Below are 144,179 nucleotides of genomic sequence, written 5' to 3'. Positions count from 1 at the left end.
AAACAGAACATTTATCGGAGTTTAGCTGAAGACCATGATCATCATCTGATCACCTCTTTACACTCTGCAAGTCATTGTTGATTTTACATGCAGATTCAGCAGACTCAGGATCCGGAAATACAACACCTGTGAATCATCAGCATATGAACTTAGAGAGCAATATAGCAACTGATCCTTCAAATCTGCGGTGTATAACAAGCTAAGTAGAAGTGGGCATTCGTGGAGAGGAAAATCGGGATACCAATATTACAGGAGAAAAGTAATTAAGCAATTTTATATATCACAGTAGAGTTACCAAGTGCATATGAGGGTAACTTAAGTTTATTAGTGCTTTTCCCTCTTTTTTTGTCGTTTCTACCTCTAAGGTGAAGTTTGATTAACATTTATTCCCCTGCACGCTCGGTCTTGATTTCTAATATGTGTCTCGTTATTAAGTTATTTTTAGTTTCGTTATTGGCGAGATTATGCTGCATTGTATATTAAAAAAAGACAGTATTTTTAGTGTTATTTCTCTGCTATTAGCAATTTTGTATTCAAGTTGTGTTCTATTTGTTTGATAATAATCTTAATAAAATAATGGATTAACCTTCTAAAAGTGAATAAAATGTTTTACCTATCGACAATATGTGTAGTGGGTGCTTTATCAAGTTAACCCTTTCCTGCCCATAGGCTCCATATGGATTCAGTTTTCTTTCTGATTTTCTAGAGCCAACATCTGAAATCTTACAGATTTTAAAACTCTGGGGACGGGTAAATTTGATGTTTGGGTGGGAAAATGATTTTTTTCATGTTGGCAGACCTGTAAATTCTCAAAAGAAATAGTTTTGTTCAGCTGAACTCACAGCTACTACATCAACTGCTGAATTCATCATTTTCAGAGGTAAGTTAGTGTTATTTACTATTTGTTATGGAAACTGGGAAAAATTATAATGATGTTGCCTAGGTTTTCACAAATGTATTTACTTACATAAAATTAAGATAAGTGGTATAATCTATTGTAAAACAAACCAAAGTATAATTGAATCCGTATGGGATTCTATAGGCATGACAAGTTCATTGTTTTATGGTAGTGAAGTTCTTCCTATGCCTATAAGTGCCATATGGATTCAGTTATTTTGTTCAAACGTCATGGTTTCCTGCTGTACCTGTAGGTGCCATATGGATTCAATTTGATTTAGACCAGTAAATAGTGCATTTTAATCTGTGTATAGTCTATTGCCCACCATAAATGGGAGGGAGGCAATAAAAATATTTTATTACAAATTTCAAAATACTTCCTTTTATTTATTTATAAATATGCTAAGATTGCCTTTTTGTATAAAAGCCATTTTTGTGATATACATCTGTATTCTTCTTCATAGCCTATTTTTTTTATGAACGTTATAGTAAACTAATTTATTTCCAGATGGATGATCGTGACGACGGTGTTATACAAGAGTGGCTACTTTTGCCAAGTAGTGATATATCGGAAAGAAGAGGAGCTTGGAAATGAAGAGAATGAAGAAGACCTCGTATTTGATATAATTTTCAATCGGGGCTTAGAAGAGCAGCTAGAGCTGATGGAATAAATTTGGAAGAGGTATCTGAGTGAAGTTTTTTAATAGCTTAGTTACGTTCCATAAATTAAACGCTGTATTTTTTTATTTCGTAAAAGATGGAGTAGTTATTCAAATTAATATAGCCTAGAATAAATTTTAACAAAATATATTTTTTTTTTATTTGGGAAAATAATTTAATAATGCATGGGTTCCCTACTTTGAACCTGTTTTTTTGTTTCTAACTAAAAAACTTTACATAACTTACTTTTAATTTATTTTGCAATTCGGGTTGCAGTGTCTGAGGGTGATAATGAATTTGGGAGACGTTGAAGAACAGGAAGCCGAAGACATCCAATCTGCATCTGAGATTGTGACTGCTTTACCAGAAGAAGAGGACGTGAGTATGGCAGATCCAGACTATATGCGTCCAGGACCTTCTACAGGTAGGCCTATACATAGAAGAGGGAGGGGAAGACGACAAGAAAATGCCCCCAGAGTAAGACGTGCTGTACAAAGGGATAGATCCCCAGTATCCATTTGGAATAAGGAAAAGTTCATCTCTCCTAATGTTCAGTGGGAAGGTACTATTCCTAACCCCCCCACAGAAGCAGCTTCAAAAAACCCCATTAGATTTCTTCTCAATGTTTATTAATGAAGAAATAATTCATCTAATAACAGAGCAAACAAATTCTTTATGCTCAGCAGAAGGAAAGGACTTGAGTGTTACAAATATTTGAAATACAACAAATACATTGGCATATTGTTGCACAGTGGAGTAGTCAATGTTCCCCAATATCGTATGTATTGGGCAGCGGAGACTCGCTACCCAGCAATTGCTGAAGTTTTGCCTAGGAACAGGTTTGATGATATATTAAATCATTTTTCATCTTGTTGATAATACCACACGAATTCCTGGAGACAGCCTTTTCAAAGTTCGCCCTTTGATAAATACTATTGCTGAGGCTTGCAGAACGATTCCACCAGAACAGAATCAATCCATCGATGAGCACATGATACCATTCAAAGGGACTTCACACATGAAGCAATATGTGAAGAAAAAGCCCAAAAAATGGGGCTACAAAGTATTTATGAGATGCGGAGCATCAGGTTTGATGCACGATTTCTCAATATACATTGGGAGTGAAAAGACTTGTGGTGACTACGGTCTCGGGTTCAGCGGTGACATTGTAGTTGAACTTTGCTTGGATTTGCCAAATGATAAGGGCTTTAAAATTTTTACAGATAACTGGTTCACCTCAATAAAGTTATTCAATTACTTAAAGGAGAAGGGGGTATGGGGTACCGGAGTAGTTCGTCCAGATCGAACCAATCATTGCCCACTGTTGGAAGAGAAAGATCTAAAACGGCTCGGAAGGGGGTCACATGACAGTGCTGTGGATACAAAAAGCAGTCTTTTGGCAGTTAGGTGGTATGATAACAAAAACCAATCACTATGCTCACTGCTATTGACAACATTGAACCCATAGAAACATGTAGGAGATGGTCAAAAAAAAAGATCGCCAGCAGGTAGATGTTCCCCGACCAGCAATCCTACAATGAGTCAATGGGAGGGGTTGACTTGTTTGGGATGTTGATTTCACTGTATCGAATTGATATAAGGAGCAAACGTGGATATATGCGAATAGTTCACTGGTGTTTTAATGTTTCAGTTGTAAATGGGTGGCTTTTGTACCGGCGCTTTTTGAAGCAAACTGGGCAAGAATGTAAATACACGCTTGTACAATTTCAGTTGTATGTCGCAAGAGCTCTGTGCTCTAAAGGAGTCATAACGGAGAAAAAAGGACCTGGAAGACCTCGGACTGATACTCCTCCAATTACTCCTAAAAGAGGACCGAAGAGGAACGTAGCACATTGGCCAACGCCTGTTGGGAATAAGTTGCGTTGCGCACATTGCAACAAAGGACAAAGTAGGATTAGGTGTCAAAAGTGTGCAGTCCACCTGTGTTTGACCAATGTAAGCAACTGTTTTTACAGTTTTCATAACTGTGACTAGTGTGTATATTGCAAATCTGTAATAATTTTGACTAGTATTTTAATAATACATTGTTCATGAAAAATACAAAATGTTATTGTTATTATTCTCCTATGTATCTACCCAGTTTTGTTGTTGTTGTAAATTAGTGCCATATGGCACCTATGGGCAAATAATAGTGTAGTGACAAAGTAATTGATATTGGATACTTGTGTTCCTATAGAATCCATATGGACACAGTTTCCTAAATGTTTAAATTGTAATGGATTTTCAAAATAATTAATATGAAAAGTGTTTTTTCAAAGTATAAATAAAAGCATTTTTACAGAAAATAATTTTTTTTTTCTTACTTTTTCATAATTTGGGCATGAAAGGGTTAATTGATTGTGTTAGAATGACATTCTGATATTGTGTTGATATGGAATTTTTACATTCCTTTTCTTTGTGCTACAAATGTAGTGGTCATTGTTCTGTAGCTGAGGATACAGCTGGGTTTTTATCGTTTTGGATGGGTTTAATATGGTGAGTATCTAACAATATAGTGATCAGCCTTTTAAAATTTATATTTTACTGATTGTTACTATCTTGAGGGATGTTTTTTGTTCTTTACCATCAGTGCAGGGGCAGCACTCAAGCCTGCACTGATGGCCGGAGACATTACTGTTAGTCCGTTAACTACTAGGCCTGATGCCTTTTAAAAGATTACGGCTAAAACCAAGTTTTCCCAAAATTTAATTGTTATCTGATATTGATTTTAACGACATATTTAAGCATTTTCCTTTGCGAAAAAACAAAACACGACAAATACTGTGAAGAGGCTATAACAAACAATTACAAAAAAACTTTTCAATACTAAAGATGGGAAGTAGTGTACTAATACTTTCTCAATCTGTAACTTTTGCTTAATAAGAGATATAAAATATAATGGGTACAGTATAATAAGCGGCCACCAACATAGTTGGATGATGATTATCAATTTTAAATTTCGATACTATCGAATATGACATTTGAACTATAGATATTCATAATTAATCATTGCCAGCTTTCTTTATTTAGACTAGTGACGTCATTACCAGTTGTTGCTAGTGGCGTCATTACCAGCTGTTGTTATTTCGTTTATGTAGAAGGCTAGTGACGACACGAACAATGGATGAATATGTAAATATTGGCTCAAACAGACTTTAGGCCTATATAAAGTTTAGTTATTTTATGTAATCTGAAATAAATACATTTCTTTTACATATAAAAGTACAGCTTCTCTATATTACAATTTTTAAAGCCCAAAAAGTAATTCAGCTCGACATCATCGTTCAAAACTTATTCTAAGTAAAAACGTATATTTAAATAAGTTAAAAATAAAAATCATGCATTTCATTACCGACTAATGGAGGCAAGAACAGTGACATACATGTCTTCTTTGTTTCACAAGCAATCACGTTTATCCTTGAATATACTTAAGGTAAGTAAATGTTAAAATTAAACTAATTATACATTTTAATTTAATTTGTAAATCTTATAAATATTTATACATTAATTTCTACGATTGAAAACTAGTCAAACAATATTGTTCTTTGACATATCCATTACATAGGCGTAATTTGGTCCAACATTTTGCTTCCAGTCCTTTGGATGGTTATGAATATCTGTGATTCCATATCATTTGATAATCATCATCTCATTGTGTTGGTAGCCGCTTATTATACTGCTGCCAATATATTATTTATTTTTAATTTATAGGTAGCCAACTTATTATTTACTTTCAACATATGCTTGAAAGTCGTAAAGAAAGGTATAGGCTAGCAATATATAAGACCTAGCACTTTGAGAGTTAAATTTCTAATATTTCATGCTAATTATGTGCAAAAATTAACATGTGGTTTGTAAGCATCTAAATCTCATTGAAGGCTAGTAATTGAAGTACATATGTTGTAGGAACAGTAAACAACAGGCCTACCCTATTGAAAACACATAACCTCATTTAAGACAAAACAATGAAATGTATTATTAAACTGATACTTACTCATCAGGTTCAAATTCATCATCGGCCATTTTTCAAGAACAACAATAAAAGGTAGCCAAATATTTAGAAGTTAATGGTAAATCCACGCTAAACACGTGAACCAGAAGTTTCTACCCTCTTTTCACACAAACAGAGCGACAATTGCTCAGAAGTAGTGATGGGGTAATCGACTAGTCGACTAGTTGTTTATTCGACTAGTGCCTAAAGTAGTCGACTAGTCGGTTGATTTGACTAGTCGTTGTAAAGTAATTCATCGACTAGTAGTACGGTGATTTTGGATGTATAATGCAAAGTTACTTTAATCTGTTTAATACAAACTACAAAAGCGACTATTACATTTAGTTGGTAGACGACTAGTCGTTTATTTATTCAAAATATCAAACTAGTAACTTGATTATTTGTTAATACTATTTTAATTTACTTATCACAACCGTCATAGCAGATCATAATTTACCTCACTGCTTGCTATGTTAACCGACTAGTTTTATGTTTCTTTAACAAGTAATATATTTTTCAATATATTATACAGTTAATAATATGTTGTTATAGAGTAACTTAGGTAACAAATAAAACGAGACTAGTTTAATCAAAATGCCAGGGAACGTGTATTTAATGTAATGTAAGTTAATTTTACAAAATTACTTTGAAATTAGAAAAAATTACAGTGTATTTCTTTTATCTAAAAATTACCCACTTTGGCTATTCTCTAGTTTTTAATTACATTTTACTTCATATTTGTGTGTAAAAACAATATGTTATTAACATGTTTTGGGACAAGTCTGCTTCTTCTGTCATTTGTGACTTGCCCAGCAATAGAAAAAAGTCTCTCAGAAGGAACAGAAGTTGCTGGCAAACATAAGTATTTTTTTTGTAAATAATACATTTCTGGAATTACATATTTGTATTTTTCACAAAAAAGGAGAGGGCTTTTTGATCTCTCAGCTAAAGGTAGTTCCAAATAGTGCCGAACTATAAGAGCACTGCTTGCTACAACTGAAGATGTAGAAGACATTTTCTTTTCTGTTTTAGGTGTAACGTTTTCCACAATATCAGCACTGTCATGAGAACTCTCACCACATAACACTGTAGGGTGCCTACTCTTAAGGTGTAACATCATGTTACTTGTATTGTTAACACACTTAAGAATTTTTTTACGTAATCCACAAACAACACAGTCCTTGTCTTTTCTCTCAAAATAGTTCCAAACTATTGATCTCTTCGGAGGCATTTTACTAATTTAAACTACAAACAATACAATAACACAATCCCTACCTATTCTAAACGTATACAATGTGTAACAAAAACGTAGGTAATTCCTTACACAAATAATTCATATAATGTCAGTACTCCACACACAAAAAACTCCAATAGCTAGTGATAGCGTACCGAACCGACTAGTCAACTACTGAAGATTGGCTGTTTTGTTTTATTCGCGACAGCAGAGTTCTTAGAAAATATTTCATGTCAAGACACGAAAAACTAGTCGACTAGTCGTTACGACTAGTCTAGTCGATGTTTAAAAGTAGTCGACTAGTCACTAGTCGGTTGTAAAAAGTAGTCGATAGTCCCATCACTACTCAGAAGAATAAGAATGTACTTGTACCTCTGTTCCACAATTCAAGTTCCTACGTTTCAAATGACTGTGGTAGGAAGAGGAATTGGGAAATGCAATTATTGGTGTTGTAGATAGAGAAAAGGAGGGATGTAAATACTTTTTTCTATTCATGGCCCTATACTTTCTGTATCTGTTATACAGAAATAATGTTATATTTATTATTTCCGGTTTACGTGTTTTAAGGCCAGCATTTTTCATGTAATTAACAATACATACACGAAAATTAATAATAATATTAAAAACTGATTCATTAACTTGTACATAAACTATTAATTACTATCCAGAATTTCATATTATATAACACAAAATAAAAGTTTTTCTCATTGTTTTAAGGGCAGTCCGACCTCCATAAGAACATAATGTTAACTTGGGAACCTATATATCTCTGTAATGGTTATAGATAGAGTCCTGATTTTTATTTTACTTATTAAATAGCTTATAATCTAGGTCTTATCATGAGGTTTTTAAATTTGAAAAAAAAAATTAAAAAGTTATAATTTTTTTATAATTTATTGTTTTTTAACTAACTTTTTTTATAAGTAAAAATGTTTACTGTGCCTCATTGACAAGAGATATTTATAAATTCCCATGAGGGGAACTAGGCAATAGTAAGTAGAATACTGTATAAAAATTTGACTGGGGTAGGCCTAGTAGTTTTTGAGTTATAGGGCCCCAAAGTTAAAAAATAACAAGTTTCGGCAAATCAAGAAAAAAAGCAAGAAGGTAGCATATTTTGGACTCATACCTTGGTTTAATGATGGCCTGCACTGTAGGAAGGGTTTGTCTGGATCCTCTGCTTCTTGATACAGATCCTCCAGCTTCCTTTTGGCTAAAGTCCTTGATTGCCTGATTTTTTTTTTCAATGTCGGTAGCCGCTTTATCTGCTTTGCGAATCCGCTGGGTGTCGAGACGTTTTAAAGCTACCGCATATTCAGTCCTGGTTCTAGCCCAATGTGCTCTAAAACTTTCACTTTGGAGCTGTACCCATCATTGAATGATAGGACTGCCTCATAGACACCTAGCCTAAGAGCACCTAGTGTAACAAAGGTGCGTTTAGGGAGCCGAGCCCAAATGACATTATTCATAGACTCATTAGGATTTTGAGATTTTTCCTTTGAGACATTTTCTGAGTAGTTCTAGGCTGCACAAAGATTTAAAAATAGGTTTGATTGCTTTCATTAGAACAGGTGAGAGGTGAAAATGCTGGCTGTGGTCATATTTAGTTTTTTCTTTGGCGGCTTTGTTATACTTACACCATGTGTCTTCGGTGTCTGGGCATAAAATATGTAAAGGCGTATCGTTAGTAGACTGAACATGACAGTACAACGCCCAAACTGCTCGCCTCATGGCTTCCACGCTGTGTGTAATTCCTACGGATGGCTAGTCCATAGTATATTTGGATTTGTTGGATCGCCTTCCCTGTTAGCCTACCTTTCCCAGAAAGAGATTTTCCGTCAGAAAGCTTCAAGCCTTTATTTTTTCATGATAAAGTCCCTTATTCTTGTCCCCATCCTCTTCTGGACGTGTCCCTACACATTCCAACTTCTGAATGGACACATCTGGGCCATATGGTGCTTCTGCCACAACTGCTGCATAGCCATTGGAGTCACCATCTCCAAGGTACTCCACATAGCGAACACCGTATTTAGTCTCGGATCTTTTGAACATTGCAGTCGCACCTTCAGCTTCCATACCTCCACTGCTACCTACATAATTTGCCTTGCATATTTCTAAGTGTTTGGTTGCTTGTTCTCTGAGGGCAGTTACAGTATTTTGACATTGAATAAATATCTATTACTTTACCCGTATCTGCTGAAAGTAATTGTGACAACGCCATTTAGCGAGGTGTGGCCTCGCTTTTGCCAGCTTCCGTCAACCGCAAACACATAAGTCATTAGAATTTCCATTTTCAATTAACTGCTTCTGTCACTGCTCTCTTCATAGAGTTTTCACACACACTTTCTACATGGCTGGACAAAAAACTGTTCATGTTGATTGAACTTGCTGGGCGAGCGGGTAAATTCATCATGCCGCAAAGAGTTTGGGCAGCAGTATAGCCCTTTCCCTATTACACGCAAGCCGTATACTAACCTTAGGTTCAAGTCATAGTAGCATTGTGAACTTTTGCTTGGTGCCTCAATAGGCCTAGGCCTAATATCTGTTGCTTTGGGACAGTTGTCAAAAGCTTTTGTCATGCCACAGCTACAGGAGACGGAAATTTGTACTGCGAGCCCTGCTAATGGTTTTCGACTAAAATGATAGGTTGCCATGACAAACCCTACACACTGCAACATCTTTCAAAACTGATTCTAGCTGTACAATGTTTACTATGTCATACTGTAAGGTATCAGTTGAATTATCATAGCAGGCTAGGTTAGGGCTCAATTTCTCATTGGATGTGGAAACAACTTTGGGTGTTCTAGGCCTATCCTCTTCATTACCTGAAGTTACTACTGTTTTCTTGCTACGAACAACAGTCTTCTTCTTGTAACATAGTTTCTTAGTTCCTACTCTCTTCTTATTACCCATTTTTAATCTACATTCAATTACAATAAACTCCTTTACAAATAAAAACAACAGGGAAACTTGCAAATCACAAAACACAGTATTTCAAAACTTCACAATAACCTCCAACATAAAATAAATAACAACAGATGACATCTGTCATATTGCTGACAGTGTGTGATATCAGCTAAAACCAGACTAAAAGCAAAACAGTACCAACATAACAAAACCAATTAATATCTATTTTATAGATTGTTGTTTACTATAAGGAGTGGTGCTCAACGCCAAACAACAGTTTGCAAGCCTTTATATATATATATTTTTTATATAAGGTTAATATTATAGTAATAAGGTATATTATATACCATTTTAAAGAGAAAATTCTAAAGAATATTAATAAATAAAAAACCAAAATTCCCCAAAAAAAATTTTTTTTTCATGTCAGACTGCCCTTAAAGAAGAGGATTCTGTTAGACAAACAAATGGAAATGAACGAACGTAATTTAAGATTACCGAAGCTGACATAATACAAGTACAAAACTTTGTTGTTATAAATAGCAAATATAACTGTTAAATCAGTGTGTCCCTGTAGTTAGGCATTGGGTTTAATGACTTACCATGCCAATTTCAAAACTTATTGTTTAATGAATTGTATTATAGATAATATTTAGATATGTGTTTTTCAGTAGAAACTTCTTTTTCTTTGTTTTTAGTACTTTTAATATGGGAAGAACGATTGTTAAAATGTTATTGATTTTATCTTATTCCAACGGACATTTCCAATTTTACATAATAGCATACTTACATAGTTGGCTTAAGTTATTTCAATAAACGTTCTTTTTTAAATCGATAAATCTTGCATGCAAGATATTTAACACTAATACTAATAGCACAACAAAATTACTGTACCATGCCATAGTACAACTAATGATTCAACAGAAATGTGGGATAACCGTAGTAGACATGAATATAAGCATAAGATAATTAGCAATCAAATAGATGCAGTAACAGAGCAACAATATGTTAAAATAAAAATAGAATAACAAGCGGTATAACCAACGAATTATAATAATGGAACGCGCTCTGGGCCGGAGAAACTGAGCCGAAATCCTGGGCTGCGTTCCGAGCCTGCAGGCGCTGGAAATGGGCAAGAACTAACTCCGTCCATATGGCAGGCATTATAGTAATGATCTTACATCATTTTAAAACGCCTTCTAGACTTAATACAATTGTTAAATACTAAAATTTATTTATTATTACAAATGTTAGTAGCTGCTTTTTACCGTGGATTTTTATTTTTAGTTAAAAAAAACTGATTTTTGTACAATATCAAAATAACTGAGATTTTGACTTTTATTTTTCTTTCAAAGTCGGAAACAAAGATTACAGGCATTAAAATATTTCCCAGGTGAAAAAAACAACTTTTTATTGACAGTATTTTATTTCAAATTAAACTACATAAAATTTACAAGCATGACATACTTAATCTATGTGTTAGAAAATAAAATTATTTTGACCAATTTTTGCCTTATTTCTAAGTTGGATTTTTTTATAATGTCAAAAGTTTTCTGTTTTTTCGATGTAACGAGATATTATTTAAAAAAATAGTTTAGTCCCAGTTTTAATTAAAAATAACTCGTGGCTTCCAGTAAATTCGTCAATTTAGAAGTGGTCGCATTTGTTTGAGATAACTAGAGCAAATAACAATATTTTACAATTTTCAATGCCGTACATCATCACTTGATCTACTTAATTTACCCTTAGATTTAAAATCAATAAACAGTTAATGTGTTCTAAGATCAGCATCATTGGCATGGAGTACAGAACTCGGTGAGTTCTTGCCCACTTTAAGCGCCTGCAAATCCATGGATACACCAGTAACGCACAGCTGTGTGCGACCGGAAAACACAACATGTGGCTTATGGGCAGTGCGCGTTCCAGTAGTATAGTTCGTTGGGTATAACAGAGTAACACTGATAAAATCTAAAGAGAATAACAAACAATGTAACAGAGTAACAATATGAAAAACTAAGAGAATAAAAATCAATAGTGGGTGACAACAATGCATCAATCACACGTACATGTAAGCACTTCACAAGTAGCAACAATAAGAAGCAGACAACTATAAATAAGAAAGGCAAAAATGACAAGACAATAATATTAATACTAAATAAGGGACAATTTAGACAAAGAAATATCCTCTGAAAGGAAAATGGCACAAAAAAGCAATTGTGTGGCACTCAAAAGGCACCACTGCAGATACTGAATGACTACACCGGAATTGTGTGGGCTTCTAAAGGCGCTACCCAAGCATCAAATCTAACCAATGACAATCAAACCGCCACCACGACATCGAACTGTTCATGAAAATGCTAAAGATGTATCACCTTCCGTCTGAACGAGCCCATATTATCTCTGAAGTAGTCCTTACTCGCAGATATGCCATTTCCCATTCTCTGGAGGCGTGCCATTTGCTGCATGCTGCATAATTCGGTGATGCTGCCTGGCAAAAATTTCAGTGGAGCGAGTAGAGGAGGGAGTTTTGGAGTTAATCAAGCGGAGTAAGTCAGGACACTCTACTACAATCTTTACAACCTTGTGAAGGAAGACAAGGTCAGTAGCAAATCCTCGTTTTTCGAGGGATTGCAGACCCAGCTCCCGAGATAGGTCATCAACTGACACTTAATGTTAAAGAGAACCAATACTGACGCCCACCATACGAACAAAGCAACGTTGAATTAATTCAATTTCCTCACAAAGATATCTCTGATGTGGGCTCCAGAGTGAAGAGCCATATTCAATGATCTGACGGACCAAAGCACAATATAAAATCTTCATTACATCAATGTTTCCAAAATGTTTAATGTTTCAAAGAATGAAACCAAGCGTTCTGTTCGCTCTCCTACAAATGCTCTGAATGTGTAAATTAGGATTCAAAGATGGTGACATGTAAGATGTAAGGTCTCTCACTTCAGACACTCTGATGAACATCTCTCTAATAAGACTATATTTGAAGATTATTGATGATTGGATACGATGAAAAGTAATAGCTTGACACTTATTAGCATTGAATTTCATTTTGATTTTTAAGCACCAGGTGTACAAATTATAAATACAACTTTGAAGTCCCAGACAATCACTTTCATTGGAAATAATAGAGAACACGTTTACATCATCCGCAAAATTACAGGGTCATGATTGCCATCAGCACCAGGGAGATTAGTTATGAAAAGAGAGAATATATTAGGTCAAAGGAGTGAGCCTTGAGGAAATCCAGATAACGAGATGAATTCTGATGAAATTGATGAGGTAAATCTGACTGATGAGCGTCGGTTTGACAGGCAACTAGTGAGCCATCTTATTCATGTGTTTTCAAATCCCTGTAAAATAATTTTCAGGGTCCACTGAATCGAACACCTTTGAGAAGTCTAAAAAGACAGCATCTAACTGTTGATTTGAGACAAAGGCTTCTGGGATTTTGTTTGGAAAAACTATTAAGCCAGGACACGGTTGACCTGCCTGCTGTGAAGTCATTTAGCTGTGGGCATATCGAACCAGCCACCTTATGCCTGATCGAATCAAGAGGTCCTAAAAAAATGTTTGACAGAGTGGAAAGGATCAAAACTGGTCTATAGTTTAATGCCACATCGATAGGTCCTGATATATGAATTGCCACAACATAGGCTGACTTCAATACATCCGGAAAAATGCTAGAGGCAAGTGAGGCATTAATTTATCCGTTCCTCAATATCCTTTATATTAGAGATCCTTTGCTTACTTACACTACGTACATTATTTATTGACGGATATACAGTAATAGGGTTAAAACACACAACTTGTTTGTTTATTTTGTTTGTGTGTCTAATGACTAACCGTTAACATAAATTATGTTCAAGAAACAAAAAACAAACAGACTAATAGAGTTTAAGATTGAAAAAAACTTTTATGGTTCTACCATAGAGGAATTTGTAATACCTTGATGTTAGTGAAAATGGAATGGTGATGAGACAACTAAATACAAGCTATTAGTCACTCTGTGTCTAAATGTATTAAACCACATTTATATAATAGTTTTTACAGATAGCCACAAGGACCGAGTAAGTTTTGTTCTAAACCAATACCCGGAAATCTAACTTAAAAAAAAAACTGTGTACATCGAGACTTCGAAGAACTTTCTCGAAGCCGGCCTTTAGGCAAAAAAGAGAAACATCCAGTCCAGATGGCCGTCCATTTCAGACGTCACACTCACATCTAGATTCCAGGGATTCCACCTGCCCATGTGTGCATTGTGTATGTGTAGAAAGTTCTAGGTTCAAACTCAAACATACTCTGTAAACACAGTGACTTTAATTTTTTAAGTTTATAGATCAAAAACTGTTGTGTTACATTGTTTATTGCATAACAAGGTAAAGTTTCGTCTTCGGTTTGTTTACATAGTACTTCAAACACAAGGAATTTGTGCTACATTTGTGCTACAATAACATTGTGCTACATAAAGAACGTTATTCTTATACAGTTTACACGTCACTAATAAGACGGTGAATTAACTTTACTAATTCATTCGAGTTCTGGTTGCTGAAGTGCTTGCATAGTTCGATTATTATAGGTTAAACTTCTGCTCATACTTACCAGCCATACCAAGTTTTCCTACCAGTATTTACTAATACGTAACATAGTGAGTATTGGGTAATTGTAATAACACCCTGTACTAACCCTCCAACTTTTATTCTCACATATTATTCAAATACATTTCATACAAATTTTCAATAGTTCATAACGAAATCTGTGTTCAGGCTGGACCTGTCATGTCGACGGGTTCAGCCACCTGACGCTCAATTGAGCGACATGGAGACAAATCAGGCGATTGCATCCATAATAACCAGTGAACATAACTACACTTTACAAAATGACAATGAAAATAAAAGAAAATTTATAGAACTTGAAAAAGAAAACAATGACAACTCAAAAAACTTATGTTGATCACAACATGCAACAACACAAAAAACCACATATACAACGACTCTATAAACCTGAAAATACTGGACCCTTTGAGATTATTGTACAAGACAAGAAAAGAAAATAAAATGAATCCATTTTACCATTGGCAAAATACTAAAACAGCACTACACGGATATTGAACACATCTCACGTGCAGGTAAAAACTTATCCATTGTGTGTACTAACTTTTACGGCAGCAAATAACCTAGTTAACTCGCAACATCTATTAGAATATAATGTATTTGTACCCTCCATTAGAGTTCATACCATAGGTGTAGTGTACGCTGAACCGGAGGTAAAGTGAACAGGAAATAATGCAAGAGGCATCATCAAACTATCCCATCATACATGCTGAGAGGATCAAACGACGATGTAGTTAATGAACAACTCATTAACACTCATTTTATTAAATTACATTTGAATCTGAGAAACTTCCTAACCATGTACATTTGAATTTTGTTCGCATGAAGGTAGACCCTTACATGATTCGTGTGTAAAACAATGTTATAGATGTTTTGCATATGGACACGTGGCAAGTTCCCCTTGCAATAGAGATAGAATCTGTAGGGGACTGTGCAGGCCCTTTCCATACAGAGCCATGTCAAACACCTCGTAAATGTATACATTGCGGTGCACAACACAGCAGCAATTCTAAATTCTGCCCCGAATACGTACGACAAAAAATATAAAAGACAGATGGAGTATCATGAAGGAAAGCTATCACATTTCCTCACAATTTTTTCCCATCACCTACAAAAAAAACAGGTAAATATACAAAAAGTTTATCCTATACACAGTCCGCTCAATTGGACCTAGCTGATGATGAATCCTACCCATGCTTGCCATCCTCCAAAGCCTCTACTCCAAGTAGCCAGATAACTGTAAGAAACAAATACACACCTCTGTTGTCAATCAGAGAACCAAACACCTGCAACTACCAACCCCCTGCTAGAGAATTTAAGGTCAAATACACCTAACAGTATTAGGCCTAATAGGATTAATGTCATGCATATACGCCTAGATCTACGGTTGATAGATCAAAACAAACCTCACCAAGCCGGTTCAGTTAGACAGACTCAGCGCACAAGAAAGATCACATCTTTCATCACTCCTGAAAACAAAACTCGAGGAAATAAGAGGTAAGCTTAAATTCAAGCACAATATAACAAATCTTAAACAAGTTGATGAAATTATAGTAAGTTTTTATGAAACAGTGATTCAACTGTTCAAACAAAGACGTGCTCATTAACTAACAAAACCAAACCTTAACTTAGGAAACTCATCAAATAGTAAACAAACACTCGATTAAATCGCCAGATAAAAATGGCAGTAAGTAAACTTAAACTTAATACAATGGAACGCTAGATCTCTTAAGCCTAAATGGCCAGAGATAATGCAAATGTTTGCAAAAAAAAGAAATACACATTGGTTGTTATACAAGAGACCTGGTTACAAAAGGATGATATTCTATCCGATAATAATTACACAATATGCCATCTTGATAGATTGGATGGATATGGTGGCACTGCTTTTATTATTCACAATACAATCTCCTACAACATTCATTTTAGAACATAATGATAGCACAACCCAACTTCAGGCTATACAGGTGAATAATTACAATAGGCCTATTAATATTTATAATATATACTGTACTAATAAGAAGATAAACAATAATCTCTGGCACAATCAACTCTTCAGTAAGGACACAGGTTATACCTTGCTGTGTGGTGATTTTAATGCTCACCACCCATACTGGAATGCCACACAAGCAAACAACAGGGGATGTAGAATATTTAATGAATACAACCAATCTCAATTCATACTATTAAATAATAATAAAACACACCACTGTACCAACTATGTACCATCAGGCATCCACCATTGACCTCACCTTCGCCACTCCCAACTTTCATGCTTTGCTAGAAGAATGGGTGGTAAGTAATGATCCATTAGGGAGCAGCAACCATCTACCAATTTTTTATGAAATTTAATACTTGCCCTATTAGTTTATAACTATGACATTAATTCCATGTGTGTAAAACTAAGCAATAAAAGGAACTTCAAAAAGGCTGACTGGGCGCTATATACAGAAAACTGTAGAAAAACAGGTAAACGAACTACCAGCTATACCACTAGATGTACAATGGGATGAAATACTCAATATCATAGAGTTAGCAGCTGACAAAGCAATACCAAGGTATAATATATCCAACAGAGCAGGTTTTACACCAAAAAAAAAATGGTGGAATGAGGAATGCTCTCAAGCTGTTGCCCTTAGACGGTTAGCTTTTAAAAAAGTTTAAAAATAACATGACAGCAGTTAATTATCAATATTATCAAACCACACAATTGAAAGCCAGGGAAATTATCAGGAAAGCCAAAAAGGAAGGATGGGAAAAAATTGTGTCAGGAAATAAGTAGTAAAAATAATTCCTCATTTGCTTGGAAAATAGTTTAAAAGACTAAAATCTTATACAAACGTAAGTACACCATCCATATTAGCAGACCAAAACTTATGTGAAAAATTTATGTGTCACATAGTCCCAGATCATGTACCAATGGAACATGAAGTAAAGAGGTTGCTCTAGCAATAATTACTCTTCCGAAAAAACTCTGAAAAAATAGAAAATAGTTTTAGTATTAAGGAATTGAATGTAGCAATAGAATCTAAAAGGAAAGATACTGCACCAGGTGTGGACGAAATATCCTACAGTATGTTACGCCACCTACCAAATAATGCACGACTATACTTACTGACAATATTCAACAATATTTGGAATGGAATCACTGATCTACCAAGTAAGTGGAAACAATTTAAAAATTATAGCACTTCTCAAAAAAGATAAAGACAAACAATTGGAAACTTCATATAGGCCTATAGCATTAATACCATGTGTTTTAAAAACTGCTCAATACTATGATTAAAAATAGATTGGAATGGTACATTGAAAAGTCAAACATCTTACCTAGTACTCAATATGGGTTCAGAAAAAATAAATAGGATGCAATGATTACTAACTTGATAAATTTTGTAGCAGATATTCAAACTTCACTAACCTTCAATGAAACAACTATTGCAACCTCACTAGACTTATCCAATGCATATGATACAAGTTTTTATACCAGAGTTGATAAACAAGTTGAAGTACTACAACATTCCATCAAAGTTTGTGACCTTATATTAACTCATGGCTCATAAACAGACAAATGACTCTCATTAGTCATAAGTTTATCATAACCAGGTATACTAATAGAGGATTGCCCCAAGGCAGTGTGCTCAGTCCTTTATTGTTTGCACTATATATTGCGCACATAAATGTTCATATACCAAACACCTTGTAAAATCACTTCAATTTGCAGATGATATAATGATTTATTCATCTGGAAAAACTTGTAGAAACAGTACGATCAAATGTTCAAAACGCACTAAGCAGAATCCAAAGGAACTCAACCAACTTCACTTGGAGTTTAAACGCTACTAAAAGCAAGGTAATAATATTCTCACGCAAGCAAAACACTAACGTCGAAAGACAGTTAATAATTAATGACCAAGTGATTCCTACTGTAAATTGCCATTAAGCTCTTGGGTATACTTATAGATAATAAGTTAAACTTTAAGAATCACATCAACAATACTTCCTTAAAATGCCAGAAAGATATAGGAATTATAAAATCCATTTGTATGTGGTTCAAAGGGCGCAACACCAGAGTTTGCAGTGAATATTTATAAAAGTTTGATAAGAAGTAAGTTAGAGACTATGGATCATTTTTGTTTGGGTCATGTCTGTAACAAAGAATTGAAGAAACTAGATGCCAATACAAAAACAAGCTTTAAGTAATATCATTAGGGGCATTTAAGACCACTCCAATCATTGCTCTACAAACTGAAAGCTAACATACTACCATTAAATATCAGAAGATCAATACTTACAGATAAGTTAGTTTATAAAATATTATCAGAAACAATGTCATCCTGCATACAGAAAGTCTCATGTTTCTCAACATGCTAACTGAATGTAGACCATATTGGAGAAGGAAGACTAAACCATTGTATTTACACTCCCTTACAAAATCAATTCTTTTGACCCAAACTTATCACTTAAAGAAAGCTGTAAAACCTTCTGGGACTTTAAACAACCTATATTAACAATGGACAATGAAATAAAATTTGTCTTCACACTCGAAATATCCAAAAAAAGGTAAGCAACAACACTATTGTAAAACAACGTTTTCTCGAAGTAACCTCAGAGAAAATATACAAACAATCGCTAAAAATATATACAGATGGATCAAAAACCGAGAATGGTGCTGGTGCAGCGTTCTACATTCCAGAATTGGATATCAGATGTAAATTCTCCCTACAAGAAGGAATATCCAGCTACTCAGCTGAGCTTATAGCCATATTGCAAGCAACCTTCACACTCGCCACCATCAGACAAAAAGACATCATAATATTCTCCGATTCACAAGCAGCCATAACAGCACTGAGTAACGTATACAACTACTCCAAAGGGGAAGGTATTCCGGTGAGTATCATCCATAATGTAATAGGACAGTGGCAAGAACGTCACTTTTCACTGGGTTCCAGTACACGTAGGTATTTATCATAACGAATATATAGATAACCTAGCAAAACAAGCCATAGCAGACGGCACAAAATATTGTTCAATATTTACATCCCAACATCTGACTTCAAAGCCTATCAACAAAGGCAGTATGCAGTAGCATATAAGCAGGTATGCCAACGTACACCAAAAGCGGCATGGTACAAAGAAATAGAAAGTACGACAGGCCATAGCCCTTGGTTCATCATGACAAACTTCAAAAGGTGGGAGATAGTCAATGTAATTAGAATTGAGATTTGGACATGCTCGGGTCAATACAAAGTTGTTTGACATCAAACAATATTTCACACCACTTTGTTTAAGTTGTACCCTCGCTGAACGAGAATCCCTTGACCACGTTATTCTACGATGCCCAGCCTACGATTTTGCGAGAGACCTGTGCTTTAAGATATTAAATAATCTACTTAGATCACATAATATGAATTTGATTGATATATTAAAACTTCATAACATAGAAAATATACAAGGAACTCAACCAATTCTTAAAACAAATAAAAAAAACACATATAGCTTCAAAGACAGTACACCAACATATATGTCTTCCTGGATATAATGTCTCCCTGGAAAAATAAATATTCAATGAAAATCCATAGTAACACAAAATAACATATGTATGGCAGAAGTTTAACCCCCAGAGAACCACGAGGCGTCATGGGAATTCACCCGAGCCTGTTTAATTAAACGAAGAGAGAAAAAAAAAAAAAAAAAAAAAAGTTCTAGGTTACGTTTTTAGCTTGGATTTACCAGTATAAAAATTATTTACACGTTTTCGTTGTTATTTGCTATTCTTATAAATTAGATGACGATTAATTTGAATGTGATTGACTAAGTAGGTTTATCAATAGTGTACTGATTCTTCTAATTCTTTGTTTATATTATGTTTGAAATGAGGTTGTGTAATTTAAATTTGGATAATATTTACAGACATGCTTATTCTTTACTTTGGAACTAGTTTACCAAACCATCTGCATTCTTAGTTAACTATTCAAATGGATAATGGTTAATAAATGACTAGGACAGCAATGCCTAGATAATAACCCATATTAGCCCAGATCTTAAAGTGAGAAGCAACACTGGGACTAATCAACTTATCCCTGTGTCCATATGGGCATGTTAGGCTTTTATAGCTTAATTAAATAAAATTGAAGGAAGTTCTGATAATAAACCTCTTTAAGACAGAAAATATCTCTTGTATAGGGTTGCAAAGACTGTAGGCCTATTGATTTTCTTTTGAGTATCGTGGTAGGCTAGGCCCTTGTGTAGGGCAGTTGGCTTTTGGATAAGCGAGACATTCAGATTGTTGTTAGGTAAGTTTTTTTAGCTTCATGATCAAAATCCTGAATGATGAATGTAAGTCCCACCTCACATGATTTGTTGAGTTTTTAATGGAAAGTAACTAATGTTAACCCATTGGCCTTGTAACACAGAATGATTCTGTGACATCTAGTCTCGGCTCAAAAGCTTTATCACAGAACTGTTCCATGATAGTTACAGTGCCATCTGAATGCATTTTTAAATCTCATTTTTCATAAAAACGTTTTGAAATATTGATAAAATCAATGATAGGCTATAAGTGTGAAATGTATGTGGGAAAACATTGAAAGCTTTTAAAGTAAACATTATACCGGTTTATTACGTCAGTTTAGGTCCAACTTTTTATGTTGTAGTAATTTTAGTTTAGATTGTTCTTATATTGAATTTTGTAACTTGTGAAGATCAATATTACTACTTTATACAATCATGCTTTATATTGCAAGTAGCTGTTAGCTGCTGCTTCGCACACTGTTTTAAAAATTAAGTCTGTAGCCTACTTTGTCAAAGCACTTATGATGTAATATGACGGTCCCCTATGATATTTTTCGAACGTTAGTAAACATACAATCAGGTTCCTATAATTTCAGTGTTAATGGGTATATTATAGTTCAAAGTAGTAATGGGTTCATAGGTAACAAAATAATTTAAAAAAGGGTGTTTACAGGTTTTTGTAAAAAAGTAATTTAATGTATCCTTACTTTACTTAATTTCATTATTAAAAAGAGGGAACTTGAAATAATTGTACATGGAAATATGTTAAATTGCATGTAGCTTTCGATACCTCAATTCTCTTCCGATCCAGTTATGCCTAAATCATATTGATACGTTGACAGAGTTTATTATTATAATTTATAATGCAAGAGCATATTTGATCGACAGAAATAACTCAGTTACTGCTTCAGAAATGTTGACAGTCAAAAATTTGTTCTTTAAAAATAGTAGGCCTAGGCTTAATCATATTTAAGCAAAGATTATTTTATTTTGTTTTCTAAAGTTTACAGTACTATCTTTTTAGATGTATTTAAAGTAACTTTTGAAACAAATTGTGTTTACAGTTGGTAGAGATTATGTAATTATCGGTTGATTATATCAAAGAGTGTATTGATACAGTAACTTTTGTATGTATGTTTATATATAATTATTTAATAAACATTGAATCACAAAAAGTACTTGCTCCGCTGGGACTCGAACCCGGATCTCTCACTTGCCGGGTAAATGTGCTACCATTACACCACAGAGCCCTTATTTTTTACGATTTAATTATATTGTATTTGGCCGTTTCTTTCACATATGTGTTTAAATAACCAAACTAACATATGATTGGAAGACCAAATACCTTTCAAATGACTTTGATTTATTTTCATTAAATTTGTATAAGTGGCAATAGCCTAATTTAATTTTTTAATAAACATTGAATCACAAAAAGTACTTGCTCCGCCGGGACTCGAACCCGGATCTCTTACTTGCCGGGTGAATGTGCTACCATTACACTATATATATATCTCCATTTTTTCAAATCAACAAATCCATTTCCACAATAATTTTGTAGGTGTTCCCAAACCATATAGACTAATACACTTTATCTTTTTATTGGCAAGCCTGGTCACACATGTTGGTGTGCCAACAGCAGAGCCATGGGTACAGATAGATGCGTTGGTAGGCAATACGCCGCCCATTTTTCGCTATTTGGTCATGGCAGTTTGTTCAGTTGTACACATGTATCTCCGTTAATTTCAAAGATAAAAACAATGATTTTTCTACAATTTTATTGATTATTAAATGAGCTAAAAATATGTGTTAGATTGTAATATTGACCTCATTCAAATTGCAATCAATTGTTATCTATTGATCATCATTAGGCCAAACTAATTAATTAACCTAGAAGTCAATCAACTGAAAGTTCAATTACAATCTCCTTACACAGGAACAATCGAACAAGCAAATTTTGATGATCCATGCACTATGATCTGTTATAGAGAGTAAGGGTAATTATTAAATTTACTGCTATAAATTTGAAAATCGTAACTATGATTTTGTTTATTGCATTTATTTTCTGAACTATATAAGATTTAAGGAGTATATAATAATGGTGTACAACTTGGTTATCTTATATATATATATATATATATATATATATATATATATATATATATATATATAAGATAACCAAGTTGTACACCATTAAAAGTGGAACAACTAATTTCTCATCTAGAGCAATATAATGAAGAATGTAAAAGACATAATACTTTGACATCTAATGAACATTTCTTACTCACCTAAAACTAAATACCTTGTTGATTTATAATTTGTTGAAATGTATAATTTATATAAAAATTCAAATAATGTTTATTGCAATGAAATAAATATAACTATCACAATATAAAAAATGTCTGTTTTCGTATTTTACTTTAATAACATCATAAGGATAGATAAAAAGAAATTGTAAAAAAATATTTGTTGAAAAGTTATAGATCTACCATTCAGTGATGATTTAAAAGGCATAATCCTTTGACAATTTATGAAAACTTCTTACTCATCTGAGAATGGATTAATTGAAGTATAATTTTTAGAATGCAAAATTCCCAAAGTAATTCATTCAAAGATATATTTTGGTATAAAATGAATACTACAAATCAAAGTGAATAAAAATATGTGTTTCTATATTTCACTTTTATAATATAATAAGGATAAATAAAACAATGTATAAAAAGATATAGATCTACCATTCAGTGATGATTCAAAAGGCATAATCCTTTGACAATTTATGAAAACTTCTTACTCATCTGAGAATGGATTAATTGAAGTATAATTTTTAGAATGCAAAATTCGCAAAGTAATTCATTCAAAGATATATTTTGGTATAAAATGAATACTACAAATCAAAGTGAATAAAAATATGTGTTTCTATATTTCACTTTTATAATATAATAAGGATAAATAAAACAATGTATAAAAAGATATAGATCTACCATTCAGTGATGATTCAAAAGGCATAATCCTTTGACAACTTATGAAAACTTCTTACTCATCTGATAATGGATTAATTAAAGTTAATTTTTTACAATGCAAAATTCGCAAAGTAATTCATTCAAAGATATATTTTGGTATAAAATGAATACTACAAATCGAAGTGAATAAAAATATGTGATTCTATATTTCACTTTTATAATATAATAAGGATAAATAAAACAATGTATAAAAAGATATAGATCTACCATTCAGTGATGATTTAAAAGGCATAATCCTTTGACAATTTATGAAAACTTCTTACTCATCTGAGAATGGATTAATTGAAGTACAATTTTTACAATGCAAAATTCGCAAAGTAATTCATTCAATTGTATATTTTGGTATAAAATGAATACTACAAATAAAAGTGGATAAAAACTGTGTGCTTATATATTAGACTGTTAAAACGTAATATGGATAAGTAAACAAAACTTCTTTAAAACGTAATAGACCTACCATTCAGTGATGATTTAAAAGGCATAATCCTTTGACAATTTATGAAAACTTCTTACTCATCTGAGAATGGATTAATTGAAGTATAATTTTTAGAATGCAAAATTCCCAAAGTAATTCATTCAAAGATATATTTTGGTATAAAATGAATACTACAAATCAAAGTGAATAAAAATATGTGTTTCTATATTTCACTTTTATAATATAATAAGGATAAATAAAACAATGTATAAAAAGATATAGATCTACCATTCAGTGATGATTCAAAAGGCATAATCCTTTGACAATTTATGAAAACTTCTTACTCATCTGAGAATGGATTAATTGAAGTATAATTTTTAGAATGCAAAATTCGCAAAGTAATTCATTCAAAGATATATTTTGGTATAAAATGAATACTACAAATCAAAGTGAATAAAAATATGTGTTTCTATATTTCACTTTTATAATATAATAAGGATAAATAAAACAATGTATAAAAAGATATAGATCTACCATTCAGTGATGATTCAAAAGGCATAATCCTTTGACAATTTATGAAAACTTCTTACTCATCTGAGAATGGATTAATTGAAGTATAATTTTTAGAATGCAAAATTCCCAAAGTAATTCATTCAAAGATATATTTTGGTATAAAATGAATACTACAAATCAAAGTGAATAAAAATATGTGTTTCTATATTTCACTTTTATAATATAATAAGGATAAATAAAACAATGTATAAAAAGATATAGATCTACCATTCAGTGATGATTCAAAAGGCATAATCCTTTGACAATTTATGAAAACTTCTTACTCATCTGAGAATGGATTAATTAAAGTTAATTTTTTACAATGCAAAATTCGCAAAATAATTCATTCAATTGTATATTTTGGTATAAAATGAATACTAAAAATAAAAGTGGATAAAAACTGAGTGCTTATATATTAGACTGTTAAAACGTAATATGGATAAGTAAACAAAACTTCTTTAAAACGTAATAGACCTACCATTCAGTGATGATTTAAAAGGCATAATCCTTTGACAATTTATGAAAACTTCTTACTCATCTGAGAATGGATTAATTGAAGTATAATTTTTAGAATGCAAAATTCCCAAAGTAATTCATTCAAAGATATATTTTGGTGTAAAATGAATACTACAAATCAAAGTGAATAAAAATATGTGTTTCTATATTTCACTTTTATAATATAATAAGGATAAATAAAACACTGTATAAAAAGATATAGATCTACCATTCAGTGATGATTCAAAAGGCATAATCCTTTGACAATTTATGAAAACTTCTTACTTATCTGAGAATGGATTAATTGAAGTATAATTTTTTAGAATGCAAAATTCGCAAAGTAATTCATTCAAAGGTAAATTTTGGCATAAAATGAATACTACAAATGGAAGTGATTAAAAATATGTGTTTCTATATTTCACTTTTATAATATAACTAGCTGTTTCCCGCGGCTTCGCACGCGTCTCTTAAGCTTTGCCCGTATATTTCTTTGCCTTCAAATAGTGTTTGGATATTTTAATATACGTAACTACTGTGTTGTAATTGCAGTTTATAATGTGCAGGCGCTTTGATAACTTTTATATCTTGCAGTACAGCCTGGTGGTTAGTTACATCAATGGGCATTGCGTATAAACCTTCTACATAGTACAAATTTTCATAGTGATCGGTCCAATAGTTTCTGAGTCTATAAAGGACAAACACACAAACATTCATTTTTATATATTATGATTGCAGAAAACAGTTTAAACAAAATTTGTCGTTTCTCTTAAGCTTACTCTATGCTTTAAAACTATAAGTGTAAAGAAATTTATATATAAATATATTTTTTGTCGCATTATATATGTTTACAAAGAACAGCTGATTAAAAATTTGAAAAGACTCTTTCACTTAATAACATATGTTTGCTGCAATGCATTTCTTACGGGTATTTCTGTAACCAGTGGGGCGGAATCCTGAATCGGGAAAGGGATAAAAAGTATCCTATAACCTTCTACAGATCAAGACGAACAAATTAAAAAAAAAATTAGGCGAATCCGTCCAGCCGTTTGTGAGTGATGCTGTTACACACGAACAGTTTCATTTTTATATATTAGAAGATATATTTTTTGTCGCATTATATATGTTTACAAAGAACAGTTTAAACAAAATTTGAAAAGACTCTTTCACTTAACACATTGGAGTCTGGCTCGCTATTTGCTGTTTTAATATCCTGGTCTGCACAAATTATTGGGTTTTCAGATTTTTTCTTTAGAAAACTGTTAAATATTATGTATATGATATTATATTTTCTTGAAAGTTCTATCTTTCCTCTTTAAATTGATATGTAAAACTTTATTCCTATAAAAATGTAATAAATTTTTTAAAAAATTTCAAAACTTAAATTTTTTGAAGAAAAATAAATACTCCCGCATGTCTTGTATTACTTGAAAATTAACTTTTGAATAAATAATATAATTAATTTCAATTTTTTTATAAGGCATTTACTATAGATCATATTTACAAATAATTATTTTATTTGCCAAAAAAAAATTTATCGCACGTCAGTCGATAAACAAAAGCCTCAAGCGGGTATGACGTAGTAGCGCCTAGCGGAATTTTTCTGAACTAACCAACAAAGCTGCAGACGGCACTCGAATATCACTCGGGCAACTCCGTATATCAATCGGCAAAGCTGTGCTCGAGTCACGCTCGAGCGCCGGCCGGGTGATTAAACAACGGCGCTCGAGTCTGGCTCGAGCGTAGACTCGAATTTCACTTAATAACATATGTTTGCTGCAATGCATTTCTTACGGGTATTTCTGTAACCAGTGGGGCGGAATCCTGAATCGGGAAAGGGATAAAAAGTATCCTATAACCTTCTACAGATCAAGACGAACAAATTAAAAAAAAAATTAGGCGAATCCGTCCAGCCGTTTGTGAGTGATGCTGTTACACACGAACAGTTTCATTTTTATATAATAGATAAGGATAAATAAAACAATGTATAAAAAGATATAGATCTACCATTCAGTGATGATTCAAAAGGCATAATCCTTTGACAACTTATGAAAACTTCTTACTCATCTGAGAATGGATTAATTAAAGTTAATTTTTTTAGAATGCAAAATTCGCAATATAATTTATTCAAAGGTATATTTTGGAATAAAATGAATAATACAATATCGAATATTAAAAAAATTGATTGGAGGCTATTTATTGTAATTTCATATAAAATATAACAATTAATTAGATTACGTTGAAAATAACAACAAAAATGTAAATTTCATATTCATCTAGAAATACAATACCTTGTTGAATTATAATTTGCTGGAATGCTTCTATATTTCACTTTTATAATATAATAAGGAAAAGTAAACAAAACTTTGTAAAATGTTATAGATCTACCATTCAGTGATGATTTAATAGGCATAATCCTTTGACAACTTATGAAAACTTCTTACTCATCTGAGAATGGATTGATTGAAGTATAATTTGTTGCAATGCAAAATTCGCAAAGTAATTAATTCTAAGGTATATTTTGGAATAAAATGAATAATACAATATTGAATATTAAAAACAATCGAATATTAAAAACAAATTGATTGGAGGCTATTTATTGTAATTTCATATAAAATATAACAATTAGATTACGTTGAAAATAACAACAAAACTGTAAATTTCATATTCATCTAGAAATGCAATACCTTGTTGAATTATAATTTGCTGGAATGCATAATATGTATAATAATACATGTTTATTGCAAAGAAATTAATACAACTATAGCAAAGAAGATAAAAACTGTGTGCTTCTATATTTCACTTTTATAATATAATAAAAGAAAAGTAAACAAAACTTTGTAAAATGTTATAGATCTACCATTCAGTGATGATTTAATAGGCATAATCCTTTGACAATTTATGAAAACTTCTTACTCATCTGAGAATGGATTGATTGAAGTATAATTTGTTGCAATGCAAAATTCGCAAAGTAATTAATTCTAAGGTATATTTTGGAATAAAATGAATAATACAATGTCAAATATTTTTACAACTTAATTTGAGCTTGTATATTGTAATTCAATACAAAAACTAATATAACATTTAAGTTGAGTTGAAAATTAAGATCAAGTAAACAATCGTTCTTAATTTTCTGAAACTTAAGTACCTTGTGAATTATAATTTGCTGTAATGGATAATTTGTACAATAATCCTAAGATGTTTATTGCAAATAAACAAATACAACTATATCAAAGAAGATAAAAACTGTATGCTTCTATATTTCATTTTTATAACATAATAAGGATAAAAAAAAAAGTTTACAAAGTTTAAAGTTGTAGATCTACCATTCAGTGATGATTTAAAATGCATAATCCTTTGACAACTCATGAAAACTTCTTACTCATCTGAGAATGGATTGATTGAAGTATAATTGTTGAATGCAAAATTCACAAAGTAATTTATTCAAAGTTATGTTTTGTAATAAAATGAATACAACCATACTAAATCATTTCAAAAATTGATTTATGTGGCTTAATATTTTATTTTGATATGACTTCACATTTATTGACCAATGTACAAACGTGGTATATTTTCAATTATATACCAATGTTGCATTTACAAGGGTAAATTATTTTTGGAATATAGAATTATTTATGTTACCAATTAGTACTAGAAAGGATCTTCTTATAATTTCTTTACATTAGAACTGTAAATAAAAATATAGATTTGTTCATAATATGTTTAATATGTATTTTTGTCTCGAATGCTTGCTAAGCCTGATATTATAATAGGCTACTGTATGAAGCCTGGCTAATGGACTTTAGAGGTGCTGAATTTTACTCGTTAAAGGGCTATTTAATGGTGTCAGTTGGTAGTAATGTAAGAAGTGGATGTCTTATTTGATATTATAAAGTTACCATTAGATATGAATCCCGAGAGTGTGAAATACAGGGAGCTGATGTTCTGGGTTCTTATTTTACTTGAAATGGAAGTTTCCCATTGACATTAATTGCTACCTATACATGGCCTACTTGTTTGTGACTTCTTGAATAGTTGTTATACACAGTTAGGGTAGGGCGCGGTTGGGTGACCGCCCAGGGGGGCCGATAGCCTTTTTTCGTATGTAATTGTATTGCAGTTAGGGGGTGCCGAAGAAATCTCGTCCAGAGCGCTAGTAGTCCTAAAACCGGCACTGGTTACACATGTCTAAACAACATAAATGACAGATTTGTAGTACATATTGGGGATTTTAATATAAAAACAACTGCATAATTTACAAGTCTGTGAATATACAGAGATCACAAGTAGTTTTGGATTTGAAAACATTTTTGATACAGACACCCATGTGCTTCTTCTTCTAAGGGGCAGCCTATTCCTATGCACTTAAGCCTCAAGGGCCTTTTGCGCACCCCGGAAGTATAACATGAGACCAACCAGTTTATGGTTTCAGCAGTTCTCCAAACTACCGAAAACAACTGTTGAGATCCTCCTGAGGAAATTTACCACCCTAGTCCAGACTACCAAAGATGGTGTAGCGCTCCCTTGCTATTGCAAGACAGTCAAAGAGCAGGTGTTCACCAGTGTCCTTCTGCTCATCACACGTTCTACAGAGCGGATCCTCTCAGAGAATGCCGACTGTGAAGATGTTTCCTCATATGACCATGTCCCGTAATCAGACTCATAACCTGAGAAGACATAAGATCTACTTAATTGAGAATTTCAGACCCCACCCTGGGGGAAGGCAACCGTAGGACCATTCTGCTCATTTTCAGATCCAGATGCAGCCTCCACCTCTCATGTTCAACGTGAACCAACTTCAAGATGGCCCTAAAGTATTCAAACCTAGAAATACCACCAAACGGTTGAGATCCCATCATTCTAGACGCTGAACTCAAGTTGGCTAAGGCATCAACTCTTTATTTCCTAGAGATTTTCTTATGACCAGGAACTCAACAAACAGTCATTGTTGATTCTACCTAGGGAAGCAACGAGTTGATAACAATATCAAACAAGTTTGGAGTTGAACACACAAGAGTTTAATGTTATCTGGCTATCTGAGAAATTCATAATCATCTTACTCCTATACAGCGGACAAAGACTCTTATGAGCACATTCCATTATAGCTGTAACTTCTGCTTGAAAGACTGTGTCATAAGGACTATAGGGACTACCAGCTCCCTACATGGTCTCACTCCCACAATTTCAGCGCCTGTGCCAATTTTTGTTTTAAAACCATCTTTAAACTATTCTAGCTCTGCTGGTGGAAGAGGTTTTCAATTTCAAAAATCTAAAAATAAAAAAAACCATGGGAAGTAGTAAATTAACTAACCGGTGAAGCAAACAAAAAGAAAACCATAATAAATTTAAAAATTGGAATTTGATGGTGGATGATCAATGAAGAATTTAATAACTTTTTCTTTCAAATGTACCTGCTCAGATTGCATAATTAAATTGAAGAGCTTAATGCAGATCAAATTGATATTTACAATAATGCATTTTCAGTAGCCTCTCCTAATAATTCATTATTTTGTATGTCAGTGTTGGAGTAGAAAATAACAACTGTGATTGCTTTGATTACTAATTATAAGGCTCCTGGCCAGGAGCCTGTTACAAGCATATTAGTAAAGTATGTGCCATTGGAAATAAGTTCTGTGTTAGTATGCAGTACATATTTAATAAGTTTTAAGTGACGGCATATTTCCACAAAAAGTTGCAAAAGTTGTCCCTATTTTCAAAAAAGACCTTACTAGTTAGTTCAATTGAAAACTATAGAATTGCTGTCAGTTTTTTCTAAGCTTTTGGAAAAAAAATATCAAGACTAAACTCATTAGATATTTTAGTATAATAAAATCTGTTCTCCTTGCCAATTTGGTTTTAGGGAGTATTTTAATACTGAAATGGCACTACAGCATTTTCTTTCCCAAACTTATTTATATTTAAATAATTTGCAGTCTAATAAGGCAGTTGGTTTGTTTTTTGAAGTAAAAAAGAAATTCGACACAGTAAATCATGAATTACTAATATACAAAAAATGGAAAAGGCTGTAGTGCGCGGAACTCCTCTTCAGTGGTATAGATCTCACCTTCTTTATAGACAACAGTTTGTTTCAATTGGTAATTTTAAAAGTAAATTAATACCCATAGAGATTGGTGTACACCAGGGCTCGGTTCTGAGGCTACTTAGGGTGTGCTTATTTCACTCAAGTCTGTTGTAAGAGTCCAGAAGTCATTCATTAGACTGATATTTAGAAAGAGTAGGAGAACTGCCTCTTTCCCATTATTTACAGAGTGTCAGTGGAAATAGAAATGTGAACGCACATTACCAGACATATACAAGTATGTAGAAAGATCTGTTAGGGCTACAAATTGATTGTTGCAAAAGTCTTGTTTATTTGGGACCTAAATTGTGCATCATTTGTCAATGTTTATAAGAAATTAAAAATCTGTTAAGATCAATAAATAAATACCTCAAATGAATTGTTATCCGAAAAAAAACTTTTTTTAATTTATTGAATAGGTATACACAAATTATTAATAATCACTCTAATATAAATATTTCATTTCTCCATTATTCATAGTCTGTTTTTAATAAATAAAGTGTGAGAAAATGAAGATTTTTTATGGTTTTTTTCTTCAATTTTGTTGTAATTTATCTGTTTTCATGAAATTTGCCATCATGTATGTGTGACATGGTTACTACTTTGATAATCACAATGTCAGTTTTAAAATATTTGTTCTATTCCATTTACAAACTTCAGTAATCACCTCCAATATTTATATTTTGTAATATTTATTTTAGGAATTCAATTCAAGAAGTTTTTAGGTCTAATTCTTAAAGAATCAATGGCCATTAAGCTGTGTTTCTAGCTGAAATTCAGAATATATCATTTACTATATTAATGAAACATGATGTGGCGCTAACCACTACATGAATTATGAAGGGTAAGAACTAGTTTTACCAGGAGAGGATTATCAAAATCTTAGGAATGTTTAGTTGGCTAATGAGAATCTTTTAAAGCTATAGGGTGCAGGGAAAATTGCAATAAGATTACATACAAGACGAAAGGAGGGATTATTTATGCCAGAATAAAGTACTTTTTTGAGAAAGTATAAATATTCTAGTTATTACATGAAAACAAATACATTTATAAAATGGTTCAGAGAAATTGAATTTGTCTTTTCTGAGAAGTCTACCATTGTATTGGATAAAACCCCACATCATGCAATGCTACACATTCGAACAAACCTCCCAAGACAATAGCTAGAAGATCACGTCATGGTGTAGCAGCCGAGGAAGAAAATATCTATTTCACATCAGGTAATTTTTAGTAACCAAATACATATTCTGAAGCCACTTTTAAATGTTAAAGACGTGACAAAATCTAATAGGACATTTTTTTAGTGACGAATTATGTCAATTGGCATCAGTTATAATAGGGAACATAACTGAAATTCTGAATAAAAACTATGAAGAATGCGAATGTTGAGTTCAGCTCCATTTCACCTTCCGCATCGTGCAGCGTCTGACATCTGTCTGTCACAGACTTGAGTCCTTGAAGCGGAAGTTTGAATGGAGTTGAACTCGGTATCGCATTGAATCAACATACACAATAGCTATATTATGTGTATGAAGTATGTTATGAAAATAGTAAACTTAATATACAACTCTGTGGTGATTAATTTGAATATTCCTTATCACATTCAAGTGATAATAGTAACACTGAAAGTGGGCAGGGAAGAGAGTATTGATCAAAAACATATAATTCAATACAGGAGCATAATAATATTGTCGTGACCCGTGTGCAACTTTAATGTTTATCCAGGAAGTTGTGAGTCATAAACTGTACACATAACATTGTCGGCGCATTTTACCTTAAACTGCAGGTGACAAAGGCGAAGCGTGAATAATTTGCAATGCACGATGACGTTGCAGCGGAGTGCTCTATTGTTATAGGAACAGACGCTTGATAAAGCGCAACCTGTGTCCATAATGCGCTGTACTACCAACACCAATGGTATTAAGTTAGTAAACTGATATAAAGTGGTATCGAGGGACCCGACAGAATGCAATGGACATATTTACAGATTCTTTCCTTTTCTATTACGAGCGCCTTCTGTCACGTATCCGCAATACCACATGTTCGCTGTACTGCGTACATTGCATACCAACTAGGCGTATAGCACTTGACCTTCCTAGTGAAAACTTTGCTGCCCTTTTACTCCAAAATCAATAAGAGTTCTTACTTGGACCAAGAGGGACTTGTGTACCAATTTTCAAGAGTTATCGAACAGACAGCCAGCCAACTCGTTTTTAAAGAGTACTTGTCGGGTACTAAGAAACAGTAGGTAGAAAGAACTCAAATGTCAAAATGTGATTTATATGTATGGTTTGTACATTCAGACCACTTAAAAATTACAGTTAATTTGCCACAAAAATAACTATAAATTAGCGGACAAAAAAAGTGCAATACTATAATCGTAATCTTTGTGATATGTTTGGGTTTGAAAATGTATCGAAAACTTCACGAATGTTAACTGGTGTCTTTAAGCATTTTTTTTAAAAGGGGGCTTCCAACACAGCTATCATAGTTATTACAAATAATTCTTATTAAGGCAAAGAGACCAAACAGTTGAAATCATAGAATTAGGTCTACCTAATTTTTTAACGATAATGAACCGTATTGTTATTTATATATTTATTTACATCACTAAAGTAATACAAAATTTGCTATATGCACTCTTCTTGTTGGTGTCTAGATTTGATGTGTCTTTCGAGGTCTCTTCTGCGAACCAAGACTTTGCCGCACTCCTCACACCTGAAACACAACTTCACCTCTTAGTTTATAGTTTTAGAAAGTGTCACTTTTATCTAAGACGTCGTAATATGTAATCAAACTATTAAGTGGTAATAAATAAATTTTACAACATGCTAACATTTTAAGAAACAGTTCGGTTAACATAGGTTTATTTAGTTCATGTACATTTATCAACTGATTTGAAGAGTGTATTGATATGAACTGAACATTATTTAGCTATGCAACACTAGTAAAACCAAATAGTGTTTCCCATTTGATTAAGTTTTTTCAATATTTTTTTATTTGAATATTGTAAAATACCAGCGATTGTTTGAATGTGTTGGCCTTTTCACAGGATCTTACTCTTCATAAAACAACCATGTGCTTGTAGGCTATTATTTATTATTGAATTGTGTCAATTGACAATACAAAATGTCTATAATACGTTTTTACGGTTTGCAACACACATGATACAATCATGACATTCTTGTATGAAGTTTTACTGAAACAATTTCATAACTTTAAAACTTATTATATTCAAAATTCATTTTAAATCGTTTTGGCTCATTTAATGCCTTCTAAAGCAATAACAAACATGTAATGACCTAAGAATTAAAATAATACAAAATAGGACAGGCGCTACAGTGTGTGATGATAACTAAGCTAGTCTATCTGTAACCAGTTATGTACAGGTTTTGTGAAATCCTTTTAAGTAATATCGTGTACAAAATGACTACTCTATTACGCAAAAATTACGTGCGCAGATTTAATATGTACCTATTGTAGTACATCTAAAATTTATGTAAAGTATTAAAATAACTTATATTTAATTTCAGAAATTATTATTGCAATATTGTATCAAATATTTGAGTTTGGGGAGGTGCCCAAACGTGTTATTTGGGGAGGGGCGAGGTCCTTTAATACAAGATAGGAGTGCGCCCCAACACGTGTCACGTAACAGGCTTCGCTAAGGTTGCATGAAATATGTCAAATCTAGCTCATTTTATTGTCCTGAGGACGGATAGACAGAAAGACAATCTAAAAAAATAAGTTGATACGAAGAAAATGGCGCAAAGTAGACCTCATTCTTGTAGAAATGATGTTCATGTAAAATTTCAACATGATATGGAATCTTTCATGATAGGGCCTATACCTCGCCAATGATACATTCTGATTTTGTTCATTAAATTGGGTTTTATGTCAGTGTTTAAGTAATAAAATTCTATACATCATTCACTATAAAATGCAAGGGCGGATCCAGTACTGATTTTCGGGAGGGCCACCACGGTTTTAGTGTACTATTACGTTACTGTAACAGGTGATTTTGCGTTTCAATATAAAATGTTTTGACAGAAATTTACTCATACGAAAGGTTTTGTTAATTAAGTTATCTTTTGAACATTATGAATTTTTAACCTATAAATTATGAATACTTTAATATTACTACATACATCAGAATAATACATTTATCGTTGGCTATTCCGCATTGAATCAATCGTTAGCGTTTTTCGTCGTGTGTGACAGTAACTATCACTCCTAAATTAATCTCTCGCCTTTATTTTAGTGTAATCTTTTATAATATACCATTTTTGAGTATTGTATTGGGTGAGCATTAGCGAAGCTAAATGCCACTCATGTGATTGGCAACATTTTTCTTCTGGAGTCAGCAAAATTTCTCATTACAAGAACGAATTGTAGACTTGAAGTCTTACATGGACCTCTTTCTACATAGACAATATCGAATTTGATCCACGAAACCTGTTACGTGACACTGTCCAGCGTACTTTGACCTTGTTTCCCTAACTCTTTATGCAACCCCAAGTTAAATATTCTATGGTGCTGATTATAAGTAAAGCCATTTTGTTCAAGTTAATTTTCTTAGTAACAAAAGAAAGATGTCGCATTGAGGAAAACATACTTAAATATAAATGTGAGCGGAAATTGTACGTACTTGTATGGAGTCTCTCCTTCCGCATGGAGCCTTACGTGCTTGTTGAGGTTGCTAGGGTCCCCGAATGGTCTCAGGCAGAATTTGCACTTCAGGGGCTTGAATCCGGTATGCGTCCTGGAAGTAACATGAAATTTAGTGCTAACTTCTATGTATAGAGGTGTACACAAATACTTGTATTAGTAAAACGTTTAATAACTGTTGAATTGTAAATTTACTTCTTGTGCTTTGATTGATATGAGTTTTAATTTTTATTGCACTCGGAAATAAAACGTGTGCAGTAAGTTATTATAATATATAAACAGAGTTACTTATTAATAAACTCGCACATTTTCTTTTATTTTTATACAGTGATACTAAGAAGTATCGGGACCGTGAAATTACCTTTTAATGGTTTAGCTTATACAAATAAATTTATCCGATGAGTTAGGTTCTAAAACCGAAATATTTTACCTCTTTGTCTTGTCTATGAGAAAAAACTTAAATATAAGCACAGTTGAAGATAAATGTAATTTTAAATGTCTAAATAATTAAAAAGAAAAGATAAATATGAAATAAAGGTTAGACATAATTTAAAAATGTAAGATACTAAATATGCCATATTATTTTATAAACCAGGTTTGTGTTTCAAACATATACTCGTATGTATAGCTTAACATGTATTCTGTTCTTGGATTATAACTAGTACCACTAATACCTTATTCTAGGATATGCGTTATTGATGTGTTAATTCTTTATTAGATGAATAACAACCTGATTAACATACCTGATGTGAATTTTAAGACCATATTTCCTAGAGTAGACTTTTCCACAATATATACAGAGGTGGCCTTGTTTGGATCTCCCCAAGTTGCTGACCAGGGTCTCCATCTCCACAGCATGCTGATCTATCAGACTACCCTGGCTCTCTGAACTCCCACCGAAGCTGACTGGATACATGGGTGGAGCCATTCTCGGTGCAGGGAACGTGGGACTTGAAAATATCAGATTGCTAGGAACTGTTAAGAGAGGGTTTGAAGGTTTGTAATCTAAATCTTCGCTTTTTGCTGTTTGGATGTTTAAGTACGGCTTGAATGCTGAGTATCTCCCGATTGTAGGTTCCGAGGGGGGTCTTTCTAACTCTTCATCTGACCGGGGGGTTCCAAATGTTGTGGAGTTTGAAGATGCTGATACCACACAGTTATCTGGGGAGGATGGGGCATTTAAAGATGATGGGCGGTCCTTGAAAGTGATTAAGGGTTTGGAAAGTTTCAAGTCATAGACGCTTTGTAATGATGAATCCTCGTTGGTACAAGCAGGCTCGGACTCTCCTGCTTTACTCAGCCTTTTCCAGAGCTCTACTCTTCTCAGCGTGCCGCAGTCAAGGGAAAGATGTACCTTCAGTGGGTTCGGATATTCAAAGTGTTTTCTGCAACGATGGCATATGTAGTTTTTCTCTCCTGGAAGAAAATTATTTTTGTCATTGAATCAATTGAATAAGGATTACTCATTAAAAACTTCAATAGATAGAGTTTTCATTTTTTTTAGTTGCAACTATCATAACTAGTCAATTGGAAGGAACTTTACTGATTCTAAATCAAAGGACTGCAAAAGCCCTACAAGGATGCATACCTTGGATATTGCTGGGAGAGAGAAATGGTATGTCGGCAGAAGCCAGCACGTCCTCGTCGAACCAGAGACAGAACTCCTCCCCTCTCTTGATTTCTCTGACCGTCTGCAAGGTGACGGCTGACTGCCCTCTCACTCTGTGAACGATGGTGTTGAAGCTGTGGCAGTCAGGGGATACCCTGGTGTGCTTTACCCAACCTGCATTGCCTTCCCTCACATTCACAAGTCCGGACGTATCGAGCTCGAGTTTGTACTGCAAAGAGATACAAGTTTTGTTATTTAAAAATGTAATAATAATAGATTATAAATACCTACAAACACCATAATCTAAATGTAATGCCACAGAATTAGTACTACTGAGTGCAATTACTGTAACAACAATTTTATTGTATGAAAAACCCTTGAAATTGAAAAATCCTTTGCCATTTACTATATTTAATTATTTAGAATCTATCAAGATATCGGAAATGAATTCTTCTGAAACCATGATTATAGAAATAAATAAACCTTTGAACAAAATGGATCTTGGAAAATATTCCAAATTACATTTGTCTAGGCCAAAGGCATTTAAAATTGTTGCTTTATCAGAAATCATGACTGCAGGGGTATAACGCTCATGTGAGTGGGCAAACCTGAAGATTCAGGGAAAGGAGTTGATATCATCTATATACGTAAAACAATTACAACCCAATAATAATGTATCAGAATATAATTATCTGTTGCTTGTTGGATTCGTCTCCGCTTTGAATAACTGAATAAAACTATTAATATATCGTAAAAGTTCACGGGAAAATAGGTAAATAGAAAAAGGTTTAAATATATACAGACAACAAATAACAACACCTGTCAAATATCAGTTCAGTTCTTGCTTATGGCTATCAGCTATACCAGGCACGATAATTTCACCAACCATATGTTTAATTAACTTAACCACTATTTTCAATTTAGTGTAGTATAGTCTTGAAAGCACAGAGTGAGCTTGATAGTAACAAAACTTCTTATTTCAACCTTTTCTGCAACCGCTGTTAAGAACAGAGTAAGATAATATTCAGGTAAGAACATTAAACATTTTAGTAAAAATGTACTTTTAACTTTTAAATGTTATGTATGGAATAACATGGTTAATAGATATAAAAGAAAACGTTGCCCTCTAACGTTTACTACATTTAAAGGCTGTTATAAAACCCGTCTTAGTTGTCTTTTGACAGAAGTTAGCTTCTCAGACCTGTGTATGTAAATTTTTTTATGATCGGGGAAACAAGGCAAAACCAATGTCACAAAATATACACAGGAGTAAATTACATTGGCCATACCTCATGACAAGTTTTCTCAAGATCAAGTTTGACAACTAGTCAAACTCAACATTAGCGTCGGGAATTTAATTCACTGGAACCAGAAGTGCTCATACACTTACGAAATTGAGTGCGAAGCCGCACATAACTGCTAGTTTGATTAAATTCTAGTTGATCAAAGTATTAAATGCTTTACGTACATTTTAACTTTGAAACTAAAGTATATATATACTTATAATATATATATATATATATATATATATATATATATATATAATTTTTCAATAAACATCGAATCGCAAAAAGTACTTGCTCCGCCGGGACTCGAACCCGGATCTCTCACTTGCCGGGTAAATGTGCTACCATTACACCACAGAGCCCTCACTTTTTACGATTCAGTTATATTGTATTTTGGCCGTATCTGTCACATATGCGTTTAAATAACTAAACTAACATATGATCGGAAGACCAAATTCCTGTCAAAGGACTTTTGTTTACATTAATCAAATTTGTATTAATGGCAATAGCCTTGTTTAATTTTTCAATAAACGTTGAATCACAAAAATTACTTGCTCCGCCGGGACTCGAACCGGAATATATATTAAGAATATATATATTAATAAATATATTATATTAATATATATCTTAAATAAATAATTTAATTTAATATATATTTAACAATATATTAAATAATATATATATATATATTATTATTATATATTAATAATATATATATATTATTATTATATATTAATAATATATATATATTATTATTTAATATATTTACTGCAGATGTCACAATTTCAAGTTATAGATTATTTTTAAGCAGGATATAATCCATTTATTTTATTAAGTTAGGGTGTTGTTTAAATAATGAACTGCTTTTGTTTCTTCATTATCGCAAGCTAATAATGCTATGCAGTCATCAGGCATTATTGTGACCATACAGTGTAGTAAAGTGTAGTACATCCTTTAATAATAACTTGACTTAAATTCAGATATTTAAAATCAGTTGTTTTACTGCAAAAAGTTACAGTGATTTTTATTTCTAACAAATTTTAAAATTTTTAAAAGTTTTAGCGTTTTAATTTATGTTAGTTACATGTTTGAAAAATACGCTATTTTTAAATGAATAAACTTAATTTTTCTACAAACTCAAATGTTTCAGCAATCCCGATAAATTAGACACACATTTTTTTGCCGGTATATACATGGCAAATTGCAAAAAATTAACATGCTACTTTACTCTACTGTTTTTGATATTCACTTGCAAAACTAGAAAAAACTTCAACATGTTCTCTTTGACTATTTTATATGATAGTTTTAGAAATAAAATTAATAATTCTTTAAAATAAATCATATTTGTACTACAAGAAATACTGACACAAAATTCTTTAGATCTCTGTAATTAAATGGCTAATGCAATATTTATAGTTATAGGATCAAAAATGAATAATGACAAATGTAATTAGTAAGAAGTTAGTATACTAGTATGTTTCGTTAAAGAAACATGCTTAAAAATTTAGAACAAATAAATATAAACAGAAATGGAACCTCCAACTAAATTTATAAGTTTGAGTGGTTAAGCTAAAATGCTATTTTAAGCGAATCGATAAATTAATCATTTGCGAGAAATTCTCATTAATTATGTTAGAATGTATAATTAAACGCTTGAAATAAATAAACAAATGTAAAAATGAAAAAAATACTAGTAAAATGCAACCATCTTAATCTTATGTGGAAAACCAAGATAAACAAATATTAATAACGTGCTATAGTCGAGAGATTTAAATGTTTCAATCAATAAATTACAGTTTTAACGTTCTATTCAATTGTTATATTCTATCAGACGTGGACAGTAAAATTGCAGACAAACATTTATAAACTCACTACTCATAAGTAAAAATAAATAAAACAATAACTAATATAAGTTGAAATTTCCCGAAATATATTTTAAAATATAGTTCATTTTCCCCGTACTGGCAAATAGCTGTGGATCCTTATGAACACAAATTTTAATTTAATTTATGATATTTTGTATTTAATACGGTAAAGTAAAATTTGTTTAATGTTGTAGTAACAATTATCTACATTTACGTATCAGCTTTCTTTGATTGGTAAAAAACCTTTCTACGTATAATGTACTTATACTTAAAATAACATTTGTAAGTCTGGAGCCATAAATGAAAATATGTTTTCTAGATAAACGAAAAGTTGTTAGAACATGTTTTGATAAAATGGACAATTTGAGTAAAATTGAGTAATTTTGTCCTGAATTAGAAAATGTACTTATTAAATTAATCAGTCTTATTAAAGTAAAAGTTATTGCACTAGACTCACATATAAAAAAATATTGAAATTTATGTCAATTTGTGATTATTTAAAATATGTTTAATAACGAATAAATGTATTTTCTTCTTGAATCCGAAAGCACCTTCAGTGTATAATAAAGTCAAGCTGTGTATGGTTATACTGACCTTACTCTGGCAAACTCGATCTTGGACGATGGAGTCCAGGGGGATGGCCGGGGTGCAGGCTAGTGCGGGGATATCCACAGCGGCGGAGACAGTCACGTGCAGCTTCCTCCGAGTCTCCGGTTGTCGGCAGCGAGAAGACGGTACCCCCGCGGGCACCGGGCAGGATGGCCGACCGCTAAGGTGGTGTGGAATGATTGGGAACATCGTAGAGATCGTCATATAAGTCTCCGGGGGAATTGTTAATATTCGTCAAACAGTAAAAAAGCTCAGTAAAAAATGTATTAAAAATGTTATTAATAAACCAAAATTTAAAACCGTCTGGAGCACTGATGGGAGGTACCTGTTCGCGGAGAGGACCGACTGCAAAGTGCGCCCTTATCATCATTGACAACTCATTATATATTAGTTTGTGCAGCTCTCGGGAGTGGGGGCAGACAGGGGTGCTGCCCCAGCCCCCGAACACACCATGATCCTGCCACGTCGAGCTGGGCACGGGCGGGACTCCCCCTCTACGGATTTAATAAATATAAGTTGGTCTTTAAGCAGGCTAATTGATACGTCATGGTCGGGCAGGTCAGAGAGCACGTGCGCGATTTGACGGGGGGGGGGGAGGGTCACTTGCGATTTTAGATTTCTGATTCAGTCTAAAAAACAATCTAATGCTGAGCGCAGGTTTTTAAATGTGCAAATGTTAGAATATACCAAAATAACTTATACATATGTAATGTTTAAAATTTGTAATTATTATAATTAAATTAATACATTTCTTCCAAAGTTCAGAGCCAGATTTGGATACATATATAAATTATCCTTCCGGTTTAGTAGGAAAAAGTAAGTGGATTTTGTTATAATTGAAATATTAAAATTCAATCATATGGAATATACGTGTACTCAATATTGCGAAAGATGTGAGCCATAAAGATTTATATATAACAAAATCTGTATGAAATATTATTAGAATTTCAGCCCACTTATTGTTTTTTCTAGGCGCGTAAATAACGGTGAATAATAGTGATTTTTTTAAGTTTAAAAAAGGGTAATTTTGAATTCTGGTGGTTATGTTCGATAAAGTTACGCAGAAAATTTCGTTCAGTGCCACTATGAGGACAATTATTATTGCAGTTAGCTGATTTTTTAAAGACAAAATCTACTTGGAAACATTGATATGCTTATTTAAAAATATTGTTTATTATTGTATAAAAGAAATCTAGTAAAAATATTCACATGATTCGAGAAAGTAAGCCTGAACTACGATATCGCCTATGTTTAGTGAGAGTAATTCCATGAAGCTCAAAAAAACAATCAGAGTGAAAGCTTAGATCTTAATTGCACTTTAATTTTACATCAATTTAATCAGTTATAAGTTCAAATCGAATTGGAGGGTAAAGGGAATAAAGTGTAATATATAACTTTTGTATACTTTTTACTATTACGTCTACATAAATTAAAGTTTTGTAAATTGTTCACTCAACTATTTTATTAGTTAGCTAATATTGTGCATTTGTGGAGAAGAGGCACTTAAATTTGGCCTCTCTTTGATTTAATGAAATAGTGTAACTAATTGTGTTTATTGTTTTATTTTTACGCACTGATTAAAATATGTATTTGTACGCATTGATATACCATTATGTTATTTGCTAAACCTTTCTTGCCTATTTGTATGTAGCAGCAAGATTGTGACTGTGGGTAGGAAAACTATATTTGTCAGTTTTACTAGAAATTAGAAGGTCACCGGAGTTATTGCTTGATTTCCAGCACCGGGTACACGAATTACACAATATTACAGACCTTAACTATAGATGAAAATGTAATTTCTTATGCACATAGTGTTTTAGGCTTATAGTGTACAAATAAAAATAGTATTTTAGATGGGACTGTTAACTTTAGTTCCAGGCCACCTTCCTCCTAGTACAGCGTCTGGAATCTGACGGGATCTGACGCTGTCATATACTTGACTCCTGGAATTTGGAGAGATCGTCTGAAGAGATCCAAAATACGTGGGCGACGAAGAAGCTCAAATGAAAGCAGCTACATTATATGTAGTAAGTACCTCTTTGGCCTTGTAGGCTAGATTAGCTTGGTTTGATTAATCAATATATTGTCTACATCAGGGCTCCCAACCCCCAGTGTTGTCGCGGAAAGGCCACGTCGGGGGTCACAAAAAACCACAGAAAAATATTAGGTTTTTGTTTAAGAAACTTAAGAATAAAAGGAGTTTGGTTTCCCGATGAAGTAACATTCTTGATTATTTCATTGATTCAGCGCACAGTACTTCCACCACACACGACACCGTTTATTTCCAAGGGACGTAAACTCAAACTTGAAATAAGACTCGTTGTATTCTCGCATTTTTTTTCTTTAGTTTGATCTACCTAGTTACTGACGGAAGCACTTTCTTTTTTGACAAAATTATCCATTAAAACGTTTAACAAACTTAAAACAGTAAAATCAAAACTAGTAAGCATACTTCATAAGGCAGCTATTAAGTTAGTTCATAAAATCCTTAAGTTAATTCATAAAATCTCCCACGTGATGCAGCAAAGGTTGATCGTGCTTCTCTGCAGGCTTTATAATGCGATAAAAATATAGTTTGGTCAGTTTTCACGTTATGTATTATTGGTTTCACTGTCGTGCTTTTATTAGTGGCATAAATGTTTTTTATATTTTTATCAAATATTTAATGAGGGAATACCATAAAATAAAACCACAGCATTTTATAATATATGAGTCCTGTTTAGTTAATGGTGATGAACGCCTCGTCTCTCCCTCCTCCCAATTGCAATTTATGATCGGGGGTCGTCATAGTTTCAGACACAAAAAGGGAGTCGTAGGAGTAAAGAGGTTGTGAAACCCTGGTCTATCTCACTAGTATGCCTCAATATCAAAATAATATTGTTAGCGAAAGAAATTTAAATATAGCTTTTCATTACTGTTATAATTAAACTAAAAATAGATTCTTATCTTAGAATTAATTTTCAGGGCTGAATTTCAATGAAGGGTAACAATTTGTATATAGCTGCATTCCATGGGCCAAGGATATGACGTATTATTTACGTAATAGGTAGCTAAAAATGTTTGAGAAATATGTACATTGTTAAAAATAGGTATTTTAATTTAATATATAGTTGTTATCAACTGAAAGTTACAGTAAATTACTCTACAGCTCAGGTACAGAGGTGTAATTTGGAAAAAAACAAACTAAAAATTCCTTTCGATCGAAACAATGTGACAATTTATTCAACTGGAATAGAAAGAATAGCGAGCTAAAAAGTATTTGCAATTACTTCAACATTCAATAAATGACGTTATCATGTTAATTAATAAAAAAAAATAATTCTTAAGCTATCTACGATGCGTGTTATACGCAAGGAAATGTGGGGGCACATTCTTCACAGCTGAATGACTTTAACTTACTCTAGTAAGCTACAAAGATTTTTATTGTAATCAAATTATATATTTATTATTATAGTTCTGCACAAACAGGTTCTACGGAATAATATATTTAATTTCTAACGCAAGTACAATTTTTCAACATTTCGAAGTAGAAATTTGGAGTTAACTTAAAAAAATATTAAATATACAGTTTTTTTATAGTTTCACAAATATATTCCCGAGGTTTCATTAGAAAATAACCTAATGGGTTTAACCTGAGTTCATATATGGAGGATAATAGATTTTTGTATAAAGATACGATACAATATATTTTGTGACCTATCATTGGATACAAGTACAGTAGTATAATAAGTAAATATACGATATAAAGGATGTTATAACGCGTGGTTAAATGTTTACCCAACAGCATCGGTGTTATTAGGCAATCTGGTGACACGATGCGATGGCGGCACGCGTGCGACACGTGTACTGTGCCGACAGTTGCCAGGACGTGTGCCCACCCTCAGCCTGGTGCTGGCGGTGGGGTGGCGCCGCGGTGTGCAGAACATTCCTGTGCAAACCGTACTCCGTCCTGGTGCCAATGAATATCCTGGATACGAATTAGGAACTCTGTTCTAAAGAATCAGCTACGGCATACATATGGAACACATTAATACACTTTGCGTGTCTTATTCAAGTTTTATGAATTCCTACTTTTGACAGCTTTCTTAGAACTGTCCGGAAAAAAAAATATTTATCTGATATGATAATTTGTGTACACTTCGATTTAAATTATAAACTGCATACTTTTACCAACAAGAAGACCGCCAGGATGGAGCAACTTTTTGTGACAGCTGAATACAAATAAACCCTTTAAATACGTCTAACATAAAGAAAATTAATTTAAACTGTTAATTTGGGAAACAGCTCATAACGAAATTTTGTCTTACAATTTAAACATTTGCAGTACAACCCTTCACGGACAGGTTTTACTCAGGCAGCAAGTGTGGAAGTGTCGCAACCACTCATAATTCCATGCAAACCTCCGAGGCGCAGGTGGTGTCGAGCCTTACGCCTGCGTGATTTTGAATTTCCTCTGACCCAAGCCCCTTGTTGATATGAAATATGACACTCTTATCTGCTATCTCCAAAGTGAAAATCCTCTTTGCTGCCCGCCGCATGATCAATTAAACAATTAAAAGAATAGGCCCTAATCCCGGACTCGATGTTATCCGCACTTGTGCCGCAGCCCGGCGTGAAGCATTGTCCCTCCCCAGCGCAAGGTGGTGACATCCCCCGCCACAGCTGGACTCTCCCATGCACCAGTGGGGCCGGGCCGCGGCCGGGGATCCTGAAAGCCACTTTGCCAACCTAAACAGTCCCGGGACCCCTGTTATTTGAGACGCGCCCGACTAGGAAGTAGGAAATGTGTATAGTAATATGAACAGTTGTAATATTAATCGATAAGGTTTACAGTGATTTTTGTCAACAGTGAATAATTGGTTTTAATGCTTAATTAAATGAATAAGGCATATATTCCCTTCATGCGACCTAGTTTTTATCACGTAGTTATCGTGCGGTAAGGCAATATTCCAAATAAACCGCTTTCGATAGTTTTGTCCACAGAAAATTTGGTTTTGTATATACAATGTTTACAACATGAAAAAAATAACGTTGAATATAATTCGTAATTCACAGTCATTGTAATTAAATTCTTATCTAATAGTCAGGAACCAAGAGCTAGTGTGTTTTCTTAAACCTACAACTTAATTATGTGTTAAATCGATAGAAGAATTTCTGATAAGAAAAATCAATTGGTCGTCAACCGTGTTAGTTTTGGTGAGATGATAAACATAGAAGGGCATCGAAAGGGTTAAAAATATCAAACGAAATTATTTTATCACATATGGATTTTTATCCTGTCATACATTAAACCAATAGTCATGATGCATAAACAGTAGTTATATAACCGTTAACCAATGAGATAACGAGACTAAAAATCTCAATTATCATATAAATAGTCGATTAATTTGGTTCAATTTGATCTATAAGCAGAAGGCTGTACCCACCTATACCGTTCGGAGTTATCATCCAATTATGTTTCCACAAGTAGATTAAACACAGAACATACAATTTCGACACGTGAGATATGTATGAGTAACAAAAATACAACACTTTTATTCCGGGATTTAAAACTATTTTTAAACTAAGCATTCATAATCCACTCAGAAATCACTTGCTGGTAAACAAGTTACGTACAATACACTGAACGAATATCCCAATAAAGTAAACCAACAACACTTCCGTCGGACATGCAGGAATTAACAACACGTTTTCGTAATGTGCTATCATCATAATTTTATTGCTTTTATACAACCATATTACAAGTCTACATCTAGACATAGTAATGACTTACAAATCTACTGCAAAATTTAACAATTTTGATTGTAATAATAGTAGTAAAATAAATAATTGAAAATGTTTCTTCTGCAGGCACCAAGTCATTAGATGTCCATACGTGTACACCTTCACGATCAGACAGGGAGCAGGACCTGCAATAATAGCATAATGTTTAATTCTATGAATAAATGTGACATGTTTTATTTCATGGGCACATAACATATAAAATTAATTTTCCGTATGACGATGAAATGTTGCATTGCTAGGTGGCAGTGTTCTAACCCGACCTAGTGATCTTAAGACGCCGGATTTTGAATCAGTGTCAGAGGTAGCTCAGGTTCAAATCCTGCCTCTGACCTTTGGACTCTTATCAATACCATCGACCTAGTACTATATCGATTCCTTATTACGATTGATGAGCTTCTCGCACAAGTGAGTGGCCTATGAAGATTTACTGAGGGGATAGACCTACCCTTTTTATGATAAATCCCACATATTCAGAGCCAAGGCATTTCAAAATATTTGAGATGATGGAATTACTTATTTGTGTAATTCTGACGCTAATGCGGTATTTCCTTGCTGCCCTGACGTTAATGGAGAATTGGGAAAATTTCATCGGAAAATTCATAAATAAAATTTATTGTCCATCGTCTTACCTACCCAGGAAAGTGGGTATAGTGCCTCAGAGTCTGATACTGAGTACTATTCGGTAGGGATATGCAAGAATCAGGTAAATGCGGGAGCCGATAACGACTCACAGACTACCATCGTTCTCTCTGCTCAAAGATAATCCTGGATGACGTTCTTATACGTTCTAGGTAATAAAGGCGATGGCTAGTTTGTATTTTCAAACGCAGCCTGTCAGCCTTTCAGTTCGTCAAAACGAAATTATTCCAAACCTGGTGTCAGACTGGCCGCGTTAATTGAAACCGAGTGTCAGAAATGTCTTCTCTAGGATTCCATAAAGTCCTTTGACAAGTCGCGGATTGATCCTTCTGGAAGATATCACGAGTGGACAGTGACCTTCCGCTAGAGGTGTTCCGGCATTGGGTTACATTCGTCGTGGTACGGTTCGACGAACTTATATTAGTCTCATGGATCAGTTGACAACGTTTTTAATATTCCCTAAAATCAGTAGAGTACGTGTCATACGATAACTTTTGGGTGAAGTTTTTATAATTATTATTCGACCCCACTGAAGGGAGATGGAAGTTATAGACGGCTGAAGCCTCGTTTCCCACAGCAATGGCAGAGATCTGCTGGGCCTGTTTTCCTCCAAATAATGGATACCAGTTATTTAGGACTGGGCAGAGCAAACATACCATTTTCCTGATGTACAAACAAACCTTCTAAAATTACGAAAATACGGTACCTACAGCCCCAGTATTACAATATTATAGTATTCGGAAACGAGTATGCAGGTTACAAGTATTGATGTCGAAGTATAGCTTATCCAATTACAGGCACCGATGCCTCTCTTCCAGGATTATACATTTGAGCACAGGCAAATATGGTAGTGTCAAACTCCCGCACGTGCAAGTTTCTGGAATATTCCCACTGAAAATTACTCAGTACCAGGTTCTTAGGCAGTATATCCACTTTCCTAAGTATTTAAGTCAATTGACACACACACACACACACACACACACACACACACACACACACACACACACACACACACACACCACACCACACGTATGTATAGAGATATACCTTAAAGATTACGGTCCCATTCAGTAACTCCAAAATGGCCTCGAACAAACCAATATTTTATACACTCCCAAAAATGCACAAACCCAACCTGGTAGACCAATTGTCTCTAGCTATGGAAGTCCAACAGAAAGAATTTCAGCTTATATTGATGATCAAGGCTTTAAATGTACTTTGCCAACTGCATATAAAATGTATATATATAATGCCAATATAAAAGAACTTGTTTTCCTTCTCCACACGTGCTTTGTGTAGCACATGGAATTGTATATTTTTGCAAACTTTCTGGTAAATAAAGGTTTTTGTGAACTGTGAACTTCAACTGTTTGTAAAAATCATTACCATCCTATGTAAAAAATTCTACTGACTTCTTATTTCAACCTTTTATTTTCTGCAAACGCTGTTGAGCAGAAAGTAAGAAAATATCTACATAAAAATTTTATTAATTGAACCATTAAATATAATCATCTGTTTTGTTATAACGTTGTTTGATGACAGCACAGACATATGTTTAACTAATCCTCTATTAGTAATATTTATGCTTTGTTACAACTGTGAATGTTTATGTGCATGATAGTCTGGTTAGCATTGAGATCTTTACACTATCATGATTCAACGAGCCATTCTTTCCCAGACTTCCCAGTCCGAAAAACGAGACATCTATAACTCAACACCTATCAAAAATGATTGAATGATGAAATATTGTGTACACTTCCTAGGGATTTGCCCCTAATACCCGGAGTAGACGTTTTTGACCGAAGTAGATTTCGCAGTCCCAAGTATGTGTGTATATTTTCTTCATCGTGACATCAAGGGAAACCAAACTGTGGCACTGGAGATATCGTAGACTAAAAGAAGATTGCAAGAGACGTAAACCTTATTTTACAGATGTAGGTTTCTAGTCTTATGTGTATACATATATCCTATTTATCAGGAAAACGTGATAAATGCATTGTGGCAACGTAAATACACTCGACTAGAAGTGAATTTGATCGTCCGGCAGTAGATACTTTTTGAGCGAAAAGGCTTATCAGTCCTATGTAGGTAAATATATTTTCTTCATCGGGACAACGAGGCATACTCAACTTTGGCACTGGGAATATATTAGACCGGAAGTAAATCACAAGAGCTGCAACTAAGTGTTTATTTAAACCAAAGTAGGTTTTTGAGAAGGTATATATTTCCTTGATCGGAGCAAAATTTGGATGGGGTCCAGACAACTGATGTTTTCCCGTAGTGGACAGACAGAGTAAGGCTCTATTTTGTTCCTTAAAAAGTTCTTGACCCGTTCCTTTATAGAGAACGATTTCTCGGCTGTACGTGTAAGTAATACTGAATTATTTAAACAATAATAATCGTTTACTAACAAATTGAAAAACTGAAAATTTGGGAGGGGCCGGACCCCTTGGATCCCCTCGCTGGATACGTCCTTTATTTATCCTAGACTTATGGTTCGGAAGTTATATGAAGGCAACACCAGCAGACCTGTTCGGTTTTATAGGACCTAGTATTTTTAGTTGTATTTATAGATCTTCAGCGTAAATTGTCGAAAGAGGGAAAGTGGAGATGGAAACAGATTAGCGGTGACTTATAGTTATAGCGGTAAGATTGAGTAAACAATGGCGTGACTTGAGAGGATCGTTATCATCCCTCTCATCTGCATAGGTTACTGAACTACTTATCGGAGCTCTAGGCGATCAGCCTGAGTGTCAGTATTGAGAATGGCAGTGTGACTGACAATCGCGATCATTCATATCACCTGCCCCTATTAACATTAGTGTTCACCGAGTTATTTAAATCTCGATAGTCTTAAACTGCATGTCTAATAAGAAACACGGTTGTTTCTAGAATAAAAAAATTATTAAAATCCACAGTCCCTGAAACACGTATTAATGACTTCTAATTGGTACATACCTTACATAAGTATGTAACTGCCGTTTGTTTTTTACGTTAAAATATGATCATATAGACATATAAAAAGACAATGATAGACAAATTTACTACACAGTACATTCACGGTCCGATGATTAGCGTTGTAACGTAAAAACAGTGTAGAAAATACACAATACCACATGCAGCGTTTGAATTCTGACTGCCACAGACTTGACCCCTGTAATCTGGAGTTCCGACCTTCTAAAGAGTCCACGTGTAAAACACATTTTGACATCAGAAACCCTTAGCTATGACTGGTTACCCAGCAGCCACCCACTGTAATTTTGATAAAAACCTGTTCTCATTCCATTGTCTCATTAGATGCACAACTGAGTGCACTTCGATGTTTTAGACACGATCGCAAAGCACGGCTAGTAACCGAGGTTTCTTTAATGCGACGGGGCAACCTATTGTAGCGTAGTTAGTTGTCTCTGATGGCGAAACTGTATGAAGTTTCTGTGAAACTATATACGTGTTCTGAATGTCATCGTCCTCAATTTTTGTATCTCTTCCGAAGGACTCTCGATTCCATGAGTCAAGTCTGTGACAGTGTCAGATTTAAGATGTTGCACTAAGCGGAGTGTGAACTGAAGCTAAACTGAGCATTCCCATAGAATCATCCTTCCCACCATAGCTATGTCATATATAAAAACAAAACATAACATATGGAACAATATTAAAACTAAAACAAAACCGCGGAGTCACAGTTATTTCATGCCAACAACAGGTTTGCTGATTCAAATGTTAAACTGAAAAAACTGACCTTGCATGCCACTCCACTGTAACTGAATTTGTATTCTGTTCTGAATGGTGAATCGAAATCAATTCGTCAATTATTCCGTTCAAAATGTCGTTTCCCTTAAAAAATACACTGCTGTCTTGTATTAACGGACTTTATTTAGAACTACTACTCGTGTGGTATTAATAGCTCACGCTGACCAGGAGGTAAAAAGGGTGGAGTAGTGGCCAAACTCATATATTATATATATATATATATATATATATATATATATATATATATATAATATAATATGTATAAATATAAACTGTATTAACAATGGAAAATAGTAGTTTTCATACGCATCTATTTATAAAAACATTCAATTTTAAATATTTTTTAAAACTGTAATGCAAGAATGTATTGAAAAATAAAGTAAACTATGTTTTATTTCACATTTATTTCGTCAGCATGACAGTTGAATGTATAACGTTAAAATTACTTTATTGATTTAGCTGACGTTATTATAGATAATGGTTTAGGTTGTATCCAAATGTACAATATTATTAGGCGTGAAATCCTAGAGGAATATGTAATCATTTGATGAAAATATATATTTATAGGTTATGAGATACGTTAATACGTTTGCAGCATGCAACATCACTGAATCATGGCAATCTATTCGAATACCGAAATTCAGCTTAGTTCGATAATTCGAGAGCCTTACCACTCAACTGACGGGAAGGAATTTTAAATGTGCATTACTTTATATAAAACCAAATTTTGTTCTAGAGCTAAAATATGTTTCTAGGTGATTTTTATTCATTCCTACAAAGCAGAATGTGTGACGTCTCATTTAGGATGATTTAGGATGGTTCTCATATAACCATTTTCTAAATATTAATAAATAAATTGAACATTTTAATTTTATTGCGTAAGCTACAAACACCGAGTCTACGAAGTCTAAAGTACATAGGTTGTTGCAATGAATTTTAGGCTGCATATGATTGGAAAAGTCATTTTTAGACATCGGGCAAGCCACCTCAACATATCAAAAATAGGACTTTATATAGATACCGGATACAAGATTAGAACGCCAGGTACAACGAACCGAGTGTATGAAAAAATGTAGTCGTGATAGAAATCCTAAACGTAAGGTGGCCACATACGTGATACACTCATCTGTATGGGATATAAACAGTAACAGGCACCATTTAGAACTGGATCACTGCTTGCCTGTTTAGTATTCCATTTAAAGAATTTATTTAAATCCCTCCTCCCCCCTCCCTTTGGTCTTCTCCAAGAGCCACTTGTTGGGCCACACGGGCGCATCGAGGACACAATGGAAATTAATATTTTTCGAATGAACCCTTTCCGATTTGTAATGAACCCGAGGAGGACAATGGACTGACAAGATAATGAAATCCGTGAATGGCTGGAGTGGGTGGGTAGGCGAGGGTGAGGAGGGGGAGGACGAAGCCGCGGTCGGAGAATATGCTACGCTAAATTGAGATTAAATGATTGTATGATCGGACCCCTACAGCCAGCTGAGGCCGGCTTTGTGTATGGTGTGTCAAGTCAAATGGCGAGGGGAGGGAGGACCGGACTGCACCTTGCACCCCCTCCCCCACCGACTATCCACCCACCCACCGCAGATTGACTCAATTGTCGGCAACCACAAGTTGAGGCGATTTAATTGAAGCTTTCACTCAGTCGCTAGATTCGGTCATGTTGCAGAATGAAAACGTATCCGATAACCTACAAATAATTATTATTAGTTACAATTTTTACAATGTATTCGACATAACTCACACAGCATTAATTTTGTTGCCTGATTTTCTCTTGTTTGTTTATACCTTTAATGTTCATCAGATTTATGGTTCTGAGGTTATATTAGGAACACAACCACGAACATACTCGCACGTTTGTGTTCATCGTGTTGTTTTATGGATTCTCGGCGTGAATCGTCGGAAAAAAGGAAAGCAGAGAAAAATTGTTGCAGATAAACGTTGACTTATAGCCGTACGATTAAGTAAACAATGGCGTGACCTGAGTAGAGAGATCCGTTATCATCTCTCTCATCTGCATAGGTTACTGAACTACTTACCCGAGCTCTAGATGGTCAGCCGAAGTGTCAGTAGTGTCAGTGTGACTGTCAATCAATATCACATAGTATCATCTGACCCCACACGACCAGTTCTCGTGATCGTTTTATTTAACTTCTAAGGGGTTCATATCACTGTCTCGATGAACCCTATGCTCGTGATCCCTCAAACACTGGATATGTGCCCTAATTTACTTAAAGCTCTACACGGCCAGATCCTAAGCACAGTGGTCGTGCACGAAAAAAGTTTTCACTGACCCCAATACTGCGCTTTTGCATCAAACGCATTCTTATTGATGGTTGTCTGTGATACTAAGTTCAAATAATCCTTCTGATTCCTTAAGGAAATTACCGTACGATTCTTTTAGAAACAAGAGAAACACTATCTTTGTAGAACTCAGTGGACTAAATTATTTTTAGGAACGTAAAATATAAAAAAATGTCTTATGAACCTTAGAAGATTGTGTTGGGTTGTTGCCAATGTCCGTAACAAGCTTAATCGTACGCCAGCATTTAGGTCAGCGTAGGAGGCGTTCATCCCATAGCGGACAACCCCTGGACTGGAGAGTGATTCCTAGTGAAACATGACGTTTACCGTTTTCATGTTTCATATAGAAGTAGTAGAGGCGGAGTTTCATCTCAAATTAAAAAACCTCAACTCAAAGTAATTCGTTATTAAGAAAGTTATCGTGCCTACAGACAGACAGGAATCGGATTTCGTAATAAACTGGCAGAATAGGCGAACGTTCGTTGAAAAATAAGAAAGATAATTGTTCATTAAAAGTCTCTCGCAATACTTAATAAAAAGTGTTATTATATTTTTCAATATTATCAATAATTTACGCACAAATTAAAATAAATTTAAACATTTCATTTGCAAACTAAAGATTATAATCAAGATTAAGTGAACTGACACTACGAGCAGCTCTGGATTTCTTGATGTTCAATACCCAGAAGATCAAGTTAGTTGCTCAAAGAATTCTACTCAGGACCCAATGTCCAAATTTTCGCACTCTGTGACGACCAAATCACATGTGAAGTAATTATACAGACAGACACACAGTTTTATGTCCTCAATATCTTTGAATAATGGCTTATCAACTTCCACACGACTTTTTTGTCGATACTTCGCAGAGTACAAAATACTTAATACATTCCACTTATCACGAGTGTCGATGATACACAAGTTATCACTCCTTTTATATGCACTTACATTGGATTTAGGGATGGCAGTGGATTGCTTTCCCTCAATATCGCATCAATAAATAAAGAAATTCTCCTGTTAATATAATTACAATTCAATGCTACTCACTATTTGTTATCCACATATCCTTTTCCAAGAAGATATTAATCCAAAATCCAAAATATTAAGAACGGTGATATGTTACAAACAATACAATATGTCGATCATTTGACACTCATATTAAGAAGTATATTGTGCTCTACAGATAATATTGACATTTTCAAGGTAGTTTAATGAGATTTTGTTTGGGCTGTTTCTTTTAAATTTCAAAGTATCAGCTTCTTTCTATAACTTTTATGAGTGCAGAAAATATAAAGAAAGATTTTGATCACTTCATGAAGAATGATATGCTTCTGAATTACATTTAATTATAGTAGTTTTTGTAAATAGATTCAAGAAATAAGCTAAAGATAAGGACGTGAACGTTTCAAGTATAGGTGTGAATTATAGGTAAGTTAATTAAGTAATATGTTATTAATTATTTATAGTTGAATGTTTTCAATAAAACGTAATTTAAGGAAATTACCTGTACTTTATTAAAACATTGCTTAAGGAAATCACAGTTTTTGAATATAAAAATATATTATTCGATGTAGTCATAATGCATATCCTTGTTATAAAACATTTATATTCTTATATTCAGTAATTTTATTCTGATTTTAAGTTACTCAAACTTAAATTTATGTTTCAAATGCCAACACTCCTTAAGCAAATAAAACAAATCTGTTTTATTATCTTCAAGGAAGGTGTCTTAAAGGGCTGTTACTAAAATATTTGAAAATAAAAATGTAACCCGACCGACTGCTCCATCATTAAAACAGCTGCGGTATCGTTTTTTCTTTTTTTTCAAAATAACAATAGATAAAAACTGAGTTGTAATGAAGTGGTAAATATTAACGTGAAGTGACAGAGAGAAGTGAGTGACTAAAATTTGGCGGATCGTGGAGGTTAATAGCGGCAGCTAACAAGTGAATTGTGGTATCGATTGTCAAACTGGCACACGCCGCGCCACGCTGGGGCACCAGGACTGAGCACGCCACCGACACCCACACTGCTACACGTTACACAAGCTTACTAGCGTGCTTTGTATACAAGGAGTATCACTGCGAAATACACATTGGTGACGTCAGTATCGTTTACAAACTCGATTGATCTGATCTTATAGTAGAATATTTATTTATATTTTTGGAGGAGGTAAGGATTTGGAAATTTATTTGCAATGCACCTGGAAACAAAAAATAATCGTGTCATAAATTTTGGTTAAAACACAAATTAAATTAATATTCTACAGGTTCTTCAGTGGAATGATTATTTAAGCACGGGGAGTGGAGTTAATGAATTTAAATGATAGGTATCAGGCTAATTAGTATTAACGTACTCAATCAGAAGATACCCAGTGGCTCCATGAAAAAAGAGATTCGATAATTTCGTTCATTGATAACGGTTTCCAGGACTTAAAAACATAAAATATACAGGGATTATGGTTTTAAATACCAAAAATGCTGTATAAATTCTAATGTTGAACTATTATTTAAGAATTTGAATTAATTCTATGTTTAAAATTCTTAAGACCCTGTAGAATTAATTCTTTGGTTTACAAAAAAAGTTGTACAAGTTTTGTGACTTCTACAGTATCCCTGGAAATGGTCAAGAGTCTCAAGCCAGACGGCAGTGATATTAAGACTCAATATTTAATTCGTATAAGAATAAGTGTATCGTAACTATTACGTAGATATTATTCACAAGAATAATTTGATTCATATTTAGATTATTCAAAGTAATTTAAAAATTTAAATCAGCACCTGTCTACTTAAGCACTACAATCTGGCCAGCGAAACTGGGCAGGACGCATTGTTTGTAGATTAACTGACTGTTTGCGCAGGGGCTAAAAAGCAGCTTGCTCTAATCCTAGCCACCCTTTAGCGCACGCCCGCCCTAGCACTTGCACTCGTTCCGCCGACCAGGCTCAAGTGTTCGATCTAGTTAGCACAGCACCCTGCCCTCTTAAGCAATGATTAACTAACCCCCCCCCCTCCAGCCAAATTGCACATAAGGAAATCTGTAAATATATTTTTAAATGTGTTAAAGTGGACAAAACTGCAGTTCACCAAGTTTTAATGTTATTAATTATATCTATGATCTGAACAGTACTATAAATAACGAAAAATTATTAAAACTCCAAATGTCGATAGAAAAATAACTAAAGATAACCATATCAAAATGTCAGCCTTAGACGCAAAAAGTGTGAACTGTTATTAAAGTGTATAAATAATTAATAACATAGTAATACAATTATAAATGTGATTATGTGTGTGTGTGTGTTTGTTTTGCTTTCACACGTAAACTAATCAACCGATTGTACTGAAATTTTAGATGGACATTCATAGGGTTCTTGAAATGAATATAGTCCTATTCCTATTGAAAACCTTCGTAATTTAAATTCGGCCCTTACAGCTGAGGTGGACTCTCTGAGGGGCAGAGTTCGCTCACTTGAACAATATTCTAGGAAGAATAATCTTGAAATTAACGGGATCCCAGAGACACCAAAAGAGAATGTGAGCGGCCTGGTGAGAGATGTTGGAGTTGCCCTAGGAGTTGAGATCCAGGAGACCGACATATCAACAGCACACCGAGTACCATCTTTCAATAAGGATCGAGTTCCGCCCCTCATCGTCCAGTTCTCAAGAAGGACCGTCAGAGACACTTTGCTCAACAAGTTCAAGGATAAGAAGACGATGACAGCCGAGCAGATCAATGCCGCCTTCCCCGCCCAGAAAATCTACGTCAGTGAACACTTGACACCGGAAAACAAAATGTTTCTGTCAAAATTGAAGAATAAGTGCAAAGAAAGTGGTTACAAGTTCGCTTGGTGTAAAGATGGCAAGTTCTTTGTGCGGAAGTGTGAAGGGGAACGGTTCATTAGGATTGAAAACGATGAGGAACTCAACAAGCTGAAGTAACAAGTAAGTGATTGTTATTATGCCTTTGTATACACTCCTAGCTATTGGTTACAAAAAAGATAGGTTTAAAGTTGCATTGCTGCCTACTGTTATTATATCAATTATATTTTTGTATTTATATATTTTAGCTTGTTTGGGCTGTTTCTTAAACCGTATTTGTATTCTGTTATTCTGTTTAACTGTTATTTATTTATTTATTGAAGTCTATATGATTGTTATTCACTATAGTATATTTATCTTGTTGATCTATTCCAAATTTGTTATTTGTTATAGTTTATTTGTCTGTTATTTAGTTTATAGTCTATTTATTCTTATATTTATTATATTTATTTTATCTATTTAAATCTATTTATTACATTTGCTTATTAAGAAGACACATAGCCTAAATGAGCCATAACATGTTTACAAAAAACTCGTACTCCGATTTACAAGATTTCTTTTACCTGGAAAATGACAGGAATAATTACAATTTTTCTATATGCAAATATAAGGAGTATGAGGAAAAATTTTAACACTTTAATTGCAGAAATAGATAGAATAAAATGTAGGATTCAGTTTATTGTTCTTAGCGAAATTTGGATTGATAGTGATGAGGCTAGTTTATATAATATACCAGGCTATAAACTTTTTACAAATTGCAATGATAATTATAGAGCAGGTGGTGTTTTATGTTTTATAGATAATTCAATAGAATGTACTCAGATAAGCCCTCCTTTCAATATGTTATCAGCTGATTCTCTTTTGTTAAATATTAAAATAAATAAATCTTATTTTAAGCTGATATGTTTATATAGATTGCATAATACAACTGAAATCGTTTTTCTAACTGAACTAGCACAGCTTCTTTCAGGAGTTACAAATAACGTAATATACGTCGGAGATATAAATATTAATATTCTGGAAACTAGCACTATAACAAATGGTTACAATAGTATATTAAATAATAATGGATTTACATCCTTGGTGAATACACCTACAAGAATAACAGTTAATTCCAAAACACTTATTGATCATATTTTTGTTCGACATAGATATATAAATCTCTTTTCTAGTGGTGTGTTCGATGTAGGTATTACTGATCACTGTGTCTTGGGACTAAAGTTTAATGACTCATCAAATAATAAAAAGTCAACAGATAGTTTATGTCGTAAGTTTGTAGTCGATTTTAGTGTAGTTAAGGATAAGTTAAGAAATGTCAATTGGTGTGAGGTTCTTTCTGAGGAAGATGTTAACTTGTGTTTTAATAAATTTCAAGAAATATTAAACGATATTGTAGATAGTAGTAGTAAGACAGATTTAACTGACAGTAAAATAAGAAAAGCTAAGTTATTGAGCCCTTGGATAACTTCAAAGATTTTGAAAAAAATAGATAAAAGAAAAAAGTTATATAAAATTTCAAGAAGGAGACCTTATGACTCAACATTTATGAACTATTTCAACAATTTTTCTGACAACTTAAAATCTGAAATCGATTTTACAAAAAACGAGTTTTATTCGAAAAAGTTAGAAAACTGTAAAGGGGATGTTTCACAACAATGGAAGATTATTAATAATTTAACTGGTTGCAGCAAAGCTAATGTATTGAGCGTATTGAATTGGATAATGGGACTGTGATAACAGAACCACGCGCTATCGCACAAGAAATCAACAACCATATTATCTCGATACAGTCTGGTCAGTCAAGTACACTCACTGCCGAAATTCTCCGTCCCACCCATGTTTACCTAAATTCCTTCTTCATAGCTCCTACCTCAGTAGATGAGATCAAAACAGTTGCTCTTAATTTGAAAAATAAAAGATTTACAGGTTATGATAATTTTAGCGTAAATTTATTAAAACATGTTATTGATGAAATTGCCCCGATATTAGAGTATATAATCAATATTAGTTTCAGTAATGGTATTTTTCCAGACAATCTTAAATTAAGTTTAGTTGTGCCCCTTTTGAAAAAGCCCAATTCATATAAATTAGACAACCTAAGACCGATAAGCCTGCTTTCTGTTTTTTCTAAATTATTTGAAAAAATAATGATGATAAGATTAAATAACTTTTTAATGAGAACGAACTTTTTAAGCAGTAAACAATTTGGTTTTATTAAAGGGAGATCTACGGAAAGTGCATTAATTAAAGTAACAGATTATATTTTCACCGGTTTAAACTCGCAACTTAAAACAGTTGGCCTCTTTATTGATTTTAAAAAAGCATTTGATATGGTGAATCATGAAATTCTTCTAACAAAATTAGAGCTAGCAGGAATTAGAGGTGTTGCTCTAGACTGGTTTAATAGTTTTATCAAAGAAAGGAGACAACAAGTAAAAATTAACAACACTTTTAGTGATTCAAAAATTGTCCAAACGGGTGTTCCTCAAGGTTCTATGACCTCAGCCACCCTTTTTCTTAGTTTTATTGATGATTTGTTGAACCTCAATTTTAATGGAAATATTATCGCTTTTGCAGACGATATTGCACTTTTTTATACTCACAAAAACCTTAATTCACTAGACATTTTAATCAACAATGATCTTTTAGTACTCAGAAAATGGTGTTCTGCAAATAAAATGCAGGTTAATGTAAATAAGACCAAGTTTATAACTTTTGATTTTTTTGGTTTTGATCTACCCTCCCCCTTGATATTTCACTCCACATCCTGTAATTTCCAATTATGTACCTGCCAGCCCTTAGAAAAAGTAAAAACTATTAAATATTTGGGAATTTTGCTCGATGAAAAATTGACTTTTGAACCTCATATATTAGATTTACACGCAAAACTAAGATCACAAATTAGAAAATTTTATTTTTTGAGAAATTTTTGTAACTTGACACTCTTGAGATCACTATATTTTACCCTCATCAACTCAAGACTGCAATACGCTTTACCATGCTGGGGAGGAACATACAAAACATTAATAGATAAGTTAAGAACCACTCAAAATTACTTTTTACGTATAATTCTTAAAAAAACCAAAAGAACAACTTCTTTTCCATTATTTCAACAATTAAAAATTTTACCCTTTCAGCATCTTTTCGTTTTTAAAGTTCTGAGATTGTTTTATATCAGAAGTGGGAATAGAGAAAACACAACGACAAACCATTTTCACAATACAAGAAGTCTTGTAAATAACTGTTTTAAATTACCCAAAGTCAACAAAGTTATTTTTCGTCACTCCTTTCAATATCTAGGTCCTAAATATTTCAATCAGTTGCCACTTCAAATCAAAATTATTAATAATTTCAATCAAACACTTTTGCAAAGAAACAGTCACTTGGCTTTCTTCACAACAAGATGTGGAATATCTTAATTATGTCTTAGTATAATTAAGTAGTATAAATAATTGTTATTTTCTTGCTGGTAGTTTTCTAATATAAGATATAACTTTAACCCATTTATTAGGCATATTTATTACCTACTTAACTAATATATAGGATAACTATTTTCATATTCATTACAATTGATTCCATCTGTTTGCTTAACTTACATCATATTACTTATACATCCACTAATATTATTTTCTTCTTTCAAAATTATTGTAGTTGAACTCACAGATGTTACAGTTGGCGATTTTCTTTTATAAATATTCTAAATGCTAGACTATGATTTACTATGTTAATGTATTGTATATAGTTTCAACTGGTCACGCTACTGGATAAAGTGGCCGGATTAATTTCTCGCTTTTTTCCAATACTGTATTACTGTCTTGTACTTATGGGAAATAAATTCATTTATTCATTTATTACGAAAATTCCTCCGGGCTATGACACACTGGTCTTTAATTTAGCGAAAAATCCCATCTTGGTCTCTAATGTTGTCAAATATTAATTGAAAGAGACTGTCAAATGTAATTAACTGCTCTGCGTATATCTACATCTCTTTAATACTGCACAGTGCACAACCATATGTTTAATTAATTAACCAATATTTTCAATTCGTTAACATCTATAGTGTGTACATTCTCTAAGGAGTCAACTATTACTTTCACGCTGTTTTTAAACTTTCAGCGATTAGGTAAATACTTATTTGTCTTAGAAAATGTCCTAAAACATAAGATGGTCAAAATTTGACTCCGAAGACTCCCTTTGAGCAGTCGGCAAGAACTATGGTAGTTGAAAGTTCGCTGGACTGTGCTTTTAAACTAATGTAGGTACCAATTCCCGCTCTAAACATTTATTGCAAATATTAAGTATTAGATTGATATAAAAGACAAAGTAGTCACTATCTAACGTTTAGTATAAATTTAAAGACCAATGTAATAATACCGATCTTAGTTGTCTTTTAACAGAATAGACTTCTCTGATATGTGATACAATTTTTTTCGATCAGGAAGAAGGCAATATCAACTATAGAATAAAACATACTAAGATCAGGGTAAACTGCAATGGCCATAAATATACAGTTTTTAACATATATTCTTGATCGTGGCAAGAAGACAACAAATTGCCGTCGGAAAATTATTCATTCGAACCAAAGGTGCTTACACAGGGTGCAAAATACTCGATACTGTGTGCGAAGCAGCGAGTAACTGCTAGTCCGTAATAATTATAAACAATGAGATAAAAATTCCAGGGATGTGTTATAAGATTAATCTATAAACATCATTATCAACATAAAGCTTAAAAACTGTGTTTAACAAATATAAATTATAATATACGTTGCGTAATTATTTTAAAAATAATTAAAATACAGATTTAGATGTAAAGTATGTTTGCTAGTTTACTTATCTCTATTAGTTTGTAAGTTACAACGAAAATAAATCTTTCAGGCCAGCTCTTTTATGCCGTATATTACGTTCATTCACAACACCAGTACTCTTTTAAAAATAGAATAGAAACGATCAAACAAAATTATTGGTAATATAAACATATTTACTTTTTGTGTACACGTAATATGAAAAGTATTCAAAATTATATTATTGTGTTTTAACTAATATTTACTCGTAACAGACTACCCGTAATTATTAACCTGTTAATGTTTGTTGATAGATTTGCTGGTTAATAACCATACTTAATGTCATAAGTAGTTTTATCAACCAGGGTACAATGACAATTTTTGAATGTTTGATTTTTTGAGGTACGAATAAAAAGTGCAGGGTTTAAGTAAAAAACAAAACATGTAAAAGGTAACTGAAGTTAACTGTGACTAGAATGTTGTCTCGTATTACGGGTTTCATAAGTCTGGTATATTGATAAAAATCTGTTGTGTTTTGTAATAAGAATATCTAGTAAAAATGTGCAGTATTATAGAAATCCTATATATAATAGGTCAAAAACCGTCCCTTAACTTTGATTCAAATAGACCTCAGCATCCTAATCTGAGTGTTCCCTCACAGACAAATTTAGAGAGGCGAATCTATGTTTCTGATGTTGAAGGTGGAGCTTGTGTTGGCAATCACTGAATTGAAATTATGAGAATTTAACTTTTTATAATATTTATAACTTTTTATTTTGTGAGGCCTCTCGATTACAAGGCCATCTTATACAGACACACCACAAAAGTTATAAATATTGGTTCTTGTAATTTCAATGTAGTGGCATTATGTTTCCGATGTAGACTTAAACAATTTCTATAAGCTTATTCCATTGGACGATCTTCAAAGAACATAAAGTACTGAACTGATTAACCTGGCCTGAGGATGCAACTTTATTGTGTTAGTAAACCATCCGAATACAGAATATGGAAGGGGTAGTCATTTGGTGAATGACGTCTTACTATTTAACTTAAAATATCACTGAATTAAACTGTGTGCAGATATGGTTATAAGCTATTTGAATCTATGTTTCTGATGTTGAAGGTGGAGCTTGTGTTGGCAATCACTGAATTGAAATTATGAGAATTTAACTTTTTATAATATTTATAACTTTTTATTTTTTGGTGAATGACGTCTTACTATTTAACAGTGTTTAAAATTTGGAAAATATTATCTTCGGATTATGGTTAGATTTAAATTTATGAAAAGTATTATTTAAATAAATAATCATTCATTGTCCTTACATCTTTATTGTGGTAAACAGATACTTAACAAAATTAATCTGTATGAATGCAGTGAGCCTGTGCTAGCGCTTGTTTGTAGCATTTAGTCACCTTGACTGAGGTCCACCGTCCTCTGGGATGAAACTGTTCAGCCACCTGATAAGGTGAACAAAATCCTTCAGTCCAAAAAAGGGGGAAAAGTTGAAAATTCCTCTAAAACAATGAAACAAAAGCCCCTAAAGTAAATTCAGTACTTGAGTATTTAAATGTTTATGGCAAGCTGTTACCTGTAATGGTTCTAAAGAATAAAATATACCCTATCGTCAAGGTTATATTCCTATAAAGAATTGTGAACATTTATAATTTGAAGTAATGTTTATGTCTATCGATAATGATAAATATGTGCATTAAAAACCAATTCAGCAATAATTCATTTGATTTTATTCAATTTTGTAAGACAGTTCTTTAACTGTCAAGGAATGTAATCTATGTAATCTTTGTATATCCTAGGTCTTTCTAGATGGACCTTTTCCTGATTCCTCATTCAATCATGAGTTATTACCACTCTTATACAACACTTGAGAACTACACGTAGAAGACATAATCAATTATGCGTGAATTTTATTTTCAAAGTTGTCTGGTTGTCTGGTCTAGCTCTCAGAATCCATTCTTATTTATAAAATTATCAAGCAACTTATTCACGCTAGACGACCCTTCCACCGCATTGCCATATGAAAACCGCTCGTGCCATAAATATGGTCATGAAGTTAATGGAACATGTGTCCACAAAATTTCACCAAGGAAACCTCTCATAAATTAGAAATAGTGGAATCACCTGATTACTGATCCACGACAATGGCTGAGTCAAGCCGGCCCGGAGCCATTATTCCTGATAAGTCTCTAATGACGCGACAATAGGTGATCTGCGCCACGCCACAATGGTGGCTGTATGATAGAGATAGATGGCGCTGTGATAGCAGTAAGGTGGGGGGCGGGAGGGAGGGATGGAGATATCAGGCTCAGTGCAGGGTGGCTGGGAATATACAGGTGGTGAATGTGTACTCAGCCGCCTGGGGTCGGCTTGGGTCCCCACAGATACACTAGCTGCTGTGGCGTCCACTCGCAACTTGATAACATATTTCTCTTCCAGAGTTTGACCTTGCAACTGGAGCACCACAGCGGCATGGTCATATTACACATATTAACCCGGAAGAAAGTCAAAATCACTATTCTTATTCTGTGCGTGAATGACATCTCCAGTAAATGTTTTTGATGACGTCGTTTGAGTTCTAACATTTCTTAGCTAAATACATATATCCAGGCCCGTGCTCAGACCGATGTTTCGGACAATATTGCCGGAACCCGGATCCTTTGAGGGCCCAGGCCAGCCCAGCCACACGTGTACGTGGGCGGGTGGCGGTACATGACGGGGCCCTCGAAAGCTAAGTACGGCCCTGCGTATATCTCATGAAAAGACCTACGCAACTCATTGGGGTGTCTCACGACGCGTGCGTAAAAAAACCTTACTTGTACGTAAAGGTTAAGTTGTGTCAGTAGATTCTTAATGAGAAAAGGACATTGAGATGAGATAATGAAATTTGGATGAGCACGACGAATATAGCGGTTATACTGGTTATAGGTTATCCTTATTTGAGTTTAGAACTTCAGGTATGTTACTGTTATTAAATCTGAGTTTAATTTAATTTATTAATAACATTCATGTTCTTACCTTTATTTCTAATTAATGAAAGGCTGAATACCCATGAAGAATTAAAAGCACTGTGGTAAAATCCGTTTTGAATTTCGTTGAAACTGGACCTTTTTTGCCCTTTTGTGTAAAGACCCAGAGATAATATCATGGCTCGGGATTTCCTTGATAATTCAATGAGGCCTAGACTATGAAAGTTTACATATTAAACTCTATGTGTTTAAAAAATAATAGCAAATGGTATAAAAATATATACAACATTTGATACCATAGTTCCTATAGACCAGTTTGAAATAGCGTGGATGATATTCTAAACTAAACCTAAACCCTTTTTATTGTTAAACACACTAAGCACCTGCCTAACATGTGAAACTAAAAAACAATCTGGGTCTGCCCTAGAAAAATAAATTTATTCTTGGAAATGACAGCTCCATTTCAATAACAAAGTTTACATTGACCTCATAGAATGTGAGTACGTGGACCTCTTTCAATGAGGACCTCTCTAATACAAATACCAATATAATATATGTGTAAAATAATCTGGAGGTGTGCTTAACAATTGACCAGTTTCCGTTAAAATCTGGTATATATGTATATGTGATTTTTGTTTTTGTTAAAAAACACGTTTTCTTAAACAAAGTTTTTACGATTATATTAAAAAATCAATTTTAAAACCATATTGAAAACGTGTAAAAATGGTGCTAATCGCACATCTGTCTGAAATATGTTGACGCAAAATTTAGAAAATCTTCCCATCTTTAACGAATGTTAAGATTTTTAAACTTGATAATAATAGTTTTATTTATTTTCCATAAAAATATATTTTTATGTCCTTGAATAGTGCTCACAAAGATGATAATATTAAGTTAATTTCTTTTTACTTTTATAACATATTTAAATCACTACCCTTTGTAACGATAACACATATTTGACGATTCCAAGAGTATAGCAGGCATGTCAAGTAATAATTGAGGCCATCGTGAAATCGAACACACTGAACAAACGGACCTGGTTGAACGCTATGGTGCAAAATGTTTACGACATTATAAAATATAGTTACATGTTTGTTAATATAAAGATAGTGCCTTAAATAAATTTAATCAAAGATTTTCTTGACTGAAGATGTAAACATTTCTTGTATACTTTCAGTTAAATACTTATTAACAGTTGCTATTGTTTACATGTTTCATTATCCTTGCGTTATATCCATTAAAAGCTAGATGTTAAATTTTTCAATTAGATTTAGCAATGCTATTTTTCTTTTTTTAAACTTTCGTAATATTATTAGTTTTTACGGTGTTTTATAAACCTCAACCATCCGCTATCTTGAAACGTATTATGATCATATAAAACAGATTTTTATCTTGATTTGAGACTACAAGAATAGTAATTATGCCAAATTTGAGTTTTTATCTTTATTGTTTTCTGAAATAAAAAATAAACTCTAAAAACGCATGCATACAGACAGACGGTAAAATAAGCAATTCTGACCTACGTTTTACAAATTTCTCTTGTTTGTCTTTTGTAGGACAAATTCCCAAAATATTTTTCCGGAGAGTTCGTAAACATTCTGTACATTGGTGATATAGGTCCCTGCTTGGAAGTGATTGTTTTGTTCAGGAAATGTTTCTCATTTTTGTAATAGAATAAGTAGGGTTGCAACCGCCTGTTATACGACGCATGTCGTGTTTTCTAAAGTTAATAATACCTAAGCATCTTTTTCTCAGGAATGGAATAAGATATTTTAGAGCATTGCCTTATTAAGCAGAATTGAAATATAGTTTAATATATTGAACAGATCTTTTCTCAGTGAAATAAAACCAGTTGCTAGTCTTTTAAATACAAATGTTGTAAACCAAACTCAATACAAACATTATTGTATGAACATTTTTTATTACAGTTGTGTCTAAAACTATTATTTAAAAGATGGAAATACATATCAGTGGATTATATTTAGGATTATTATTAAGGATAAATTATCACTTTAGTTAAATATAATTGAAGAAAATTGTATTTTTTTCAATCCAATTTAATTTAAGAAAATCAAATTGCATTTCCATCCAATTTCACATAAAAATTGTGAAAACACCGCAACCTTTTCTTAAACAGTTTTTATTTGATCCTGATCTTATGATAATGCTAAATACTACTTCAGATCTCAAAAATTTGTGGAAAAGTCAAAAAAGTGTTGGATTTTTTCCTTTTATAGAAAAGGTAACTTATTTTAAGAATTATTACTTTTAAAACATCCCAACACAACACCGATTACTTCATATTAAGTGGGAATTGACATTTCCAGGTTTCCTAAAATGGTTTACATACAGTATTTTCTGCAGTCAGGATAAAATTATGGTTTGTTGAATTAGCAATATTTATAAATTTGTTTTCATAGGTGTGTGTGTGTGTGTGTGTGTGTGTGTGTGTGTGTGTGTGTGTGTGTGTGTGTGTGTGTGTGTGTGTGTGTGTGTGTGTGTGTGTGTGTGTGTGTGTGTGTGTGTGTGTGTGTGTGTGTGTGTGTGTGTGTGTGTGTGTGTGTGTGTGTGTGTGTGTGTGTGTGTGTGTGTGCCATAATTGATGTACCGTATGAGATTAACGCCACTCCACGTGGCTTGCGTGCCTGGATCTATGCTAGTTAGATTTAAAAAGATAGCTTCCTTGCTTATCAAATGAGACCGTCTACACTGCAGGCCACGGCCACGCGATATCGTAAGGACAATTGAGACTTTTTGTAGTGGTGTCTTTTTTTCTTATGTCACTGATTTCTTCATGACCTCGTTAATCTTTCTACGATTAATCCTGAAATAAGTACTGAATCTTCCATTATCAGCACATCAAGGTTACACATCAAGTAATGGTGTTCCATTGCCTGGATGCACCCTCTCGTTTCTTGATGTTTAAGTCTACAACGAAACTAGCTCATTATCACTACTGCTGCTGCTGCCATCTAGATTCACACCATTCACTGATATCCTGGCTGAGTGAATTAGATTAGCGTGGCATACATTCATACACTCAGGCCACGTGCAGTGTTGGTAAATCGGTAAACTTCCTACAGGGCCAACACTTGTTTGTCGATGTCCTCCCCCTCCCACCATGCACCCGCCAGTGGCCACAGATGCATGTACCAGGGCTGCGGAGATGGTGTCGCCTGCAAGATGGCGGCCAGGCCGTGTCGGATGGGATTGCCGCGAGGGTAACACGTGCTCTGAGTCATCACCAGCCGGCGCCGGGGTTCCGCAATACGTAATCCTAAATTGATTGTTATTGTGTGTGTTACATCGCCACATATTATGATAAGAACCGGCAGTAGGAAACAACATCGAATTTTTTTAGTTGTTTTTAATTTTTTAATACAAAACAATGTATTAAATAAGAGTTAAAAATTTTGTTTTATTGAAAAAAATGTTGAACCCTATTTGAGTTGACGTTTTAATTTAGTAACATTGTCAAAAAAGTTGAAAGCGTGTGGTTACGTATTAGTCATGTTTTAAAAATTAATCTTTGATAATTAAACGACCAATACTTGCTTGAAAGGTTTCTTGTTTAAAAAATGTTCTTAAGGGCTGATAAAATGTAAGTATGGCAACTAATAACAGTAACTTAAAAAAGTACCGAAATAATAAATCTACTTTTCATACTACAGTATTTTGAAATACAAAATTGGATTGGACTAATTTTTGAATATATGTAGTTACTTTATAAAACATCAAATAATATATACATTTTTATTACTAGAAGTAGACTACATGTACCAGTCGTCCCAAAAATCCCACTTCCCCCTTAACTTTCAAACGGGGGAGGATTCTCAAGTATCATCAGGGAATTTATATATATATCATCTGAGAATTTTTTAAATGGATTTCAGAATAACTTAGCTTTCTTTGATTTGGTTGAAGTGTAACTCAAAACTGAAATGACACGTTCGGAAATGTCCCAAATTGAAGATTTTGGTGAGATAAAACCCTACGAACTCCCATTTTAGTCTCTTCCACCAAAATACTTAATTTTAAACATTGTTTTATCATAACTCACTCCATAGTTAAAGAGGCCCACCCTCTTTGGTGGAATCATATTGGTTGTATACTTCATGGACACCTACTTCGAATACAAACCTACTCAATTAACTGTCTTCTTTCAAAATCGGTATTCAGCACACTCACAAATTAGTAAACAAAAACTAAATAAGTCAGCAAGTGTTTCTTTTACAATTATTTAAGATATTTTTGGAAATCTAATAGTAATACTCGTAAATTAACTATAATAATGATATTATTTTTTAATTGAAAATTGTACGATTTGAAATCATATTTCAGAAATTTAGTTGTTTGAGCGAAAAAGAATTGTTCAACACGTTGTGTACGAGAGACTAATATGTTATAGATGTATTTGTGTCGTAACTGAAACTAGTAACTAGGTTATGTCTTATCAGAATCAGGGTTCTTAAATAATGTATTCTGACCTGTTCACTCTACTACACGCCATAGTAACGCCCTTTGACCGCGATGTCCCGGGCGTTTTGCTGGTAACTTTACAAGTAACTAACTAATGCTGGTATTTAAATTTCATAACGATGAGTAGGATACTTAGCTTTTCAAAACTCACTGTTCATTAAAATATTTAAAAAAACAATTGGTCTGGTATTTTGTGAGACAATCTCAAAGACTCAAAACTGTTATGTTTACAATGTAAGACGAGTGTAGCACACGCTGTACTACTACTCAAGTATTCAAGTTATTATAACAAAGATTCATAACAGTCTTAATAGTTATTTAATAATACAAGGTAAAAGTACGTAACTGGCTTAGTTAAGGTTGCATGCAAAATAAAAAAATTAACACGTTTCATTTTCGATATGTCCTGCGATAGGTATACACACATACAAACAATGATACAAAAAGTTTACACAAAAATGCCACACCGTAAGACTCATTTTTTAAATAAAATGTTATGCAAAATTTAAAGTCAAGATATGAAATCTTTCTCTACATATCCTGCCACATGATACATTCATATTTGTTTTAGTAAATCGGGTTTCTAAAAAGGTCTACACACCAAGTCACTGTAAAATGATCTATGTGTTGAGATAGTTAGGCTACCTGTATGTCAATTTGAATCTCTTGTGGATGTATTGAGTTTATTTAGAAATGTATGTAATTAGTTATTTTTTCATTACAATCATGATACCCATAAGACGAATCTAAAAACATTCGCTAATCCTTTTGTACCGTTTTACTGGCACATGAGAGGTTAGCTTTGAAATTTAAAATAAACTTTTGTGAAGGTTTAAAAATAAAAGTAAATCTTCTGAAATAAATAAAGTTCAAACTAAAATAAAACTTCTTATTAAAAATAATTACTGGAATAAAAATAAAAATAAAAACTTCTTGATGACTTTTAAATTATTCAAACTTGTAATATATTCTTCACTCCCAAAAATGCACAAAGTTCTTACAGCTTGTCTTTTATTCAAATTTCAAAATTCAAACATTCACACTCTAATCTGATCTGGCAATTCTTCACTTTCAATTATCTTCAAAATTAAATTTTTATTTTGTTACTAATTTTCTTTACTTTACCGTACTTAAAAAAATTATTCTTCAGTGTTAGACACTTAAAAATTCTTCAGTATTAGATATTTAATAAATCAAAAAATTCTTCAGTGTTAGAGATGTAATAAATCAAAAATTCTTCAGTGTTAGAGATTTAAAAATAAAAAAATTCTACAGTGTTAGAGATTTAATAAATCAAAAAATTGCTGAAAGCATCCGCAGGTTCGATGACGATTAGCAAAAAGATTTACTCTAAGCACTTTCAACTCTACTCGTTACAATCACTTCCGATTAACTGAGACGGGGGTACGGCACGTCTACCTCACCCCACCTCTCAATTTCGTTATCAAACACTGCGCGCCTCGCCAATAGCAGCCTCTTTTGTTATAGTCCAGTCCTTATCATTCATCTGGGCCTACTCCTTCCACCGGTAATCCAGTTACCCCAGAATTATTATTTAATACAATCGGTACACTTTCTCAGCTATACTATGGAATGACATGCACCATCATCGAACTCAGAGTTCCTCATATTAAGATGAAGCTTTATGCACAATTTTGAAGTCTATAGTTCAGTTCGTATTCCAGATATTGTGCGGACAAACATACAAACAGACAGGCAGGCGGACAAACAAAAGTAAAATTGTTAAAGAAGCCCCACTTGTGATAATAGGCTTTGTTAAAGTTTAGCTAATTACAACCTTGATCTCAAAATATGTAATTATTTATTTATATCCCTAGAGAGTGCGATAATTATTTTTCGCTGGTTATGTATCGTGAATGACAACATAGAAATAAGTTATTTCATGTATTTTTAGTACCCATAAATAAAATCATGTTATTGTTAGGGTTTGCTAATTAATAGGTCATATAACTGATTTTGAATAAGTAGCAGAGTCAAGTAATTTAAGAATAACTATATCGCCCCAACTTGTGCATGCCTAAATATAGAAGTCGTCTTTCCATTTTTTGTTTCAGCATTCTAAGTAGCGAATAGCTTAAGAATAATTACAGAAACATATATAGACCGAATCACACATATATGTACAACATTATTAACAAAATTCCATGGAAGGTTACACGTTGCAGGCAGATTCGTAGTTATACAAGGAATAATGAAATATCAATCCTGTTATTTTTGTTTAAAACTATTCAAATATTCGGAAGATAATAACTTTATTTGAACTATACTTCATGCAGAAAACTTACATTTTAGCTTTCAGCTGTCGGTTCGTCGTCTCCTGCAGATTGCCTAACTTCAGTCTCTTCTTTAGGTTTGGTTTCACCTGTTTCATCAGTCTCTTCAGTGTTTTCTAGAACCATCATGAACATTATTAACAAAATATGTACATTATAAATAATATAATATATGCCACTGACAAGTAAAAAAACAACATGCATTTTATAATGCGTTTAAAATAGAATTCAATGTAATTATCACCGAGAGTTGTGACGAAATAAAATTCATTTGTAACAAATTCCGTTACATAATGAATAACTAACAAAAATCGCATTTAATCTTAGTTCTTATACTTAAGTGACCTTTTTCAGCTATTAGCTAAGTTTTCCGGTTCATATCGTTTTGAAACGTTTAATAAAGTTAAATTCTTGAAAATTTCCAATTCTCTCTATCTGAATTAGCCCAACTGTACAAGTGATAAATCGAAGTCCACTTATAAAAGCAGGGGGGGGGGCTTAGAGCTGTACTGCGATTGGTTGAGCTATCATTATGAATAATCAGCAATCAAATCGACTTCAACGTTCCCCGTAATGCTAATTGTTTGCCAGGCGACACTTTCGGACAAACTACCAATACTACAGCACCATCATAAGGTTAATGAGAACTGGAAATGAATGATGTTCTACCAATGATTTCTTCGGCTCATCCATGGAAGTCTTTAAGAAGAATTTTGCAGTGTTGTCATTACACTATTAAGTGACTTGTTATAGTAATCTCTGTTTTTTCACTATTGCACGGCATCTTCCCAGTGCAGATTGTTTTTATTATTGTTATATTTATAATATTGTTATATTATTTTCATGTTGTTCTGATCATACAGCGTAATTAATAGTTACTTATGCCTGGGCTGTTTCTTTGGTAATATTTTGGTTACCATGTAAGCTTTTTTATTTACGAGTATATTGTTCTTGTTTGAGGTTTATTTGTGTTTTCTTAATATTTTTGTTGTTGTTAGAGTTTTATTTTTGATTTTTCCTCTTACACACATATGTATGTTGTTTGAAGTGTAACACTGTTATTAATTTTGTTTTTTACTGATATTAGAGTAATATATTGTTATTTTTTATCTTGGTTTACTATCAATAACTTGTTATTAATATTTTAACATTTACATACTGGCATAGTTGTTGCATATTATAATATATTAATCTATGTTTCATATTGTCACAAACAGCTGAGACATGTATTGTTTTTTGTAAAATGGTGCATAGCCGTGTATATAAATAAATCAATATCGTTTCTTTATTTGGATACAAAACAAAAGTGTACTTTCTGAAATTACTTTGTATTATCCGAGGATATAAGAGAATAGAATTAATCTTCGATTAAGAAAAAAGGACGTTAACAAAAGAAAACAGCATAAGCTTATGAACGAACTGGCAGCCTTTGATACAGAAGAAGTTTGGTTCAAAACTGATTTCTGATTGTTTGAAATTTTACTGATAAGAAAAATAACTTCGCCACTTCTCGTTAAGCATCAAACAATTGGAATATAACTCTGTACTCCTCCAACTACCTTTATAGGCAGATTTGTATTAATGGTTCTGCCAGTTTCTGCTTAGCATCTGTAGATTGGAGATGGGTTCATAGCGTATCCAAAATATCTCAAGATTGTGTGTTAAAATGTTCGACTCAGTGTGAACGGGGAAATGTTGACGATAAACAAGAGAGCAATGATACAAGTGAACATTCACCCTTAAATCAAACAAAACACAATTAATTGTAATAGAAAATAAATATTTAATTAGAAGTAAATTATTACTAATGAAAATGATGAACGTAAATAGTTGAAATATGGTTACCATCCTTGTGCAGCACGACGGACGAGACGCCCGGCAGCGGAGTGGAAGTAGGCTCCTCGTCACTGCCAGGACCTGGCTTGTCCGTGGCCATGGCGCGGTACACCTCCGCCCTCGTTTCCAGGATCTCCCGCACTATTTCTGCATAATAACATTGTTGATTATATAGTGTTCCTGACGATGATATTTCGAGCAAATGTAGTAGACATACAACGGAAAATAAAACATACGATATTGGAATAGCATGAAATTCATGATGAATTCTCATCGCCCAATACAATTACAATGAAAGAGCTCGTATACTACACCACGTGTGAGTAATGGGCTTCGCTGTTGTATGCAAAAGAGTCTATGACAAATTTCAATCTCTATCTGTCCTCTAGATAAATAAGCAGACAATCATACCAAAAAAGCAATTTTTATATCCCCAAGCCGAGAGAAATTGTGTTAGCCAACTGAGCGAAGGACTACATTGACGCTCAACCACATTCCATAGTTGAAAATGCACCATCATAGACCCCATTCTTGTCAATGTATAAATTAAGTTTCATGCAAATTTTCATGTCTGCAGATAAAAAGTTTCTGAAAATTTCTTCGTATATAATACATTCAGATTAAATTTGTGTTAGTGTCTCAATAAGTAAAGCCCCGGTGAACTAGGGAGGGTACTAAAACGCAAGAGTTCGCTAAAATATCACTGACTTTTAATACTGTTTTTTTTCACTCTATTATTTATTTAATTTTACTCTAGGAAAAAGTTTACTCTCATAGTCACCAGAAGTATTAAATGTGTTGGGATAGTGTACTAATATGTGTAATATTTCACAAGTCAAAGTCTTGTATGATTATACTCTGTTTACAAATGTACCTGTATTAATTATTTTGTTGTTATCGTTGTCAACATGGTTACCCATAAGACAAAAGTAGAAATATTCTTTAATGCTCCGCCAAATTCTATGTAATGACATACAAAAATGTCCAATCCTCCAAATGATAGCTTCGCTAACGCTCAGCCAATAATACAACGGTAGCTATGAATGAGATAAATTAAAGTTACTAGGTAAGAAGAATAATCAAAAGTAAACAGGAAATACAGAGCTAGTTTCACCATCAAATCTGGTTCAATAAAGTGAACAATTAGATGAATTATAATTAATTCTATAAACGCGTTTTAATTCCAAAAATACGTGCTGATGATATCTGGTTATTGCCGAATGAGTTACTGCTATAAATAAGCATCTAGTATTGATTTTGGGCTTGAATACTTACATTCAGTTCTTGTTTTAATTCTATTGCTATAAACTTAAACACACGTTGGTAAAATTTAACACTACGTTCCATTTCCGCAGTAAAAATATAAATGAATATTTCAATAGATCTTGATGTAGGCCTATTATGTAGTAAAAGTAGTTTAGAAGATGTTTTTCAGTGTGATATCTTCAAAAACTGTTGGGGAAGTTTAAGAAGATTTTACAAGTGTTGGAAATCACCCGCACCAGCGGGTGCTTCGATGTTTCTAACACTGCCAGAAAAACGTCTGTCCGAATAACCACTGTAAATTACAAAAATCTTCATTGGATAACACCTAGATCGATAGAGTTCTATGGAAAGGGTAAACTTTTTCTCGTCTCACATAAATTTGTTACTTTATAAGATTGTTACATTTAAAGTGACAATATGGAAAGTTAAAATAATTATTTGCTACATTAGAAGACACAGTATAGACTAACCAATACAGAGACACATAACTACAACAAGTCCTTAGAACGTACCCGAGAGCAGATCCCTGTTGTCGACCATACGCTGCATCTCCTGCCTTACTTCACCCATCAACCACGACATGAAGTTTTCTTCCACGTCTGTAAACATCACAATACATGAAGTTATCTGTCGAAACAAGTAGCTTTTATAAACCAGTCAATAAATAGAGAGCAACAGTTTTAAGTTTAATTACAGATAAATGAACTATGACGCTTTTCAAATCTTTAACTGAAGTATTGAACAACTGGACATTGAACTTAATTGAATGATTTTGAGGTGCTTTAGTTATATTTCTTAATTTCATATCTACGGGTCTCTAAAAATACACTCTCTGAGCCAGGGAAATAGCAAAAGATTTCCTAATTTTTAATCAAATTAAAGAATAAACGGCTGGATGTATATATTTAAAATCTTCGGTATTTTATGAATGACCCTAAATAATGTTTATTTAATGGTAGTGCTTTAAGTAAATGTGTCTTTTTTTTACAAAAACAGTTTCATTCCCTTCGATCGGATTTTATATAAATATCTAAGATCCTTAAATCCGTATCTTCAGCGGGTTTTCCAGTAGGCTTAATTTACAAATGGCCACAAATAATATTTGCCACCATATTTGCAATTAATATTTGTAGGAATGAGTACAATTCTTTGTGGAGAAACAGCAAATATTTAAAATTTTCCTGACCTTTAAGTGGGTGTATCTTACTTAAAGCGTTCTGATTATAAAAATAATACTATATTGGAACAATACAAAAACAGAATGATTCATTGTTATATTTAGTTACAAAACAGCTTATACGAAGTTTTCTGCTGACCTTCTCTGATGTCATCGATGAAGTACCCTGCCTCCTTGAGCCCCTCGAGCACAGAAGGCAGCAGGTCTGTGAGGTACCCCTGGGTCAGCACCGCTGCAGACACGCGATCTTCCGTCTCCAACCGGATACGGTTCGTCAGCTCCAACTCCTCCACGCGCTTCGCCTGCAACACATCATTCGTAGAAACTAGAAATGGTCGTTATATCTCTTCGATTATGTAGCCGAAAACGAACATGTAATAACGAGCATGGTAGCTCTGAGTGAATGGTCTGTAAGAGGGCTTGATTAGTCGACTACTAAATCTATTATTCGGTTGGGAATGCTCTCAAAAAAATAAATACGACAATTCTTTGTTTAAAGTTTGTTATTGACAATGGAAGGTTAGGGAGGATAACAGGATTTTAGACATTTGCCATTGTTGCAGGTTACAAAAGGTGTAGCACAGCGTTTTGAGGATTGCAATCCAACCGCTTCATCAGGTGGGGAGGGTACCATACATAAAAAAAAGAACAGGAAGGAGAAAAGAAGGGAAAGAAAATGGTTCAAATATACCCATAAGCTGATTGGAGTCCAGTCCAGGCGTTTTCTCATGGTTTATCTTTATATACAACTAATCTCTTGAGGATAAAATTACAAACAACAATTATGCTGTTTTGATTGAGGAATCGTACGAGGTCTACTAACAGGGCGGAACCTGGCCGGTCCTTAACCTCTGCACTTGTGTGTGAAACTGCCTGTTTCCAGCCGCAGTCCTTATTTGTTAATACCTATATAATACTCGGTCACCTGTCCGAGACGGATGTAACTGCGGCCTTCGTATGTTGTTCAACAAAAACAACAATAAACCGCCATAACTATAAAAAGATTCAGTTATAAATTCCAAGGCATTTAAATGCGTTTTAGTCTTGAAATATTTTCCAAAACGTGACGACGAAAAAAGACGCAAAACGTTTCTATGGTGCAAAAATCAACGCTGTATCAATACAGTTGACTCTTGATCTATTGCAATCTGCCTAGCCGAAATTCTTTTGGTCATTACGTGTAAGAGAGTACTTTATAATCCTAGTTCTTCCTTACTACCCAAAACCTCCTTCAGTTGAAGTTACTTTTACACAGGGAGAACGTCACGTGATGAATTGACAAAAAGATGGAGTATAAAATGGTTTTAAAGGAAACAAATGTATCTTCCTTCCTAGTAGCTAATAATGGAGGAAATCCCATTAAACGCTTTTGTGGTAGAAAGGTCCGAATTTTACAATAAAGCTTTCTCTTCATGAGAACAAAGTACAATAAACCCATTTTAAGGCAGCCATCGTTAAAATTATCACCTGGAGACTGATGCAATAAACCAAAGATCGAAGTATATAATAAATTTATACATTTAAATCATGGAACTTGTGAAAAAGTTCACTATAACTTATCTTTAATTATAATTTTAACTCTTACCGCTTCTTCACGCCTTCTTCTTTCCTGTTCTTCCAGTCTTTGTTCCTCAGCCTTTTCTGCAGCTCGGATTTCTTTGTACCTGAAAAGAAACAAAAATAAGAAACCTGTCATAGCTTAGGCTGAACAAAAATAGTCTAGAACTTAGATAAAAAATAGGTATGAAAAGAAGTAAAAATAATGGAAGAAGAGTGAAATTTCTTCTAACATAGATTTTTATGACCTCTATAATTATGTAGGAATTTCAGAAATGTGAAAAAACATTAGAAGACTATTATTAGAAAATTAGAAAGAGTGTCCAGAAATAAGAAGATATAGTAACAGTGTCTTGCATAGGTTAACAATTGTCACATATGGAAATAATGAGATGAGCTGTGTTTATTTAGAACGAAATGCGGTTATCTAAAATTTGTGTTACAATTTAAGGTCAAATAGAAGGTTTACATCCTTTTTCTTGGTACGAAGTTTTTGAATTTAATAAACTTTTGATCCACTGGTCCTTTGTTTATTATTATTATTTATCCTCTGAATAATGACATCTTTGTGTTGAATTTTGATCAGCTCTCTCAGACGTCTAAAATGATACGTGACGTGCTTCAACATTAGATTCCGTGCCTAGGCTTTTGTGACTTTGTTGAAATTACTAATTGCAAGACTTATTTTCTTACCAATAGTACTTTTTAAAACTCATGCTCATTCAACTAATTTTACATCTTAAAATTTCTACTTAATTATGCATAAATTTTTATTGAGTTTGCATTAGGTTTTGAGGAAAAAGTGTAGCTTCCATGAGCAGTGTAAAGATATTGTCAGAGCAGAACGTTTGATAGACGGGGAGAGATAGCGAATAAAACCTCAAGTGAAAAGTAAGGGTTCGTTTAGGGGCTTTCATACTGTATGCGCGCACTCATAATCATGGTAAAAGATACATTCAATCTGTTTTAGCCAAAATAAAAAAGTCACAAGTGAATAACCTTGTTATTTATGAGGTATGATCTAGTCATACATAATGATCAGAGTTAATCTTCAATTTGACCACCCATGAGTACAAAACTACCAAATTTAATATAAATTAATCCTGTTCCTGCTGACCTTCGCTGTTGCTCGCGGATGGCCGCCAGCTCGTCCTCCTCCATCACCTCCACCAGCGCCTGTTCCACGGTCTTCCCCACCAGCACCTCCAGGATGGGTTGAACTTCGGTGTCGAAGTGGAACAGCTACAACAATGTTTTTGGAAAGCATGTTTTAATCTCTCTAGGATTCACAACAAAACTATACCATTTATATTTACCATTACAACACAACCCCGTTTTGAGATATTTTAAAGAATACATAAGTTTGCCATGAGAGTGGTACATTTATTTTAGCAACTAAAAGACCAGTTCGAATTTTTCAAAAGCTTTATAACGCAGGCATTTTTATTCATGAGGAAATGAATAAATGAACATGATGGAACATAAATGTCTGTGCATTTTAAATATTCACAATTTATATAGATTACAGCATTTTATAACTGGAAATGGCCAGTGGGGTAGAGACCAAAATTTGGACAGGAGATCATATTATCACAGTCTGCGAACATGCTCAGGTAGTCTGAATATCTGAGAAAATGTGTATATATTTTAATTGTTTCTGGACTAGAATATTTGATGAATCTTTTGAAAACTTGAATTATTTTATTTATATGATTTTTATTCTTTATTTTCAGAGACAGGAATGCTTTAGTAATTTGGGAAGGTGTTGCAAAATGGTGTGCTTGCGCTAACGCTGATTATTGAATAGTGCGCCAGAGTGGCGAACAAGTCGTACATCACAACACAATCGATGTTAATAAGAGAGACATCACAAGATACTGCGATATCACAGAGACGTAACGGCGACAGTTGTGTCTTTGTCACTTCTACAGACTTCGTACCGGTACTTCCTGCGCGCAGTCCTTCTATTCTCATCAGTATAGTAGGTCACAGCGCATTCCATTGAAAACTGTAGTAATTAATCATATTATTTTATTTTACGTAAAATAATATGAAACTATATTAGAATATACATTTATTTATAAAGTTGACTACTTTGACTTCTCAAACAAAGCGGTGATTTATCAGTGTTTTATTTTATTCTTAACGACTGTTATTAACATAATATCAGTAACACTAACAGTCATTTATGAAAGTAAATTGTTGCTTTTTGGATGGCCAAGATATTAATTATTCATCATCTTCAAAAAGTAATATTTTTCTACATTAATAAAATAAATCCCTATTATTAATATTATTAAAAGTATTTACAAAACATTTATTAATATTCTCATTTTAAAATACCCTATTTATAATGTGTTTATATAATAAAACAATTATAGTCTCTAAGTAAATAATTCATTTTTACCAAAATTTCAGAACGTAAATTAATTATTATTATTACGCCCGAACGCTCACCTCTCCAGGATAAATCTGGGTCTCGGCATCTCTGCCAGTCTTGGAGGGCACGTAGATGGGGGTCTCAGGACGGTCCAAGAAGAAGTCGGTTTGACAGGACACCGTCGCTCCTGGAGGATGGTCGAACAGCTGGGCAAAATATAAAACGTGAAGCACTAATATTTTATCTTTCACGTTATTCAACATGTTTATTTTTGGTCCGCTTTTATACAGTCCATAGTTATCTTTCGTTATAACATTTGATTAAAATGTTATTTTACAGTATGTTAGCAATTATATACTATACATTTATCGCCATTGTTTTAATAGATAAAATAAAATATGTTAGCCCAGTTACACTATAAAGAAATTAGAGGTTACTTTTCAATGAATCATTTAATTTTTCCCTAATCGTTTTCTAAAAATTGTAATATAAATAATATCTCTTAAATAAAAATCTGTTGAATCAAATTACAATGTTTATATAGATATATATATATATATATATATATATATATATATATATATATATATATGGTTTTATTCCGAAATATACGATTAATTAAGTGAATTATTTTCGTCATAGAAAAGTTAAGTGATCACTATGAGGTTAAGGTGTTGTAATGTGTGTTCAGTTGACATTTTTAATTTAAAAAATTGTTATTATTATTATAGTAGTATTTAAAGATATTTTATAAACATACGCAACTGTTAAAGGTAAGGATAATAATTTGTTCAGTAAGTACAAATATTTTTCAATTATAAAAATAAATATGCTATCATAATGTACTTAATTTTATTTTTATTAAAAACATTTGATTTTCATACATGTATGCACATTATATTTCATTAAAAATGTCATAGTAAATCATTAAAAACATGTCGCTTCTTGAATCTACAAATCCTGTATCTACTGCAAACATTTACATTTTTATTTTCCGTTGCTTTCATTTGGCAATGAATAAAAATGTCCTGATTAAAATACAAGTGACAAAATCTTTCATTGAAGGAGAAGCTCTTCTTATTGGCAAATATAGTAGTGAAAGCGCGAGGAGTCCACATCAAAAATGGCATTGTCAGAAGCGAATTCAAAACTGATAACCAATTGTTGTTTAATGTGTCTGTACTTAGAGAAATACTTTAACATGCAGGAATTTTAAAATTAAAAAATAGCCCAACCAAACACCAATCGTTCAACTTTAACCAACACAAATAAACTAAATTTCTCCAAATAAACTGATCGGTTGTAGAACTAGACGTTAGGACACTGTGTGATATATAAGTGACAGTTAACTTCAACAAGTTTGAACTATATATTTATTTATTTATTCATTATTATACAAATTTGATCGTGTTGCCCACCATTGGATCCGTATAACTTCATACAAAAATGTGCCTATTAAAAATATAAAGAGTAAAATACTTCGACAAAAATAACTGGGTAGATAAGTTATTGAAATAACTTATGTAAGTCGGTAGCATTTCTAAGTAATTAACTTTCATAGAATTAATTTTCAATAATAATTTAATGTCGTTTTTAAATCATAAAACGATTAGTATTATTTCCAGATTAAGTTATTTTAAATGTGTAGTGATTTATTATTTTAGCTAATTATTTTGTTTGAGGAAGGACTATCTCACATATTCCTCAATCTCAGGTTATACAAAATAAAAAGCATGTAGTTATGTGTTAGCCACATACCTCCTCCATGAACTGGTCAGTCTGCACGATGACGTGGTTGCGGCCGTCGACCGGTGGCGGAGTACCGATGCGGAGTCGCATAGCTCTGGTCTGCTGGGTCTGAGCCTTGCGCCTGGCCATGGACCGTCTCCTGGCCTCCGCTTGGCGTGCTGCCTGTGACTCGCATCCGGCCTGTACACAATCAGCTGTTATAGTGCAAACAGTCTACTAGGGGCCATCTTTATTTTGTTCCCAATCCTAATTATTCTTATACCAATTTTCCCTCATATGTTTTATAATATTCTTACATTAATAAAGTTGTATTTTAAAAATGTACTCAATACGTAAGGCAATGTTGTCATGTTACAATATTACACTTGTTAAAAAAATAGAAGGATTGTGAAGGAAACATAATTTTGTCCTGAACATCTGGTTTCTTTCATTGTGTTAGGTAATTACAAAAAAAATTGTATTTTCATTTCATTTAATTAAATTGTACACGACTCGTTTTTTTTAGTGATACTGGTATAAACCCATAAAACAAAAGTAGAGGAATAAATTATTAAGGTTTAAGGTTATGGTACGGTAGCAAATGTCATTTTATGGGTCTTTAGTACAGCCTAAAACTGTGAGCCCGCTGAAGCCTCTTGTATGATATCAAAATAAAGAAAAAACTTTACGCTGAGAGAATTTTTAACAGAGAACCTTAGTCTTTTTACACGGCAAGGAATGTTATTTATGTACGCAAGTTTATTTCACCAGAACCAACGATTCGTATGATTCATTAAGTCACCGGAAGTGTTATAGGCTTGTATATGTATTATATAAACGGAAGTGCCCTTCCGGTTTTTTACTAGAGGTGAGTATTATTCACAGTGGATGGCGTAATGTATTTTGTCACAAGACCAATATATATATTTTTATCTTTTTGATAACCAAATAGGGATGTTACAGGTGACACTTTAATATGTCACTTAAAGTTTATTTAAGGCGTTGAGATGTAAATAAAGGTCCGAATGTATCTTACTCTTGAAGTAATTACAATTAAGTGTCAAATATATATCACAGGCGTTGTATTCCCAATTACCACCTACAGCGAATATACGAACATTCGGGTCGATGAATATACTACTAGTATAAAATACTCATGAAGGTTGTGTCATTATTGTAATGCACTGTGGCATCCTGTCAAGATCCATGAGGAAGGATTTTGGGCATTACTATCAGGCTTGTCTTCTCGGAAGAAGGGGAGGCCAGCTCTGTACCAGCCTCTCCAGTAAAAGCAGGCAGGGGTTCGCGGCACGCGCTGTGTATTTTATTCCACATTTTAACATCTATTTGATAGTTACGCATCGCGCCGCTGTCTGTGCATTCGTACCATGAGCAGGAGAGTTAGTTCAGTAAAATGTCAGCAGTATTTAAAAAAAGTGCAAAGATCATGGACAGAATTTGAATCATATCTCTAACTCAGAGCCATCAGTTCTGTTCTCCCAAGACCGCGATGACGTAATCACTGCTCCGTAAATTCGAACACACTTTGTGCTTGGCTATTTAACAATATTTCTCGCTACGCAAAGTAAAGAGCTTAATTTCAAGTAATTCCATTTTTATGAGTGTTTTTTTTTATATCATTCTCATTTGTGTTCGGAAAAGTAGAGAATATTAAGCGGTTCTATCCATGTTGCGTCAGTGAGAACTTATAATGTTATAAATGCATCAGTCGAACCAGACTTGTCATCGAGGATGTGCAAACAAACGTAGTACAATTGTTTTAACTAGAGAAGCATCCATCTTCCATCCGCACTTAACCTCACTCCTTCTATAAAAACTCTCGTATCTATAACTAATGGCTTATGAAAAATGCCATGCTGATTAGAGATCACCACTAAAAATGAATGCGCATTCTTTAGACACATGTACTATTTAGTAGAATAACGCTTATATTTGCATGTGCATTATTATCTTCTAGTGCTCTATTTATTTTGGAATTTTTAAAAAAGAAATGACGCCAAAGGAAAATAATTAAAAGAAACAATCAGTATATACATAAGTAAGTTATATATAATGCCCACCATATAATTGTCACCAATATTTTCCAATGAGCTTTTATGAATGTAAAGTGGTTTATCATACATAATAAATGATGGTATAGGCAACTCATAGAAAAGACTGCTTTACGCTCTTATAAAAGTTCCCTTAAACTAAGTCCACCTTAAAGGGGTTGTAACAGGGCTTGTATTATACACGTTTTTTATGAAAATTAAGGAACATATGGAATTACTTCTAAAAATATATACTTGAAACTTTAATTACTAGACATACTAAGCAAAGTATGCCACCATTAGTTTTTTTTCTTATAAGAGTGTTAAACATTAATCAACTTAATAAACACTTACCTTATAGTACAATGTAAAAGCTAAATTAGAATAAATGTTTGAAATTTAAAGTGAAAATTAATGGAATAAAAAAAATTTAACCTTGTGTTATTTCTGAGATAAATATGTGTATTGTAATGAAAACACATTTTAAATTTGAGAACTGGAGATGAACCGACAAACCCTACGCCTCAACTTATTTAAACTTTTACCAAAATATTAAGACTTCGAGAAAACATCGTTCAACGACACATTAGATCCAAGACTTTTGACAAGTTTTTTAATCTTATTTAAGCAAATTGTATGAATTTAATAAAACGACTAATTGATCGAAAGTACATTTGTGCATTACAGAGTTCGATTTTGAACTTATTTTGAATTTCTTAAAATAAGGCTGTAAAGTAGTATATTGTACAATAAAAACTTTTAAAGTTGAACAATATAAGAATAGGAAGAAGTAAGATGGAAATAATAATAAAATAAAATATTTAGGTTCGAGGGTAATAAAATAAAATATTTCTAACGGTTGAACGTCCTATAAATTTGTTGTTGAACGATAGTTTTATATCAATTTACAAAGGCAAAATAATATATTTTCTTTGGAAAAAAATATTTTAGCGTTAGAAACAATGTTAAACATGTGAGACTCTATTAATATAAGATCTCCGATTTCTACTGATTAAGATCATAATAACACAATTAAGTCGGACTGAATTTGTAATTAGGAAAATTAGTACCTAGATAAAACATTATACTCATTAATTCCCAGAAAAGTAGAATGTTTTTACGTCTTGTGAAAGTAAACAAAGGATAATGAACAAGTGATTTAAAACATGCAACTAAGTATACAGTGAGGGTGCTGCGGCATGTTGTAACGTGTGGTGGCATGCGACATGCACTCATTGTACGTGTACCAGTCCACATACAGTGGGTGTGCTGCGGAATGTTGTAACGTGTGGTGGCATGCGACATGCACTCATTGTACGTGTACCAGTCCACATACAGTTGAGGTGCTGCGGCATGTTGTAACGTGTGGTGGCATGCGACATGCACTCATTGTACGTGTACCAGTCCACATACAGTAAGTATTATTCTCACCTCGGTCGAAAGAAGTCTGGCTTTACTCGTGTACGGGTTCCACTGAGGCATTGGCTGTTAAATACTTATCAGTGTTAGCAATGCGATTTCTTAATGTACAAGTATTTAACGTATAATCAAATATTTGGATTTTAATATTCCACAACATAATGGAAAGTCGTTATGCACAACACTATGACGAACAAAAAGTATTACATCTTAGAACTGAAATGAGGACCAAACAAAAAGTACAAGAAAATTACATTTTTTATTTAAACTTTTTTCATGCATTTATGGACAATCAATATTTTGAAGTACCTATGATAAATTACTGACCAAGATTAAAAAATAAATTACATTCTTTTTAAATAAAATTATATTTAAAATACATTTTTGAACAATGGACACTAGTTGAAAGGGCCTGGAGATTAATTGATTTGCCAATGAAAATTGGCTTACATTGATTGAATGCCAATTAAGTAAATTTTCCTGGGCAACGAAAATTACAACTGTAAGTTTTTCTTGCTCTCTGCTATTTTAGTATATTTGCCTAGTCTTGAATATTACACAGATGACATTGATACAGTGTGTTGAAGTGTGCGCCCAGGTAATCGCTCGATGAGATATTACATTTCTTACTCTTTGGCGTCTGTGATCTCATTTTTGTACTAACTTAAAATATCTTTTCCAAAAATTATAGATACCTATTTCAATTGTTGGCACATTTTTGATTATGAAGAAAGCAAATAGAGTTCTATTTTTAATGTTTGTTGTTCAATCTCCACACAAAGCACCGCTAATTTTGCTTTGGACTTGAACTTAAAAAACATAATGCCAAAGTTTTTAAACAAAACTGAAGGGAAAGCATAAATAGATTGACAATTTTTATGAAACATGGTAATCAAGGAAAATTTGTATCTAGTAACTGATTGTAGTTCTAATAAAAAAAATATAATAAGTCTGTGTTCATTTTCAACTTTCTATCTATTTTGAATTTCGAGATAATAGTATCGAAAGGTGACCAATCTTTGCATTGGTTATATGGAGATGCACAAATAACATTTTCAATACTTTAAGTACGAATTACTTAGTGCTTAGGCTACTACGTAATTTTGTTTATGTGATACAAAATAAAAAAAACCACTATGAACATTTTAATATAGAATATTTAAAACCTCAAAAGGTCTCTATTTGCTCGGACCAGTATTGTTATCAAATATATCAGCAATTAAAACAACGTTATATTTAATTTGATCTATGAATTTAACATAAGAAATTTATCAGTTATTTATCAGATGAATTTCTTGAGTTTCACGTGAACTACCCAATAAGAATCGTTGTTATACCAATAAAATAGAATTTTTGTTTACACAAATGTTTGCTTGTATAAAACATCATCACTATTATTAATCTATCCAGTATATCAGTTGTTTAAAGTAGCTAGCATGTTATTTGTATACAAGTCATGTTCGTCGTAGACAGATGTGTGCTGTAGAGGCATATACGACTGTATACTCACCGTGTGAGGTCTCGGCATGGCTGCAGTTGAGGACTCTCTTGGCCTACATGTGGAGTGTGGTTGAATAATTCACTGAGCCATAATCGATTGAGAAAACACGAGTTAATCGTTCGGGTGAGTGTAGCCGGGCCTTTAACGCTGGGACATTATACACTATTGTGTATTCAATTTTTAAATCGAACGCTTTCGATTGTTTTTAATTTAAGTCGTAAAACTGTAATGCAAATTCTATTTCTTATAGATTGACGACATTATTATTTGTATATTCACTTGAATTCATAATAATTCATAAAGCACTTTACTTAAACCGTCATTCAAAAAAGTAAGATAGTGATAAAAAAATACAGACGCTCGTGCTACTTGTCAAAGAAAAAAATGTTGGGATTTAAATTAACACATTGATTGGTAATCAATATTGCAAACTAGTTCGTTCAAGGATAGCTGTATTAAAATCAACCAAATTATTTCCTGAAACAGATTTTTAAACCTGTAACTTTTTGGAATATAACGATTTACTAATTTTTCTTGCAAATAATTCATATTTTTAAATTTTGTAATTAGTAATTGCAGATAGTAAAAGGGTGCTGATAGGGTTTAATAATCCCTCTAAATCCCATCTTAAAAACTTCTAAAACTGAAAAAGTAGTAACTACGAAATAACAAAGTTTCAGTTTGTTGTATGATAATAATAATAATAAAGAATAAGTAAATAATGCATTTTGATAAGGTTCAAATTTTCCTTGGTTCAGTACAATCACATTATAAGCGTTTTATTATACAATCACATAAATGTTTGCTTAAAAATTCATAAATTATAAATCGCAAGTTCCGACTTATTTTTCTATTAATTTGGAAAGCAAGACAAACAGTACCTACATATTACTACTTAATTTACGTGTTATTCAGGATTATAGTATTGTAGACAATCCAAAATGGCAACAAATTTCACGAAATTAATAAACCCAATTTATTTAGACCCAATAAGATTTTTATGTGTATTGGTGCTCGATTTCTTTGCCAAATTTTTACTTAAATCCCTTAGATTTACGTGTTAGGTTTTGTTTGAGATTGCGTACGAAAAGAGAGTACATGAAAATCCTACAAAAACGAAACGTTCCAAAATAAGCCATAATTTTATAAAATATAAAAAAACTATAAGGTAAAAACTCGAGATCAAATTGGTACCATACCAAACATACAGTTAGTTTTTATTAAATTTTTCTCATAAAGGTATTTTAACTACCACGCGCATAAAAACGGGCGTAAGTGGAGCTTGATATTGCGTAAAAATGTAACAAAATCTGTTTAATCTAGGAAACAATATATCTACATAAAAGTACAGAGTAACTATTTTCTTGGTAGTATATAGTGAGTGTCTGACAGTACCAAGAGCACTAACGGTCAGGATAATGTATCTGGATGGATACATACATACTAAGTAAAGGGTTAAACGGCACAATAACGATAAAATTACGAATACAAGGTACCAACTCATAAATAAACCCATAAAATAACATTCAATAATTTTTTATTACAATTACTGCAACAATTTCAGAGTGACGTCCGGTATTGAAACTACAGTAAGTACGCCATGGAGTTGCACAGTTTGGCAACGCAGCGTTCTCGCTAAACTTTTCCGCCTTTCACCTTATCAGGTCTGGCGGTGACTCATAAGTGGTCTGTTAGAGGGAAAACCACACTTGTTCTTCAAAACGTAAAGTGTTTAAATTATAATAATACAAAAATTATCGTCCGAAAAAAAAACAATTTTCCTGGTGCACTCACTTCAGGATATGCAAAGGGGAGTCTAAGAGTAGACAAACCGGTGCTCTTTATGTCTTGCAATGTTGCCGATTCTATTCTCACAAATAATGCCAGATATTCCAATTGACAAGTAAAGGGTACGAATACGCACACAGCGACGCTACACGAAACTATCAAATACATGTTAACATCTATAAATATAAAAGAAAGTCGTGTTAGTTACACTATTTATAAGTCAAGAACGGCTGATCCGATTTGGCTGAAAATTGGTAGGGAGGTAGCTAAGAACTGGGAGAAGGACATAGGATACTTTTTATCCCGTTCCCGAGTCAGGATTCCGCCCCACTGGTCTCTAAAAGTTACAGAAAAACCCGTAAGAAATGCATTGCAAGCAAACATATGTTATTAAGTGAAAGAGCCTTTTCAAAATTTAATCAGCTGTTCTTTGGTAAACATCTTACGTTGGCTACAAAATATAAAGAATGTTATAAAAACCAACCTTAGTTGTTTTTTTTTTTCACAGAAGTATGATTCTCAAAACTCCGTGTGTACATATTCTCTCAATCGAGACAACAAAGCAAGCTCAATCATGGCATCGGAGATATAACTAATTTGATCCAGAAGTGATACACGCGCAAAGCTTAAAATAAAAACCATACGCAATTTCGCTTAACATCTGAAGCTCATAATCATTAGACTGTAAAAATATGTACCTAAAATATGCCTATTTTCGTTTCAAAATTACATTGAGCGCCATCATTTATTACATTGTATGTGCGCTAATGAATTCCGACTTTTTGACTCCTGTCCACGATGGTCTAATATAGTTCAATTGTATACAAAAATCTCCATGATATTGGAGAAAAAATTCCAGTTATTTCACAGGTGCATATTTGAGACTGTTTTAAAATTTAAATCTTAAATAGATTCATAAGCTTGGAGTATCTTTCAGTGACTATAATTTTATCTCAGAAGGGTAATAACGACCTTCAAAGAAATATGCCTCATATGTCCCAATTTTTCTGTAGGAAATCGTGTGCGAAGCCGCGGGTATTAAGTTGTAATTGGTTATTTTATTGAAAATGGAAGAGTTTTCGTTATAAAATACTACGAATTTATTGACGAACTAGCTGTTACCCGCAGCCAATCGCGCATAATTGCTTTTACTCAGTAATATAAAGACTTCGGTTCTTAAGATTTGCGTGCGAAGCCGTGGGTAAAAGCTAGTCTATATATATAAAAGAAAGTCGTGTTAGTTACACTATTTATAACTCAAGAACGGCTGAACCGATTTGGCTGAAAAATTGGTAGGAGGTAGCTAAGAACTGGGAGAAGGACATAGGATACTTTTTATCCCGTTCCCGAGTCAGGATTCCGCCCCACTGGTCTCTAAAAGTTACAGAAAAACCCGTAAGAAATGCATTGCAGCAAACATATGTTATTAAGTGAAAGAGCCTTTTCAAATTTAATCAGCTGTTCTTTGTAAACATCTTACGTTGGCTACAAAATATAAAGAATGTTATAAAACCAACCTTAGTTGTTTTTTTTTTTTTCACAGAAGTATGATTCTCAAAACTCTGTGTGTACATATTCTCTCAATCGAGACAACAAAGCAAGCTCAATCATGGCATCGGAGATATAACTAATTTGATCCAGAAGTGATACACGCGCAAAGCTTAAAATAAAAAACCATACGCAATTTCGCTTAACATCTGAAGCTCATAATCATTAGACTGTAAAAATATGTACCTAAAATATGCCTATTTTCGTTTCAAAATTACATTGAGCGCCATCATTTATTACATTGTATGTGCGCTAATGAAATTCCGACTTTTTGACTTCCTGTCCACGATGGTCTAATATAGTTCAATTGTATACAAAAATCTCCATGATATTGGAGAAAAATTCCAGTTATTTCACAGGTGCATATTTGAGACTGTTTTAAAATTTAAATCTTAAATAGATCATGAGCTTGGAGTATCTTTCAGTGACTATCATTTATCTCAGAAGGGTAATAACGACCTTTAAAAGAAATATGCCTCATATGTCCCAATTTTTCTGTAGGAAAATCGTGTGCGAAGCCGCGGGTATTTGGTTTTAATTGGTATTTTATTGAAAATGAAGAGTTTTCGTTTATAAAATACTACGAATTTATTGACGAACTAGCTGTTACCGCAGCCAATCGCGCATAATTGCTTTTACTAAGTAATATAAAGACTTCGGTTCTTAAGATTTGCGTGCGAAGCCGTGGGTAACAGCTAGTCTATATATATATAGAAGAAAGTCGTGTTAGTTACACTATTTATAACTCAAGAACGGCTGAACCGATTTGGCTGAAAATTGGTAGGGAGGTAGCTAAGAACTGGGAGAAGGACATAGGATACTTTTTATCCCGTTCCCGTCGTCAGGATTCCGCCCCACTGGTCTCTAAAAGTTAGGTAAATGCCCGTAAGAAATGCATTGCAGCAAACACATGTTATTAAGTGAAAGAGCCTGTTCAAATTTAATCAGATGTTCTTTGTAAACATATATAATGCGAGAAAAGAAATATATGTTTATATCATTTAATTACTATTTTTAAATTTCTTTACACCTATAGTTTGAAAGCATAGAGTAAAAAAAACTGTATCTGAAAAAAAATTGCCTGAATTCCAAAATGTAAACAAACAACTGTAAATTTGATTGACACTTTGACAGCTGCCTGTGTCATTTTTCTGGGTTACTCAGTCAAACAAAATGAAATCATGGCTACTGACATATAGATTGTCCTTTCAGTTTTACTTAACAATCAGTCAATCATGAAGTGATTTTTTTACCTTTGCAATAATCTGTTGGTTTTAAAAAAAAGACAAACAACTTATTACTTCGATTGCTTTCGGTTCGGATAACTTTGTTTCGCACGAAATTAAACGATTTCCGAGTGTTTGTGTACATTGAGAGGATTATTATAAAGATGCCGCGACCCAGAAGATCAAATCTGTCTCAACAAAGCCGTAATGCAAGAAGGCTTCGTAACGTTGTGAACAATTCTACTGAAGAAGAACGTGAAATCGGACGACAAGAGCGTCGTGTTGGTATGGCCCGACTTCGTGCTTCTCAATCTCAAGAGCAAAGAGAGGAAGCCCGTGAAACAGCTCGCTTGGCTATGCGAAATCGGCGAGCTAATCGTACTGATCAACAACTAGATCAAGTTCGACACGCAAGAAGGAATACACCAGCTGTTGATTTGAATAGAGCATCATTTAGTTATGATTGCACTTATGATTACAGTTCGCATGTATCTGTACTTATTGGTCCAATGGATGTTCTTTGTGGGCATTGTAGTGCATTGAAGTTTGTTGGAGAGTCGCTTGGATTGTGTTGTCTTAATGGCAAAGTAAAATTGCCAATACTGACTCCCCCTCTTGATCCATCACTAATCACAAAAATAACAATTGGTTGAGTGAGCGAGCAATCTTGGCAGCTAAGAACAAGGATGTGGATGACTTGAACTTTTTAATTCAGAGTCAAATTGATGGTACTCTGCAAACATTCAAATCTATTGATTGCGTAACAAATGAAGATGAGGCCACTAACTATCCAACTGATTTTTTAAACTCTTTTGGATGTGCCCGGCTTACCACCCCATAATTTACTTTTGAAGGTTGTTGCAGTAGTCATAATGCTTCGCAATCTAAACCAACCAAAATTATGCAATGGAACGCGTTTGGTTGTAAAAAAATTGATGATAAATGTGATTCACGCGACGATTCTTAAAGGAAAATTTAAAGGTGAGGAAGTTCTTATTCAAAGGATTCCGATGATTCCTACCGATATGCCTTTTTAATTTAAACGAACTCAGTTTCTGATTCGTCTTGCATTTGCTATGACGATGAATAAATCACAAGGCCAATCTTTGAGCGTTTGTGGACTAAATTGTTGGACTAAAAAATCCATGTTTTTCTCATGGACAACTATATTGGCATGTTCACGTGTTGGTAAACAAACCATCTGCTTTATTCATTCTTGCACCTAATAAGAGGACAAAAAATGTTGTATATCACAAGGTACTCGACTGAAGAAAGAGAATCAATATTAATAAATTAATGTATCTGTGGCTTTGCTGCTTATTGCGATTTAAATTATTTTAGATAACTTACGAATTATGTTTTTTATTTTGTTTTTCTATTTAAATTTCAGATTAGTTGTGAAGGAAAGAAAATCACATAGGACCTAATTTGATTTATTTTTTACTTTGTCTTTTATTCTGCACATTTCAAGCACCAATGTGGATGCTGTGGACCCTTTAAGGCGGTACGAAGTTCGCGGGGTGAGCTAGTATGGAATAAAGCACACAGAGTGCGACGTGATCTTTGTTCTTTATTCCATGCAAACTGTACTTGATAGTTTCGCGATACACCGCATCTCGTCCCGTTGCTGTCTGTGTATGTGTACCCCAGGGGCACGTGCTTTATGGCAGAGTTTACGCAAAATAAGACTATTAAGCTACCTTGATTTCAAAATGTTTTTACTACCTTGCTCAAAATATTATTATTCCATTTAATTCCGGAATGAATTTTCATCAAACACACACAGAGTTACGGGGTGCTGCCAAACTCTAATGAATACATCTTTACAGTTACAAACCATAACACTACGCAACCTTTACACAAACAACAGCTAACTTTGAACTTACCGCAGGTACGGGATGCTGAGCGAAAGTGCTGCCACGCACCACTCGTCGGTCGTACATGATGTTTCCGTAGGGTAGTGGAGTCCCATCTCTGAAAATAAAAATATTAATAGTTTTCTGCCTTACATTAAGTTAAATGATAAAAAAAAACATTGTAGCTAGCAGGCGACCTTGTAGGATACCATTCTTCAAACGACGCTTTGTGAGATTAAATATTCAGAGTTCCTGTAACACCCACCATCAATCCCGTTCCCTCCCCCTTACACCCCTCACTATCTATTGTGTTGGTCAAGAGGACACTCAATCAGTGGCGGCCAGGTCAATATTGACAGACGACGTTAAACATGTATGCCGGCGCGGCGCGGACTTCTCGCATGCGACAGCGCTTCCCTACCCTTCCTGGATCGATCTGTAATGGTGTAGGGTGGTCGTCTACGTAACGCTCGTAAAAGTCGAAGAAACCAAGTTCCGTCTTGTCCCTGCCGGTCGTTAAACGTGCAAGCCCGAGAGCACCACGCAGTGTTGTTGTGGCAACACTGGAACGTTGCGTCATCAAATGTAAGCTTTCAGTTCTATCTTCTGCTAAATACATAATATAAACAAGTTATCATATACTGTTTTTGGAAGTTATTTTAAGCTTGATTAAAATAGACTGTCTCATATTAAGTCGATTGCCTTTGACATACAAACGGTAATAATGGAATAATACGCTGGGGTAATAATTCCTACAACACTGACCTATTTTAATTTGTTCGGCTCCCATGCATAGCATATATAAAAAAACCTAGGCCCGCAGATCTGGTAGCAACTTTGTATAACTTATGGTGATTCAAAAAACTATTTTGAACCCAGGACTGAATTTACATATGGGCTATAGCCCAGGGCGGCAGTATTCATGGTGCGGCAAATTGTTGTAAAAAAGAAATTATTTCAAAGGTTTAACATATTATGTGAAATAAATTACTTGCAATAAATTTATCAATAACAATTTGTAAATTTTAGCCGCCTCGCTGCCGCCAACGTCGCGTCGACCCACTGCGGTACCAAGGTAAGCCTACATGGTTGGTGATGGTGGGAGGGAGGGTGGCAAATTGTGGATAGCCCAGGGGCGGCAAATCTTCAAATCCGCCTCTGTCTGAACCCTACTTGTAATTCCCATGAACAGCTGAACACCGGTGTTCCGATACTGTGCAACGTTTATTCCACATTAAATTGATCTTCATCATTGATCTTTCCAAATATTGATTTTAAGTAACAGATACACTCTACACCACAGACTATCTTAATAGGTCGATAAGTTTGATTCATTTTGTTTTGAGCATTTTCTGCTTAATCATATCTTTAAATCTAACTCATCTGTTATCCCAGGAAGCATTATATCTCTATGCTTGTTTAAAAATAGTCATTAAAGCAGTAAACTGGACAAATCAAAATCTGCAGCCAATGATGATGGAGATGCCATATTGATCGCTGATATTGATATGACCTACGTGATGACCACTGGTTTTATTAAGCAGAACTAACTCGGGCTTTCATAATTTTGAAGTGCAGGAAACATCGCAGCAGCCCCCCCCCCTCCCATGAAATAATCACCAGAAAGCTATGTACACAGCTTTCAGGAGAAAAAAAAACTGGTCGTATTATTCACTTGAAATAGTTACTAATCTGAATTATAAAGAATTGAAACCATTAGGAAATCACCAGAGGTGACTATTGAAGACAATGAGAACTCAGGGATAATGCTGTTTTGTCATTTCAAGACTCGCAAAAACAGTTTTACAGCATTTTTGTGAGTAATGCCACTGTGCTTTATGTTAGAAGGTTTGTTAACAGATATACCAGTCACTATTGAGGTACAGATAATCTATATAGGTTGATTACCTTTAACCCTTTAAAACTATACGATAAACCCATTGTGTGGTGTAGTACCACAGAAACCCAAGAGAGAAATTTCTTTTTCTGGTCTGTGGATGCGGAATGTTCTTTTATCACGTGCTACTCAAGTAAATGCTAAACGATACTTAGAATTGTAAAATAACCAAATGTGACCAGTGCGGTAATACAGAAGATATTTTTAACTTTAGTTTAATTTTTGTTTAAAGTTTTCTATTGACGATGGAAGGTTTGCCATGATAACAGGATTTCGGGTATTTACCATCGTTATAGGTTACATAAGGTATAACACAATGTTTCGAGGATTGGAATATATCCTCTTCTTTATGTGGGTGAGATATTAGTACATACAAAAATAAAGAACAGAAAGAGGAAAAGAAGGGAAAGTAAAAGGGTTCAAGCACACTCAAAGCTGCTTGGAGTCTCGTCCAGATGTTTTCACTGAAGAGAAGTCCCGGGCACAAGTCACAAGTACGAGAAACACAATCACACATCACACCAGCAAAAATAAAAGTGGGATACTGCAAGTTTCGTTGAATGCGAAATAAATTCCTCCAAATTGTGTTCACAATATCAAGAAGCAGCTTCAAGAGCATTTCATTGAAGGGAGCATTTGGACAATGTTATGTATTGCCCAACCGACAGCTCATATTGCACTCCTTATAATTTATTTTTGTAAAGATGTTTATAAAACGTGGTTTACAAAACAAAGCCCCACAACACTGACGTGGTGGAACACGTCAACACAACACCAAAGAGCTAGGAAGTTATGCAACGCACCAGCTCGTATGCTGCTGGCATAATTGGTTTTAAAAGGTGTGTGCAAAATACAGGAGCCTATTTTGAATGTTAGCGTATCACTCATATAATAAAAAACACAGACCCAAAATATTTTAGCCATTGTTGAGATTTTTACTCTTTATATTTACTGTTTCTTCGTTTTCGGTATTACAAAGTAACTTGCCCGTATGGTAAACAACCTTTAAAAATATGATTAAATCGTACATATATTACAGCTGTGGTTGGAGGTAAACAAACTATGCTTTGGGGTCGTGTTTAAAACGTCGTAGTTCGCAAAATTGTCCTGATGAGACAATGAGAACATCTCTTTATCACACTGGATGGCTGCTGGGTATACCAGGCAGAACTTCTTTGTAGCCTCAGTGTATCTAATGTCGAAAGCAAAAATAAAACAGCTAAAACTCGAGTTGTTGACAGTACGTTTTGAGCGTCTTCGTTTCCGACTGGCTAGGCTGATCGTAAACCACTGGTTGGCCAATGTTAAGGATACCGAATTCATGACAAGTAGTACATAGTATTCCCAAGGTACTCTACTGTCTTGCTTTATCCCTTCAGATATTCTCAAGGTACTCTACTGTCTTGCTTTATCCCTTCAGACGAACGTGGCCTTCATATTCTAGGGACCAAGTCTGTGAAATATTTTGAACAAATATGATTCACTAAGTGAAAGGTGAAATGGAGTTAAACTCAACATACGTATATTAAATCATACTGCAATTTTATATTTGAATATTTAAGTTTAATATTTAACAGAGATAGATCATTTTAAAAACGGTACGATCAGGAATAACAATTTAACAATGCATTTTGGGGTATGTATCTGTACAGGTTATCAGTTTAAACAGAAAGAAGAAACCAGTGTAAATGTAGATTCAGTATTAAAGGTGCTTCTTATTCCGCGTAATAGTAAAGATTACTAATGTGAAAATAACCAAGAAATGTTATCGAGACTAGCATATTAGGTCTAATTTGTTTTTGAGAAAATAATTCTATTACATTTGTATACATAATTATACAAAAGTAGATCGCGTCTCCATAACCATTAGAAACAATCGTAGTTATCAATAACTAAATGTAAGACAGTATGAGAAATAAGAAAAAAAAACTTAAAATATAAGCGTACAAGATCAAATAGGCATATATTTCAGGTTGTATGACACAAGGCTACAGTAGCCAATATGAAATACTTATTACTTATTAAGTTTTATTTGAACAAGCATAATAATTTATTATAAATATTTAAATCACTGCAACAATGTAAAAAAGAAAAAGTAAAAAATATAAAAAAATTAAGAGATATAACACGTACTTTACACGATTTCCCGGGTTTGGTGATCTCTATTTGGTCGTAAAAACAGTACGTTTTAACTTGCATTTTAAATATAGCAGATAACCAACTACAAAAACGATTTTTAAAGTTTAGACTCAATCACAAATAAAGAAAAATCCACATTTGGCCGTAATAAGCTTTAAAGAAATTTTTCAAGTTCTAAAATTGTTTTTTTCTAAAGTAAAAAAATAAAGTAATGTAAAGTAAAGTATATATAGGTTATGTATATTTTACCTTTGTAAAATATTGTTTCCGTATGGAAACAATACTTTACAAAGGTAGAGTGTGTAAGCGAATGATAACTGTTGGTGAAAATGGTGTGCCATGGTTACGACGATAAAGGAACGTTTATGTCGAATATAACCTGTGTGTGTTTCTCCCGCCCAAATATTAGTGCCGCGGCATTGCAACAGACCTGTGGCGGGGCGCGGCGCGGCGGATACGCTGCACGCCATCGCGTTATCTGATGTCCGGCTGAGCGCGTCGACCTTGGTACATTGTGCAGAATTGAATTTTTATAATAGTTTTAAGTCTAAGAACTTACGTTACTCCTCTAATAATGTAAAGCTTCAACTCGTTACTCTAAAATATTATTTTGTTTTCTACAAAGTAGCAAAATATTGGCGAAAGCTTTGATACCATATTAAAATATATTTGATAAAACTAGGCATTATTAAATTATTTTCAACGTTATATTCAAATATGTAGCTGAATATTTTATAACAAGTTAGGTTTTTTTTAAATCACGTTTTTGAATATACCATATGCTATGTTTCTTTTGCTTGTTGACCGGTGATTAACGGTAATATCCATTTTAAAAACCTTAATGTTTGATATATATTAATGCCGTCGGACTTTAAAAACGACTTTGATAAAAAAAAAAAACTTTAAATATATTGTTAATATAACTAAAATAAATCAAGGTAATTAAAAACTGATGACGTTTTCACACGTTACAAACATTGTCTCAGAACTTTTATCAATGTGGCTTGTGAAAAGGTGCTCAGAGCATTGAATACGACATTAACCTATTTAGTTAACCAATGTTTTCGGTCAGGAGTTTTTTCCCACGCTCCTTAGAATATTTAATTAAAGTAACGCCAATTAAAAAAAAAAAAAAAAAAAAAAAAAAAAAAAAAAAAAAAAAAAAAAAAAAAAACAAGGGCCGTTAGATATTAATAACTATAATAGGCTAGTGTATATTCTACCGGTTCTTGGTCAAATGTTTGAACAAATATTGCTACAAATTGAATTTTCACGGGATTCGAGGACTGCTACTTCAATAGCTCCTTTTTGAGTGGCAGATCTTAAATTACACAGATATCAAACGAGTTGTTAAAATCGACCAAGCTGCAATACGGAGTTCCACAGGTATTCATACTCAGACCAAATTTGTTTTTAGTGTACGGCAACGACATTGATTCGTCGTTAAATATTGAGAAACTCGGGGAGCAAACGACACGACCTTCTGTGTCAGTGAAAAATCAACTTTACTGGTACAACGTATTTTTGAAGATTCGATTAGTTTTGTTTAATAATTAAACCAGATGAATAAAAAAAAACCGACATTGCATACACAAACTTTATCAATATTTCTCTGCGCTCTGTTGACCTTGAATGTGGCGCAGCTATCGTGTTGGATACCGTGTTGAGTACGGTTTGACCTTGGATGTTCATATAAGTTCTGTGTATTCAAAATTATCCTTAAGAATGTACTATGTCTTGAGAAAGTTGGTCTTTTATGGAACCTTACTGCTCTACTCAGATACTGATGACGGCGTATTTATGGCCTGATTTACCTATACTTGTCCTAAGGAGTGACATTGTGGGGAGTCAGCGCCGGAACCTACATTCTTAGAACATTCTGGCTAACAAAAAAAGTTTTGAGTAATCCCTAATTTGAAAAACAAAGAGTCATGCAAACCAACGTTCAAAAAGCTGTTTTCCTTTATGTTTAGTATAAAACAATTTTCTGAATTAGGGACAACTTAATGAACACCTGCCTTTGAAGGCAGGATTTCACTTCGTTAACAGTTTGCCTAAAGCCGTACACATTTCTCCATCACTCAAAGTAGTAACAACTCGGCTGAAATGCTTTTTAGCATCTCAGCATTTTACAGTGCTGACAAGTTTTAGGCACTTGGACCGCAGGATCACTGGAGTGGGATAGTAAATGCGGACAAACATACGAATATTGTGTGGACAAACATAGGCTACAAATGGACAGACAGACAGACCGGAATGAAGATGTTTCCGCCTCTCGAGTGATGTCGCAAATTCACGCCGTCGTTGGAGGCTTCGAAATGCAAATTTATGTAACTTCAACCGAGAACTATTTATCACGCATAGTAATTGGCTGAGCGTTAGCGAAGTCTGTAACTCGAGGGGCAGATAAAATTTCATTTCTGTCTGTCCCCACGATAGCTTGAAAACAAAGAGACCTATAGACTTAACTTTTGCATGAAGCTTCATTTATATATGAGCAACGCTGAGTTAGATAATTGTGCATGTCATTCTATAGGATTTGGCTGGTGTTGGGTAATATTTTTACATCTGTTTTATGCGTAATAATAGCGAGAAAATCGCAGAATAAATAAATTTGGAAACTAAATAAGTACAGTCATATGACATTTTAACATGTGACATTAATACATGTACCTTATTCTAACAGAATAAGAAGAAAAAAATAATAGAGTTGAAAGTAAATATCAAAAGTCAAGACTTTATTTCAGGCTACTGTTATGTTGTAATACCCTACCTAGCCACCTGAACATTATTATTTAAACACTGTTATGAAACTTAAGTCAATGAACTATGATTTTGCTTTCAACCTAATGTCTATCTAGACAAGAATGATTCCTAAGGTAGTGCATTTGCTACCATGGAACTTGGCTGAACCATTATGAAGCCTATTACTTAGCAGGTTGACACAATTACTCTTTTGCATGCCGGAGGAATGTAAAGATTTCTCTTCTGTAAGACTATGTCTGTAAATCTGGCAATTAAATGAGCCATATACTTTTGAATGTAAGTCAGCGGAGCCTGTTACACGAGAAGTAGTGTGACGTACTCCTACCTTGTCAATTAGTTAAATGTGTTACAGAATTTTATAAAAATATTGCCTTGAAAATGAGTTGAACAAACAGATTTTTATGAAATCCTCCAATATATGACTATTGCATTAAAAGAGAATGCCTGCAACGTTTTGCATCGGCAAGATCCGCAGCACAGTGCTGTACCTAAATCACTTTCTGTGCCGTTGTAAATGATTGATGGGGTGAATACTAAATAAATTTAAACCAGAGATCAACTTAATTTTGTCCTCCTAATACTTGAACATATCGAATTTTTAAAGAATAAACAACTGTAGCAATTTTTAAGTAGCACTCAAAGGCATTTTCAAGACAATGGCACTAAGAGTTGAAATTGAAGTAATATATATGTTTAAAAATATTCATCATTTTACCACGTCTTACAAGCAAAAACGTCTCAGTAAAAATGGATTGAAATTAGCAGCTCACAATTTACTAGCACATTTACTTTCTTAGTTTTTCCTTTTTTCCTACTGTTACAAAAAATCGTCTAATTAATTAGTATTTTTTTTAAATAATAACACCCGTATGTACTGTTGACCTTTAAGATATCTTGGCGAAACATTATAGTGATTCATATTTAGAGCTGAAAATAAACAAGACTGATAAACCGTTCTCAGTAATGTACGTACATTACAAACACGAATATTGAACAATCAAGTAATTTTATAACACCTTGAGTGTCTAGTGACTCGCTCCTTAGTTAGTCTCCTTGCCTCAGTAATGGCCACTTGGCGTGCCCAAGGAACCGTTCCTCAAGATCGTATCTCGCGCTCAAGAGCTAATCTTTATGTCCCAACACGTTCTTTTAGAGGTCTTCAAGAAAACGTTTCATAAAATCGTGGGTTTCCAAGTTCTGTTGCAATAGTTCTGCTTACTTTCTATCCGATCTTGGAAAATTAAACTTTGAGCGATAACATTTGACACTGACTTTAATTAAATTACTTCGAACACATAATCCATTCTAATTTATAAAAAGCCACACATTAAAGTAAATAAAGTTTCACAAAAATGTATGTTGGTTTATTTTACACGAATTTGAAGCACTTTGGTTACTCCTTTACAAAATATTTAAAATTTACTTCTACGTGAATAAATGTGTAACACAATATTTTCACTCTTGTATTATATAATAAAACCATTGTCTAACATTAACAGCCAATACTTTATAATGAATATTTATCTCAGCTTATTGAAATTGGGTTCCAAAATGTTATCTAGTGTAGTAAGAAACACTTATAGAAACACTGAACTTATACAGAATATGTTTGTGGTGCGATTGTTGGAGTAAAGTGTAACAAATCAAGTTTGATATTGTTTTTAGTTTCCCAGGATCTATCAATACGCGAAGGTATGTTTAGTATTGGAGTTTTTAAATAGGTGTTAAATAACAATACAACGGAGTATCGAAAGAGTTGTCACGCAGGCGGACAGATAGACGGACGGACTACCCTTTTACCATTTGACCCTTCAACTAATAGAGCTCTTCCTTGGATGAATAGAAATCTATTTACCAAGTTTGAAGTCAATGGTACCTTTTGTATCAAGAGTTATCACACAAATGGACAGACGATCAGACGGACAGACGGACTGTCCTTTTACCAATTGACCCCACAACCAATAGAGTTCTTCATTGGATAAAGAAGAACGTATTTGCTAAGTTTTAAGTCTATGGAACCTTTGTATCAAGAGTTATCACACAGACGGACAGATTGACGGACGGACGGCCCTTCTACCATTTGACCCCCCAATCAATAGAGTTCTTCATTATATAAAGAAGAACCTGATTATTAAGTATGAAGTCTATGGAACCATTTTATCAAGAGTTATCACACAGACGGACAGACGGACGGACTGCCCTTTTAAGATTTGACCCCCCAATAAATAGAGTTCTTCATTAGATAAAGAAGAACGTATTTGCTAAGTATGAAGTCTATGGAACCATTTTATCAAGAGTTATCACACAGACGGACAGACGGACGGACTGCCCTTTTAAGATTTGACCCCCCAATAAATAGAGTTCTTCATTAGATAAAGAAGAACGTATTTGCTAAGTTTGAAGTCTATGGAACCTTTGTATGAAGAGTTATCTAACAGACGGACAGACAGACGGACGGACTGCCCTTCTACCATTTGGCCCCCCCGTAAATAGAGTTCTTCATTAGATCAAGAAGAACTTATTTGCTAAGTTTGAAGTCTATGGAACCTTTGTATCAAGAGTTATCACACAGACGGACAGATGGACGAACGGACTGTCCTTTTACTATTTGACCCCACAACGAATAAAGTTCTTCATTAGATAAAGAAGAACGTATTTGCTAAGTTTGAAGTCTATGGAACCTTTGTATCAAGAGTTATCACACGGACGGACAGATGGACGACCGGACTGTCCTTTTACTATTTGACCCCACAACCAATAGAGTTCTTCATTAGATAAAGAAGAACGTATTTGCTAAATTTTAAGTCTATGGAACCTTTGTATCAAGAGTTATCACACAGACGGACAGATGGACGGACGGACGGCCCTTCTCCATTTGACCCCCCAATCAATAGAGTTCTTCATTAGATAAAGAAGAACCTGTTTATTAAGTTTGAAGTCTATGGAACCATTTTATCAAGAGTTATCACACAGACGGACAGACGGACGGACTGCCCTTTTACGATTTGACCCTCCAATAAATAGAGTTCTTCATTAGATAAAGAAGAACGTATTTGCTAAGTTTGAAGTCTGTGGAACCTTTGTATCAAGAGTTATCACACAAACGGGCAGGCAGACGGACGGACTGCCCTTCTACCATTTAACCCCCCAATCAATAGAGTTCTTCATTAGATAAAGAAGAATGTATTTGCTAAGTTTGAAGTCTATGGAACCTTTGTATGAAGAGTTATCTAACAAACGGACAGACAGACGGACGGACTGCCCTTCTACCATTTAGCCCCCCAATAAATAGAGTTCTTCATTAGATCAAGAAGAACGTATTTGATAAGTTTGAAGTCTATGGAACCTTTGTATGAAGAGTTATCTCACAGACGGACGGACTGCCCTTCTACTATTTGACCCCCCAATAAATAGAGTTCTTCATTAGATCAAGAAGAACCTATTTGCTAAGTTTGAATTCTATGGAACTTTTGTATCATGTGTTATCACACAGAGGACAGATGGACGAACGGATTGTTCTTTTGACCATTTGAACGGATTGACCATTTGCCCCCCAGTCAATAGAATTATTCCTAGGATGAATAGAAATCTACTTATCAAATTTGAACTCTATAGAACCTTTGTATCAAGAGTTATCACACAGGCGGATAGACATGTTCTTAGTAATGTTATACATTAATGTTAGTGTAACCCGATTTAGTAATATGTAATATTTTGAATTTTCAAGCGGTTTGTTGTGTAATATACTAAAATCTCTTCTAACATGAAGTGTTTGATGTAGTTAAACTCTTAGTAAATAGTAAGAGACGAGAGTTACATTGGTGCCGAAAACCTGTAATGAACGCCAAGTAGCGTGTTGGGGAGGGGCGCGGAATCGACGCTTGATCTTATCTTTGCCTGGGGTTGTAGAAGTCTTTGTATAGACCCGTTCGTGCTTTCACTTCTGTGTCGAGGAGTTTGTGGCAAATTGAAATAGGAATAAGCCTTTTGTAAAAAATAGTGCAAATATCTGACACAAATTATGTGCAGCATTTCATTTATTCATAAAATAAAATAAATTGTTTACATCTCAAAGGTGTAAATTTATATAGCTGTGGTTTCCTTCATTCTCAACCCTTCAAAAGGTCACTGAAAATTGACAACGTTTAATAAAAACAATTGCATATTAGGGGTAATAAATACATACGTGTCTTATAATATATGCTTAAAAATGCTAAATAAATATGTTAATAATAAAATACACACATGACGAATTTAATGGTTGTAAATACAGGTGTATAGAAAAAGCTCAGTTTTGTTGTTAAAATTAGATTATAAATATTTTACTTTCCGACGACGTATTAAATTATTGAAATAGCGAAACGTCAGGGTGGTGCTATTGATTTTAGTTTGATTTTCTTAATATTGAAAGAAAGTTTTGGTTACAACCCTTTGATATACCATTTCTGAAGACAGAAATAATATAACGATTTTCCTTATTTTACAAGGATTGGTAAGGATTTAAAGCAGTCATATTTTATTATGGAAAATTTAATTTAATTAAGAAAAATATTTTGAAAATATTGTTACTTCCTGAAGTTACAACTTCTGTCAATTTTGTAAATACTTCACCTTTTTATATTTAGCATTATTGATTCAACATGATTGCCAACATTTTTTACTTTAAATACCAGTTACTTGTCATGGAACTATTAAAAATGTTTTCTACTGTTTTTGTCTTCAGGGAAGTTATAAACTAACCATAAATTTAAGAATAAACACATATATATATATTTTTCTGAACAAAAATCGATTGCACGGCTTTTGAGAATATCAAATGTCCTTTTTTATATCCCACTCAGTAAACTGTAAATATCAGTTAATTTTAATATTCTGTGAAAATCAAATCATAGAAAGGATTTTTATATGCAAGATTTACATGCAATTCTTGGCATGTACACATAAAAAATTACGATAATCCAGCATTATGTCGAAGGTTGGAAATATCTTTGTCGTCCATAGTACATGATTAATAATTAAAAATTCACTTTTTACTTCTAAGAAAGGAAATGTACATTGTGTAATTAGACAACACACTTTCATATAATAACTGAGTTATAATAAACTATGTTTTAAAAACAACATTTTAGTGAACTTAATGAATTCTAAATAATTAAATTAATTTTACTTTAGCATAGCAAAATAACTGAGTTATACAAACACAGAAAATGCAATTGATGACATAATGTTTGTGGTACAACAAATACTACTCTTGTATCGTAACAACTTCAGATTAAATATTCTATGATGGTTCTAATGTAATACGGGTTTTAATTGTAGCCGCTCGATAATGTCTAAGGCTACACTAACGATTACGCCCCATCACTCCCCCAACTCTTCCTGACCACCTCAATGTAAATTATTAAAATAGTAAGCAGGCGGACAGCCAGACAGACAGACAGACAGCCAAGAGGGGTGAGTGTCCGCAAGGCACATCGATTCCGGACTGATGGTGTTTGTCCACTGTCATTTAGCGTTTGTTGCTACCCCTAGCGATGACGTCACACTGACCTGCATTTCTTTACCGAACACGTCTCTTTGGAACCGCTCACAAATAGAATGATGTTAGTCTTGTCCAGGCCGCTGTGTGCAGACTCGGAGTTTTAACCTAATTGACTCTAGGTGGGGTTTCCTTGGCACCAAACTTGTGCCTGTGTGTGATGACAGAAATGTATTGACGTTGTCTATTAACAAGCACAAGATAGGTGTGCGCCACACCGGGTGTCGTGTAACAAGCACAAGATAGGTGTGCGCCACACCAGGTGTCGTGTAATAAGCACACTGAGATTGTTGAATGTAACGTTTCAAGTTAATGGCACGTTCCATTAGGCTGCATGTTACTATGTCACATGTTAAAATGCCATAAGGTTGTACACAGTTTATTTAAAATTTTAGTTATCTGCAACTTTTTCATTGTCATCATGGTTACTCATACAATCTTTTTTTTTATTAAAAAAGTATTTTTAAATGTTCGTCAAGGCTCACCCAAACCCCACGGAGTGACTTGCACCATCATTGAACTCGTTGTTGGTTATATAGAAATAAAGCTTCATGCAGATTTTCAAGTCTACAGACCAGTTTGTTATCAAAATATTGTGCGGACAAACTTTGCCAATAGCACGCACAGTATACACAGGGTACAGCGGTTATCGCAATATAACCGAATCAAGCAATGTCGAGCGTGGCTACTGCTTGGATGGGTAACCACTGAGCTATCTAATCCTTGCGAGCGTTCCGCCTCCCCACACGGACATTGGTAGTATTTGGGAACTCACTTCTAAGCCGATGACCCCCAGGTTAGATGTTACAGAGGGCTTCTTAGCTCTAACTTCACCTGGTAAAATAATAGATTCTTAGACTTTGGCTTATGACAAACGGAAATAAAATTTCTCTAGCCCCTCGAGTTCGCTAAAGGTTAGCCAAACACGTCAGTGAGTTTTTATATAACTTCAGTCGAATTTTATATCAGTGCATCGCTCATAATAACGAGTAGAAATTGTAGGTTGATTACTTAACATTTTGATTACATATATGTTATCGATTGAGGATCAAATTACTCATATCATTTGATTTTGTGTGTGTTTTTATACGACAAGAAGCTTAGGATCCTCTAATGCACTTGGTAGGTTTCCTGCGCGGTTTCCGGAGTGACAGCACATTCAAGAGGTGTAAGAGCGGTGGATAGGGCTCATTTAAGAATAATGATTCTCATGAGCCTACTTTGACCCAACCCTGTGATTGGAACGAAAACATCTACGATAATAACGACGTATGAATTAACGGTGGTGTGTGTGCGTCTGTGTTTTTCCTGTATCAGGATGATTATAGATTATATACGTAAACTTAACTATTAGAACACCTTTTCTTTTTATTATAGATGCGTTATTCAGCATTTTATACGAAAATGTTGCAATGCATTGAATTTTCATTTGAACCATTTACATTAATTTGTTTTCAATTACTATCTGGTCCCCAAGAACCAGAGATTATAAGTTATTTCCTAAATAAGATATCAACTCTGACCGCAATTCTAATACAGAGTAACGCCAACTATCGAGCGGGCGTTCTGTAAGTTCATAGCGAGGCCTATTCGACAGAGAAGTTCAGTTAATTTAGTCGTAGACATTTCGTGACCATGACGTGACGTAACGTCGAAACATCTTTGCAGTTTTTACAATAAATTAAAACAATACACGAAATATAACACACAGACAATTAATATACAGTTAGAGACAGTCAATATAAACCACTGTATGCTAAGTTATATCTGTTCAGGGGAAATAACCAGAAAGAGTAAACGTAATTTTCTGATTCATTGCGTACGAGTATATACATTACTTGGAAGATCTTTAGGAGCATTGTGATATTTCCTGACTATTCCTTTGATAGCAATCTTTTTATATGACTTAAATTTCTAAGGAATACACATTTAGAAAAAGAAACAACCACACATAAAAAGATAAATCCACATGTGTTTGTGACTGAAATTAAATATGATCCACAGTTAAAACAGCTGATTTGAAGGATGAACAGCTGATATGTACACAAAAGAAATATACATGTTTTTTGTGAACATTTCGTTCCTCTACCGCTAAGTTTTTAAGGGCTCATTGGTATATTTATCGTAAAATAAATTGTGAAATAAAAAATAACTACTCATTTAAGTTAGATAATGAAACAATATTTTCGGTACAGTATGGAAGTTTATCTAAATTGTAAATAAACATGATATGATTAAATGTGTTTCACAACAACCACGTGACACGTTTCATGGTTTAATTGAAGTAAATTTTGCTTTAATTTAGATTTGAAAGATCTTAACCATCATCATCTTAATAAATGTGTAATTTTTGTTTTGTATTTGTTTCTTCTCTCCTTTCAGTTTCTAACAGTTTTATGTTTTCTTAAAGATTTTCGTGGTTATGCTCAGTTTCTAATGACAATTTGCTATGGATTACCAGCAAAACGTTATTTTATTGCAGAAAATTCTTTTGTTTATAGGTGTTCATAAGTAAGTGATCTTATAATCGCATTCTAGGATTTATACCGATTTATACACGTAGTAGCTATCGCAGTCACTACATTTTATTTTTCTTAACTCCACACCTCTCGCATATTTCTTTTTGATATACTCTTTGGTTCAATTTGTTTTCAATAAAATTAAATTTACACTTTCTTATTTTTAAGTGAAAAATAATTTTTAATGATATTTTCATCAGCTTCGTTTAATTTAGTCTTTAATGGCACAAACATATATTTCTAACTTTTTTTAGAGGTTAGGTTTGCTCAGATCGATGCAATTAATATTTCTTTATTTCCTATTAATAATGTTGTAAATATTGTAGGTTTTATATCAATTCTAATACATAATAACAGTTCATGTGAAGTATGATACGTCTTGCTTTAGAAAGCACGTCACAGATATTTTTAACTCTGTTTGGCGATTTTAATTAATAAAGTACCGTTGGTTGAAACATGAAAATTCCATACAAGAAAAGTTATTATTCTTGTAAACTGTTTATACCAGGTGAGGAATTAACGGAAAGATAAGACCGGTTCACCATTTTGAGCCACATTGTTTGCTATTTCAGTGATAGGTTAATAAGTTCTGCATATATTCAATATTTCATCTTAGAAATTACTTAGAAAAATTCTGTAATGTAAAAAAATACACAAACACAAAGAAATTAGGACAAAAATGATTTTAGGACATTCATTTATGGTAATTAATAAGTTTTATCGTGTTAAACTGTTTCGTATAGTTGAACACGAAACAGTTTAACATGTTATAACACAGCCTACTTTAAAATCAACTTGTGCATTTGTCAAAAATATCCAGAAGTTGTATTGGTTTTAATCTCTTTTAAACACAGTGAAGTAATTGACATGTCTCTTCACGTTAATATTAATATGCATAAAAAACTGTATAACAAATCGATCGGTTATATAATTAGAACATAACACAAATTAAATTTCTGTAATGCCTTGCCAGTATAAAGAGAACAAATTTATGGTTTTAGGAAATTTTTATACCGCAAGCATCTGCTCTAGTTTTAAAGTTGTTGAAGTACAGTTTCCATCTTAATTTGAAAACTAAATTTTCATTGACAACTGAAATACTTTCTTGAATTTCCAAGTGATCAAAACATTTTTTGTTATTACTGAAATTATGTTAAACTGTTATCAATAAAAAACGATCCTTTTAACAGATTCAAAATCAAGTCAGCACGATGTACATGTAAAGTACCGTACTTTGGGGTCTGCTAGGAAACCTCAGTAGCAACTAGGTGCTGTATGTAAGTACCACTTAGTTGCAATGTTTTAATTTTAAATTCTGGTTGTTTTGAATTGAAATTGCTAAATTATTTGTTAAAATTGTAAAAATATTAAATAAGTAAAATCAAATTTGAATGCTTACAATTTCTTGGGTGGCGTTGTGTTGAGCTCTCTTTTGGTGCGGATCTTGTTGATGTTATTATTGTTGTTACCGTTGGGGACCGTAGTCTTGTTCTTGTTATCTTGGGGCCGCGTGGGGGCTGCTTTAGGCACCCGATACTTCTGGTTGACCACGCGGGGCTGGCTCGCGAAGCTGTACACAAGGACCTCCTCGCCGATGTTGGACGGATGCAGGGAACCCGACGAGCCTGAAGAGCCGTTGACCGAGGAGGTATAGCTGTTGAGCCCCAAGATGGCCGCGAGCTCTGGTGGTGGCTCCAGGAATATTCCGGTCTTCACGGTGGTCACGAACATCGGTCTGTTATCTAAGGATTTGCCGGGATTGGACCTCTTCTGCCTCGGCGCCGGCGGGGGAGCGTTCAAAGTCCTCAGTTTGGAATCCAGGCTGTTGAAGAACTCCTTGGACATGTTGTTCTCCTTGCGCACATTGGGCGAGAGCTTGCGGTTGAAGCTGTCCAAGTCGTTCACGGACGAAAAGCAGTTCTTGTGGTAATAATGATGGTTCTTGTTGATGTTGTCTGTAGAGGAAGCCAGATTGTTGAAGCGATCCTCTGTCTTTCTCGGAGTCCTGAGCTTCTTGATGTCGTCGAAAACCTTGAACGCGACGCCACCATCGGTAAACCTGGTCTTCCTGTCGGGCGAAGCGTTCTCGGAGTCCAAGCTCATATGAATTGTCTCAGCAACACTCATTCTGTCACATCACAAACTGCTTCTTTTTACGCTTGAGATTGTAGTGGAAAACGGTTTTGAATTATATTCGGTTCACATCAATTTGCAAGATTTGAGATGAAAATAGGATTGATGACTAACGATGAGAGCTGTCATCTACTTCTCTCGCAACCAGGTATTCCTCTAATTTTAAGACACTAAGCAATTATAAAAGTCACAATTGAAGCAATCAAGTTAAACTAGTTAGTATGAGCTAACGCTACAGCGTTTTCAAATCACAACCACAGTTATACAATGAAAGGATTGAATCTCAACCGTTTATAGTTGTCCATGAAGAACGGGAAAACAAAGCCCAGCGTAGCTAGGCGCTACATGGCTGCGACGCACATACACTGGCTCTGATGACCGCTGTCCACTCGGTCTGACCGGGGCGCACGCGTCGCTGACCGCCGACCGATTCTAGCCCTCACGCGAGTCTGTAATAGCGGCCACGATCCATACCACCAACATCACTACCACCATTACCACCACTACCACCACCCAGTACTTACAAGTTAAGTCTTTGATAAGTAAAATGTTTCCTCCACACAATACAAGAAGAGGATGTACCGACCTTGCTTTGCAAGTGCATATGATAATTTCAAGCACATTTAAAAATAATATAATTCCAGCCACTGTCCTCCTAAAGCTATCTATTTTACAGGGAAAGCACAAGATGGAGCGACGGGGGAAATAACATTATACAATGTACGAGTACGCCTCACCACGTGTCGTATACAGGCTTCGCTGTGGTTGCATACTAAATTTCAAATATAGAATGCATTTAATTCTTGATGTGTCTCTCGGGCACTTAAACAAACAATCATACGGAAAAGAAATGGTACTTTGGGATTATACCGACCACACTAGTATGAAGAACACAAAAATAGAAATTTATAGAAACAAACATGATAGAACGAAAAAACAACTCTTCAATTACAAAATTACAAACTTACAAGCATTTCCAGGTATTGTGATCGTTATTGTTGTCGCTGTTATCTTATCTTTCTCGAGAATCCTGATTACGGCAGACCGCGCGGCATCACGTGATTTGCACGGTACATAATTGCCTTTCCATTACAATTCAATCTGATTAGCCCCTCTAGAATTTGATATTTTACTGATAGGTACTATCTCGAGGGATGTTTTTCTTTCGTCGACATCAGCGCGGGCTTTGGCAGCACCGAAGGTGCTGCCAAAGCCCGCGCTGATGGCCGGAGGCACTCGCATTTTGGGTGGCGGAATGTGATCAAGAATAAAAACAAGTTTTTAGTGTTTTTTTAATAAAGAGTTTAGTTTGGTAAATGTTTGTTTTTGTTGAATTTTTGTGTTTGGAGAAATGTAGAGGTAAAACACGGAAGTACAACAAAGCGATGCACCAGCTGAACGGGCGGCGAGACTCTGCAATCACGTTATCTACTAGACGCTCGACTTTGACCTCTGTCTGAGGATGGGGAGGGGTTTGCGATAAGACAATTCCTGTTTTATATTGACGAAATATTGTTCTACGCTAATCTAGTAATCAGTAGAAACGAAATGTGAAATAACGATTCATGTCTGGGTGTGGTCGGTATAATCCCAAAGTACCAAAGAAATTGACACAACAGTTACGCTCAGCCAAATCCCATGGTTGAACATTCACCATCATAGAACTTATTCATGCAAAAGTTTAGTCTACGAATAAAGTCTTACCACATTCACATTTTTGTTTATTAAATTAAGTTTCATAGCAGTGCTCACATAATAAAAGATCCGGTGAGCTAGGAAGGGTACTATAATGAAATAATTGCCTGAAATTAAATCTTGTCACCAAATTTTAACTTTCCACTCAATTATTTTTTCCTTTTACTCTATGAATAAATATATCACATTGTAAATATCATATGATTGTACTCAGTTTGTTCACAAATTTATTTATTTGTATTAATTTATTCTGATATTTTCTCGTTGCCATTACGGTTTACCCATAAGACCAATGTAAATATATTCGTCAACGATCAATCAAATCCTATGGAGTGGCATGCACCCTAATCGAAGATAGTGTTGCCTACATAGAAATAAAGCTTTATAAACATTTTCAAGTCTATAAGTCAGCTTGTTTTCGAGATGTCGACAAAATGGATATGGAGTTTTTTCCAGCCTCTCGATTAATAGTCTTCGCAAACGCTCAGCCAGTGAGTCTGAATAAAAATATTTTTCCATCTTTATTTATATATTTACTGACAACAATTCTTTAACAGTTTGCAATACAATCTATTGATTGTCTTTTATGCAATGAAGAAAATTATTGTTATTCAGTATCATTCCTATATTATCCTATCTACTAATCACGGACACCCCGCACTGATGGCGGTGAAAGAACACAATTCCTGAAAATAGTGCCTATCACGGAACATAACAATATTCTTCAGGGCCCGATCATGAATCCTGAGAGAGCAATCCCATATTAGAATATACATTATACAAAACCTTATAACAGTTTGTGTGATAGGGGTAGGGGGTTAATAAGATAGGGCAACGCTACACCACGTACCGCGTAACAGGCTTCAGGCTTCGCTCAGTTTAAAGGTAAAAGTTCAAGTCTATAACTCATTTCATTAGTAACATATATAGCGACAGACAATCAAACGGAAAAGAATTTTTTTACATCCTCCGACAAAAAAGAGAAATTGTGTCAGCCTATTGAGCGATAAGTGTCAATGACGTACAGCCCAATTCCATGGTTAAAAATGCAACATCAGAGAACTCATTCTTGTCTTTGTAGAAATGAAGTTTCACGCAAAATTTTGATTTTACAGATGTAATTTTTTCGGGATGTCTTGCCTCATGATAAATTCACATTTTTGTTAATTAAATTAAGTTTCATGGCAGTGTTTAAAAAATAAAAATTCCGGTAAGCTAGGCAGGGTACTGCAGCTAAAGAAAGCACTAAAATTAAATTACAATAACGCTCAGCACAAGAAGAATATTCAACCTTCTCCAAACCCTCAAGCCTCATCACACACTTATTTCTTTAAAAGTTGTAAACAACAGTACATTTGATTTGACTCCTAGAATCTTGCAATTTGCTCAAGAAAATGAAACAAGTCATTAGTGTGTGTCATAAAATTAGCAAATAATAATTTTTTATGATTTTATTGATATTCTCTGCTTTCTTTCCAACCTATATTTATGTTTCTACAACATTTGATGCTCAGGATACGGATTAGATGCATTGCTAGCCACCTAAAATATTTATTGGCACCAGTTTACACTATTCTAGAAAAACTTTCTCGCCTCCACACTTGAGTACACATTCAAACAAAGTGTAATGTATTGTACTGTATACATTTTTAATATATTATTTTATTTCTCAATATTACATTCCTAACCAAGCAGAGGCGTTTAAAATAACATACAAATAAAATTTAAGAATTTCTATTATATCCATGTGGGTAGCTAATTTTAATATTTGGCGCGTATATCTTATTTCTAATTCCCTACTGAAATTATTGCTTAGATTACAAGACACTAATTGGATTATGAAAACCAATTTCAGTGCTATTATTGATTTACGCCAAATTTATTTCTAATAACCTGAAAAAGAATTACTTTTAAATTAAGACAGCCATTAAAGTCACCACTACATATTAACTCTCATATTTCATAACAGAATCTTCACTAATCAGTCTGCCATGTCTATGTTCAATATTGTGAATCAAACAAATCTATGATTTACAACTTGATCACTGTCAAAGTTCATAACAATTGATAGAGAAGGAATTGCTTTAATCAAGTTAGTGCTTCTGATCCGCGGGTAAATAATAAATAGTGCATATTTTTTATTTTGACCATTGCGTGCTATATATTTAGTTTATAAATAAATTATTAGCCTTTCTCTTTATTAATTACTGTTTGATGTAGCTTCAAAACTCATAAAAAAGTTCTTAACACGACAGTTTTATATATCTATAAATATAATATAATAGTTTTGGGCATGCTAACAAAGCCGTTTCGATGGAATTCGAGAAAATATGCTTACAGTCAAAGAAAACTGAGCTTTTATACTATATCTTATAAATAAAAATGAATCGTTAAATGTGTTGGTAAGCGCTAATCTCAAGAACGGCTGGACCAATTCGGTTAATTCTTTTTGTAAAATGTCCATTGAAATCCGAGGAAGGTTTTTGTGAAGCAAAATATAAGAAAAGTTACCTGAAATATTTTGAAATTCAGAAAAAATATAGTTTTTTACGTTTCATAATCCAAGTTAAACTAGAACTAAACAGCCGTTCACACCTTCAGTTTATGTCGACAAATTGGCTGAAACATCTGTTTATATTTATATTTGATCAAATATTAAGTAAAAATTGCTTGATCAGTAATGTAATGTAGATAGTAAATAAAAATTTAATATATAAATTTTACTCAGTTTGCGCCAGACGAATTAAAATCATCTAATGCATTAAATACTGTTATAAAACTAACCTTAATGAACAAAGGTATGAATGTTTTCACATAAGTTACTTTAGATTGGTGGGCTTCCTTGACATTATGTTATTACATTTTAACAATGGCTTATGGAAAAACAGAGAAATGAATACTAACATGCCTCAACGATTCATTCTTTCCCTGGCTACAGTACAAAAAACAAGACTGGTATAACGCAAAACTTTAATAACGATCGTTTTGGAATGTTGCATAACCTTAATAAGGATTTCCCCCTTATACCGAAAGTGCATAAAAAGTAGGTAGGACTTCCCCCTAGGTCGTAATAGGCTTTTCAGTCATACTTATGTGTGTATATTTTCTTCATCAGGACAAGGTAAACTCAACTATGTCAACACGAGTTTGACTAAAATAGATGTCCGAGAACTAGATAATCGAATGTATATAGTATTTTGATCGAGGCAATATGGAAAGCTAAACTGTGACATAGTAGGTAAGTGAGTTTAAACGGTCTTAAGTAGGCACTTTTTAACCGAAGTACGCATCTCGGTCCTGCGTAAGTATATATTTTTCTTCGTCAGAACAACAAGGCAAACTCTACTATGGTCCTGGAAATATCTTAAAACCTGAAATATATGACAAGGACTGAAAATATATGCTTTTTGACCGAAGTAAGTTTCCGAGACCTGTGTGATCCGAGATTTGTGTTTTCTTGATCTGGATGACAAGGCAGATTCAGCTGTGACGTTATGTATATAATTAATAAGAACCAGAACTGCTTATACACGTGCTAAACATGATATAATAACAATTAAGTTAAACTCTGATACTAATTACCATGAACTTAAATAATATCTACCTGTGTATGCCTACTTACGTTTTTAAATTTTTATAGAACTCCCATCATATTACATCATAATTACTTTTACTAAGTAACATAAGGACTTCGGTTCTAAAGATTGCGTGCGGAGCCGCGGGTAACAGCTAGTACATAAATAAAAATTACATTTAAAAATATATGTTGAAGATCTTTAAAATTATTGTTAAATAGTACTTTAAAATAAGAAAATAAAATAACAGTTTTGCAATAAAATGGTGTGTTATTTTGTTCAGGATACGGACCGTAAATGAACTCTTAAGAATGTATTGCACATTAAAAATGCTTTATAGATTATCCAACTCATTTTATCTACATGTCGTTGCAGGTAGTGGTGAGGGGGTGGTGGTTAAGCAGTTGTGGTTGTTTGTGAGAGGGAGGGGGGGGTAAGGTGTCGACCCTTACGTGCGGCCTCATGCAAATGTCCTCTGGCCTTGGCATTACACCGGCCCGCACCGTAATGGAGGTGGTTTGGTTGTGTTGCAACCCTCATAAAATTAGTCACTAAAATAATAAAGCAATAAAACTTCACTTTATCGTAGTAGTGATTAATAAATAATTTACAGTACATGCCAGTCGACTAATTTGTTACACCATTAGTTTTTAGTACTGTATTTTAGTATAGTTACAAACACTATTTATTTTATACGACCTAACCTTATTGTCAATCCTTCTTGGATCACTCCGATTACAGTATCCATTATCAGTCAATGAATAGATGGCATTATACCAAGTTAATAATTACTAGGTACCTCATTAATATTTTGTTACTTTTGTTGTTAAAAAAACACTGTTGTTAAATAAAACTGTTGACACCTCTGTCGATTAAAACCAAGAATTAACTAAATACAGATGTATAAAAATAGTTCTTTTAGTTTATGAAGACTAAAAACTAATTTCATAGTAAGAAATCAACAAACACAAGTGTTTCCTAGCGGAGTTTATTTTTAAGAGCGTCGTATTTAATGAACAGTGACTTATTTCCTCTATGCAGCAGTATAAATAATACTTTTATTTTATAAAAAGATCACTGTTATCAGTACCAATTCCATCACAATATATTAGTATGTTATTTATATTAAATTATAAAAAAAAAACATAAGAGAGCTGCCGTTTATTCAATTTTGTATTGTTGGCTATTCGCTGAGAACCTCAATGTGGGCCATGTCTTGTTATAGTAAATTTGCTCCAAATCAGTTATTTAGTATGAGATTTTATTCATTTTGTGTCATTAGATTTGTGATAATATCCTGTAAAAACTCTTATCCATGTAATTCTTCAGAAAACATTAAGTTTTTTTTTAAGATATTCAAAGTTTTAAAGTTTTGATGCCTGTCATTTTGAAAATACTAAAGATAATTTCATGATATTATTTTCGGTAATTGGTTTTGTTATTATAAACATTTGAGCCAAATTTGGTATAACTGAACTTATTAGTTGTTAAGAATAAAAACACATACAGAAAGACAGATGGGAAACTAAACACAAGAGACCCATGTTCATATGGTGAAATATATTTGTCTTGACCTGAGCAATAACTTGGCATACACCTGTGAAGAGAGTTACGGGACACCCTATATAATCGTCGTTCATTGTTTATAAATGTAATATAAATGATATCGATCAGACACATATCAGACGCATTTGTCGGGTTGAATGACCTTATCGTGCGCGATGCCATTATCGTCGACTGTGAAGGTCAGTCGATGTCGGCCGTGATGGTCACTGTCACTGACCTGTACTCATTTTATTCTGCAATTGCTGAAATGTGTGCTTCATGGAGCTCGAAATAACAGTGAACGAAATACATGATATATGTATGTGGTGCATGACTGCATTAAGCCACTATTTATATTCTAAACTTCAATGGTTTAAAAAATAGTCGACTGGAATGTTTAAACGATTATAATGTACTTACCACTGCACAGTGCAGTGTTGTCTCGGAAGTGTGGCGGTTTTTGCGTTCAAAGGAGCAGGCGCCGACCGCGGTAAATTAACCAAATCCGCTAAATTAAATCTGTGTTACAAATTACACGTCCATAATAATGACTTAAAGAGCTCCATAACGCGACCAATACAAATTTCCTAAACCACCCGAACAAAATGTAAGATAGTAATTTAATGACAATTATTTATATAGTTCGAAATTCTAAAATTGAATACTACAACCAGTATACTTGTACCTATCTAGTATACAAACGGAATCACAAGTTTTATCCTATGTGTAAAGTTTGTTATTGACAATGAAAAGTTTGAAAGGATAGTAAGACATCGGACAACAATTTTTTGACGTTTGCAATGCAATGCATTGCTTGTCTTTTATGTAATAAAGAATATTATTATTACTATAATTTGATAACGTGTCCGAAATCCCGCCATATCCTCAACCCTCAAACCTTCCATCGTCAATAACAAACTTTAAACAAAAATTCTACAATTGTTACCACGTGTTTGTGCTCTTAGCGATCTTGCTTGGGTTCATTCTCTCCAGTCAGGACTGCAAGGAGTTCACTTATAATTATTTTGACTTTAAATGGTAGTCCATTGCCAAATTTTTACAGTTTTTTAATGTCTTAGGGTCTTCTGTACATCCGAAGAGTAAGGTATATTCAACCCTCAAAACGTAATGTTGTACTTTTTTGTAACATATAACGATGCCAAATTTCTGAAATCCTGTTACTCTTATAAGTTGTATATTTAATATCACAGGGCCACAATTTCCGAGTTATGAGTTTTCAATTTGGTTTCAAATGACCTAAAACCGGTACCTTTTACGTTCTCACCGACATAAACACTGGACGTTATTGTTTGGTTTCATTTGCTTTACATGTCTAGAAGAAATTTTAATGTAACTCCCGTTATTGTAACTTTACTAGTCAGTTTGGGGGTAAGTTCAAACTCAGGGATATATACTTTTTAATCTGAGAGTATTGGGTGATTTGTCAGCCAAGGATTTACACAAATAAACTTTAGGAAGGATTATAACCGGTTTTAGACTCAGAACGGAATATTTCACAACTTAAAGTTTGCTAATGTTACATACCGCTCTCTAAATTGTACATAATTAACAATTAATAAACCTGTATTAATACACTTACTACCAGGGTAGGTATTTGGGTTACATTTCCAACATACAGATTTCGAAAGATAAATATTGAAAGTAGTCTGTAGGAAGGAAACTCAAAATATATTGTGTAACATAACAAACTTAAATAAATCACATTAATTTTAGATTCTAAACCTTCAAATTCGTATGCAGGAATTAAGGTTATTGATCCTAAAGCGATTTCCAGTACTTAAGTGACCTTGTGCTTATCGGGGTTGTTACTAACGCAGAGATTTACATTAGCATACTGAGTCACATACACTATCAGGCACGAACCCTGCTGCCACCGGTGACTTACAGGTATGCAACTACAAGCTTCTGGCAAACTTTGCCACGTACTTACCACCCTGCTTTGTCCGGTGCACCATGTCATGTGCATTACATTCGTAGCTCGTGTTAAATTTCCTCCACAGTCTAACATTGTAATTTCCTTTCTCTTCAATTTCACACAGCACTATCTAAGCATGATGTAATAAGTTTTTAGTTGCATTAAATTATTTTAGTCACAGACCTTTGAAATGGAATTCAAAAAGTTTTGATCACTCCACGAGTAAATAATAGCAGGCATTTAAAGTGGAGGCTTTCGGTTATTTTATAACCAGCGCCATCGTAAAACGGTTAAAGATAGAAATAAACATCTTAAGAAAATTGTATTTGAAAATATTCCTTTACCAAAATTAAAGTTTTTATGAATAAATATAATTTTTTCAGTAACTACTGATAGTATAAACAATGTAAATAGTTGTGGTACGGGCATGAAAACCCCCCGAATTCCAATGTAGACTACAATACTTCCAGGGTCTTTCATGCAAAAGGTAACAGCTGAAGTTAAGAAATATGAAAGCAAGGAAAGATGGAATTGGTATAAAAGGAAACATTCCCAAATTTAAGACGTCAGATTAAAAAAAATGAAGAATATTTAGATGGAATCCCATTGTAAAAGGTGTTACCTCAATATTAAACTCCATAAGGAATATCAGCACATTGTGCTATCGTATATCCTTATTTAGGGAAATATAAGACAATTTACAAGAATTAAAAAATTCAACATGACTTTTGCAATAGAAAATATTTACAATATACAGAGTGTTGCGTAAGGACAAAAGTTGACCACGATATAGGAAAATAATGGTAGATTTTTAAATTTTGAAATTCATATTTTTAAATGTAAAAAAAACAAGGGAAGTTTCCTCATTTAAAGTTTTTTGTTAGATATATAGTTTGCAAAATCAAAATGGTGGGCCATTATAAAGACACGGTATTTATACTCTACCTTTATATTCAATGCCGGAATTTCAATTAGCCTGCACGCACACTCGTAATTTTATGGCCGAGCTATCCACTGAATCATCGGCCGTATTCCTGAAATGTTTAATTGACTACATTTTTCAATTCTTATTTGATTAGATAATTTGGTTTCTTTTGTAGATACCAAAATAAAGTTAATGTGACCAAATACGATGCTTTTTTAGAAATAGTAAAGCTAACACTTAAATGTTCAGGTTTATATTTAAAGCACCGTTACACCAATTTGACACATCATATTTAGGTCGTGTTTTCTTTCATTTTTTTCACAGATATATAACATATATTATTATATTTAGAGTGTTATTATTATATAACATATATTACTATAAAATCATTTCAGTGGATAAAAGAATAGTTTCTGTACGCCATGATAACAGTTGATGGCTCATAGGAGATAGGTGGTAAGGGTTATGGTGGCTAACTGTAGGTTAGGTTAGGTGGTGGAAAAGGACCTATATAATCCTTGGCGTCATAGTTCGTGGGACTGAGTATAACCTTAACTTCTTCGATGCCAAGTTGCCCTGATCCAGTATTTATGTGGAATTGACTACAGACATTGTGTTGAACATTTATTTGATTGTCACTGGTTGTCTGTTATTAATTAATGACACTTGTTAAGAACCAGGTTATCTAGCCAGCAACAAATCTGCATTCGCTAACAGGCATTTACATACATATAAGGGTACTTTCATCTCTATTCTGGCAGGTTTATACATTCCAGTTAAACCCACGCAGCAAAAACCGATCTGCCACCCAAATCCGGATAGCCCTATGGATGTCCAGAAGCGCCACATCACTCAACCGCAAATGTCGAGCTATTGGGGTGCTCCAACAGTTCTATTGTGGGTGATGACTGTTAGAGGTAGTGAGACTCCCTCAGTGTTAAGAGGTGTTGCTAGCTTAGACATAAGGGCGTGCCACCCCTGCCTGTTTTACTGGAGAGGCTGGTTCAGAGCTGGCTTCCCCTTCTTCCGAGGGGAAATGACTTGAGAATAGTGACCTAAATCCTCCCTCAAGGTTCTCGACAGACGGCGGTCCCTACCCTAACTTTACCCATCCAGGTTATCCTGTCACTCCGGAAGCAGCGCAAAGGTCCTTATAGAACTAAGTGCAATCTCTAAGCTTCTTGTCCTAAGAGAACCAAAAAGGTACTTTGGCATTACACTTAGCCCACTACCACTATTTACTACTTGTTGTTAAGCGATATAAATATGTACAGTAAATAATAACGTACGTGAAATAAATTGCAAAAATTAAAGTTCACCTTTACGAGAATCCACGTGATCTGAGCATGAATGTAGGTTATGTTTTCCTCGACGGTGTGGGGTGGCGCCGAAGGATCCACGGAAATCCGCACTGGCACGTGCCAGATCGTCCTACGTGATCTGGTCGGAAAAGTACCAATCCAAAATGCCCCTGGCCATCCGCACTTCTGGCGAAAAAATAAAAACATCCCTCGAGATAGTACTTAAAAATCAAGCTCAGATCACGAAAGCGCTCGTAAAGGTTAGTTTTAACTTTGATACTACTAGTCAAATTTTTATGATAATGTATTCCAACGTATTTACCGCGGCGCGCTGTATAATAGGGGCCTCTGTATAATTCGAGTATCATAGTACCCATATAACCCAGTCGGATTATGGAACCTTCAGAAGGTTCCAGGATACAAGTAACCGAATTTCGCATTCACTGTAAAATACGTGATTGAGTTATACGGTGTTTAAAATTAACATTTGGGCAAAGAAAAGTACGATTTGCAACCACACTTGGATAATTATTAAGAAATTGCCTAATGTAGTATAATATATTCAGAAGCAACATTACGCAAAGGTTAACAAAGAAAGTTTTGTGAGCAGTAAGATATTGTACAGCTTTTCTTGTTTCGTAAACGACGTTAGTCAACACATTCAATCAATCATAAATAACAATCTTAATATGAAAAGGTAAACTTTTTCTTTCCCGTTTTCAAATAGGAAAATATTTATACAAGATTGTTACGTAGATAATAGCTAAAATAACTCACATTAAATTATTGTTATTGTATTATCAAAGATTGCTACAACTGAATTATTATTTTCACTCATTTGATTATTCGTGAACATTGACATTTTGATACCTACATAGAACACAAAACTGTGGTTGTATGGAAGAGCTCTAAATGTATTAAAAATAATGTCTCGAAATAAATGGTTAAGTAGTCACGGTTCAAGGACGTAGCCAGCGAGAGGTTCAAGGGGTCTGGACCCCCAAATTTTCAATTTCTTAAATTACTTTTTTAGTAAACGATTGTTTCTATTTAAATAATTCAGTATTAGTGACATGTAGGCTACTGCTAAAAGATCGTTCTAAAAAAAACTAATCAAGAACTTTTTAAGGACCAAAATGGGGCCTTACTCTCTATCCACTATGGGAAAATATCAGTTGTCTGGACTCCCATCCAAATTTGTTCCTAGCTACGTTTTTGTCACGTTCATACTAATCAATAGGTAATGAACGGAAATATGTTCACATACGATTGACATTACTGTTCTACTCATATGCATTTTAAACTAAATAAGTGAACGGTGCTGTTAATTTTTACCTGAAAGAGGTTATTTTCGACAGTAAGCATTTTTAAATGTGTAATAAGCATATTACAAGTTAATCGTATTATTCGTATCATAAGATAGGTCCTAATTTTCTTATAAAAGTTTCTAACAAATACAAAGTGACTCCTATTAAGAAGTTATATCGCGTGTCTTTTGTAATTTACACAATGGGCTCTAGTGGTTGTCAATAAGTCACGTGACCTCGTCTTACTATTCTAAAGTCTATTTCTGATCCGACTATTCCTGCCAGTAATGATGAACATGCTTAACTTTACTAACCTACCTACCTATCTAAGTTTACTTGCTTGATACAATGGGCTCTAGTGGTTGTCAATAAGTCACGTGACCTCGTCTTACTATTCTAAAGTCTATTTCTGATCCGACTATTCCTGCCAGTAATGATGAACATGCTTAACTTCACTAACCTACCTACCTATCTAAGTTTACTTGCTAGATACAGTGGATATCAATGGAACTGAAAGTTGCGGAAGGGTATAGCTTGTAAAGTCTATTTGCGGTAAAAAAAGTATCTCTATGTAAAAGTACATTAAGGAACGAACACTTTGACTTGGATTCCGAACCACTTTTGGTCTGACTGTATTAACAATGTTTGTATTGGCAGCGCCGATTCTCAATTTTTGCGTTAGGATGTGCCTACAGTCATTTTAAACACATCCTAACTACAGTACTGAAACCGTGTCGGTGTACACTAGGACAGTTCCCACGAACTCCACCTCCATTTTCAATTTCTGTATTTCTGTCAAATTTTATTTAATTCAATTCCAAAACTTGTATTCCTTTAATGAAATGGGATTAAGATTTATAACGAGTCTCAGACAGAGTGCTAGTCACTTCGGAGGTCAGGATTAGCCACATGCAGGATACTTCGTGAGATTACTCCTGTTCCTGGATCAGGATCCTTCGCAGTCCTAGGGTGTACTAGTGGCGGTTGGAATGTGTGAATTCGGTAACCAGCAAGCTAAATAGATTCGTCCCACACGCGAGTCTCAGGGTGTCTAGACAAGATTGAATCAGTGCATGGAGGGTATATTCCTTAGGATACTTAGAAAGATCCAACATTATTCCTTGACAAATCCGAGGTTCGCCCCTCTGGCTGAGGTTGGTACTATGATAGCACCCTTTACGAGTTTCCTGTATAGATTTTAATTCGTAATGGTAGTGATTAACTGTGCAAAATTAAAAATCAGAAATAGTCGTTTCAGTGATCCTCGGGCGCTAGTTGGAGAAGTGATAAACGATGGTATCTGGAATACGTTTTGTCCCAAAATTTTCTTGATACTTTTTTAAGCTGTAAACATTACGTTTAACTGAGTCAACTCTGGAAAGAGCGAATGTACTCTGACTTGCGGGTCTACTAGCTGCTTCAAGCATCACTCTGATGGAAAATCCAGTAAAGTTAGCTCAAAGAGCAACAAGAGATACATTAGATTAATACCACAGGTAGTTGCATCACACTAGACGACATCATTATTGAATGCCGGCCATCGTCTACACTGTGTGGTCATACACACCATTATCCCCAATCTTACAAGTCCTTTTTAAGCTCCCTATTTACATAGATACACACCAAAAGAGTGTAAATAAATATAATGTCTCATATCTTTTATACATTCCAAAACATCATAATTGCGAAACTGTTATACGAAAATAAGTCGAGACAGGTAAATTTATCGGTCTCGAGTAGAGGAGACGCAGTTCTGATATAATACCAAGGCCAGACCCTAAAGTGGTACAATTTACATAGTCCGGCACGGCATAGGTCAGGGCATGACATGAAACAGACCAAGGTCAAATACTGGATTATATCACCACCTCTTAGTTAAAGGGGTGGTTAAACAGAACTCAAATAGACGAATCTTTCTTGTCAATAAATATAATTTAAAAGAGCGTATGGAACTAGATACTTTTAATTTCTAAAGGCTTTATCGATACTGGACTGACAACTGAATAGGCTAATTATATTTTATCTCATGTTTACTATATGGCACCATTTTTTCTGAGTGTTTATTTACAATGTTTTCGCTTTAGGCATGGTTTAAGTAATTTCTGAATATGATGATAATCTTTATCAAAATACTATAACAATCTCTAAACACTCTCAGAATGATGAAATTCTCCTTAAGAGTGAGGTAAGCCCTACAAAAGGCTCAGTCAACTTAGTTATGATAAAGATTAAACACATCTCGAAGTTCTACTCACTGAGAAAAAGGGCAGTCGTTACCCATTTCAGGGTTATTTATTTTATAACATGATTGTTCCAACTGTAACTAAACCCCCTACGTCCAAAAGACATATAGGATACCTAATCATCATATATTTAGATTAAAATACACGTAATCTGTCATCACTTTTTATTCATGACAGCTTTTATGTTGATTTTGGTAGATGTTTATGCTTGGTACTGAGATGATTTTGGCTCTGGCTCCACGCCTAGTTTCCAAATCGTTTCAGTAACTTTCAACTCTCAAAATTCTTTTAAAGGCTGTTCATACCAATTTTTGTTAAAATCTATTGATAAAAAAGGCGTGCAAAATGAATCCAATAGGATAGTTGGCATGATCAGCATTTGGCCACGGGTCTCTCATATTTAAATCTAATTGCCATTATGATCAGTAAAGATTTACATACGTCCTGAGCTGTCTGTAAATGATCAGGAGAACAGAGGTGCAATGTTGCAAATGCTGATCGATGATGACGTGTCGGAACTGAGACAGAGACATGTATGACGTGTGTGATGTGGCGGCGGTATTTATATCTTGCGTCTGCACGCGACCTACCCCAGACTCTGCAACAGTGATGGTTTGGTTCAGAGTGCTTCCGTCCTCTCTCTTTATCACAGAAATATGCCGATATTGCCACTTCAATAAAGCAGTTCACCTTTAATAATGTTATTTACAGTATAATAAACTAAATTATTGTTTGATCATTCAAAATATGTGTTGGGTACCGTAATGCGTGATAGTAGTACTTTTAGGCAGGTAATTTAAATTAAGACACTGTGATTTTTAAAACAGCAAACTTATTGCATGTGAATATAATCAATAATAGCTGGGTCAAGTTGTATGAAATACATGGCTGTAGTATTAAACGTAAAACTGACATTCTCCCTTGGAAGGAAAGTTTGCTAAACCTCACACACACACTTCTTATAGTTTTTATTTTTTCACCATGCCATTGTTTTAGCCTGACACACTTAAAATGAAACACCAGAGACGTAAATAATAGAAGTTAAATCAGCGACAGCCATTTACAATAAGACCTAAAATATAGCTGAAATGGACAGTCTCTATCACGTTGGGTGGTGGCAATATAAATGTTATTTACGTGTGTGAGAGTTCATTTCTAAGTGTGTCAAGCTAAAATAATATGAGCACTGGAAACAGTTCTAATTTCTATATCGATTAAATAATATAGGTTGTGTAGTTCAACACTGAAGGTTGGCTCTCTGCTCCTGGGTTTCAGTAGGCCTATCCTCAAAATTGAGTAACACATATTTGAAAACGGGTTAGTATATCACATTAACACATCGTGTCTTCTTTAAAAAAATATTTTAAATTAATAAGCAGTAAGAGATCGTCAAGCAGCAATACTAAATATTTTGGGGTTTTATAAGTCATATAAATAGTTAACATTCTTGAAAGTAAAGGCATTACAGATAATAAGTATTATTTGGGTTACAATTCATAATTATATTTAACTATTTCATAATCAAACAAATTTTGGAGTATTATATAGAGAGACGTGAGAAATAAAAACAAAGTTACAGGAAATATGGCAACTCGCAACTATAATTCCTTATTTATAAAGTCTATGTGTGTACGAGAATAGAAATTGTTATATTAGTGAATTACTTAGTGAGGTAAGTGCTTTAAGCGTAGCTCTTCACAATGAAAATAACTGTATAAAATAGTATTAACCTTTATTAATTTATAATAGTATTTATTGTATTTTGTTATTTCGATATGTAAGTTTGCCCTGTTACATGTTCCTTACTCAAAAATTAATAAGGAAGTATTTGAAACCAAGATGTGTCCAGGATTAATAAGTAAATCTATAATTCTTAATGATCTAATTTTCAATTATTTTGGTTTTAACTCTTACAGAATAATGTAAATGGCGATATAAAATATGAAAGTTACTCACTCGCCAGGAGGGTGCTTGTACTTCTTCCTGGTGGTAAACAGAGCCCGCGGGCTGCTCTGGAAGGAGTAGGCCGCCTGGTCCCCTCCGCCGTTGAATGGTGGAGAGTTGGCGAGTGATTGGTGAATCACATTATTCGCTAAGTAATATTGTCCTTCCATTTACCAAACAGTTCTTAAACTATCCGGGAAACATAACCATGCCATCCTCTGTTTACAGAAACTTTGACCGCACCGCGCCTTCTACTATTATAAACGTATATCAAATTTCAGGTACTGATAGCCTAAATCTGTTTGTTCAATATGTCTAGTTTAATACTTGTAATTAATCGACAGTTGGATTAGTAAATTATTTCCAAATTTCAAATTTTAATTCAAGCCGAACGAGTAAGTTTCGAAGTAAAGCCGCATTGTTTTCAAACCTTGAAATATTGTTTATTTGATCACCTGTATTTCTATGGCAACGCAGATGAGAGAGTTTCATGTAATAGCCACCAGAGTGCTGCACACTACATAAAATCTTTCTTACCGACGAGCGCAAGTTCACGCTTTGTCCGCTAGAGACTGACACTGCACAGAAGTTCTGAAGAAAATCAATACTTCGCACTCTCCCGCCAATTTTAAAACTTTGTAACTGCGAGTTGCGTTCAACTGCATTTTGATGTCATGCTATCAATGCAGTTTAAACTATGTTATAATGTTTTAGAAGAGAGGAACTCTGCTTCCAAACTTATTACGTATTACCTTGTAATTTTTTTGTTGGTATTTTATATGGAATTTGAAATATTCTTGCTTGTTTCTTAAAAAAAAGCTCAAGTTTTAAAATAAAAATCACTCAGTAGCTATTTAAAAACAAGAAAAATAAATATCAGATATCTTGCAAACAACAATGCGACAAAAAATAAAGAATAAAACCTGTACATGGTTTAAGATCTTTTGGGACATAACCAAATAGAGAATTGAATTCATAGAGAAGAGAACATTCTCTCTTAAAGATGAAATAAATCCTGTCTAAAGCTGTTCTAGTACCAATAGAAAATGTTTATTAACGGGTATTAAAAAGTGTTGTTTTTTTAATGGTAAATAAAAAACGCTTATGATTTAACGAAACATTGTATAACGAAAACATACCCTTGAATTGCTTTGGTGCTAACTGAAACCACAATCCTTTATTAACACGTTATTATTTGAGTTTTTTGCCAGTGGAAGCATCGGTGAGAACGAGAGATTTGGTGGGAGGGGCGTGAAGAATTGATTTTCTTATTCATAAGAAATAAGTAATTAAAATGTCGCTGTTTAGTTACAGTTTGTTCCTCTTCATAGCAAAATGCTTGTATGTCATAAATAGGCGAAAACAAAAAGTCATACAAGGATTTATTTATATAATTAGATATATTTATATTTTAATAATTTATATATATAAATATATATATAAATTAATATGAATATTATTAATATGAATAATATAAATATTAATATGAATATATATATATATATATATATATATATATATATATAACACTTAATTTAAAGTTTTTTTGTTATTAATAACTGTATAACACATCAATCCGTTAAGGTTACAGAATATTTCATTTCAGTTAAATTTTTTAGATATGAAAAAAATTAATGTTATTGATTTCCAGATAAAAGTCGCATTGAAATATGTCAGATTTCACTAAAGTTGGCCCAAAAACATTTCAAAGTGCTTCTTAGAGAGTGGAAATGAAGACAAATGTATCGTGAGTTAAATATGTCAAGTGAATTGCAGAGTGCATTTTTACTTTTTAAGTTTATGCCAAACGTTCGAATTCATTTAAATATAGAACAATAGATCATGATCAGTTTTCCATTTCAATATATTGTTAATATTATACGAGTATCTGTAATAATTTTTTCTGTCATACACTGTAATGTGTCAATAATTACTTTTGTTCTCTCATTTATTCCTTCCATTCATTATCAGTCCCTGTAAACTCTTAACAATACTCAGTCACACATCTTAAATAACATACGCCATTTTGTAGAAAAGTTTTGAATATTTTAATCTTTAATTAGTTTCATAATGTAGTTTTAAGTTATGAGAAAATCTGTTTTATGTACAGTAGGAAAATTAATGTGATGGTCCTAATCAACTTATACAGGGTGATTCACACTACACGTCTTGAATGTCTAGCAGTCAAACTGCTAAATTGCAGAGGTTCCCCACTATATCGACCCTAAAGGATTAGTTTTAAACGATTTCAAATCTAAAAATACATGGTACCATAAAGTCATAGGAATCGCCTGAAACCCCATGTGTATAACAACCTTAAGTTCAAACAAAATATGATAGTAATAATTAATTCAAAAGTGTTGAAATCATTAAATTTGTCTCCAGCCATGTGACGATTTACCCTTGTATAATTATGGTCCAACCCCAACCTTTACATCCAAAGAAGTTCCACCTTGTTGGAATTTGTTTTAGACTCTCCAAGTAACTCACACGAACTGTGTCCTTAGTTTTATAGAAGGAGTCAAAAGAAGGGGAAAAGAATAGGTTTTAACAATATTTTTACAGATATTTTGAAAATCATGAGGTTTGTTTATTGCAAACATTGTTGGGTACAAAATGAATATACATTAAGGATGAAACAAAAAAGGTCCAACTCATTTTTGTGCTTTGACGAAGGATTACGAAGATATGGATAGGTATAATGACATTATTTTAAAATTTGGCAGAAAAGCTAGAAAGCAGTACTACAAGTCGTAGCTCTCGCTTAAAGTTTATTTTATTATGTTTATTTATTATGTTGAATGAAACTTCTTTCCACGAATAGGTCAACTTTTGCAACATAATGTGCATTGGTTCTTTTTGATGACCCTCTCTGAAAAATGTTTAAACACCACCCGGCAACAAATGAGAATAGGCACACTTCCGTTATCAGAGCATAATACACGCTAATGGTACACTATACTCTTCGTTTATGTGGTTTAAAAGGGTACGAACCAAGTCTACAAAAATTCCTTAGGGCAGAAAAATTATCCTTTAATTTTTCACGTTTAGGTACTTGGATTATACCATACGAAATTTCCAAAGATAAAATTTACTGTCATTTAGTAAAATTTTCGTAGGGACAGAATCACAGTAGAATCCGGGGATGTTGGGAAAAAATGCTGCTATAACTTCTTAAGACTGATAGTGAAATGTTAGCATGACCTATTCTCTTGAAGATGTCAAGGTGGTTGAGCTTGTCCTCGAATTCCCAGACGGAGAAACGGCACCTATTCAGAGATAAATCTGCGAATAGTAAAAAGGCTTTTTTATTCAGCGACAATATGTACATTGTGTGGCAAACGTCAATACGGGTTTTCTAAAATTCCAGGCATTCATAAAAACAATACATATTTATACATACCATTTTACAATCACGCCTTTTTCATTCATCACCAATGCAACCCACTTAATACAGCAGTCAGTCTTCTAATTGGGCGGTCTCCCAGTCGAGTGCTAAAATCTCACCCGCATTATAGAATTCTTCAAACACCAAGAAGCGTTTGAGGCGAGTCTTGGTCGCACTAGGCGTTGGATCGTCTTTAATTGAATTGGGCAGTTTTTTGAGGAAATGCACACCCCCTTGCGAGGATAGGCGTTCATAAACCACCGTTCTGTGTCTCCCAGTTCGGTAGTTTGCTCTGCCACGTGTCTCATACATGTGTATGTCTTGGCCTGTGGTTATAGACATTCACTCATACAAAACAAAGTTGTTTCCAAAATGTAGAGGCATGGCAGAGTCAACAACTTTTGATTTTGGTGATAGTTTAACGCTATACATCTCTATCCAAACTATAATTCTTAACACACTCATATAGTTTTTATTTAATTTTCGACAATATGCACCTATGTACACTACTGCCAAAACTGAGGAGATTTTGATTTGTTTTCCTATAGAGTTGGTCCATGAACTACGTTATTGAACGCCCTATTGCAGCTAAACTTCCTTGGGCTCTTTCTGGACGTATGGGGTTCCCCAAGGGTTGCATCTTGGTCCCTAATTGTTTTTATTGTTTATAAATCAGCTAATTTCCGCCATTGAATTTAAATTTCTACGTTATCCCAGATGACAATAAGAATTTGCTTTCTTGGTAAGGAAAGTCTAAGGAAGTCAATTCAGTCTTTGGGTGCATATGAGCAAAAGTCAAAATCACATCTAAAAAGGTACTCTGAAAGTTCTAACATCTCCCTAGAAGATGAAGTTACTGTACAACAGTCACATACCACGGATCACATCACTACTAAAGGGAAAACGACTTTTGTAATATGATTTGACTCGGTAACTAGTTGAGCAGGTTACTTGACTTTCACCAAGAACAAAAAACTGTTCAAAGTTACAAAGTTTGTTACTAGAGCTAACTATTTATTAATTCGATTTAATTCTTAGTAATCATAGATAAGAGTAGTAGTACTGTATTGTAGTGTTAATTTAATACATAAAATGTAAAAAGTTCTTAGTATTATTTAATAACAATTCACGTCAACAAAGAACATAAAGAAAATTACCACCACCCCCCACCAACAACACCTCAAAAGAAAGTCCTACCACGAGAATTTGGTGGAAAGTATTAAAATGAAGCATTCATCAAAGTAACATATCGTTCTAAAGGTAATAGAGGAATGCAATCATTTGAAGAATATCAGAGATAGACGTTTGCACAGCTGTAAAACATATGGAGATTTTAAGATTTTCGAATATTGAATACCAAATATGCCATGTCACAGTATGCAAGAGCTTCATACAAAAATGTAACTACTTAATATACATAAATTTTAGACAAATAGACTTAAAAAGAAAATGTGTCCCAAGTTTAAATTCTAATGTATTTTTACATTATTTAATGACTGTAAGAGTAAAAAGGGTTTTCCTATGGAATTCCCATAAGTAAAATACTGGTTTTACCTGTATTAACCCCTCACTCATTTTAACCCATTTTGAGGTAACCTCATTAAAAAATTTCATACAATGTTAATATTTCTTATTCAATTATACCTATAAGGTCATCTAAACTGTATATAATTCATATGATGCACATCTCAATTAAAGAATTTAAGATAAAGTGATTCTTTAAAATTTTATTTCGGTTTCCTTAAGAAGTATTTGACCTGGAAATACGCAAAATATAACTGTTCAAAATACTTTACATTTTACCTTTTTAATATAAATTAGAACAGAATAAATATCACAGACTTATAACAATTTTCCAAATTGTAATTTTTGGGAATAACAATACCAAAATCCCTTTCACAATATTAAAATCCTGCATTTAATTAACTTGTGATCATTCAGAAAAGAATTTATATGTTTGATTTGAAGAAAAATCTATCGAAAATATGGACTATGGATTGCCTCATAAATACAGCCATAAGAATATGTACCAGCTTCTTTTTATATGTAGTCAATTTTGAAAACCATTCATATTCGTGCATGTACTAAGCTCGGAGTACATATGTTCCCAGGTTTCAGTGTTAGTTACAAAGCCTGCAATAAGAGTATTTAATTCTCTCAGTGGTAACTCACATAAAATAATAAAAAAAACCACAGAGTTGTATGTGAGGGTAGCGTGTACAGTTACTGTATATCGTTATGTTATAATAAATACATCTGACGGAGCCGAGCGGCCGCGACGTGAGCCGAGGTGAGAGATTACGCAGATTTACCACCGGAGGCCATTAGTTTGATTGCAATCATAAAAGGATAAGTCTGGTTGTAAGTTTAGTACAAGAGCTTTATATACTCAATGTTCTACTTTCAAACTGGTAAGGGTTTGCTTTCGTATTTTAAAAGTATATTCACTTTTTAATACAGCCTACGTATTATAAAAATAAATTTAAACGTACTCTATCTAAAATGAAACGGGCTTTTACTTTAGCAAACCTTGCTGAAAGTAATTTCCAATCATAGTGATTGTTGCCTATATTACCTTTACTTGAATTTCCTTCGAAAAACTAGAAATAAAAAAAAAATGCTTATTTAAGTTATATTATCAAAGCATTTTCTTATCTTTTATTTTGCGCAATGTACTGTCGTTGACATTGGATATTTTTATTTAAGAATATCGATGTTTAAAAATTTAGAAGTCTTGTCAATATACAATGTCAAATCAAAGACCAATAGTTTCCAGAAAATATAGAAGTTATTAATTATTAAGCGTTACTTTTGAAGTACACATTGCAACAATTAAAATGCAAATTTTCTATTAAGGACCCAACATGGCCGTCGAAATCGTGTCGGCCGTTCGTCTAAAAACCCCGTGCGTTGGTAGAAATTCCCTGGAAACTTGAAACTTGGTGCAACTGTTTTTATTGATTTTGGGATCAAAAGGTAAAAGGGCATCCCGCTGTCCGTGTGACAATTATTTTTTTCTGCGTCGGTACCTTCAATGATCTTTGAATAGGTTTATATTTAAGAAATTTTTAATTATTAGACAAGACAATAATAATAAATGTTTGAGTATCATATGTTCACAGATTTTCCAATGGCGTAGTGTAGCGTGTACAGTGGTTATCGCAAGATAACCAGATCAAGCAACATCGAGTGTGGCTGCTGCTTGAATGGGTGACCGCTGAGCGTTGACCACCTGCCCGCCATTGGTGGTGGTTCGAAAGTCACCTTTAAGCTGTTGGTCCCCAGTTTAATAAGTGTCGGAGAGCATTTCTGAGCGTTAATTTCGCCTGGTAAAATAACATATCTTTTTAATTTTTAACTTTTACGTGGACGAAACTTCACAGAGTTGAGTTAATGTATCAAGTAGGCAAAAATATAAATGAAAATTACCACATTTACCATGGATTCCTCATCTTTAAGCTCTTCAGCGAAGCACAATTTTTACAGCAAACAAAGTTAGTTGGTTTTTACACAAATGGTATATCCACATCTTTAGTGTACTTCAAGATTAGAACAGCAAGGGCTTCTTCCTCTTTGTTTTCCAGGGAGTTCTGTGTTGCTGAGGGAATCCCCAACAAGACGAAACAGGTCACACTTACTATACAAGCCATAGCTGTAGCCACAGGATAAAACAATAAGCAGGTGGGCGGTCGAGTACAATTAAAATTGCCCAACCACATTCTCTGTACATAAGATTTTATGTTAGCAATCGTAGAAGGAGGCAATGAAAATGATATTTCGGTAAGTGCGCAACTAAATTGATCACATGTTCAAACTGGTAATGTGATGATACTTCCAAAAAAAGAAACCGTGCGAGGGGATGAAATAGCTCAACAAACATTACAACCCAAAGGTACAATAAAATTATAAACCCGAGCCAAGGCTCTACCGGAGTTGGTTTCATTTTGTTAGACTGCTGAAAACTAATTTTTAATACTAAGTTCTGAACTAAGAGCAGAGCACGCTGTGTGAGAGTGGAGCGTGCGGCTCTATGCACTCATAACGAGGTTCTGTGTTATAATTTTAGTGTAAGCCAACAGTAACGAGCTGGAGGTCGAATATCTTTATAACAGTCACAACACACAGCCGAGACATAACGGGGCGTGCTCACGGAGACCGAGGCACGGGCTGCACGACACGCTAACATGATTGTGGGTCCGCGTCCGCGTCATACACTGCTAGTACTCGTCAAGTCAGTTACAAGGGCTGCCCTTTAGGCCTCCGCGCACATGGAATGTTAAAAGTATTATTTATTCACAAAATAAGTGTTTAAAAAAATATACAATATACATATATAACAAAATATAAACTGATATAACGGTGTATAAAAGGACCTTTGTATTACCAGAAAATATACCTTCCATCCATAAAGGGATTTTGTGAAAAAATTATGTTCGGTAAAGCTAGGTTTGTACAAGCACTGTACAAAATATTAAGTCCAGAGATATAATACATTTTGATCTAATTATTGAATTAAATTTTGATTATTGAGTTTTCTTTTTATTATTGTCAAAGTTTACTTACTATAACGTGTTTAGAGTTTTCTGTAATATGTTTTCCTTCGTTTGCCGCTACATAGCGCACAACCACAATGTTACAAGGGGCAACAAATTTTAGCATTGGATGAATCTTCTCATATATTGAGAAGATTGGTTATGATGCGTAACCAAAGACGTGATGATTGACTGCACAGAAATAGTAGAGTGCAAACCAACGACATTAGAGGTTAATTTTAACATATTTGTATGAAACAAAACTAATCCAACAAAATAGTTCCGTCACATGTGTTGGTAAATTACTGAATAATATCATACGATTAACTTTGACGGTACTCAAGTCAGTCTTTTTCAAATATTTGTATTCTGTTTTTTTTATTATGCTTACAAATAATCCTTTAGTGTAATATTTACTGGTATTTAACCCCCAAATAAATATAGTTCTTTCTTGGACCAAGGGAAACCTACCACCCATGTACCAAGTTCCAAATCTCAATGACAGACAATGACGTGATTTTAAGAATAGTGACCTGTCCGGTCCTTACATGTGTAAATTGCACCATTAACGATTATTCATCCCTTCATGGAGTGATTCGGGTGTAATCTATGGAAATGCACAATGTAAGGCCAAATTGTACATAATTTTAAAGGTCATTATGAAATTGAAAAATGTACTTTGTAAAATTTGACCAATAATTTCAAAACGGCAAACATTCACGTTTAGAAAGAGAGATGCTGAATAATATCATTACACATTTTGGAAATTAGAAACCTTAACAGTAAATTTAAGTAATTTTTTAATTGTAACATAATAAAAAATGATATCAATAGTGGGGTTACAAAGGTGTTAATTTTCAACTTGCATACTCTTAACGAGATGCATAAATATTATTGGGATCCTAACTCGATAATCTGTGTGCCTTTTGTAGAAATGTTATAGTAATGTTAACAACCGGCGTTTGTTCAAAATAATCACCAGCAACAAATTGGTCTATCTGAATAACGTGTCTGTGGCGAATGAATGTTTGTTTAGACTTAGGTGAAAGTGATATAAGTGAATCATTAATTATTACAAAACCCCCAAAACACTTAAATGTTGCTGACTCTTGGTGAATTTAACGATTGCAACTTAGTCCACTTGATGAATTAAATCTTAACTCCTTAGTTCCTGTCATAACTGTCTGGCAGCCGAGATCATTTGCATTGCATCTTGAAATCGATAGATCTTAGGAACGCTAATGTTGATGGGGGTTGAAATAAGAGGGCATAGAAAAAATAAAAAAAACCATATTATTCCATAATGATAGTTTTTCAGATGATACTTTCCTAGCTTGACTAAACTTAAAACCGACCGTCACACCACTAGATAAAGATTCTGCAAAATGTCACTTTAATGGTTTGTGTATAGTTAAATGGCCCTGTACATTATTTACATATATGATAATTAGTTTAAAATGTCTAAAGCTAGGATAAATAGAGAAAAAATCGTTTTATATTTCAAACAATTTTTTTGGAACCTGGAGCTAAACCCAACATCAACCCTTCCTACCATGGCTACGTTGTGTGTAGAACACTCGGTTGCTCCACGGTGCTTAGAGATCGTGTCAATAACATCGTAGTGCACTCAGTTGTGCATCTGATAAGACAATGACGTGTCTCTGATGTCGAAACGATGTAAATAATTTGTTTTCATCTTCTTCGTCTTTGACTTTTTTCTATTTCTTCACATGAACATTAAGACAGTTTTATTTAAACCTGATTCAAAAGTGCTTAAATGTCGTACTGTAAATTCCTTGTAATTTCGCGCGGAATAACAAAAACAGTGTTTACTTTTGCTGTATACTGGGAATATATCTTAAAGGGCTATAATGTTTAACATTAAATAAATATATTCCAAACCCAAAATGTATTGTACAATATAAAATTAACAATTTTTATACTTTATAGCAACATTACTTTCTGTATTTCAGAATTACAAAAACGGGTTATTTGTGATTAATTAACTAATCTAGACACCCTATTTGACCCTTAATTAACCTGATCAACTGAACCCTTGAACAGATCCTCATCAGTCAGTCCCTAACTGCCAGGGACGGATTCTGGCACCCTGCTGGGGGTTTTGGAAACGTCAAAGTTTTGACAAAGGGCGCGTCGAGTCCCCGCGCTACGGTCCATTAACAGACTCTTGATTGTTTTCTACACGTCTGATTTATAGAGGAATTTCAGGGCAGCAAATTATGAAAAGTTGAGCTCGTACTGCCCCACCCCCAATAACCCGCCCACATAACATTCCGGCAGGTCAGTTAATTTAGACAGAAGTCATTTAAAAGGATACCCTAATTCGTTTTGCGTACCTTCACTCAATAAATTCATATATATGGCCGTACTTACATAAGAGAAACAAATCTGAAAACATTTTATTACATCAACTTTGAGTGTAATGTGCCCGATTCGACGACACATTATGCCAATAAGGAAGACAGGCGCCCAGCGTCAATATGGACTCACTGATGTCTAGAATGACGTGTTGAACATTTAATAACCGACATTTATGACGTAATAAAATATTTCCATTTTGTTTTAATGTTCTTGTAAACTTCCATATAACTAACCAAATGTCGTATTTAGGTCTTTTTTATATTAATCCACCAATAACAGAAGTAGTGACACATTTTGTCATATCTTCGCCCTAAGATCTTAACTCTGATTCGAAAAATTGTTGGCCGAAAGTAAGCGAATATTAGTACGTGAAGGTCTGGAACTTTTTTTTGTTATCTCGAGAATGAATTAACCTATAGACATGACATTTTGCATGTAGCGTAATTGATATATAAGCAAGATCGAATTCAATGATGGTGGTGAAGAAGGTTACCATAGGATTTGGCTGAGCGTAAGATGAGCATTTTGGAAAATTATTACATTTCCCTATGGGTAATCTTGATGACAACGTGAAGATTGCGGAGAATATAAATTTGTTAACTAATGTATGCAATAGCATAATTAATGTTAAGATATCTCAAAAAAGAATTCATCTGTAAACTTAAAAGTTTACTGAAACTTAATTTCTACATTGCCGGAAGGGGGTGGTGGAGGGCTTAAGATTTATTTTCTGTATGATTGTCTGTCTATTCGTAGGAGATCTCAAGAATTAAATGAGTTATAGACTTAAAATTTCGCAAACTAACCTAACGAAGCCTGTTACGCGACACGCTGTGTGACTTACATATGTACATATTTTTTATGTGCATTGAGGTTTCGAGATCATGAGAGATTTGTGAAGTAAACAGGCATTAAATCAATAATAAGAGTGAACACATAACTAACAAAATTCCACACTTAACCCAGTTAAAGATGGTGTGGAAGAGGTGCCTAAACTACTTATACGATTTCGTTGGATACTCCCATTTATAGGATGGAGGGCATCTACATTTTTGTGCAACTTTAATGTTGGTTATTGTATGAAATATTCCAAAAGCAAATATTTTGGTCGAATATCTTTTTTTATTAATTTTTTGATGTCTCTAAGTTTCTTTAATGAGTGGGGGCTATCCTCTAATTTTAAGGTAGACTTCAATTATCGTAGAGCGAAACTAAAAAACGTTTTAGAAGTCTCAAGCGATTTACTTCTATTTTTGTGTAGTAGGTTGTTGATGGCTCGTATAAGGTTTCAAGAAGCTGGCATACTAAGGTTTGAGAAGCATACATAACATACACGAATGCGAAAGAACACGATACCTACTGCAATAACCATAAGTCTGAGAGCAAATTTAACACCAGAAAAAAACTTGTTTAATGAATTATCATTTAGTTTTTGCTCAATCCAAGCTTAATTAGAAGCTTATCTCCATTCATTAAACTGTTCAGCATAGTACATTTTAAAATTAATTTGCGACATTTTATTTCACAGTATAGATAATTCAATCAAACGATTTACGATGGTAGATAAATTCAAGAGTCAACCCTAATCTAAGCTTGGTAGTACTTTACCAAGACTCAAATGCTGTAAATATAGACTTCATAATATAGAATACCCAAATATAGATAATTTTGAATGTCCTTAAGAAAAACGTTTTATTATATTGAAGTTCAAACAGCTGAGTTTTTAAAACTTTGGGCTTATATCATTATTATTTAAAACAGATACACGTATATTAGTTCAACACTTGCAATTATGTCTTCATTTATTTTATGTTTACTAGCCGTTACACAGTAAAACAATCAACAGTAAATTATGTTTTCTAATTATTATAACTTGTGTATCGATTATGTGTACTTCTCGGATTTCACCGGTTTATCGTATTTTATTCAAAGTATAAACGCTTTTCTTTGAGTTATTTTTTTTCCTCTGTGTAACGACTAGATAATCAGTAACATACCGCGATCGTTTGAATGTGTTTAACTCGGCTCTCTAACCGAGAGATCACGGGTTCAAATCCCGTGGAGGTCAAATCAAGTACTTTGACAATAAAAAACCAGTGAACATCGAAGCCGGCATAGCTAAGACGCTGAGGCTGAGAAATAAACTTCTACCAAGGAGGTTATTCGGGTCGAAATTAGCGTAGCGTTGAACAAGGTGCAACATTTACGTCTTTCAAGAATTAGTAGTCTAATTTCAAAATGTTGCTATATTTTTATTGATTCAAATGATTGAAACGAATTAATAAGGTCTTTATTGAGAGACCAATAAAGACCACTTAACTTCAAATTGTTGCCTAATTGCAGATGATAAACTTATAATTAAAAATCTAATGGTTTCTGGTTATGAAGAAGCAAGCTGGGTGCAGTGCGTCGATGGGAAGCTCTCCCTATGATCTTTAAACTGCTTTATATCATAGACTATTTAAGTAACCGATGGTACCTTAACTGTAAGAGGACGTGAAGTTAGCATATAGGAATTTTGGCAATGACCAGAACTATTCCCAAGACTTCTTGGGAACATTTTACCACCAGTTAAAGAAATGGTTACTTGAAACACGTATATAATCGAAAATACCTGTTTTTCGTATCGCTCACAAAGTGTATTAAGTCTGATTGAAACCGGGAGGATCGCCGCGATGAAGATTTCATTGACCTCTGGACTTTTGAGACGTCATCAGAAGGGTTCCTAGTGAAGGTCATGCAGAGTGGAAAAGGTCCTGGAGATGAATATTTCTCAAATGAAAATCTATGATCCAGGACATGCTTATGGCGTTTTTTTACCAAGGCAATGTTCCCGTTGACATCCCTTCTGGAATACATGAACTTTTAAACTGAATAAAGCAAGAGGGTAATAATTTTCTCAATGCTCATAATTGACGAGAGGAATTCTAGATAAATAGTAGTCAATTTATGGTTTGCAATGAAAGCTCCATAAGCAGGTTCAAGGCTTTCAGGAGTGGTGCAGCCAAACAGAGAGTTATGGTCACAAGAGATGTGAGCAGATACGTAATACGATCCAGTTCCTGTCATTCGATTGATGCTAAAGATACATAATGTCTAATAAGTCACAAAGGCGCTTCTCTTGTAGTGCCTGAACTTGTTGACTTCGCTCATGTTTCAGCGCAGCATGACATGTTGTTAAGGATTTGTTTTATTGTCAGCCAACAACTATACGGATGTGGACATACCTGCCTCCAAGAGTTTCTAAACGACCGTACTTTTATGCCACCATGTTTACTCAGGGAGGTCTTATTAATATGCATTGCCTAATCATTGACATCACCTAAATTCAGCGAAACAATGCAAGGTAAGCTGGAGTTAAGAATCAGTATACTTTATAATAGTAATTAGCATTGCTTCTGCTATTGATTCATACCAAATAATTAATACTTATGATAGCAAAATATTTGATTACATTTGATCAAGTAAAATATATCCTGGTTTTGACTAAAATGTTAAATTCCTTGGGTTGCTTCACCGAAAATGTTTGAGAATCCCTTTGCAGTTTAGATATTACGAATTCTTTAGGGGCAGGCTATAATGAAGCAAGTACTACAAACAAAAATGTCCAGTCCCTCTTCAAACAATTATGAACCAGAAGGCGAGCCGGCGGAGTTTATCTTCCGCTCCGGCGCGGCGCAACAGTCCAATTCCCAAAATCGTCTCCGAAGATTTACTCTAATCTCATCAGTAAATCACGGCATAACTGCCGCGTACCAAATAGTTTTAAAACAGGTAAATCAACACCGTAGCTCTTTCGGTGCTTGGGTCTTTTAATTTCGGACCGTCTCTCCCGTTTACGAGGTCGCGCCGGCAATTTTATTTCCTGAGGGGGATTGGACGCAATTATGTGAGCAGCAGGGCGCCTCCAGAGGCCCAGGAGGGTGTATAACTCGTCCACTGCTGCCATACCCGGTCGCTACCAGGCCTTCCTTCGGCACGGAATGTCCCGAATAAAGTAGGATTTGTGTTGGAGTAAAAAGGGAACCAGGCAACTACCTTGGGGAACACCTTTTCTCTCTGTAATAACAGTCTCCAGGAAAACCTCTGTGACATAACGTCCGCAGTATATTTGGGGTAAGCTCAATAAAAAATAACAAATGTTGATGAATATATTCAATTTGCCACTATACATGTCGTTGATGATTGAAGAACGGATGTGGGACAGCCACATACAATAGAATATATAAGGCTAAATTAACGGATATTCTGTTTAAATTTCTGTTTGAGTTAGTCCGTGGAAAAGGCACACCATGGAAGGAATTTATTTCTATCTCCAAATTCTTACCTCTTCAGCCTATTTTATTTTCATAACCGACCACACCACACTGTACAGTAGTAGTGAGATGAAATTTAAGAATGGAAATGGCCTATTTATCAATTTTCAACTTGATACACCACGTTATCTAAATATTTTAAAACGAACATGAATAAAATATGAGTTTCCAATGTATACTGAATATGGTAGTGACTTTACCATAGCAGTAGGATGTGAATGTGTTATCAGTTAAGACTGACTGTTCATAAGCAAGTGTCATTGTTTTATAGCTCATTTTTGAATAGATACTGAAGAAATCTTGCATTCTACGTCGATTTCGAACGATAGTTTTCAATTAGTGGGCTATTGAAATACAGTTTCCAGTATTTAATGCAGTTCCTTCATCACCAAAAAAAGGTGACTTATACATCTTTATAAAGGCTTCATCTTTATAAAGGATGAAGCCTCTATAAAGATGTCATAATCACATACATCAAGATGGTGTACTGCTATTACCTCTATAGAGGTACACCACGATTCTACAGTACACCAGTACACTTATCATAATCTAACTTCAAAGTAGTAAGAAAAGAGATAAAATTCCTTAAGCATCTTCAACAGCAGTGTTTCAGTGGTGAATTTTACAAAATTAAGCATTCAAATGCTGTGTACAGTTTGCTGCTTGCTGTCGCCTCGAAGTAAGGTTATGTTAGGTTGGCTACCCTAGGTAGGGCTCTGCGCTCTCCATCGCGCGTGTCGCCTTTAGACCAGTGTTATCGCTGGAGTGACGTGGATGGTCACCATAACTCCGCTGGCGATGTACAGGAAGTGTTGAACACGGACCACCTCTCGGCGACACACATAAATCCAACAGCAGCGAGATGTCCGCCAGCCGGCCTAACACGGCCTGGGTAGACAAAACAAGTGATGTTCTCAGCTAAGAAAAAATATTACATGATTTTCACCAGTAAGGCCTGTTACGTTTTGAGTAAACACTCGCGTTCATGCATTATTTAAATAATCATACGGAATTACTAAATCTGAAACATCGAATTAAAAGAGGGTAGCAAAAAATTTACTGTTTGGAAGTGAATAAGCATAACAATAATTGACAATTATTTTTGCCGCCACAAGTTAAAAGTCAATTACATAATAGAATACCTTACTGTAATTCTTAGCCTTACGTGTCCGGTGTCTAACTCAACCAGACACCTTAAATGATAGCCATGGATCGATAGTAATAATATATATAAATAAATAGTTGTGTTATAAAACCTGCTGATTATATTAGCTCAAAATTATTTCTTTCTGTTCCATGTAGTTCAAATGTATTTAAAATACCAGATACTTCAGAGCTTAGCATTGACCTAAAGGATAGTACGGTCATGGGTATTCGTAAGTAGCATACACCTGGTGCTGTGCCTTACCATTGCCACTGCTGAATTTACGTTTTTAATCTGTCTCATTTTACGTTATACAGGCTATTGTGAATCTATTTATAAGACTGTCGTTGTTTTACCAGATGTATAATAATGTTTAAGAACTCACTTTAATATAAATCAAAATATTATACAAACAGAAGACAAATTAACACATAAAACATGAGAAATATAAATATGAAATAAGCCTACATAGAACTTTCGATGTTAAACAAACAGTATTTTATTTTTCATATAAAATCAAACAAATATAAATCAAGAACTGGTATGTTATTAACTCCGCATTACAGGGTTATCTTCATACTAGTATAATTTTATTAATAGTCAACTAAAACCCTTTTTTAATTATTTTATTGCCATACAATCTGGAGTATACTAAATTAACTTTAGTGACTGTGAAAGCTAGTATATTGGACAAACTGCCATAAATTTTAGTAACAAGTTTAAAGAACATATAAAAGCTTTGAAAATAAATAACATGTCTACCATAAAATAAAATTTCGCTGAAATTTATTAGAAACTGACCATAACTACAGAAATGTTGAAAAGGACATGGCATTTTTAGATATCGAAAGGAAAGGAGAAGGATTAAACACGAAAGAAGAATTACATGTCTATCTAAATTATAATAAAGATCCTCAAAAATCAAGAACTGGTATGTTATTAACTCCGCATTACAGGGTTATCTTCATATTAGTATAATTTTATTAATAGTCAACTAAAACCCTTTTTTAATTATTTTATTGCCATACAATCTGGAGTATACTAAATTAACTTTAGTGACTGTGAAAGCTAGTATATTGGACAAACTGCCATAAATTTTAGTAACAAGTTTAAAGAACATATAAAAGCTTTGAAAATAAATAACATGTCTACCATAAAATAAAATTTCGCTGAAATTTATTAGAAACTGACCATAACTACAGAAATGTTGAAAAGGACATGGCATTTTTAGATATCGAAAGGAAAGGAGAAGGATTAAACACGAAAGAAGAATTACATGTCTATCTAAATTATAATAAAGATCCTCATTTAAAATAGCAATACAAAAAATTAGACAAACCAAATTTTGAAAAAGAATTGAAATGTTAGATACATAATACTAATCAAAATTTAACTGTGTCATATAAATTTAACATCCGTTTAAATGGTCCACATGTGAATATTTAATTGTTTATTAAATTTACTTAGAGGATAATGTGCACTGATGATGGCTGAATACCAAAACACGTGTATGGCAATAAAATCATTTAAAAAAGTGTTTTAGTTGACTATTCATACCAATAATTGGTAATATGTTTACAAATA

General features: G+C 33.8%; 4 protein-coding genes across 5 annotated transcripts in view; 1 reads left to right on the top strand and 3 right to left on the bottom strand.

Annotated features, from left to right (window-relative positions):
• The window catches only part of LOC124357153 (DNA-directed RNA polymerases I, II, and III subunit RPABC2), a 13,346-nt gene extending 6,131 nt beyond the window's left edge, over window positions 1–7,215 (bottom strand). Inside the window, exons 1-2 of the mRNA XM_046808655.1 lie at window positions 7,136–7,215; window positions 5,552–5,703 (exon numbers count right to left, since the gene is read on the bottom strand). Coding sequence (XP_046664611.1) covers window positions 5,552–5,580 — 29 coding nt within the window. The 5' untranslated portion in view covers window positions 5,581–5,703; window positions 7,136–7,215. The remainder of the gene's footprint in view (window positions 1–5,551; window positions 5,704–7,135) is intronic.
• A 26,503-nt stretch (window positions 7,216–33,718) lies between these two features.
• On the bottom strand, window positions 33,719–41,398 carry LOC124358272 (zinc finger protein 668-like). The gene is made up of 6 exons (XM_046810566.1): window positions 41,180–41,398; window positions 37,414–37,663; window positions 36,770–37,241; window positions 36,569–36,706; window positions 35,806–35,919; window positions 33,719–33,875 (listed from the first exon to the last, which is right to left on the bottom strand). Exons 1-6 carry the CDS (start codon window positions 41,396–41,398, stop codon window positions 33,788–33,790), a joined length of 1,281 nt encoding a protein of 426 aa, XP_046666522.1. The 3' UTR covers window positions 33,719–33,787.
• Window positions 41,399–45,776: 4,378 nt separating this feature from the next.
• LOC124358271 lies at window positions 45,777–57,618 on the top strand. The gene is made up of 2 exons (XM_046810565.1): window positions 45,777–45,876; window positions 57,113–57,618. Exons 1-2 carry the CDS (start codon window positions 45,777–45,779, stop codon window positions 57,616–57,618), a joined length of 606 nt encoding a protein of 201 aa, XP_046666521.1.
• Window positions 46,890–127,268, bottom strand: LOC124357152 (radial spoke head protein 3 homolog B-like). 2 transcript variants are annotated; one of them, XM_046808654.1, is made up of 11 exons: window positions 126,846–127,268; window positions 93,400–93,487; window positions 82,011–82,181; window positions 80,330–80,458; window positions 78,990–79,114; window positions 77,901–77,979; window positions 76,455–76,617; window positions 75,651–75,737; window positions 73,882–74,019; window positions 72,049–72,152; window positions 46,890–47,103 (listed from the first exon to the last, which is right to left on the bottom strand). In XM_046808654.1, exons 1-10 carry the CDS (start codon window positions 127,001–127,003, stop codon window positions 72,052–72,054), a joined length of 1,239 nt encoding a protein of 412 aa, XP_046664610.1. In that variant the 5' UTR covers window positions 127,004–127,268; the 3' UTR covers window positions 46,890–47,103; window positions 72,049–72,051. The 2 variants fall into 2 exon arrangements, with proteins under 2 accessions (XP_046664610.1, XP_046664609.1); XM_046808653.1 differs by lacking the exon at window positions 126,846–127,268 and adding an exon at window positions 109,629–110,707.
• Between the last annotated feature and the right edge of the window lie 16,911 nt (window positions 127,269–144,179).

The sequence above is a fragment of the Homalodisca vitripennis genome, chromosome 3, assembly GCF_021130785.1.
Source record: "Homalodisca vitripennis isolate AUS2020 chromosome 3, UT_GWSS_2.1, whole genome shotgun sequence".
Lineage (NCBI taxonomy): Eukaryota > Metazoa > Arthropoda > Insecta > Hemiptera > Cicadellidae > Homalodisca > Homalodisca vitripennis.
This window is presented reverse-complemented; position numbering and strand designations above follow the sequence as displayed.

What these genes read in the sequence shown, in the direction of transcription:
- LOC124358272 (XM_046810566.1), bottom strand. Translation starts at nt 41,398, where the DNA reads ATGACGATCTCTACGATGTTCCCAATCATTCCACACCACCTTAGCGGT. An exon ending in CTCTCCCAGCAATATCCAAG is followed by an intron (nt 37,242 to 37,413) that starts GTATGCATCCTT and finishes ATTTTCTTCCAG; the next exon opens with GAGAGAAAAACTACATATGC. An exon ending in GGTCTTAAAATTCACATCAG is followed by an intron (nt 35,920 to 36,568) that starts GTATGTTAATCA and finishes TGTTACTTCCAG; the next exon opens with GACGCATACCGGATTCAAGC.
- LOC124358271 (XM_046810565.1), top strand. Translation starts at nt 45,777, where the DNA reads ATGTTATCCGCACTTGTGCCGCAGCCCGGCGTGAAGCATTGTCCCTCC. An exon ending in CTGGACTCTCCCATGCACCA is followed by an intron (nt 45,877 to 57,112) that starts GTGGGGCCGGGC and finishes CGGCCCTTACAG; the next exon opens with CTGAGGTGGACTCTCTGAGG.
- LOC124357152 (XM_046808653.1), bottom strand. Translation starts at nt 110,356, where the DNA reads ATGAGTGTTGCTGAGACAATTCATATGAGCTTGGACTCCGAGAACGCT. An exon ending in CTGACCAGTTCATGGAGGAG is followed by an intron (nt 80,459 to 82,010) that starts GTATGTGGCTAA and finishes TATTTTGCCCAG; the next exon opens with CTGTTCGACCATCCTCCAGG. An exon ending in ATCCGCGAGCAACAGCGAAG is followed by an intron (nt 77,980 to 78,989) that starts GTCAGCAGGAAC and finishes GTTTCTTTTCAG; the next exon opens with GTACAAAGAAATCCGAGCTG.